Below are 144,179 nucleotides of genomic sequence, written 5' to 3'. Positions count from 1 at the left end.
ACCAGATGGCAGTTATCCCCCTTTGCATTGTCACTGATCTGCACTGCCCACTGGCTTTTCCTCCACTGATGCCTCATCTTATCAACAAGTCTTTGAAAGGGGAATGAAGGATGAGGCCACTGTGTAAAAGTGCAAGACAAGGATCTATAAGACTGCAGCAACAATCGATACCAAGAGCTGCATGAAAAGCTCTTCTTGATTCTTTTCTGGCTTCTGCAATTCATGTTAATTTCAATGAAAAGATGCATAACAAAATAAACTGACCCATGAAGTAGTTCATTGTTGACTTAGATGCTATGACATAAAGCCTCCAACTAAAGCTTGTAAAGAGAAAAAATGTGTGGGCATTAACCTGTGTATTACCTATAGCACAATGTCGTGTAATTAAGCGTTGTGGTATTTCACCCTGTTGTCATTCCTGTTCTCTGTCACTAAGCACTAAACTTGCAGTGTTTAATATGCGAATGAATATGTTACATTATGTGCCAACAGGGAATAAATTAGTCCAAGTGTTTCCACTGCATTTTGTTGGCTTGACTGATCATTCTGATGAGGGATCGTGATACCGTTTTGGGTTGCAGCCAGCTCGTTGCTTGAAATTATTCATGGCCACACTATCAGTGGGAATTCAAATTTGTAATTAGCCATAATAGTAGATTATATTTGCACACTTCGCACACTTGGTTTCTGATTCCATTCTGTTGATACTGGCTGAATAGTTAAATAGTATTTCATATTTTTCATATTTCAAATGCCTGATAAGATGAGTCTTTTTTTTCCTTTTATTCAGTGCTGATTGCACACGGAATGGAAATAGGAAGGTGCTTTAGTTGAGTGTGTCATCACTGATGACTGGCTGTTTCAAAAATTGTGATTTGGTGGCATCACTAGAATAGATGTGTTCAATATGCTAATGATAAATCCTCAAACTGGACTGTGTAATGAATCATCAGTGTCAGCCCAGTCATAATATACAGTAGCCTACGTTACTTTCTAGTTAAACACAGAAGCTCTAATCAGTTCACAATTAACATGCTTTAAAAGTGTTTAAGAATACAGTGGAATTCAATTGAGAGTGACAGCCTGCCTGGGGTTAAAAAAAGGAAAGCATGTATTGGATTTAATATCATTTAACCAACTTTCTTTAATATAATACCACTTGCTGACACAATGCTGAGCACACAGGACCTTTAGGTTAACACAGGGCCGAGGCATACAGTAGTAATGTCAAGGGTTCAAGTCTATGTCACACCCCCATCTCTCTCTGTCTCCCATTTCTTCTGTTACTGTATACCATCCATACCTCCTTCAAACACACTGCAGTTATTTTATTGTCACATTCCATGATCTCACCTTGAGCATGTTATTAGTGATTTGTTTGCCGTTGAATGAGGAACCAAGAAATCCACCAAATTTTTCTTTTCCAGTGGGAGTAATTGGATGGTGGTTGACCAAACTCAATACATTGCAGCATAATAATTACTTCATTAAGCTTAGCTACTCACAGGAAACCGGCAGAGCACATGTATATGACTCCATGCCTTTGACTACCAAAGGAGACTGTATTAATGTGCCAATTTCACACTTGCACTGCTTTTTCCACTGGGCACCAAAATATAGTTATAAATACTTATCCTCCCATCCTTTATTTATGTGGCTATGTAATCATGTTGAAAAAGACACTGGCATCTCACTTCTGAACCTGTGTAAAAAATGAAAGAGAAGCTAACTTTACGGACTGAGACCCATATGAGATGGTGATCATATTTCTAGTGGCTTTCCATGCAACAAGAGGACAAGTGTACTTCATTAGAACATCCCTCAGGAAAATATAGCACCTTTCTAAAATGTGGATACTGTATTCAAAAAAGGCTGATTTACCTGAGGTAGTGTGGCTAAATTAAGTCAGTGTGGAAACAGTAGCTGAAATAAGCAATTAAGTCAAATGTGAATAATGACATTAGCTACCGAAATGAGATGCCCTTGTTAAATCTTTTCCCTGAAGCTCACCTGTCCTTTTCTCTTTCTTTTTTCTTTTTTCTTTTTTTTGGCTGTATGATGAGCATTGCTGCTCTACATATTGAAGGGGCTTAGGAGCAGTTGATCCCTCCACTTCTGCTATATATTGAAATGTAGCAACCTTAAAAGAATACAAGAGAAGAGAAGAGTGCTGCAATTTCAGCAGGGTTAGGATTATAGGCTACTTTATAACAATTGCTTAACAGATAACTGAATCATAAAATTACATTTTTAGGACTCATCGTCAAATACAATCAAAATAGGCCAGCATAGGATCTACATTAGTTTCATCACCCCTTTCCGGATGGAAATGATTTGTTTTGTCTCTTGTGCTTCATACCAGACTGAGCCAGATTGGGAAGGTATTTATCTATTTTCTAATAAGCCGCCCTGTGCAAGTGCAAAACATTTTTTTTTTCATGTTACTTCAGTAATTAAGGCTCAGGACTTTGAATGCCGTGAGCTCAATTGCAGCATGATTTCGAAATTTATATAACAAAGCAACTAAAGATTAGAGTGAAGCAAGCACTCTTGTAGTTGATTTGCATAGCTATTTTCTGGGCAGGTCCATTGTGCAGCAGGCATCTCCTTGTTTAGGTTATGAATACAAAATCATGTTAATGTGGCAGAAGGGAACAATGGCAATGATTAAATGCGTGGCTGAGTGTGCATTCTTTTGCCATTGGCATGCTAAAGTAGCACTTACCTTATCAGCAGCAGATTGCATTCCACCACTGGTAATTACTTACTAACTTTGACATTTCCATGACAGTGACGAAGGGAAGTTAAATTGCTCCATTTTTTTGGTAGTTCATATTTTCATATACATAATGATATTTAAGCAGCCAGGGAGTCATTCATTCTGTCACACAGAGGTGACCCACCCTGAGAGAAAAATACACAAATGGAATAGAAAAAGAAAGAAATAAGTGTTGTGTTCTGCCCCTCTGCCTCACATTGATGCATTGGGAACTGATCACTCTAACAGTTAACAAACAAGGCCTCAGAATTTCTCATAACACACTCAGAGAGAGTAAATGATACACCTGCTTTTGAAAGTATCATGAGTGTGATTAAAAAAAATCTCTGATTGTATCCTCTTCAACAGACAATTTAATCAGCCTTTTCCATCAAAGTGACCATCTACACTACAATTTAACAACAAAACAGGAGTCTGTTTATATGTAGCCATTGTTTAAAAAAATGTAGTGGTGATGATGTTATTCCCCATCCATGTTGGTAGTAGTAGCTAAAAGAAACTGACATGATACTGCGATAGCCTTTACTGGCTTCAACTAGGGGTGTGCCCAAATACAAATACGTTTTTTGGCAAAAGCACAAATAGTGGGGGTTTTTTTACAAATATTTGTTTCATACTAATATTTTAAAAATTATTTGTTTTGGGTTGTAAATAATAGGCAATAAATGAAAAGTGCAAAGCAATAATCGCCTTTGAAGTTCTTCCCTACACGCAAACAGTATGCTGTCTCTGTGTTATGGGTGTATAAAAACGTAGATGTCCGCAATGAGGCGATGAGGAAAGTTTTAGCTCAGTAGTCAGCACAGTCGTCTATGATCTGGAAGACCTCCTTCGTAAGGTAGTTTATTCATGAACACTTATTGTAACACTTTAATTTTCTAAATTTAAAGTGTAATAAAAACAAAAACAGGATTTTAACTGACCCGCACACTGGTATTTAACATGTTTTTTTTTCTTCTCAAAAGCAAATAATTTTAAAAATATTTGTACGAAATAAATGTTTGTAAAAAACCCACTATTTGTGCTTTGCCAATAACATAATTGTGTTCGGGCCCACCCCTAGTGGACAGTTTACTCTTTTACTACTTGGAGTCTTGTAATAAAAATAAAAATGACCTCAATTTACTTGGTGATGTAGCAAGCTATTGAAAATTTTGGAGAGAAAAGCGAAACATGCTGTAGGATCTCCTTCAAGGAGTTTCAGCAAGAATCATCAAAGCCAGTCACCTGTCGTTTGAGCCTGATGTGAGAGTGCATGAGATTAAACACGGCCTAATGCTCCAATAATTTACATCATATATTCTTTGATGCCACTGCTCTACCTGCATGTTATCCTACAAACACCTGACCACACAGCAGTTTTATTGGCAGCAGGTTACTATGGTATCTCTCTCTATCATCAAGTCTAATGGCAGTGAATTTACCAGTAAGATCAAAGTTCCCTAGTGAAGTCACAGCAAAGCATGGAGGTTGACACTTTCTCTCTCTGCCGTCTGATGTTTCTGGGTGAAGCAGTAAGGCAGAGACCTTTCCTCTTACCACTGGGATCGCTGCAACCACACTATCATCATTTGTCACTTCAAAAGCTCTGTTTGACAGCGTCTATTTTACAGTGGCAGTGTGTCCATTGTGACAATGATTGGCAAGGGAGGTGCTGTGGGCTGAGGGAAATAACAGGACAACAGTTGAGGACAACTACTGTACCTCCTGGTGGGAAAAAGGGGGAAAAATACATGATGAGATGACAATGCCCTGGCTGGCTGAAGTTATCAATGAGGAAATTTTCAGGGAGGGGAGTAAAAGAATGGCTTCCTCTCTACAGAGCAATTTGGGTATCCACCATTCACCTGCGTCTCTCAGAGCTTAATACCAATAACTATAGCATCCGACTTTGTTTTAACACCATTTCATCAATTGTAATTGCAAATTGAGACAGCAACAGTGTCTCATCACATGTCCTCAAACAATATACATTTGCGATGTCAGGAATGGTCACTCACTGGCAAGAAATATTTTCTGTGCAGAAGAAATAAAAAGTCAATGCTTAACAGCAGAACACAAAACTGTCCAAAACAGCAGCAAGTGAACACTCCATCCAGATAAAACTAGACTCAAACAATGGCTGAGAATCTTCAGCACCTCCACAATTGCTGCACACACATGGACAGTAATGCAAAGAAAAAAGTCCAAAGAACCATACTGGAGGGATGGAACATCAGTCTTCCAAAAGATATTCCCTCATTTGGCGTTTTGATGATGGTGGAGGAGAGCGCTGACTAACAGGTCAGTCCAAAGAACCATACTGGAGGGATGGAACATCAGTCTTCCAAAAGATATTCCCTCATTTGGCGTTTTGATGATGGTGGTGGAGAGCGCTGACTAACAGGTCAGTCCTAAATCTCCCATAGGTGTTCAATTGATTTGAGATCTGGTGACTGTGAGGGCCATAGCATATGATTCACAATATTTCCATTCTCATCAAACCATTCAGTGACCCCTTGTGCCATAGGGATGGGGGCATTGTCATCCTGGAAGAGACCACTCCCATCAAGATATTCACTAGCAAGGACCACACTATCAACAAAACGTGTTTGGATGATTTATTAAGGAAAACAATAGATATGCATAGTTCTGGGGAATCTGCTGCAGCACCCGGGCAACAACGGACCCCCTCAGGACCCTACAAAGGAATGGAAGAATCAGGAAGAAACAGGGGGCGCAGAATACGGGAAAAAGAAGAGAGGGTTAGGTGGTATTTATAGGAATGCCGGAAGTGGTGTGGTTGAGGTGTGGTCCTGCTCCTGAAACTCTGCTCAATAGCCTCGAATCACTAGCAAGGACCACACCATCCACAAAATGCATTTGGATGATTTATTAAGGAAATCATCCTTAATGTCTGCAAACCGGTTGCAGACCCCCAAAAACCTCCAGTTACTTTAGATAAGATTGAGTGGATCTGAGATCTTTGAGATCTGAATGGGTGTAGCAATGATACGTTTGGGAGGAACGATGGCCCATGAATTGAATGAAGGCTGAAGTGGCACGTCAAGACCATACTCTGTATTTACAGAGACCCAACATTCCCCCATGAGCAAGCACTTAACGACAGCGGCAAGGAAGAACTCCCCTTTAACCAGAAGAAACCTTGAACAGAACCAGGCTCTAGGTGGGTGGCCATCTGCCTTGACTGGTTGGGTTGAGTGAGAGGGAGATGGTGTCATCTGAGAAATAGATAAGTCTGAAAAGCAGGCATGGCAGCTTGGGTCGGAGTGAAAAGTTGAGGCAGTGAATTTGAAGCATATGAGCAAGCCGAAGAATGCAAGTGAGAATGTGACTTCTAAGTTATGAGCAGCATGAGAAATGTAATATCAGGAGCAGATGTTGTGGATGCTGGCTGACAGCAAGTCAGCAGTAAGGGGTAGGTGGTGAGGATTTTTAGCTCATTCTTGGTGTAAAAGTCCTCTGAGGAGTGAAATTTAATGAGAATGGTTGGAGTTTTGAGAAGAAGTTGATGCCACTAAGGTAAACATGGATGGTATGTGTTTTGATGGCCGTCCCGGAAGGGGCGTACATAATGAAACTGACATGGTGACAAGATCGAACGATGGGTAGGTTACACTGTATTTGTCGTGAAGCAATGATGGCTGGGTAGATCTCATGAACAGCTGGAGATGTTTTGAAGAATTTTCTGCAACTGTGTGATTTCGGATGGCCGTTTGGAGGAGAACCACCATCTACTATGGGAATCCCCAAAAAACCGGCAGAAAGAACAGTGTCAATGTAGAGCTGATGTTGTCTGGGTCTATGTCTGCTTTGGTTGCAGGGAGTGGGCAGCAGTGGGCACTGGCATCCCGGTGCCAAATACCCCAACTAGGGCCGGCTGCTGCTGTTGCTGGAAGTGGGCAGCATGGGGTGCTGGCATCCCAGTGCCAGATGTCCCGACTAAGCTGGCTTCTTCGGTTGCTAGAGGTGGGTGGCAGGGGGCACTGGTATCCCAGTGCTGGATGCCCCAACTAGGGCTAGCAGCTGTGGTTGCTGAAAGTGGGCAGCGGGGGGCGTTGACATCCCGGTGCCATATACCCCGACTAAGCTGGCTGCTGCGATTGCTGGAAGTGGGCGGTAGGGGGTGCTGGTATCCTGGTGCCAGGTTACCTTGATAAGGCTGGCTGATGAGATGGCTGCAGCTGGATGGCGGGGGGTGCTGGCATCCCGGTGCCAGGTTCCCCTGATAAGGCTGGCTGTTGAGATTGCTGCAGCTGGATGACGGGGGGCACTGATATCCCAGTATCATTCACCCTGGATGATGTAAGCTGCTGAGGTTGATGTTGATAAACTTGGCAGCTTGGCAGACATTACTCAAGTGACTTTAGATGAGTTTTATTAGTAATTGGCAACCAGGTGCGCGTAACGATGGAAGTTTACGAAAGTGACGTTAGATTAGTTCTATTACTAACTTGCAATGTGGTACATGTAACCGCAGATGATACCAAAGTGACATTAGATTAGTTGCATTAGTAACTTGCAACCCAGTGCATTTAACAGCAGATGTTATTGAAGTGATGTTAGATTAGTTGTATTAGTAACTTGCAACCTGGTGCAACAGCAGACAATACTGAAGTAAAGTTAGATTAGTTGTATTAGCAACTTGCAACCCGGTGCGTGTAATGGCGGGCATTACTGAAGTGACTTTAAATTAATTGTGTAGTAACTACCAACCTGATGCACATAACAATGGACCTTATTGAGGTGACGTAAATAAGTAACTGGCTACCTGGTGCCAGTAATTATGATTGTTATTAAATTGATGTTATAGTTGGATTAGTAACTTACAACCCAACAATGGACATAGCTGAAGAGATGTTTGATTAGTTGCATTATTAACTTGCAATCCAGCACACATAATGATAGAATTTACTGAAATGACATTAGATTAGTTGTATTAGTAAAAGGCAAGACGGTGCCAGTAATCATAGATTTACTAAAGAGAACTGAAATTGATGGAGAATAGAACAGGAATTGGCATCCCGGTGCCAGTAATCATAGATTTACTAGAGAGGTGAAATGAAATTGATGGAGAGTAGAATAAGAAACTGGCATCCTGGTGCCAGTAAACATAGATTTACTAGAGAGGTCAAATTAAATTGATGGAGAATAGAATAAGAAATTGGCATCCTAGTGCCAGTAAGCATAGATTTACTAAAGAGGTGAAATGAAATCGATGAACAGGAATTCGGCATCCCAGTGCCAGTAATTGGAGATTTACTAAAAGAATAAGAGAATGATAAGAGCCTGGTATCCTGCTGCCAGTAATGACTTTAAATTGATTAGGCAAGAAAAGGGTTGTTGAGGTGAATGAGGGAAACTTGTGAACCTGGCATCCCGGTGCTGGTGGTTTGTTTACTGGGAAGTTTGTGTAGAGTGAGGAACTCATGGGCACTCGTGGGTTCACCATGATGGGTAATAATGCGGACTGTGGAGAGGCAGCTGATGAGGAGAAACTGAAGTTGCCTGCTCCCACGGCTATAACTGTCACGTCCATGGTTTTCGGCTCTTGCTGACAGAGGAAAGGAGGCCTGAGATCTGCCGGGAAGTGGAGAGTCACAGTAGGGGAGCATGATTGGAGGTGCCACAAGGCCGGTATGTGCACCGCTGAACGCAGCAGCACCGCTCGGCTTTGGTCTGACTGCTGTCGTGGCTGGAGGAGAGCCAGTTTCAAACGACTTTTCGTCCGAATCGGACGTGTTGATCTGTAGTTCGTGATCCATGATGAGTTGACTTTTTGAATAGAAATTCCAATGTTTGTCCAAGTTTTTCTGACGTTAGCGTGATCTTGTTTCTGGGAATTTAGACTGAGACTGCATGCATGTGAGGCGCAGAATACGAGAGCAGAAGAAGAGGAGAGAGTTTGATGGTATTTATGTATAAAGTGGCGTGGGTTGAGGTGTGGTCCTGCTCCTGAAACTCTGCTCAATAGCTTCGAGAAATGTTTCATCATAGAATAAAGGTGATGACTCAGTACAACTTTGTATTGATTTGCAGTGACCCTTCCCTCTAAGGGGACAAGTGGACCCAAACCATGCCAGCAAAATGCCACCAGATCCACTCACTGCAGGGGTCAAGCATTCAGACCTGTACCGGTTTTCCTTTAATTTGTCAGCCATCTGTACATATATATGTGTTTTTCAATTCATTTTATCACTTCTCTACATATACATATACTGCGGTTAAAAGGTTGTCTCTTAAATCTCAAGCTCTGATTTACTGTTGAATTCAGGGATTAACTGAAAAAAAGAAATAGAGGAAACAGTGAAAAGATGCATACTCAGCAAACATTCTCTAACAAATACATCTAAGGAAATACATGTTAAAATAAAACATGGCAAGCAGTTGTCTTTAGATGGCCCCTGAAATGAAAATGTGTCCAATATACCTAACCTACTAAGGATTTATGATAGATGATTTAGCATCACAAGGACAGAAGCACAGCCATTTAAATTCCTCTCAGTGGTGCAAACCTCCTGAATGTATAACTGATTACATTCTTTCATAGATATTACAGACCTTGCAATGATAGGGAATATAACATACAGGGCTGTAATGGGTTTTGATTCATTTTACTACCAAGTATGAACAATGCAGCCACTAAAATGCAATTGTGTGTGTAGAGAATAGTTTTAGAGAATCGGTGAACAGAAGCAGCATTTAAATTTCTGGTCTAGGCAACAATATGGATATTTTCCTGTTCTGATTTTTTATGCAAGAAGATGCTTTAGCTGCAGGCTACATTTCTGCACTTGCAAGTTCAATTCATTCAGCTAAATGACTTTTAATCCTAAGTGAGTTTTTTTCTGCTGTGGTGGCATTTAGCCCTAAGAGAGAATGAAAGAGAGTAAGAGGTTTGAGCCGTGTGAGACGGATCTCTAATGCATCTCTCAATCATCAGACATTTGTGGATTTGCACACACACATATGCACACTGATAGACTTATCCCTCTTATCCCACAGAGGGAAGAGAGTTAAGGCTGTGGTGGGAGGCAGAGTATGCTTGTACAGGCAGGGTAAAGTCAATAAAAGTCTTCACTCCACCCTAGCACATGCAATTATTGGGAAAACCACTTTGAAGTATTTACTGGGCCCAATAAATACACTCAGGTCATCCAGGGTGCTTACAAAGCAAGGCAAGATCACTAAAATCACTCAGTGCTACCAGTCTCTCTCAATACCTGCTAGTGTTACAAAGTTATGAGAGAAAGTTCAGTGTAAGCAAATATTAAAAAGTAAAAATACAATATTCTTGCCCCATGAATAAATTTAAAATGTGTTTGCTCCCGATTATAAAATTTGCTCTTATACATATAGTCTGAGGAATCATCACATTCTCCACTATGGTGAAGTATTTTTGCTTGATTTATCTACTTCCTCTCTATTTTTTCAATTAGAAGTCTTCCTGCTACAGAGATTTTCCCAACTGTGAATTGTATGGAGCACCGGGAGGTTTGAGTGCCATTATAATCTCCAAGCCATTGTCTGTTAATGATTTCAAAGACCCCATGAGTCGCAGCAGCTCTGTCATGTCAAGACTTTTGAGTTTTACATGGCTTGACAAGTGCCGTACTCCCACGGGGTGCAAGGGGGGAGATAAAGTGAGAGAGAGGGAAGGAAGAGGGAGAAAAAAGAAGGGAAGGAAAATAAAGGCAAAATGAGGTATTTAAATGTCTTGTTGGTCAAACAGTGTAAAATCAGAGGCAGATGTGCAGTTAGTTCACCTCTCAAAGTTTTGTTGTAACATGCCACTCTCTCCCAGTAAGAGTTATTTTCATAGACAGATAGATTCCTTGGTTCCATTTCCCAAGTTTAGCTGCCTTGCATGTGAGATGATCAGACTGACAGAGTTCCTGCGCCCCCAGAGATGCCAGGCATGCCAAAGCTCCCCTACCCCTCCCCTTCTATTCAGCATTCCACTTGATAAACTCAATGTGACACCTTCGCAGTGCAGCATTTTTATTGCTGCTTTCCCCCCAACGTAGCACTCCCACACTCATTTAACCTGAAAGCTTAGTAATAAATATGTGTGATGTTATTTTCAGGTTTGTTGTTTCCTTTTTTATTCAACATACAGTTTTTCAGATTGCCTGTCTGTCAGCTCAGAGTAGTGAAAGCAGCCATGGATCCACTCATCAACATGTTTTCAACTCTCTTCTCTGGCCTTTAGGAAGTAGCCTTAACTTTAGGTTGGCACTGACCTCAAATACAGCCCATGCCTTTAGACACTCTCAACATTAAGTGAAGAGTTCTTAGGCAATCCTTCAGAGCTTCATACAAAGGCAAACCACAGGAAACTTCAAGGAGCAATGTGCTACCTTGCCAAGAGTCATAAACAACCTCAATTGCCAAGACCTGCTACTCTTTGGCTTTGCACTCCAAAGAGAAACTGTAATTTCCTTTTGTTTCATGGAAAGGTATATGAGATATGTTAAAACAGAAGTTATGTATGTTAGTTATGTTTTGTTATTTCTTTCCCCAAAAATTGCTATAAGAAAAAAAGATGTGTGTTGGCGTTTTTGTTTTTCTTTTCTTTTGACTCCAACAACCTACATTCAATGCCAAAATCAAACGATATGATTCTAAGTGATGTTTTAATTTGTAGTTTTTCTTACATGTACATTTAGTTGCCAGTCTGTTAGGTCCCACCTTCACAAGCAATTCTACAAACAGGTTTTATGTCACACATCTGTGGTGTAACGATGCGTTACATTGGACACTTTTTTCATTTGAACATTGAACATTTGAAAATTATTTTATGTCTCAAAACACACCTATCATCTGACTTTGTCTTTAATGGACTATAACAACAATGAATAGGTCTGGGATGTTCATAACATGTGACTCACTTAATTTAAAAACTACTAAGATTTCTCCCAAACCTTTAATTAAGAGGTTTATGTTCCACATCATAACTAACAAGAACAACTATGTTTCCTTCAACAGATGAAAAGGACATGCCTTTTTCTGCTCCTGACACACAGCCCATCCACTCCTTGTGATTAACACAATGTTTACACTGATCATATACACAAAATGTTGCCTGTGTTTCATAGTTCAAACTCATTTGACAAAGTAGCATTAGTAGCCCCCACCAGCCCCTTCTTACCCTTCTTCCTGTTACTGTCTCTCTCTGATAATAACATTACTGCTGCTCCCTCCAGTCCCCTCGACATGATCATTTCTTCTTGATTTACATTAGGCCTTTTTTGTCAGCAGTGGACCTTTTTAATTTCCTTTGCACTGAGTCTAACAGCCAGCCAGGCCTTAATAAAGCCCTTCCTGATAAGCCTTTGCAGTCATGCTGGAGACCTTGAGAACTGTTACTATTACAGCTAAGCTGTGTCACATCATCAAAGCCAGGCGCAATCTGGGCTGGAGGGCAGCCCCAGGTTGCTGGTCCGTGACTTTTAAATGAATTTCAATGAGGCCTCAATGCAGGGGTTGCAGAACCCAGCCCCAACATAGATGGAGGCCAATACATATGAGGCAGAGAAATGTGGTATCTTAAAAAGGCCATCACAAAAGAAAGAGGGAGAAGGAAAAAATCTGGATCATCCACTTTAATGGAAAGAGGATGAAACAGTGGGAGACTAAAAGAACCAGTGCAGCATGGACTGGTCGACTGAGCCATATCTCAGTGTGTAGCCATACATATATAAGGACTGTTCTAAGAAATATTTGATTCTGACATAATGTTGCTGTCACAATGAAGAACCCACTTCCATACTGTATGTCAGATTTGGATGGATTATACTGTATATGAAATTGACAGCATATTGTGTGGATTATGATGATACCTAAAGCAATTATGGAATTCAAAATAATAAAAAGACATACCAAGTATTAGAGAAGGAAATATTGCATATATATATATTGGGAAAACCATCATAAAGTGAAGAATCTACAACCCACAAACAAAACTCAATCTGTAGCATCATGCTGTTAACTAATGCCACATGTTTTTTGTTTTTAATATGGGGTTGATGTGGATAATTAAAGAAAAGATGAATCCACACCTCAGTCAATACTTGACATTGAGGGTTTTGTTAAGTGTGGAAAAAGAGACTCCATGAAGCTTCACATCATAAATATAATAACAATAATGGAGCTGACTCTGCCTATGTACCTTTTGCCTACTAGGGGTGTGCCCGAATACAAATACGTTATTTGGCAAAGCACAAATAGTGGGGTTTTTTTTACAAATATTTGTTCATACAAATATTTTAAAAATTCTTTGTATTCAGGAAGAAAAAAAAATCTGTCAAGTACCAGTGCGCATGTTGATTACATCACTATCTCAGTCTTCTGTCCTCTGCTCCACTGTTATCAGCAAGTCTCAACGAGGGGAGTCACATCCACCTGCTGCATGATGCACATTTCTGAATATGGACATCACTCCTGGAGTTGGGGGTGTTCCCCTGAGATAAAGCTGAGCTACTGACACACGCAAAGTGCTCCCAAGGGACTCTCCATAACCTGTTTTTCCCCTTCTCCTTTCCATAAAGTGAGGTTGTAAAAAATAGGCAATAAATGAAAAGTGCAAAGCAATAATCGCCTTTGAAGTTCCACTCTACACGTTACATGGTGTGCTGTCTCTGTTATAGGTGTATAAATAGGTAGAGGTCTGTCTGCAAAGTTTTAGCTCAGTAGTCAGCGCAGTCATCTATGATCTGGGAGACTCCAGTTCGAGACTCGTTGTGGGGACCTCCTTCGTAAGGTAGTTTATTCATGAACACCTATTGTAACACTTTAATTTCCTAAAATTAAAAGTGTAATAAAAACAAAAACAGGATTTTTAAGTCACTTTCCACTTTTATTTGAATACAAATACAAATACAAATAATTTTGCTGCCTCAACAAATACAGATACAAATGCAAATACTGGGCCCTCTGCACATCCCTATTGCCTACATCATCAATCTTTCAAGCCCATGTGAGATGGAGTCAAGCCTTGGATCCTCAGGCAAAGTTTTCTTAGCCATTTGAAAGTCTTGGTTTGCAACTGGAGACTTAAGCTTATACAACAGCTTAGAAAACCTTTGCCTGAGGATCTCAGGCTGCCTTTCAGCTCACATGAGTTTAAAAGATCAATAATCTAGTCAGAAGGTAAACCCAGATGGGCCATAAAAGTCTTCAGCAAAATCATAAAATCTACAACTGACCAGCAACCACTGCAGAGAGGCTTAAACTGGGGCGATGTGATTGTGTTTTATTTGTTTGATGTTAAATGTGTCAGTCCTGTCTTTTGAACATGCTGGAATTGATCGATAGACTCCTGCTGTAGTAGTGTTTACAAGGATTTGAAATGATCAAGTGATAGAGAATAAAACTGTCTGACCAGGAAAAAGCAACATTTGCCAAGTCAAATAACATTGTATTTTGACTGTTTTTTACAGTGGATAAAATCATAGTGAAGCTATTAACCTTGCAGGGATTTCAATATTCTTTTACATGATCTATCTTTTACCAGTTTTGCCAAAAGCAGCAAATAAGACTTCTCAAACAGCTTGTGGAGCTTCTACACCCCAGAATATTGATGTGACGATGTTGGATATGTGTGTGGATGTGAAAAATGATTGGGGGCACGGTTTCACTACCTCTATAATGCACATGCAAACATATTTTACATACCAGCTCTTCCGCTCTCTAGACAGGCTTTTTGATGGCAACAGATGAATAATGTATTAATTCATTACATCTGGATTGTGGGATGTGTACTAATAACTGTGTTTTCACAAGAGTGTGATTTAATACGTACTACTATTTCAGAAGGGTGTCTTAATTTTCTTATGCTGTAAACAAATGTCTTTAGTACAGAGACCAGAAGCCATAAACATCCTGGGCTCCTGAGAGTCATGAAAACAATATTTATAGCAAAACTCTCATTAGCTGGAAGACAGAGGAAACCTGTTTCATAATAAACCTGTTTCCTTACAATATCTGACAAAGTTTGTAGTCACTTTATGCAGGTATTGCAGCATGTTACACCGTTTTTACAAAGAAACAGCAGAGGTTTGGAATATTCATTCATAGGATTAGGTTTAGACTTTTACAAAAAAATCAAAAGTGTTTTAGACAAAAAGATAAAACATTTTATAAGATTAGATAAGAATTTTTACTGCAGCTCTCATGATGGTGATTAGACCATTGCATGTAGTTCCTATGGGGGATTGGAGTGAACTCTGGAAATAAAGATAAAGAAATTCGGAGCTACAGGCTTCGCTGGAAGGCTTCAGTATCTGACCATCATCTGTGAGAAATGCATCCATCTGGTACCCACTCTCAGCCAGCCTCAACACTCCACTGCTTTCCAACCTCTTTACACTCTGCCAAAATGGTGCAAATCTGAAATGGGAAATAGGGGGGTGAAGAAAAAGAATTCTCCATCCCATCATTTGAACCAAGATACTCAGCTTATTTTCAGTGGAGTTGTCTCCCTTGCTCTTCCAATGCAACCCAACTTCTGTGTGGAGAAGGCATCGTTTCCACAAAGCAACCCCCATCTAAATCAAGTCTGTTGTTTTCTCCCCTTCTGCATTGCAGAGAGAAAAATATTGAGAGTATGCTCCTCCACCTTTTTCTAGGAGCTATCTGATCTGACATTAGGGCCTTTTATAAGGTTACCTCCCACTCATCCCTCATTACTAGACCCTCAGTGGTCCCATTATCACTTTAGATAAGGCTACAATAAACTACACTGTCAGTCCAAGGGCTTTGCTGTTTGTCAACTTCCACTCTCCCCCAGCATGCCCTGAGAGCCTGACTCACTTCTCATCCTCACTTTTCAACTCAGTTACTGTGACAAGGCTTGTGGACCTTGACCAAATCTTGGCTGGAGTCTTGTCTTCTCTGTGTAAGGCCATCATTTTTTGTCATTTTTGTTGTTGTTTTCATCCCCTAATGAAGAAGGAGGCATACAGTTATGCCCACTCTGTACCTGCTGGATAATGGATATGGGGGTGATGGGGCTCATGTTAGGCTGTTTAACACTTAGGCCTAAGCCAAGCAGCAGTGAGTGGCTAGCTGAATGAGCCTACTGAGTCAGACAGATTTGTGCAATATGTAGTTTGTCATTTTGTTTATTCAGAAGGCAGCCATGATTGATTTACAGTCAATCCCACTCAGGGTGGGAAACCCTGCCTTGATGACTGAAAAGCAGATGCTTAAATGAGAAAGTAATAAGCGACATCTAAAAAATTACATATATTTTCATCAGTGTTTGCTAGCAGACACAGCTGATGTTATCATGAGCAATAAAGGCTCTCTGTGTATAAGGAAGTACTACCAAGGAGATAAAAGTATAATGTTAGCATATTATTCATGGGCCTAATTGCTGACATTTTTTTCCAATGTATGAAATGGAGATAAATATAATATTTATAAGCAGGTGGCTGCTAGCATTACATTTTGGATCAGTGTCATGAATGTTAACTTCAGCACAACTACTAATTTGAATTTTTGTGGGCAATCTGCCCTCCAGCATCTGTTATTTTATTACAAACGTAATTTTAGTATACATGTTTAACTATTTTAAGTCTGATTTTTGCATTTATTTGCATCTGATTCAATCTCTGTAAAGGGTTTCCCATCCCAAGTATTAAATAGAACACATGTCTGCAACATGAATAAATAACAGCAATGATTGGCATTACAATAATGGCGCCTGCCACTGCTTTGTGATTATAATTCAACCTTAAATATCAAATCAAGGGAGACAATATTAACTTTTTGAAATTTGGATTAACTGATCACTTGATCTGCTAGAATTTGGTGTGTGTAGACATTTAATGAGTGGTTGTAAAACAGGAGTTGTAATTCTTCATAAACCTCCCAGAGACAGACAGGTGCTGAGTACCAATTTAAAAGGAACGATGAATGTCACTGCCATCGAACAATCTTATTTACCCAGCCAGGGAGGTATGACTTTGAAGAACCCAAGCATGCCTGAAACCATTCATGATATTGGACCAAAAACTTCAGAAGCAAACTTTATCAGGCCTTATCAGAAGGGACTTCATTAGAAAGGTCTTTGCTGAGCACAGCCTTCCAGATCTGCAGATGTTGAAGTTGATGGGTTCAAAGAAAGCATGCGGAGAACATTTATTATAAGCTCCCATGGTGATTGCTTCTGCTCCCCATTAAAAAGATGGCATCAAAACTCCCCTCCTACCCCCAGTTTACTGCGTGGAAAAATAATGAGGCAAGATTAAATGGAGCGTGTTCAGATGAGTTTGTGCCTCATGGGTGTCAGATCACAGACAAATGCCGAGCATTAATGACAAGAGCATCATGATGCCACTGAGGCACTCTAGGATGCAGACACTGGTCAGCAAACTGAGTGACTGAGCTACTTTACTGACTAGCTATCTCCTGGTCCACTCAGCCAACCAGGGAGAGAGCCTATTTTATGCAGCAACCAGACTGGAATAAACAACAAAATCCTTAAATAAGTGTCCACTGGGTGATGGGCTGCATGGTAATGGCAAGGAAACACATCATTATCTGGAGGTGAGGTACTTTGTTCCCGCTTTCCATGTCTCCCTCTCTCCCCCTCCAGGAGTTCTTGTGTATAAGTTAAAAGGGTGATTTACATTTATATTGCAAAAGTGAAGCATAGGGTTGTAATTGGTGTTGTGAGGACTGATCTACACCAAACACATGCTTCTTTGCACACAGCCATGCAGTGCGCATGCTTATGTTCACACATATACGCATGCAAACAAAAACCCATTTGCTCCATTGTTCATCTGAAGAAGCCCTTAACTATGAGTGCAGTGTGTACAGCTGTGTGTGCGAGTGTGTCTGTGTGATTGGTGTGAGAGTGAATGAGTCTAGCTATGAATAAAGTGATAAAAGAAAAAGACACAGATATCTACATCAACAATGTAGAGAGCAGGCTCTGTCCACGTAGATAGCACTGTGCTGAGAAAATGTGGGCGAACACTGACTCCCCATATCAGCAGCACCATATAAGCAGCAGTTCTTCAAAGTGCCTGCCATTCTGCAACACAAAATACGTTGGCCTGTGCACAACATTTCTGTCAATGGCTGCAGCTGTTTGTTTACTCCAGCCGCCTCCAAGCAGTGCCAGAAAACGCAAATGGAACCATAAAGTGCAACATGGCCATAGATCTCAGTGAGATGGTAAATGGACTCTACTTGTATAGCGCCTTTCTACTCTTCTGACCACTCAAAGCGCTTTATACACTACGAATCACATTCACTGATTCACACACATTCATACACTGAATGGGTACAGGGACTACCATACAAGGTCCCAACCTGCCCATCAGAGGAAATCTAATCATTCACACACATTCACACACTGATGGCACAGCCATCAGGAGCAATTTGGGGGTTAAGTATCTTGCCCAAGGACACATTGACATGCAGACTGGAGGAGCCCAGAATTGAACCGCAGATCTTCCGATTAGTGGACGACTCGCTCTACCTCCTAAGCCACAGCCGCCCCCAAAGAGAAAGAGAACAAGATTCATGTCTGCAATATTATAGGAAAAAATATGTTGATGTTTGTACTATTTATCCCCACACTGCTTTGGCTGGGCCACTGAATGATGAAATGATTGCCACAGACAATATCTTAAATCCAAGAAAATAAGAAATAGAAGATACAGCATGTTCTGCAATCACCCACAAGTTGATATGCACACACACACACATGCCCACACTTGGTAACGTTCTCTTATTCACACATTGTTGAAATGCCTAAATTACCCATAAGTGTGGAGGTTGTTTATTGTTATTATCATGGCTCGTTATTGTATATTGTGGGTATTTAGGTTATTTTGGTCATTTAAATAACATGGGTTATCTCATTATGTGATGAATGTTGTTTTATAATAATATCACACCACCTAAATATGCAAATCCTTCTAAAACCCATTTTCAGTGTCATTTTAGACTGATTTATTGTGACGGCCTTTGTGAAGACAATGCCTTAATACAATGACAGTGTACATTGCGCACGGGTAAATTTTACCCTTTGATGGATTTAGGTAAATAGCAAACCTTGGCAGTTGTAGTGGAAATGAATGGTTTAAGGCTGGAGTGGCTTTGAGGGTGAGAAACCCCTCATCAGTATGACATTTCTGCTATGGCTGAAGCGATTCATCAGCTCACTGATTCTGGATTTTTACTAAAAAACATATATCAGCCTGTCACAATGTTGACAGAACTCATGATATTTGTATCAGAAGGCTGTGGAGAAGTTTTACTTTGCAGCTTGAATGTCCGTGTGTAAAGCCTGAAATGACACCCGCCTAACTGTACCATGTAACCACTGTGGCAATTACATTATAATGCCACTTTGCTTTTTATCTTAATATCCCAAAGTTCTCTTGACTCAGCTGTTTTTAAGACATCAACATTTGTTAGCAATTGACATGGGACCACAAGGAGGACATAACAAACATGTCTGGTGAGATTCACTGTTTACTTCCTGTTTTACTTATATAGTAAACCCACTGAAATGTTTATCTGTGACATGCTAAAACATAGAGTAACAGCAGCATAAGAGTCATGGTCAGCAAACTGCAGTAATGTCAGTTACATTAATATCTGTCTAAGGATTACTAAAATCCCAAACTAGGCTGCTTAAAGAAGTCTTACCCTTAGTTAGCACTTCTTTACTAGATATGATCAATCTGTCTTTAGTAACAGGCTATGTACCACAGTCCTTTAAAGTAGCTGTAATTAAACCTCTTCTGAAGAAATCTACTCTTGATTCAGACATTTTGGCCAACTATAGACCTATATCTAACCTTCCATTTCTCTCTAAGATCCTTGAGAAAGCAGTTGCTAGTCAGTTATGTGACTTTCTACACAACAATAGTTTATTTGAGGATTTTCAGTCAGGATTTAGAGTGCATCATAGCACACTGGTGAAAGTAACAAATAACCTCCTAACTGCATTGGACAAAGGTTTTCTCTCTGTACTTGTCCTGTTAGATCTTAGTGCCGCTTTTGACACAAGTGATCATCACATCCTATTACAGAGATTGGAACATTAAAATGGCATTAGAGGAACAGCATTAAGCTTGTTTAAGTCCTATTTATCAGATCGATTTCAGTTTGTACATGTTAATGATGAATCTTACATGCACGCAAAAGTTAGACAGAGTTCCACAAGGTTCTGTGCTTGAACCAATACTATAAATCTTACATATGCTTCATTTAGGTAATATTATTAGCAAACACTCCATAAATTTTCATTGCTATGCAGATGATACGCAATTCAGTGAAGCCAGATGAAACCAATCAGTTAACTAAACTCCAAGCATTCCTTAAGGACATAAAGACCTGGATGACCTGCAATTTTCTGCTTCTAAACTCAGACAAAACTGAAGTTATTGTACTTGGCCCCAAATACCTTAGAAACACATTATCTAATGATATAGCTACTCTAGATGGCATTACCCTGGCCTCCAGCACCACTGTAAGGAATCTGGGAGTTATCTCTGATCAGGATATGTCCTTTAACTCCCACATAAAACAAATCTCAAGGACTGCCTTTTTTCACTTATGTAATATTGCAAAAAAATAGGCACATCCTTTCTCAAAAAGATGCAGAAAAAATAGTCCACGCATTTGTTATTTCTAGGCTGGATTATTGCAATTCCTTATTATCAGGCTGCCCCAACAAGTCTCTAAAGACTCTCCAGCTGGTCCAGAATGCAGCTGCTATACTGACTAAAACTAGAAAAAGAGATCACATTTTTCCTGTTTTAGCTTTGTTGCATTGGCTTCCTGTAAAATCCAGAATTGAATTTAAAATCCTTCTCCTCACCTACAAAGCCCTTAATGGTCTGGCATCATCATATCTTAAAGAGCTTATAATACCCTATTACCCCACTATAACACTGCACTCCCAGACTACAGGCTTACTGGTGGTTCCTACAGTCTCCAAAAATAGAAAGGGAGGCAGAGCCTTCAGCTATCAGGCTCCTCTCCTGTGGAACCATCTTCCAGATTCGGTCCAGGGGGCAGACACCCTCTCTACGTTTAAGAGTAGGCTTAAAACTTTCCTTTTTGATAAAGCTTATAGTTAGGGCGACCAGGCTCAGCCCCTAGTTATGCTGCTATAGGTCTAGACTGCTGGGGGACTTCCCATGATGCACTGAGTTCCTCTCTCCTCCTCCTCCTCTCCATCTGTATGCATTCATTTAACATTAATGCATGTTACTAACTCAGGTTCTTCCCTAGAGTTTTTTGTGCTTTCTCATCTCTCAGGAAACCTTGGGATCTGGCCCAAAACTTTGCAGTCCTGTTGGTGTCCCTCTCTGGCTATTGCTGCTGTTTGTTGTTGCTAGTCACATCTCTATTACTATTATTGTTATTGTTATTGTTATTGTTATTATTGTTGTTATTCTGCTTCTCTTTGTCTCCAAACCCAAGTAAAAATTCTATGGAAGGATTCTTAAACATTTTTAGACATTCAAAGATGCTCAATATTGGCTAACCCTAACCCTAACAGATCGTCTCCCTGCTGCTTTATTCTTTCATGTTTTGACATCATTGTCAGCAATCACAAACATCCATTGTATCGAACCATATGTTGTAGTGCCCCAAAATGTCTAACCATAAAAAGTCTAACCTTAAAAATCAAGCCATGATGAACAGTAAGTTATTTAAAGATGTGTGGCAAAATCATGCTGCACTGGGAAAGTCAATACATAGCTTTCCTGTGTTCTAAAGATGAGGTAACCAAACAGCCATGCCCCTAGAGGGAACCCCTATCTTCTTCAACAACGGGTGAGAGAGAGGGTTCAAGTGTTGTCTCATGGTGTGTTCACTTGACTGACAGCAGTGTTATCTGGAGGTGAAGTCCTGCAGATCCCTGAATGAATCTTGCCGTCGATTCACAACAACAACCACTAAAGATACATAAAGGAGGTACATGTTCTATTAAAGTTGCTCTGAGTTGAAGGGAAAGTTCACTCAGGTTGATGTCCTGATGGATGACAGCACTGATTGCTCATCATATAATCAACTGAGAAGGAGATGAGAATTAAATTGCTCATCAAACACTAAGCACTGGGAATAAAGAGTATTTACAATAATCTAATGCAAGACTGAAAGATGTTGATTTTTAATAAAGGATCAGGAACGAATTGTCAGAGCTTGGGGTCTCATTTTAATTATCTTATTTCCTCACTACTAATAAAAGACAGGGATGTACTCAACATGAACAACAAAATTAGATCAAATAGGTATGAACATTTTGCGCTATCATAAATAATATGCAAATTTCATATCCATGTCATTAATAATTAAAAGAGTTCAAAACCAAATTAAAAAATCTGCTAAAAACTTCTAAGCTCTGTAACCAGTGAATCTAAATTTCATTTCATAGTCTTCTCATGAACACAAATAATCTTAATTTCATTTTAATCTAATAATTTAATTTAATAATTTTTAATATTAATTTGACAAGTTTACAGTAGTCATTTCTAGTTGACATCGTGGGTGTATGTGATGTGCCATTGTGTGTAGCTTTGTATTTTGTATTATGTGTCCTGGGTGATTTTTGCTTTGTACTGTTTGTTATTGTGATATCTGTGATATGTTTTAATTGTAAGGGACTGCAGATGAAAATTAGCTTTAAGCTAACTCTGGTGCAGTACATCACATGTTAACATTTATGTTTAACACTGCACATAGTCCCAATAAATACAATAGAACAACACACTCATCCAATGACAAGCAGAGGCCAATAGGCAAGATCATTCATATTTAGTAGACTGAAGACAAGATTGAAAGGTTGAACTACCAAAAAGCAGCATTGCGGATGTTCAGGACAGCTACAAATACCTTGGGATCCCACAGGCAAATGGGAACCATGAGAAGGCCGCAAGGAAGTCAGCCACAGCCAAATACCTACACAGAGTAAGGCAGGTCCTCAAAAGTCGGCTGAATGGGAAGTAAAAGATACAAGCCATCAACACTTACACCCTGCTAGTCATCAGATATAATAAGCGGGCCAAAGGAAGAGATAGAGGCCACTGATATCAAGACAAGGAAGCTCCTCACAATGCATGGAGGGTTTCATTCCAAGTCCTGCACCCTGAGACTGTACACTAAACGGAACAAGGGAGGCCGAGGACTGGTGAGCATCAGAGCCACTGTCCAGGATGCAACAACCAAGACCAAGTAATACATCAGGAAGATGGCCCCCAAAGATGAGCTGCTAAGTGAATACCTCAGGCAGCAGAAACCCATTGATGCAGAGGAGGAAGAGGAACCATCAGGGACAAGCCTCTACACAGCATGTACCACCAAGTTGAGAGGGGGATTTTATATATATATACAGTAAAGTGTATAAAGTAAAGTGAGAATGCTTACAAAAATATTGCTATAAATTGTTTTAATTTATCAATTAACTTCTTACAAAGTTGAGTAAACATCAGAAACAAGAATGAAATCAATATTTGCTGTGAGCAGCTTTGCCTTTAAAACAGCAGCAGTTCTCCTCAGTTCACTTTAACAGTGTTTCATGGTAACTTGCAGGTAGGTTGTTGTAACCATCCTGGAGAAAGAATGTTCTTCTGTGGATTTATTATTTAGGCCATCTCAGGTGCCTCTTAATGTAATCCCAGATTGACTCCATGATGTTGAGAGAGCTGGGCCCCCCCAGAGCTCTGTGGGCGCCATAACATAACATCTGTTGCAGGACTCATCATTCTTCTTGTTGCTGAAAATATTTCTTTATGACTCTAGCTGTATGCTTGGGGTCATTGTCATGTCATGAATAAATTTGGGACCGATGAGACACCTCCCTGATGGTACTGCATAATGGATAAGAATCTAAACATCTAGGTTGCCTAAAATTTTTGCACAGTACTGTATATATATATATATATATATATAGAGAGAGAGAGAGAGAGAGAGAGAGAGAGACAGATAGATAGATAGAGAGAGAGAGAGAGAGAGAGAGAGAGAGAGAGAGAGAGAGAGAGAGAGAGAGAGAGAGAGAGATTGTGTAAGATAATGAAGAAAATGTTAAGATTTTGTATTTTAATATAATTATGTTTCTTGTCAGGTGGTTTGCTAATATCCCCAATCTTCAAAACTGTAAGAGGACTTTAAAATAATTCCTCCTCTTCACTGTCTCCAAACATTGAATCATAAGTGTTGACTTTACTTCACACACAATCCATACAGGTATAGATTCCTTTTACCACTCCTCCATTCAGCTAGATGAACCAACATTGTCCTTGACAATCACAAAGATAAAGACCTTCATAAATTCAGTACTGAGCTCAAGAACCAAATATGAAAATTCTCTAACTTTTTATTTTAAAGTCCAGCTGTCTCACAAGTCTAAATTAGAAACTGGGGCTGCAACAAAGAAAAATATTCCATTATCATTAAATGAGATGCCACAAATGCATCATTGCAATTATTTACAATCAATTCAACATGACTTGAATGTATTATTAGTGCAATTACACTGCATGAGTTATGGGTTATGAAGTCTTTACTACCATCAAAACAAGAAGGTACCTTTTGCACTTTTGAGAAACACAATCTGAATATTAACTAAACAGAGCTAAACTCTTTAAACCAAGGGCTGTGACTTTCATCCTTTAAACTTTATCAAAAGTCCTCACTGAGGCATCCATTTCCACATGTCAGTCAGTAGGCTTCTGTCTCTCCTACACTCATTCTCTGTCCCACTTTTTGTGCTGAATTGTTGGTGCCAAAGCCATCCTAGGACGGAAGAACACAGGAGGAAGGCTGCCATCTCCAGAAGGAGAGTCAGATGGCAGTGTCTCTTTGTCTCTTTCCTTTCTCTCCTCCCCTCCTCTTTTCATTCCGGCTGATGTCCTCGCACTGTGATTCCATACGCAAGAAATGGTAATGAGCACACTTTATTAATTTTGTCAAAAGGGGAAGTGACAGCAGTTTGTATGTGTGGGCATGCATGTGCTGCATGTGTTGGCCTGGGCTCATCTGCATGCATAAAGAGATTGATCACCTGCAATCTCCTTAAATGGCAAGATGACAAGTTTTGCTGAGCGTGGGGATCTGGCGTAGAGTGTATGGGTCATTAACAGGGCTCCAGGTTGTCCAAGTTCTGACAGTTGCAGCGCGAGGATGCTACAAAAATGTGCAGCCTCCCTAATTAGAGAATCCCACTAACTCTGCGGCTAGTTGATCTCACCTGTGTATTCCCAAACACTGCAGATTAGCTGAAGCAGTTGGGAACTTGCTCAATTTTTCAACACAAAAACCCTTTTGTGTTGTGAACTGGGGAGTGCAGTGCTATAAAGCATTGCACCTGGAAATGAAGCAGTCATTTAGAAACTGTGGCGAATGCCCCCTCTCAGGCTTACACTTTACAAAAGGGGGTGGGAGGGGGGTCAACTCAGTTTGCTCTGACACCAGCACACACTCATACGCTCATAAAACTAGGCAATAAAGCTGCTATCCTCTTGAGGGTTGATGTACAGTGCCTGAAAGAGAGCTACTGAGAGCTATATTAAAGGCTTTATTACCAGTGTCAGATCCAAATTAGTGGTGATGTGCCACAGCCTACTGTGTTTATATGTGTGTGTGTGAGAGTGTGTAGATTCAGCCTGACTAGGAAGGTTTTCTAGCACAAGTCACAAATGGCTGACTTCAAACACTCAACCTCAACATTAAGTTGAGCAATAACATTTTGAGGATATCCATTTAGAACTGGGACTCCAGATGAGGGAGCAAGTTAAAACAAAAAGTCATTGACACAACAGGTGAATTAGATTGAATCCCATGGCCAGACGGGAATGGGAAGAATAGCATGATGCTTTATTAAAGGATTAAAGGAGTATTAGAAAGTTTCTACCTCATCTCACAGTGTGTCTATACAGCTTTACTAGTGTTGCTGAGGAAGCTCCGGCTGTCAGTATTTGGCATCAGGTTCTGTGTGACTTGCAGCTTTCATTGACTCAAAAAGAACAAAAAAATCCCAAAAGGTTTTGTATACAGTTGTTCATGCAGTTACCTGGTGTTAAGTCCACTTTAGAGTCAGTCTTTGCTCATCTGCAGTACAGCAGACAAAAATAATGCAGATGAATTGGTGTTAAGGGATATTTTCACTCTTTTCTGATTCCAAAATGAGTACCTACAGCAACAATGATCTCAATTGTTACAAGATATTTAAGCCACATTTCTGGACTTTGCAAACTTGCATTGCAGCAATGTAGCCAGTCATTTCAGGTTCAGTGAATGGACTTCGCTGTGGCGAATGGGAAGTCATCACTAGCCACAGGATAGGGGCAACAAAAATCAATAACACCAGCTTCTCGAATCAGCACTTTTTAACTCTCACTTAACTTACTCCTTTTTTTCACAATTTATTGCACTGGCAGTGAGTGCTTAGATGAGATAAAAGAAAACTTTGGCTGGAACAAACATGCACATACAGTCTGTTCAACCACAGACTCTGACTGTATCATGGAAATTAATGCTGACTTGAATAACCAGAAACCAGACTGTCTTATATACATATACACTACAGCATGTGTTGTGTGTGATAATGTATATATAGCAATTAGACACAGAATCAAGGACTTTGGAATATATATTGGTTTTTAAATTCCCTTCTACCAGAATTGTATTCATGAGCCAAAATTTGCATAACATTTGGGGGTTATGAGAGAACTTCTCAGACTGCAATGAAGCAGATAATGCAGCTTCTCTTAATGCGCTTCTGTGCATTGTACTCTTTATATCTTCTTCAGGTTATTAGCTCCTGTAGTCATCATGTTAGCAAATTACCCAAATCTTTCTCCTAATCACCAGCATATATTCGACTCAATGAACATAAACTGAGACATCACTTTCAGAAAAGGAGATTCCAGGGAGACATTACAGCCTAGCGGGAGTTTCAGCAGGACATTGGATGGGGGGTTTCTACACTGATGTGAAAAAAACAAACAACCAATGACCAATTCACTAAAGCAACTTAAGCTGATATTACATCATGCCCCAAAGGAGAGGGGCTTGAAAAACGGCTTGCTGCTCAGAGCTCCACCAGCTGCACACAGAGTGAGGCTTCAAACGGCATCCAAACTTGCAGTCAGTGACAGGGGAAATTGAGAAAGAAAAAAGCCTTGCTCACTTACCGGTGCTGGCAAAACAGCAGAGAAGAAGAAGCAGCAGCCAGGAAATCATTGTTGCAGATAGAGTATACACACGTATTCTTGTGAGATGCTGATGATGAGCCAGAATTACCAGTGGGGATAGAAAGAGTGTGGTGAGTTGAGACACTGTAGCCTTCTCTCTCAGCACCTCTTCTTCCGAGTCTTCTTGTTTCTCTCTCCTTTCTTTCTATCTGTCTTAACTCTCAATTCATCTTCAGTCTTCACTGCTGAGTGTCTCTCTTTTTCTCTCTGCTCTCCTCCTTGCTGTACACTCTCCGTGCGTCAGGCTTGCTTTACTACTCTGGCTCTGCTCTCTTGTTCACCAGCTCCCTCTCTCCTCCCTGCATATCTCACTCTCTCTATGGTTCAGTCAGTGAGGAAAGTGCTTAAGAGGCTGGCTCCTCCCTCTCTCCGCCTGCTCATCTGCCTCTCTGCCATTTAGATGGTCTAGACTGAGGCAAAAAATCTCCTGGATGATCTGCCATGCATTATCATTTAATGGGACAGTAACATAATGTTTAGCACTTTGTACATATTGACAATAAAATATTTATTGTATTTGTTGACATTGAAATGGAAATTAAGTTAAAGCAAGGGGCAATATCAGCACATAGAGCTCTTAAAGCATCCAGCTTTGTAAGAGAATGAGAATTGTGTTTGTTTTTTGTGTGTTGCTTTTTTGTTAGACTATAGGCAGAAAAACAAATAGTCTCAAAAGGACATTAAAGATTTATTGTTTTCTACATGTTTTCATGTCAATTTAGGAGCAGCCAATATGAACCTGCCTAAGGTGCTTAAGACTACAGTCATTCAGTACATATGGGGTAAAAGCTCAAATAGCTTGATGTCAGATCTATCCATCCCTTGAAAGTAATCAGTAAAATCTTCAAATCAATTCTGACACATTCCTTCACATAGTGGTTTCATCTCCACTTACCTTCCAAGCTATCAAATGGACATATTGGGCACAGAGTCTGCCTACTATGTAGCATGGGACATTTTAGTGGAGGGGTATGGAAACTCATTTCTCATCACTAAATCCTTTAGAGACAAGCTTAACACATGGCCAAGGATAGGCTTCAAGGACAGTCTAGAAGTTAAGGATTTTTTGGTCTTCCTCCATAGTTGTGAAGCTGCTGTTCCTCAGATTAAAGGCCTTGAGGTACTCAATCTACTTTCAGCTTTCAACTTTATTTGTTCCTGGAAGGCAGTTGGTTTTGCAGCAAGACATAGATACAAGATGATAAACATAGATATACTGATTGCAATGAGAATCAAAGAATCTTTGTGAAGCTTCTTGATTGGCTGATTTCAAGATGGAACAGGAAAGTCATACAGGTTGAAGATGAAACAAGGAAATTTCCTAGCTTTAGTCAGTTTGTGAAGTTTCTAATGAGAGAAACCAAGATTGCTTGCAATCCTGTGACATCCCTTCTTGCCTTGAAACCAAGTGAAGCTGAAAGACCTAAGATATCAAGGCCTAAGTTTGTTCAAGTTAACAAGTTGTGCTTCAGCTGTTTGAAGCCTGATCATCACTCAAGTGACTGTGAGAACAGAAACACATGCAACAAATGTCAGAAAAGACACCCAACTTGCTTACATCAAGAACATACAAAGGAGGAAAGAAAGCCTAACCTAGAGAAGTCAAAGGAAAGGAAGATAGAGCCTTCATAATATAAGGGAACAGAGATTTCAAGTGAGGCAATATCTAACATATAATGTTATCTTCATACAAGACACCAACATCACTTGCACATCCACAATCATTCCACTGTGGGTATCAACCACAAGTGAGCCTGAAAGTGAAGTCCTTGTATATGCACTCCTTGACACCCAGAACAACACTATTTTCATCCTAGAAGAGACAGCAGAAACTCTCAATGGCTTCAAGACACCCAGTTGTACCATGTAGAAAACTCTCTGGTCTGCAAGTTAGAGGGTTCTACTCAAAGAAGAAATCATTCTTCCAGTGACCTACACACAAGAGTTCCATCCTGCTAACTGATCATATTCCCACACCAAAGACTGCAAAAACATGGCCTCATCTGAGGCACACTGCAGATAAGATTGCTCCTCAACGTTGTGACATTGAACTTCTGATTGGCTATAACTGTCCCTAAGCTCTCCTTCCATCTTCCATGAAAAGTTGTGTCTGGTAAGGATATTCGCACAGAAAACTGACTTAGGACGGAGTGTAGTTGACTATGGTTGCCCATGTATTGTCTATGATGATGCTATTGGAGTTAGTCACCAATTTATTATGAAGGAAGTGATGCCATGTCAGAGGTCTGCTCATGTTCATGACTCTCATGCAAAGGAAAAAAGATCATTGCTAGGTTGCCTCAACAAGTTTTCTGACTAGACAAGAGTAGTAAAAACCATTGCTAGACTTAGATGTGTTAAGGAGCCAAATATTCTCAAGCTGAGGTCCAGTGAAGCTACGACCTTGGAGATTTTTGATTAATTAAAGAGACAAGGCTTGCTGTTATCAGAATGGCTTGAAATGCATCTTTCTCCAAGGAAATACAGAGCCTCAAGCAGCAGAAATAGATAAAGACCACGGATAAGGCAAACAAGTTGCACCAGGTGAATCCATATCTTGATGAGTAATCCTCAGGGTGGGAGGTCACTTAACACGTTACTTTCCACACATGAAACATCCAGCAATCCTCCCAAGAGATAGCCACCTGTCAATGTCAAACACAACCATGAGTGAGTACTGCACCAAGGACAAGGAATGACTATGAATTCACAGCATCACAAATGTGCATTTTACAGTAAATCAAAAGAAAAAACAGCTTGAGCTTTCCTGCAGGATATACTGCTTTCATTTCAAACAGTGTCAAAATAAACTTCAGTGTGGAAATGTCTGGTAATCATTTACCTTCAACTTCAATACAAATGACAACATTATTTTTGAGTTGTACAAGTTTTCAGTTTAAGAGGTGCAACATACTTGTCTGGTTTCAGTCAGTCAGTGCACTATAAAAAAGTCCCAGCATCAGACAGGATTATGGACATGCAAAAGTGCTAAGTATGAAATGTAGGTATGAAATGGATTTATTTGAAGAGTGCATCTACATCGAAGTTGTTCATGTCATCCACGTCATTGTTGGCACAGCTGACAGTTTTTTGTTCAACTTGAGACACATCATCAACTTCTTTGGGTGTTGGAATGTGGTGGATGCTAGTCAGGATTTCTTCAGAATTGTACTGAACTTCAAACGTGTCAATCAAGAAAAATGCTCTTCAATGTCTTGTACATCTGATATCAGGTGCATCTGGAACGTTTTTTCCAGATATGTTTTTAGCACAGACATGGGCATGGTTAGTGTGAGTTGGGTGTTGTCTTGCATGTCAAGAATAATGGTTCCGCTGATGTTTGGGACATATTTAGAAGTATGCTGCAATAATTTGCATCCTTCATAGCGATGGTTTTTGCTTTAACAGTCAATTGTTGTCTGGTGGCCTTTACATTGTTTGCAGATTCTTTTATCCCTCAGATGGACTGCAGTAATGGTGCTGTTGGCAACATGAAGCTGTGGTTCATGGTCCTCTGTTTGTGCCATTTCTTCAGGAAGGGTGAGATTTGTATGATCAATGAAGACTGTGGTTCTTGTGCAGGTGAGGGTTATAGCAGTGTCTTTCATGCATATAGAGACATTTTAGATGTTGTAGCATTTGCCCACATGTAATTTGGTAATTTGTTCTTCCCATAAAGTCAGTTTGATTTTAGATGTGTGGTCTGCCACCAAGCATTCTTGCATCTCAGTCTCAGTTCCTCGGATGTTAAGCGTGGTGCTTGTAGAAGCTTTTGTTAAATGGTAAACATGTTTAGAAGAATAAAAAATTCAAATGTGTGTGTGTGTACATATATACACAGTATAGTGTATATCATATAATTACGTTAAATGTAAATGAGAGGCACACTTACATTCTGATGTGATGGTAGTTAGGAAACATCTATGATCGTTATTGTTCATTCTCCTGTTGGTGTTTTGGGTTGAAAGTCCACATCAACTGATTCCAGATTTGACCTTCTATTAACGACAACATCGTAGGAGTCAGCAGTCATAACTCCCCGAGAAAACAAGGAACAGGTCAATATAGATCATGAATGTAATATGTTAATTGTAATTATACAACACGTAGTTCTGACCAAGCAATCCAATTGGTCAACTAGACATTTAGAACATGCTCAAATCAGCATGACAGCACACCTGGCCTTGATCAAATGAAAAAAGCCTCATCACTAAAAATATTTCTTACCATTCATTAGAACTACAGACCGTGATGTTGTGCTGACAACAACAGTCATTTCTGGGTAGACGACTGGTGGTTGATTTGAGTTGCAGAGATATGTGAACTTGGCAAACTTATTTTTCTCTGTTGTCATTTTCAGCCTGTTGAAAGTTCCACTATATGTGGCCGAGACAAACTCTATTCAAGCCTACTTTTTTATTTACTATTTTATTTATTTAATTGGAGACAAATTAACATAACTGAATGTCTTGTACCATTTTTGAGGAATTTACACAATTTGTGCAACATGTGCTGAACTAGAATTGAACCTTCAAGGATGACTTTAGCAAACACAAATAAACATCAAAAACTTAGGTAACCACAAGATATTCTGAGGCAACAGAGGAGCTGTGTTTCTGCACCTTGCAGACATCACTTGATTACAGTCTAAAAAATGTGAATAAGAAGGTCAAAAGTTCCAATTTACTCTGATGCAAGTGACAGGTAAAGAAAAGTTCACTTTTTTGCAAAGTCATGTAACATCAGCAAGAAATTGTTAGATGTCCTGAAGATAGATGATATGTAGTAATACAAATAAGAGAAAGTTGTAGAGTTATAAAAAGTAAAGCCAAAAGAGGTTCGGGGGAGTCGGTTCCTTTTCCTTTGGCGAGATCACTTTTTCCTTAGGGCCTTTGGAGGCATCTCTTAGAGACTCTCTTTAATCTTTTAATTTTTGTTTTTAAGTTTTTGTATTTTACTTTTTTGTAGTCTTAGATTGCTTTGTAAAACCAAATAAAACTGGTTTGTATTATTATACACTCCAACCAAAGTTCCTCACTTGTGCTCATCTCTGAGGTCCTCTGGTGTTCCTTTGAGGTAAGAAATGACATCTCCTTGGGATAGGCTGACATTAGTTTTGAAATTGTTTAGATTATAAATTATTGATTTTTGTAAAGGTAAAAATTAGTGCTGTTGAATTGAATAATAGAGTAGTAATGGTTCAGGTTCAGTGACTGAGATTAATATACTGCTGTACATATGATAGAGGTATGATTTCACTACAGTATAAGGTTGAGTGTTTTATAATTAGTACTAGTACGAGTACTTTCAAACCTCCAACACCTATTTGCACCAACACACTTCGTTGTGACCCAGGCTGTCAGGACATACTTGACTATATAGGCCCATTGGTAGTGGTTCAATGACTGGTGATTATAGAAGCCAGGCTGAATTTGGTTCCCTAAGCAAGGCTAGGATGGTTGTGCGTCTGTAGATTTTGGGAACTACGTTCAATACCTAGGTCAGAGGTAGAGAATTGCCGTCTGTCGGTGCCTTATCCACACCGACAGGGGGTATTGGTTATCTGTAGGCAGAAACCATTTCAAGCCATAACGTTAACATTTGAAGATATGTAGTTAAACGCGGTGGTCCGACCTATCTGGCATTTCTGCTGGCTTTATTTTATGTACTGTGTTGCTTTGCTAGTGTCAAAGATGTCATTTTATTTGTAGTTTGTCAAGCTATGTTGTATTGGTGTGTGGTTAATGAGATAGGAGAATACTTGTATTATGCGTTTGATTGAGAACATGAGGCTTGCGTATTGAGCAATATGTGTAATGATGACAATTACTACATGATAAGCACTGCAAAAGGGGATTTGAAGTGTTTAATGTTGTTACAGTTTGAGCAAGAAAACGAATGCAACAGTGTTATTCATTATTTCTTTGACTCAATGTTTAGTTAAAAATTTCATCTTTTGAGCTCAAACTGTAAGTCATGTACAGTCATGTAATGTCATGGATTGGCATTATGAGGAATTAGGATTTACATGCGTGGGAAAAAAGTCGCTTGACTTTATCCCAAAAGAGACGTAAGTACAAGATTTTACGACAAAAACGTTTTTAAATAGCTTAGAAATAGCATGTTTGTGGTCAACAGTTGTAGATTGTTATTGTTAAAGGGAAACTTTGCTGATATTCAACCAGCTTTGTATCATTACAATGTAGGTAGTATATGCAAATGAACAATGTTGCAATGAACTTTCCTCCATGTTGCCTGTACCCGGAGCTCCCTGTTAATTTGCCGGCAAATGTCCGCCGGGTGACGCAAAACACATCATCTGGCGGACACTTGCCAGCTCAAAGGCTGTTGTTCAAACTACAGATTGTACTTCTGCATTTTTTGTATGCCCGTCTCCGAGGACATTCAGAGCTCACTGCAGTTCAGTAGGTGGTGGTAATTCACGTGTAAGCTGGATTGCCAACCGAAGAAGAAGAAGAAGAGGATTCCTCACCGCTCCAAATTCAAAACAACTTGTTCGCCATGTTGTCTACTCACTCTAAAACAACTACCATGGCAGAAGGCAATGTTCCTGTTCCTGATATGAAAGAAGATGATTTTAATAGCGTTATGCTGTAATCAGACATCTGGGGCTGCTTATATGAGCCAGAATCCAGTGCAGAGGAATTACGGCGTATGGAGGAGAAAGAGGCCGCTCACAATCAAGCACCAGCAGCCGGTGAGGATAGCGGCGCAGCAGAGCCAACCTGTGCCAGCTGAAACTGGTGGTGCCACTGCAGTAAATGTGCACCGATGGAAACTGAAGTGGAGTCACTGTGCTGCAGCGAATTTCACAGAGATCAGCCTCTTTTATCTGAAGTTGCCGAATCTACGGAGGAAGGGGAAGCATGTGCAACATGACATCAAAGCTTTGGGCCACATATGGACAGGGGAGTACTGGAAATTTACTTCAGGATCCCGAAAAGAAACTGGAAAAAACAGCCAAAGCCAGCAGGGAGAAATGGACGTCTTGGCATAGTGTAAGTGCAATAGCGACAGTGTTTTATTATTAACATGGCAACTACAACAAACTTTGTAACTTGCAAGTTGATGATAACGTAATATGATGCACTTACTGCCTGAGATGCGGCCATTCTAAGGCCCTGTTTACACCTGGTATTAACATGCGTCTCGGGTGATCCAATCACAAGTGGACAGCTTTATGTACGTCTGTTTACACCTAGTATTAACATGCGTCTCCACATGCGTCCTGAGTGACCACTTGTGATCGGATCTCACTTCCCTGCTCTATATGCAAATAAACACGGACATCATTTCTGTTTTCAAAGACCAAATTCGTTTATTATTAACCGGCGGGGACCAAAGCTCCGTCTAAAGCTGTGTTCAACTTGTTTGATAACAGGATAAACATGCAGGATGTTTATGAATATTCCACGTCGGAATAGATAGAGAGAGAGAGTTATGCAGTGATCTCCTTGCAGCTGCGTCTCTCCATTCAGAGACACTGTGCGCATTTACACACAAGACACAGCGGCATAACTTCATTGATTATTTAAATCTCTGACACGCCAACAGGATCGGTCAGGATTTAATGTTAATTAATGTTCCGTGTTCTTCTACACATCCAACAGATCAGCTGTTACACACATACAGTCCAGGTTCATACTGTTTGGAGTAAAGCAGCTGTCCTCCTGATAAATCCTGAGCTCATTATGTCGAGCAGCGCAGCAAAACTAAAAACTGTAGTTATCAACTTAACAGGACCAAGGAAGCTATCCAGCTACGTTTAGAAACAGACAAGCGAAAAGTTAATGGTTTATTTTCTATTCTAATTGTTGATTTGAAGAGGAAAACCAGTTAGGGGAACGGGAAAAACAGGAAAAAACGAGAGGTTGATTACATTTTTAATTTTCATGAAAAACAAAATAATTTGTTTGTTTGTTATCAAACAAGTTGAACAGCTTTGGACGGAGGGTTGTGTGCCTAGTCTGCCAGAAAATAGAGGACGTTGGTTGAGTAGGCGGTCCTTCAATGTGGCCCAGGACGCATTGTGTTTACACTACTAAAAGAACGTGGCCACATGCGGCCCAGACTGCTTCCGAATGTGGTCTGAGTGATCAGATCTCAGTCCGTCCTAAATGCGTCTTGGGTGCGTTTACACCTGTATTTACAGCTGTCCACTTGTGATCGGATCATACGACGGATGTTAATACCAGATGAAAATAGGGCCAAAAAATGGCCTTTTTTGTCCTTGGTTTGGCCCAAAACATTATGCTCATAGTCCTCTGATTTGAAATGAAGACTACAAACTCAGAGGTTTTGAAGACTGGTGGATGAATTACTGTTCTGGTAAATATTTTTAACATCCCACTAAAAAAAATCAAAGACTGAAACCTGCTATCAAATGACATTTCATTCAGGCTGAATGAAATGATTGGACAGGATTTAGTTCTAGTTCAGCACATGTTGGATTTTTATTCGATTTATTGATGGCTGTTGGGATGTACAGAGAATTTCAACAAATACAACAAAAATACCTCTAAAATACATTAGATACCCTAGCTTTAAGGTAAGCCTATTTTTAATTCAGATTGTATTGGCTGCATTACATATTGTATGTCGTGGGATGACAAATTAGAAGGCAGATGATTTACTTCATGGTTAGTGCAGCTGTCCGTCCTGCCAGCGTGGCACCCATGAAAACATAGTGAAGAGCACTGATATATATATTTGGCTGTGTGAGTGAGTGAGTGAGTGTGTGTGTGTGTGTGTGTGTGTGTGTGTGTGTGTGTGTGTGTGTGTGTGTGTAAACCCTTGTTATTGCCTTTTAACTTGTGATTCATTCATTCACATTCACATAAATGTTGTAGTTTTGATATCGGAAAAAACATCTTTGACTTTCATTGGTGAACGAGCCTGTGTGTCCTTTATTGGATTAGTGTTTGTCTACTATTGTGGTGTAGTCAGGCTATATCCTTAAATCTTAGACCCAAGCTCTCACTCGCAACCACATGTGTAAACTGCTTACTGTTTTAAACCCTGATGGTCAATTGAGTCCAAATATGTGCACGTGATTAAGTGTGCATGCGCATACACATGATTAAACCCATGGCATCAAAATCTCACTCCAGCCAGGGAGGACCCGGGGGGACAAAGATGTTATTAGGAGGAGGAGGAGACATTTCTCTTAGTGTGATAACGTAAGTCAGACTTTGCTGTCGGCTTCCTGACTCATTTGAAAAAAGATGAGAGAAAAAGATCAAGAGCAGCTGTGGTTGAGCAAGCTGGAGAATGAATGAAGAGACGGAACGCTGGTAGCAAGAAAGCTGGTGAATCAGATCAATAAAACATTATTTTCTGATTGTTCCACAGCAGTTAAGTTCTAGAGCACAAATAAAGACACCCACAGCCCCACACAACTCTGCTCAACCCTGCAGCGGTGGGCCGCACTGCCTGATTTGGTCTGAATACGGCCATTCACTCATCTGGCTGTCAGACCCGCTGCTTCTTCCCACTTTAACCTGAATAACAAGTTGGATCCACATGGAGAGCCAGGGCTACTGTTAGCTGAGAGGCTAACAGAGCGTTAGCTGCAGCATTGCCAGAGGGAAGCACAGCCAGCTAGCCTCCACTAGCCTCCCAGCTAACGTTAGCCCCAGCTCTCCGTGTGGATCCAACCAGAGCCCCAAGCCCCGGTTTGTTATTCAGGTTAAAGTGGGAAGAAGCTGCTGGTCTGACAGGCAGTTTGAGTGAAGTGGAGCCTGTGGAGGAAGCACCAGGACCATCGGGGTGAAACAGTCCGCGGAGGAGCTGCTATATTTGGCTGCACAGATAGGAAACACCTCGGCTGACAGGATGTACCACTCTGTTTGGGGAAAAAAATCTTCTTTTTGGTTTATAACGGCGGTTGGCAACTAGCGTATTAGGTGCATTACCGTCACCTTCTGCTCCAGAGTGTGGACCAGAGATGAAATCCTACACATTAATCCTGTCTGTCAAATAAACTCAAAGAAAACTCTAATGTTGGCAGGTTCATTTAAGTTTTGATGCTGAGCTCCTGAACTCCAGTCTTCCTAAATTCTTTCTTCATATATTGTCTTTCTTAATCATACTTAGTACAATCTATGCTTGCATGCATAATAGTCTCCTCAGCCAGCTGGAAAAAAAATATGTGCATATATCAGCAACAGCATCAACAATCAGCCACGAGTTGGAAAATATTGGAACATCAGATATCAGCAAAAAATCCAATATCGTGCATTCCCATCTGTTCTTTTGTAGTTGAAAATGAAAATTTGAGTTGAAAATTTGAAATCTCCTTTCCACAGGTTATAGCAAGAGAGATACTTCTTTGAAGATTTGTCTTCATGAAATCCCCTATCTCTCTTCACAGGGACCTTCGCACCTCATATTTAACGCAGGTACGCTAAGTTTCTTTCTGCCCATTTCTAGTGTGTCTGCAACCTGACACTAAAAGCATGAGCAATCTCACACCGACCCAGCCCTTACAACTACCCTGCTGGCTAAGTCCAGCTGGTCACAACTTCAGCTGGCATTACTTAACTGAGTCTGATAATGGTTGGCCTCGCGACTGATAGACCTAACGTTAGCCACATTTATGTTTTGTGCCACCCAACAATGTCTTCAACGTTCCACACCAGAAAAATAACGCGATAGCCTACCTTCAACGGCACAAACCAAATAAAGTTATCATCCAACTGTCAAATGCCAAAGCAAAGCACTCGTGACATTACTCTTCGCTGACCAACGTTAATCCTAATGTTCTGTTAATTATTTTCGCTAATAAATGCTAACTTAGCAGATAACATTACCAAGCTAATGTTACAAACCAACAGAAGTTGCCCCTAGGCCAGACACTAAACTGACTGATGCCAATTACTACACATTTGTGCTGTTTATAAAATAATTTAACACAAACTCATTCTATATTCTCTCAGTATTACGGTTGGCATACCAATTCAAAGAAATGAACAGCACTGTACTTGTACTTGTTAAGTAAGTTAGTAACTTTACAGTAATGGCATCCGCTTGGAAATAATCACAGAGGAAATGTACCAGACAGTGATTAAACAGCGCAAGAGCAAATAATCTCATGGCAGCTCATTAACTTATGTTGGCGACTCTCAAGACTTTATACTACATATGGTTACGCATTAGCCATCCATACTTACTGAGTTGAGCTGAGTAAACTGGTGTGATCATGGAAGTTAAAAAGCAGATCTGTCTTCTTCCACAAATACATTGCAAATGCGCGCGCAAATGCACAATTGCACAGGACACCTTGAGAAAAAATTAGTACTGATGCACTATTGACTCACTTTATCCCAATTTGAGCCAAATGAGTTCATGTACTCTCTCTGCAAACAATGTACATTCTATACAATATTACAACATTTTGCTTCAGAACATGAAACAACTGTAAAGACAGACAGACACACATTACAAACGGGCAGGACATTGGATTATAATTAGATTTTATTAAATCATTAGCTAAGAGTAATGAATAAACAGTTGCTCTAGGAACGTTCTTTAAAAGTTGCAAATTATATAACCTTCAGAGAACTTTTGGGGAATGTTGCCTAAAGGTTCTGTAAATGTTTTTTTTAATAAAAAATAAATAAATATCAAATTATATAACCTTTAGACCAGTGATTCTCAACTGGTGGGTCACGTCCCAAAAGTGGGTTGCAGACAGCTGGTCAAAAATAAATAAATATGATATGAATGATATGAATATAAGATGGCGAAGCACAAATATGACTCGGTGTATTTAAAATGTGGATTTTCATACATTGAGGATATAAAGGGACAGAAACCCCAGTGTGTAATATGTAGTGAAGTGCTTGCAACAGAGTATGAAATAGGGCTCTGCGATTAATCAAATTTTATTTTCGATTACGATTTTGGCTTCCAATCATTATGAAAACAAGATAAAATGATTATTGTTTATTATTGTCATTTTGTAATGATGTTCTCATTTTGTCTTGTGTTGCAAATCTAGCACATCCCTTTCCTTTACAGCGGTGCGCTTTCGCTCCTCCATAAAAGCCTCTGACAGGCGGCTGGCTAACCTGCCTTCACCAGGCTAACTGACAGCTGAAATTTACTGAAACAAAATAGTTTGCATGTTGGCTCCACGGGAAGAAATCAACCGTGTGTGTACTTATTGATTCATTGGTTTTATTTCCTCACCCAATATAGCGAGTGCATCTGCCTGTAGTGTAAAACCGGGGCTAACCGGTGCTTCCTCCGCAGGCTCCATTTCACTCAGCTGCCCAACAGACCTGCTGCTTCTTCCAACTTTAACCTGAATAACAAACCGGGGCTCGGTGCTCCAGTTGGATCCACGGATGCATCGAGAGACACACGGAAACTATGCAAGTAGAGAGGAAACAAGGAAATATGTTTTTAGAGATATGAGATGTCTTTTCTTCTGAAGCGTGAAGTAACGTTCATTTCTGATCATGGTGGCAGCTGATCACAGCTGGATCAGCTGTCAGTCAGCTTTAACAGCTGTGGTGACTTTTGATGGAGTGTGTGTCTGCACACATGTGCACTGTGCCGACCTGCATGTGAATAAAAACCTGCATTCTGTGTACTGTGTCAGAGGCAAAGGAACCATTTCTCCTGACAGAGTGCGTTCATACCATTTATTAATTATTTGAGTCTGAATTTATTGATATTCTGGTTGTGAATTCATTATTTAATTACCCTGAATATGATCAGGGTGTCTTTTGACCACTGTAAATTATTATATTTATTAGCCTAAATGTTTCAGGGATAATTTAAATTATGTAACTCATATCTAACCTGACGCTTAGGAATTTTCAGCTTCATGTGACTGAATGGATATGACAATAAATTATGTAAAATATAATGTGTTTACACTGTGTTTGTTGCTGACAGACAGACTCTCCCTGAGTTTAATTTTATCCATAATAAAAGTTAATAGCATAAATAACAGATCATGAAAAGAAAAACCTCTCTAATAATTAAACAAAATTGTTTATGGTTCTTTTGTTGATCAGACGGACAATTAACAATTGATTAATTTTTAACTTGATGGTGAATCAGAAAACAGATAAAATACTAGAAAATGCATTTCCTGTGGAAAATACATGTGAATGCTGACAGCTGAAATGAATCGAAAAGCTTTGATGAAAATGCAGAAATGTGAAATGAACTGTTAGAAATGAAGCTGAAGTGCATTTTCTAAGGAATATATGAGTTGAAATACATTGTTATTGTTATGCTATGCATTGCTAAATTGTTGAAAAAGCTTAATATAAAAGTTGAACGGACACATGAGTGTCCTCAAAGACCAAGTTTAACATTTAAATGGTTGCTGTAGCTTACAGTATGAAGAAATAGTAGTCAATCAAAAAACATACAGAAGACCAAATTGTAAAACGTTATGGAAAAGGCAAGAAAAGGCAGAAATCTGAAAATAATTACTCATTTGAAATTCCAGCCTTATCTGTGGCCCCCTGGTAAGCTCCTATTAACATCTACAGGCTTTAATTTTGAAATACAAGTCCCACCCTGATTTTCCTGTTAGATACAATTACTCTATGGGGCTTTGATTAAAAAAATAAATAAATAAACAACCTCCCCCTGAGTTCCCTGTTAACAATTACTGTCTGGGGCTTTTATTTTGCAAAACTACATCCAATTCTTGGTTTCCTCTTAAGATACAGTTACTGTCTGGGGGCTTTTATTTTGAAAAAACAGCCTCATTTGGACTTCCCTGTTAAGATACAGTTATTGTGTTGGGCTTTTATTTTTAAAAAAAAAAATAGGCCTATCCCTAGTTTCCTGTTAACATAAAATGACTGTTAGGGCCTTTTGTTTTGAAAAACAAGCCTTGTCCTGAGCTTCCTCTTAAGATACAGTCTACTCTATGGGGCTTTTATTTTGAAAGAGTGTGTGTGGCTGGGTGTGTTTATGTGTGTATGTGTGTGAGTGTGTGTGCGTGTGTGTCTGTCCTTAAAAAATATAAGAAGTTAGACAGAAAGAAGTATTTGGGTGGAATAAACCTTTAAACCTATAAAAAGTTAGAAAGCAGTAGTTGGGTGGAATGTACCTTTAAAATTATAAAAAGTAACAAAGAAAGCAGTATTTGGGTGGAGTAAACCTTTTACCCAATAACTACTTTGATAGAAAGTAATATTTGGGTGGAATAAAATTTTAAAATTAAAAAAAGTTAGACAGAGAGCAGTATTTGGGTGGAATAAACCTTTAAACCTGTGATTAGTTAGACAAAAAGTAATATTTGGGTGGAATAAACCTTTAAAGGCAGAAATTTCTTGGATAAAACTTAATATTTTAAAAAGTGTAAAAGGTAGAAAAGCTGAATACAAGCATAAATGTCCTTAAAGAGCTGAACATTTTGATAGTTGAATGGTTTAAATAGCTGAAGGTGTTGAGGAGTTGAAAGCTTGCAAAAAATTGGAAAGACAACACAATTGCAGAAATATCATGTTATAAAGTTACTTTAGCGCCCCTTTGGGTAGAATTAAATGAAACGTTACACATTTCCGTAATGTCACCTTATGTACAACATTCCCAAATTTGGTTGCAATCCAATTCAGTATTGAAGAGTTATTGCCTATTAAATGCATTAGGCCATGCTCTCAAAAGTTTGCTAACCAATTACAGACAAACTCTAAGTGATATCCAAAAACAAATGAATAGGTTTTGTTCAGGGTCCTCTAAATATGGTATGTACCAAGTTTGGTGAAGATTAGATGAAATATGTGCCAACAGAAGCAAAACATGTCTTTACCAAAAAATCCAAAATGGTGGGAAAAATGTTTAGGCGCAAATGGGCGTGGCCTATATCAGTCTGATCAGCATCATCCAAGGAACATCCTGACCAAATATTTTTTGATAGGACTTAACGTTCATGAGTTATTAGCTAAAACGTAAAACATGTAATAACTGACCACATGGTGGCGCTATTGGTACCATGTTTTAATATGTTAAGCATTTTCACATGGGACACCTATACGAAGCATAACAAAGGGGCTGGAGAACACAGGTGCTCCCTGTGGAGGTTGGCTGAAAGGGTTTGTGGCCATGTTAACCACCAGGCTGCTGAAAGTGATGTGAGTCCAAAGACTATCAAGTCACTGGCAGAGACTGCTGCATGAAGCAGCAACTGGCTCTGGCTGAAAAGAAACAAAAAGAACTGGGCGGCAAGATGAACATCAGCCAGCAAAAGTGGTGGGGGGTGCGCCTGGGACACCAGGTGTCAGCGTTGAGCCCTCTGGAGGTGTTGTGGGCCTATCTACAAAACACCAAGGCAGGAAGGTGCTTACCTGATGACCCCAGTAAAACTTCTACCCCTATCCTCACTGCTGGCTATGTTTTACAGTCTGCATAAACAGGACTGAGTAAATGACAGAAGAAACCTGGACTCTACTGATCTTCCTTAAGTTCTGTTGCTGATGGTTATGATTTACAGTCCACATAAACAGGACTTAATCATTGACAAAAGAAACCCAGACTTGACTAATCCTCTTGAAGTTCTGTTGCTGAGTGGGCCCATCAATGAAACACCAAGGAAGGAGGGTGCCCACCTGATGACACAAGTGAAGCATTTACCCCTACCCCCACTCAAGGAAGGATTGCCGATAACAATACGGGATTGTAAAACTAAGTCCTATGAGCTCAACCACCTCACAGTTGTCTTTCAGTCCCTTTTGTTTTCCCCTCTTTTTATTTTGTCCTCCTGCTTTTCTCATCTTTCTCTTTCATTTCCTCACTTCTTAATCTTTAATCTCACCCCCTTCGGAGATGGAGAGCAGATCTCCAATCAGAAGCAGTGGATAAACATCAAAAGGTTGCAAGGACTGATAGTGGAGGTGAAAACCTCCTTGCCACAACAAAAACACAGATAACTGGTAAAGGAAACATCATCAGTGTGTTTCGTGCTCCCATCCATTATGTCTTATCATCTTATCACAAAGAAGATGATAGATAAAACAGATGAGGATAAATATTTTTCTTCCCAAAATAGGCCATTTTATTTTTTATAAACAATGTCAGTTTGGACAGTGTTCAGACAGTACACAATGAGACTGGTGCACCAATGTATAAAAAATAAATCAACATAAATATGTGTTTATGTACAAGTTACATATACAATGTACATCTTAAGATAGAGATGTATAAAGATCATATTTTATAAACACTGGCAAGGATCCGACCCTGAGATTGACTGTAAACATAACAAGTATCCCAATATGGGAGAACATGAGTCTTGGCTTTCATCTCTCACCCCACACACTGAAAAAACAACATTGTGTAGCAGATACTGCATACCACTGCAAATTTGTGTGCAGAGTGTAAAATGGCGCAGTTACGCTCAGTACATACAACAGGAAATGTGAGACCACAGTACACTGGAAAGTATAAATCAGAGTAATTCCTTGACCGACATTCTACTCCTCGTAACATCTCAGTTTGCCCTCATGTTGATGAATGTTGTAAACCTCTAAGTGGGCGACATGATATGAGAGTCTTAGCTGAGGTATGAAGGCAGAGAAAGTCTTAAAACACAATGATTCTGATTTCTAACACAGAAAATGGATTAGTCTCGTCTTTGCTCTTCTAATGACTTCTGTTATTTATTCGCCTGTTTGCCACCCACCACGTTTATTCTAATCTGTAAAATGTCTTGCACACCCTCTGAAATGCAGTTTAAAATCAATGAAAATTTGTATAAATTACAAAGTCCAATAAATATTAAAGTCATCGTGGGTGAAAAGCAGAGGGCAGTTTCTACAGACATTTCATAGGAAGGCTTGCTGTCATTCAGTTGTAGGAGGTGAAATGAGACTTATGTTTGAGGCACTCCTCAGAGCTGCCATCCTCTTCCCAATCCTCCTCATCCTCATCCTCACTGTCAGACTCCTCATAAAAGCTGATGGTTGCCTGGATAGGGAAGTTCCTCAGTAAGGCCTCTCCATCGCTGTACAGATAGTCGAATGACTTAGATTTGGGCCAGAACAGCCTATTTGAAAGGAAAAGAATAAGCATCAAGCAACAATCATGTACTCATACCCACAGAAATGTACTGTAAGTATCAAACACATGGTCTCATGTGGTTCACAGCATTGATGGCAGTATAAGAGTTAAATAACAAGTAGATGCTGTTATTTAACCATGTAGCACTCTCAGGTGTGTTGATTCCAAGCAGGATGCTGACAAACTGGTTTTCCACAAGGCAGTGTCCATATGTAAGAAGAGAAATGTGTAGCAACTGAGTGTACACTGACCTGACAGGGTGCTGGAAGGCCTGAGGTTTCCCATCTGACGAGAAGCAGTCTGGCACTGTGGGTCTGGAGTAAGGCTGAGGAAACACAGACAAAAACAATGAGTGCATATAGTCACTATTGAGCATAAACATCAGTTTTGTATTCAAACAGTACTCAACAAGCAATTCTGAATCTCATGAATTCAGGAAAAAACATTTTGGACATCAATCATTGTGGGGATTTTGAGAGTAATTTGGAATTTTAAAAAGCAACAAAGAAAGGAAGAACGGTCACACCGGAGGCCTGTACTACAAAGCAAGTTCAACATGTCCAGGATATCTTTTCATTATCTGGCTTCACTGAACCTAACATTGGCCGTCCAGATAACTAGTACTACGAAGCTGGTTATCAGCTAGCTCAGTCAGCCCAGGGTTTTCCTATCCAGCTACGAGCATGTTCATGTGAAAGAGGTGGGGTTGTTAATTACAAGCGACATCGTCAGAACCATGAATGAAGTACTTCATGATATGAGATGAAACAATGATACCAAGTACCTGCGGAAAACTTCTGTTTAAGAGACAGCAAAAAGTCATATTCAACGAAGTGAAATGTAAATGACAGCCTGTAATCATACAATATGATTATATTATATATGATTGTATATGATGACTCAAGTACTGAGAGAATTTTTTGCTATTTAGTTGGATGATGAAAAAAACATTCTGAATATGTCACATAAAAAAAGAAACATAATGCCAGACTGTCTCTGCTACCGAAACAAAGAGTGGAAAAGTAGTTAATGACTGATGAGTCTATCTGACTGAAATGTTGCATTTATAATCATGGAAGCCAATTAACAGTGTGTGGACTGTTTTTCTGATAAGAGACAATATTTTGTTTTCATTTCCAGTTATCATCACATAGTCAGAGTGTAAAATCATCCACACTGTCAGCTGTCACTCCGGGGATAAATAAACTTTATACTATTAAAATGCAGCTAAAATCATTATTATGTGATTAGTGTCATAAACAATCTCTCCATTTGTTAGAAGCTCAGATTTAAAACCAGAGTGGAAACAGAAAGTCTGGAACAATAAAATGTTTCCACTGACCTATAAAAATATATATTGTTCTTTTTTACATGTCACTTCATTGTAAACTCGGGACTTTTGTCCATGTCAGGATCTTGTAGGAATGATGACGCTTTTTGATCTGATTAGCCAGTGATCTGATTAGTCAGCGGTCGGAGTGTCGACAGGTTGAAGTTAACCTGACACGTCACTTAGTGTGTGAAGGGAGCAGCTCAGTAACAAAGTGTGCCCACTCCAGAAGGACTGTGGGAATTTCCCCTGTGCCATTCTCTCCCCAGAGGTGTTCGCTTTGGCATTTTCCCCCTGACAAGCAGGAGTGGTGCCTTTTGTCTCATTACAACCCAGCCTTACTGATAAATACATTTTAATAAGAAGAAGAAGAAAAAGAAATTAATCAAGTTACCCTACTTTACCTGCCAAATGTCAGAAGAGGAAAAGCTATGGTCATGTGCTGATACGGCTGATGTTAAAAATGAACCATCATTTGGCTTCAGACTTGTGTTAATTTCCCACCTGGGTGTCATTCTGTGTGTGTTACCTTCCTGTCAGGGTTAACAGGCTTGGGTGGAGGATGACAGCCATATGGCTCTGTGTCACATTGCGTATTTCTTCCCTAAAATTGTCATCTACAAATCTTAAAACTAAATAAGCAGCTCCTCCAGTCACCCTGCAGTTTTACACATCCTTTGCAAATTAAATGTGGGATTATTGTAAATTGTCAGTTGGGGTCAAAGACAACTTTAAAAAGAGATGTTTGGATAGAACTCAACCACCTCCTTTTGGTCTCATTTATTCTTATTCTACATTTTTTAGCAGCTATTCGTACTTTAAAGTGCAGCCTTTACACTGCCCTTCATGGGATAAAAAGTGTTTCAGAGGGAGTGAAGAAATTGCTGACAGGCCAGTGTGAGAGGGGAAACTACTTGACACCTTCCTTGTTGCCCTGTGGCTACTAATGGTTTCCATATGACTGACTGGGGCAGCATAGGGTCTTAATGTGCACAGGAAAGCACTGACCAGAAATGCATCATGAGACTTTTTTTTTTTGTTTGTTTTGTAAGACATTTTGACTCTCAAAATAGCTCATGGTATTTTGAGGACCAAGATTATTTACAAAACACTCAGTGTAAATTAATCAGCTATCTTAGATGAATGGAGGTGTTGTAACTTACACATGACAGCTTGCTGTGTGGGCATCGTTCTGGTCTATCCCTGCTGCTGGATAACCACGGTCTCCACAGTGATGTCTGGCTGTAAGGAGGGGCAAACACAAGGGAGGACTGATTAGAGTGAAACAAATGTGCATTTATAGCCCACTTTTACATGGTTCATGGAATACACTGGAATAGATCCACTTGGAGACATAATACTTTAAAAACAGCTCAGTAAACACTGATGAGAGAAATTTCACTTTGGCATAATAAGTACTCCTCGATATGTAATACTACCTTTGCATCATTTTAATTAAAGATTTATTATATAGTTTAAATTTCAAGACTCCACCGGAGAGATCCATAAGAAAGCACAGAATTTTATTTGCGGACTAACTGCAGTATTATATATTATAGTGCTGTATTGCTCCATTACTCTATCTCTGACTAAACTAGAGATGGTAATAGTTTTGCTTAGGATCTCCCGCTAGAGATCTGCCTTGTACTCTGTAACGTTAGTTGGATGCTATGCAAAAAGCCTCGCTGGATAAACATTTTGTTACCAAAACTATTAAAATCAACACTTATTCTGTTTTGGGTAGCGTTAGCGTATCACATACAAACGAAAAACGGACTTTAAATCTAAATGGGGATGAAATTCCCTTGTTAAAATAATTAAGCCTGGTTTAGGAAAAGCATTCTCTCAATAACGTTGCTGTATTGTTACGATACTTTCAGTTCATTAAAGCTGATTGTCGAAAACCAACCACCGCTATATATACTGTCGCCTAGCAACCATTAGGACTTCACGCTAAACAAAATTTACTAATACTAATGATGTTACTAACCTAACGTTCCATGTGTTTTATGAAATCTGCTGTCGATTAAATGAAGGTGAGATAAAATTGATATCAATGAACACCGTCCCTCAAAGCAACTGTAGCCTAAAAGTGATTAAAACTACCATTAAACAATATTAGCTAAACGGGTTTTACTCATTTCATATTTCAGCCAGAATGTTACGTTTGCCATAGCTAACACTCGGATCCACGCTCTGACCGGTACCTACCTGCCGTTTGTGTCCGAGCTACTGCTCACAGTGAGCGGACGCGACCACGGTGCTGCGCCGAATGACGGTTGCTTGAGAACCAAGCATGCAGAACTCATCCTTCTTTCTTCTTCTCCTGGAGAAATTCTACCGAAATACTTATGTTGATATATTCGCTCGTCGGAGGACAGCAGTTCTGTGTCCCTCATGTGTAAGACTGCAATCGCTGGAACAAACGTTGTCTGTCGCCGAAAGGACTGTAGTCCGGGGCGATGTCAGGGGTTTATAAGCACCTCGGCTGGGGGGGGGTGAGGGTGGGGGGTGGGGGGGGGGGGGCACAATATGATGGAAGGACGACTTGGTTTTTATGCAAAGAAAATGTTTATGAGCCCAACAGAGATATTTCATTGATCCCAGAAACAAACTGCATTGTTCAAATCAAAAAAGTATTAAAGGGTACAAATGGCGGGGGGGGGGGGTACTAAAATACATAAGATTATATATAACTACAGAAAACATCAAACTTCATGGTGGCTTCCTCAACCTGCTGAAAATTCACTGAAATCCAAGTTTTTTTTTTATTTATGTGGTAGGATTTATCAAATCGGCCTACAGGTCAAATAATACTGCATTAATATATTTCTAATTCTACAATTCCTGTAATGTTCATGTAAAGACAGTAGCCTATAGTGATGTGTGGGCACTATATTGCTCCTCACTATATATCCTCACTAGTATATTTATATAGTATAGTGTATTTATGGAGGACTTGTGCTGCAGATCTTCATAAGGGATGGGTGGTTCTAATCTCAATCTAATTTTCTCGTGTTAATTAGTTTATTGTTGCTCCCTGCTGCTTTTCTCACAGATGGTGTCTAACTTTTCTCCTTGTTGTTTTTACAGACAGCCTGCTGGCTTGAAATTTCTCACTGCCCTGCAGAGCTGTGCTGTTTGGACAAGAGAGGAGGCTTCCCACCAAACTGCTCATTAACAGGCTTCAGGGGTGAGGGGCATTACTGGGCCAGCAAACACCAGAATACTTCCATTTCCATAAAAAAATAACATATTTATTCAGCTTCGTTTTCCCATGAAGAGGGTAGCTCCAGTCCAATGCAGGATGCACATTGATAAGTGTCACACGGACCCGTAGACTACTGATTTTATCTAGCCTAAAAACAAACATTCAGATTTCCAGTCTCTTATCTCAACTGATGAAACAAAAATAGGCTTTATGCTTAATGAAATTTCAATTTTCTTCCTTTGTTATTGCAATATTTTTTAGAGCATTGGTGTATTTAAAAAGACAGTCTTCAGTGAAGCCCTGATGGCATTTGCAGCCAGTTATAGGGGGTGTGAGGATGGTCACTGGCTGGCTGCTCTAATGGGCCGTAATGTTCCCTAATGGCCCTTTCATTTGGGTTGAACAAAGCTGTTAGTGGCCAGCAGGAGCCACATGAAGCCCCCGCTGAGAACAAGAGAAGCAAACTGGTGCAAAAAGCACAAATGGGCCTGATAATGGAGAGGTTATCTGCACTCTGTGTGGACACACAAGGATTTGTTTTTAAAACGTTCAGACACTGCACTAATGCCAGAATGAATTACATAGACTGTAATATACAGCGAATATTATAGAAAACATTGCAAAACATTAAAGGACGAGCTAAGATCACCAGAGATGAAATACGCAAATTAGATCATGCGAATCTCATGATTGATTACCAGCAGAAATTATGCTCAGACTGACACCAAGCCAATAGGCTTAGTGTTTTATTTAATTAAACAGTCAGTCAAATGGTTTTAGGCTTTCTTACTCAGGGCCAGAAAAGTGGTATAGTAGTCTCATCTCTGTCCGTGCAGAGAGATAGGTTCATGGGGTGTTTATCCTATCAGGATCTTATTTTAAAAATACTGGTAATATGAGTCAAAGTCAAAGATGCCTTTGGTATAGTTTATGGTGGTTAAGTTCAGGGTAGGTTAATAAGGCCAAGCTAAAAGCTTTGGTCACATTTTATCATGGTTTTGATGTGAAAAGATTGCCTGGATAAATCCACATTACTGAGTCATTCAAATTGTCCCAAGACAAGCATTACTTTTCATACCAATAAGGAGTTAGCTGTGGGGTCAAACTCTCGCACAATTAAGTGGATTAACTGGCTAAAATGAGCATAGAAATGACATGCATGTTAAGAATCAACTGTAAACAAAGCTGTGAACTGTAAAAAATCTTTACGTCTCAGAAAAAAACAGCAAGTTTAAAAAGGTTGGGATTTTAATCCACCATCTTGTTTATAGATAATATCTGATGAAAGCCTTTTATACATCCAGCAGATATAAACACGTCAAATGTAAACCGATTCAATCTGATTCAGTCTTCTTAACATGATACGGGGCAGAGATGTTCAGGGATTAAATAAATTACTGAGCAAAAAAAGTTTTCCAGGCAGCAAAGCTTCAGTCTTCAAGCAGCAACATCATAAATCTTAAATACTTCAGTTCAGTTTGTCTGTTAAGTCTTGCTGTACAGAGGTGAAAACTGATTAATGTTTCACTGCAACTGTTTAAAGACATATGTGGTACACATTTTTATTTTGTAACTTTATTTTGCACTAAAGCAGCTACATAAGTGTTTTTGTTGCATATTTTATCATGTCTACAAAATGACTGTAGCTGACTGTAATAATAAATAAACGAATAAATAAGACATATTTTTCATTCATCGCTGACAATATTTGGTGGGACCTCTATGGTGTTTGGATTTAATTTTCCTCAGATCTCAAGATATCACTCCACAAACCTGTCTGTGTCTCTGTTCTCCAATTTCTCCTTTGTCTCTCTCAGAGGTCGTGACCTAGAAAGAAGAAGAGTGACTCCACACAAATTTGGACACCAGCAGCAGCTCTTTGCACAAAAGTTTGTCTTCTCATCCAAATGCTCTGCTCTCGACAGCAGTGCCCTGGAAAAACAAGGAATGGCACACTTGTTTACTCCTCCTCATCTGTGTGTGTGTGTGTGTGTGTGTGTGTGTGTGTGTGTACTACCCCCCCCCCCTGTTTTCACATTTGCTGACAGCACAGGGGCATCCTCCCTCTGCTCTCCCCCAGAGTGAAGAATGCTGCTAATCGGAGACCAACTGCTCTCTTGTCTTGTGTACATATTTTCTTTAAGCCTAAGAAATACAAGCCCTTATCTTAGTTAATCCTCAGAGTCAAATGAATAGAAAACAATGGTATCATTAAGCATTTCATATGCAGTGCAAAGATTAATCCTCTTTGCTTGTCTTTAGGGACATTATTAGTGGCATTGCATGGTCTTAAAGAAACTGAGCAGCCATGTTTTCAAGGGGAATTATTTTGCAGAATTTTTGATAAATGTACACAATGGTTAACAATAAAGTTTTATTGTATTGGGTTTTTTTTTTTTGGGACTTTGACTCTGAAGCAAACAAAGCTCTATAAGGCTCTTCATATATGTCTAAACCAGAACCAAACCTAAACTAAAGCTGTAAGCAGCGATGAAAGGGCCCTTGCACCTCGCATGCATTGGAGGCAGTGGCAGCTGTGATATCAGTATTGGAGGTCTGTTGATATGACTCAGAATTTTCTGGATTATCAGGCACTGTGTGAATAGGTAAAATATTGCTTCCTGTGTCTAGTATCAATCAATCAATCAATTTTTATTTATATAGCGCCATATCACAACAGAAGTCATCTCAAGGCACTTTTCACATAGAGCAGGTCAAGACTGTACTCTTTAATTTACAGAGACCCAACAATTCCCCCATGAGCAAGCACTTGGCGACAGCGGTAAGGAAAAACTCCCCTTTAATGGGTAGAAACCTCAAGCAGACCCCGGCTCTTGGTGGGCGGCCATCTGCTTTGACCGGTTGGGTTGAGAGAGAGAAAGAGAGAGGGAAAGGGGGAGGGGGGACAGAAGAACAACAATCATAACAACAACAATAAGTATAAGTATCAATAGCCAGGGAAGGATGCCATCAGGACTGTGAAGGACCGCGAAGGCTCAGCCCAGAACCCGGGGTTCCTGTGAGATGAGAAAGCACAAAAAACTCTGGGGAAGAAGCAAAGTTATTGACATGCATTGATGTTACATGAATGCATACAGATGGAGAGGAGGAGGAGGAGAGAGGAGCTCAGTGCATCATGGGAAGTCCCCCAGCAGTCTAGGCCTATAGCAGCATAACTAAGGGCTTATCCAAGGCGAGCCTGGTCGGCCCTAACTATAAGCTTTATCAAAAAGGAAAGTTTTAAGCCTACTCTTAAACATAGAGAGGGTGTCTGCACCCCGGACCAAATCTGGTAGATGGTTCCATAGAAGACGAGCCTGATAGTATAGACATAGGTGCAAAGTCCATGAGTTTTCATGCATCCTAAAGGCTTCAAACGTGTTCCTAAAATGAAAATTGACACACAAAATCCACCTACCAACCCACCAAATTTCATGAACATCAAAGAAACTTTGTTCCAAAATGGTCCTGTGTTTGGGGGCTGCGATGGAGCCCGCTGGCCACGCCTGAGCCCAGTCACTGCAGAAATTTGCCAGTTCTGATGTGAGTTTATGAGTTTTGAGCATCCCAAGGCCCTCAAAAATGCAATAGCATGGGGGAACAATAATAATAATAATTAAAGCTGCAAGCAGTAATGAACAGGCCCTCACACCTTGCGCACATCGGAGGGAGTGGCAGCCATGATATCACCATTGGATGTCTGTTGACATGGCTCTGAATTGTCAGACACTGTGTGAATGACTCATTGGAAATTGTGTATATTATATTTGATGAACTATGTGTCATTTCATCCTCACTTCCTGTTGCACGTAGGGAATACTACATAAGTGAAATATTAATGCAGCAATACATTTACCCGAAGGCAAATGACAGGAATATACATTTTCATGAATATTGGACATTGCATGTAGGAAATAAGTATCACTTCCTGTGTCCACTATGGAGCTAGAGAACACCCACTAATCATACATCATGTTGCTGTATATCATATGTAGACCAAACAATGTAATTTTCATCTAAATCAGATGATGTTTGTCATGTAAGGCTGACTTCCTGTTGTCAGTAGGTGGCGCTATGACTATGACTCAATATTGACATGAAGACATATTCAGGCCTGAACTTTTATGAAGCATGAGAAATTTGGGGCAGGTTGGACCATATAAGGCCAAGGAGGAGGTCATTAAAATACAACACCTGTCAATGGCTTCACTTTGTGACAAAAATGTAAAGTATATTCAAAAATGGCTGACTTCCTGTTGGATTCAGGGTATGGCTCTAAGAAGCTTATTTTTAAGTCTGGAGATGGTACATCTGCCTACAAAATTTAATAAGTCTATGTCAAAATTAAAGGTGGGGGCTTTGACTTTGAAATTTTCTAGGGGACATCTTTGAGCCATTTTGCTGCACCCATGCCCAAGACCCATATCTGATATCAAGTTACACCACTTCTGATGCATGTACAAAGTTTTGTGAGTTTTTGAACACCCCTATTACCTCAAAAATGCTAAAAGTAATTAGGGGGTGCTCTTTAGCCGATGTGCCATGCCTAAGCCCAATTTTGATACTAATTGAAGTATTTATTAGTTCAAACATATATGCAAAGTTTCGTCAGTTTTCATACATCCTAAAGGCTTCAAACGTGTTCGTAAAATGGAAATTGACAAACAAAATCCAAAATGTCTGTCTTCCAATATGTTCCTCGCACTTTCATTGCCAGGGACCGTTGGGCCCCTGGTACTTTCATGTTCAGACCCTAATAATTCCCTCAAAAACAATAGGTTCCTGGCACTTTCGAGCTTGGGCCCTAATAATAATAATAATAATCCCTTCAAAAACAATAGGTTCCTTGAACTTTCACTGCCAGGGACCATTATTCACCTGGCACTTTTATGCTCGGGCCCTAATTAAAGCTGCAAGCAGCGATGAATGGGCCCTCGCACCTTGTGCATGTCGGAGGGAGTGGCAGTTGTGGTATTGCTACTGGAGGGCAGTTGAGCACTAAATTGTTAGGATTATCGGATTCTGAATGGCTTAAATAATTGCTTTTGTGTGCAGTAAATTGTCCTCGAGATTACCTTTTTGAAATTGTGTATACATCTGATGAACTATGTCTTATTTAAGCTTCACTTCCTGTTGCCTGAAGGTAACACATTACCAGAGGGCAACTGACATGGATATACATTTTCATGAATATTAAACTTTGCATGTAGGAGATAACTATCACTTCCTGTGTCCACTATATGGCGTTAGAGAACACCCAATAATTACACATCATGTTGCTGTATATCATCTATAGACCACATCATGTAAATTACATGTAAATTGGATGATGTTTGTCTCATAAGGCTGACTTCATTTTTGGTAGGTGGGGCTATGACTTAATATTGACTTGTAGATGTGTTCAGGCGTGGACTCCAATCATGCATGTGAAATTTTGGGCAGATTTGACAAAGTCCATTATTTAAAATGTATGTAGTAGTAAATATTTTTTTGGTTAAATGTAGATAAAGTCCCCCTACACATAAAAAAAGTGTTTTTCTTCTTGTTCCGACAGTTGAATGTGTGAGCTTCACTGTGCATAGTCATGTATGTGCAGAGTTTCACATTAGAAGGCGGTTTTCACATTCATTTGATGAAAGTGGAAAGTATTTCAGTGCTGATCAAAAATATGGTTTTACGGGTTGGCCCTACGAGTGTGATTTATGACATCACATCTAGATTGGAAGCCAATCCTGGTCCAGATGCAATTTACACAAGTGTGATGTGGAAATTTGAAGTTTCCAGTGCACATACACTGAATATTAACAGTAAAGCAGGAGATATCTTCTGTTAAGTAGTTAAACTTTCAAATGAAATATATTTGCATTTTCGTAGACTCTGGAGTTTTTAATGAGGGAGAAGGCGTAGATACCATTTTAAGGATTTTAACTTGGTAATTATACATTTTTTGCAGAAAAACCAAATTAGACGCACAATATTGTTCCATACAGAATTTTTTTTTATGTCTTAATAAATGTCCGGATGGGTTTTTTAACCATCATCAGATAAAGTCTTCAACTGTCTCCTACTGTTCGAGGAAAACATTTTGTCACTGAGACTTCTTGATTAGGATTCAGAAACCTACTGTTTATTTTAGTTTATATTTGTCTAGAAGAGATTTCATGGCTGCTGTGAACTTTCTATCCATTGCACAGCGTAGTGAAGACTTTTTTTAACTCTGAAACTTGACTTTTTTCCACAAGAGATTTCTTCCACAGTCAGAATTCTGAATTTTTTCTGAGGTTAAAGTCAGAATTCTGAGAATAAAGTCTAACTTCAAACTCAGCTCAACTTAAAGTCAGAACTCAGATTTTTCACATTTTCACTCAAAGAAAGAAAGATAGAGACTTTGCATGTGTGTGTGTGTGTGTGTGTGTGTGTGTGTGTGTGTGTGTGTGTGTGTGTGTGTGTGTGTGTGTGTGTGCAAGGAAAGAGAGCTATTACAGGGAAGGGATTAGCTAAATAGGCAGCAGTAACTGAATTTCATTGTTAATTTGCTTGTCTGGCAATTTCATGCTTTACAAAGAGTTCAATTCACCTTTTATTGTCACTGGGATATCTTGATTAGCATTCCAAAACCTACTGTTTGTTTTAGTTTACCTTTGAATAGAAGATATTTCATGACTGCTGTGAATTTTCTGTCCATTTTGCAGTGCTGCCAAAATAAAAAGTTATTTTCAATCTGTAACTTGACTTCACTTCCACAAGAGATTTGTTCTACAGCGTGCAGCTATTTTAATGACTAGGCCAAACGTTACAGAGATATGGTTGACATTTATGTAATTTTTCAGAGAAAAAACGGCAGTCAAATAAATATGGTGGTTGTAATTGTTGCAGTTTATATGCATTTTTTAAGGCTTAATATTTAGTACTGAGTAGTATAAATGATGGTACAGCATTTGCTGGGACAAACTGACACCACGTTTTTACCCAGAGAAAGAAAAACAGTGTTTGTGTGTGTGTGTGTGTGTGTGTGCATGCAGGACAAATAGGAAAAATAATGTAATTGTGGAGGTGGGCGTGGTCGGTGTTTAGCTGCAGGAGAGAGAGGTGTGGAGATGGCTCAGGAGAGCAGTGCCAGGTGAGTTGATTAGCACAGCGGATGCTGATTAACTAATTGTACTCTCCCTTTCAAATGCAGTAGCATGCTGAATGGCTGAGATGGCTGCACACACACAAGACAGACAGGCCAGCTGTCAGGATTTGGTTGGCGAAGGCCGGAACTATTATTTGGGGAGCCTGAGGGACTCCAGGGACCAAACCGCATGCGCCAGAAGAAGCCGGGCGACCACAGGTGCATGGTGGCTTTATGTTTATTGTTTATGTGGAAACGTGTGCAAGCAGCCGAAAATAAAAGGAGTTCTCTGTGACCCACCTGTCGTATTGGTGTTATATGCCGAGGGAACCCACGGTAGCAGCGAGACGTGTTACAATAAATTAATCAAGGTAGTGATAAGTTATGTTTGAAAGCACAGAGGAATGAAAAAGAAAGGAGTCACCGCCTACAATAACTTTTTATATATGTATGGTGGTGTATTTTTCGAAGGTTAGTTAGTGTCTGTGACTTGGTTTAGTAGTATATTTGCAGCAGCCTATTGCAAAGGACACTTTACGTGCATGGCCAATTGATTTGGTAGCGGTATCTTTTGTATTTTGGCCACACCGACTCCTGTTCCTTTAAGCTTCTGCATATGTAACGGGGGACTATATTAGCCTAACACTTTGTAATGCCCACGTTAAGTTTCCTTTATATCGCTGATAATAGTGACAGCCTGCAGTCTCTGCGTTGTGTTGTGATGATGATGATGGTGGACTAACGGCTGACAGTTAGTAACATCAGTTGACTCCAACGAAGACAGACCGATGTCGATTCGATGATGTCTGTTTATTGCTTACAAGCACTCCGGGATCTGGGGGATACAAGCCCGGTCTCAGTAAAACTATTTAACATAAATAAAATCATAATCAAAGGAAAATTACAATACTAATAAATTATTTCTGTGACGAAGCTTAATAACCATTAAATAACAAATTACAGGGCCGATGGTCTAACCTTGACCAGGATCAAAAACTCACTATATTATAGATTACACAAACACACTATTGATACAGATGAATCAATTCACATAGATAATCACTCTGAATGTCAATATAATTATAATTAGTAATAAAGTCTATCTCAGGTCAGCTATACATTATTATTTACAGGTTTCCATTTAATAGTCACATACTCACCTGGGGGATACAAGCCAGGTCTGACTTGTTCCCCCGGTGATGGGCTTTATAGCTGCATCGTTACCTTGGATACTATGTAGCCAAGTATTAAATATTAAATATAAGATAACAGCATAAAATAATGAAAATAACACAAATATGTACACCTTACAACTATTAAATAAAGGTAAAATTACTGACAAAATTATATTCTATATTAAAAGATTTTGCTGTTAGGCATAGTGACCATTTAAAGCACAACTAATGTATTTAATGTAACATGCAAGAGGCACATGTTACACATAACAGGAGAGAACAGATACTCTTGAAGGATTTTACTTTGAGAACAGACGACAACATTCCTGTTTCATAGGCTGAACTTTGCTGTTGAAAGATTTTTCGGTGTGAAACAAGGTTAGTTTTATTACTATTAATTATATTTTAAATTAACTGTGACATGCAGCACAGTGTTGCAAACCTAAATGATTTCTTGTGTGACATTCAACTCAACCGCAGTACACATGATTATAATGTTTTTTGTTACAATTACTTATAGAAAAAAAAATAGGCATACGTGTCTGTGCTGGTTATCCTCACTGTAATATATATTTAAAATAAAACAAAATACGATATAAAAGACAACCTGAAAATATGAATATGTATATATTTTGTGTTACAAGATCTGTAGCCCACATATAAAAAGCCAGTGGCGGGAAAAAGTTTGTGGGTTGTTGTTGGTGAATGAATGAATAGAGAGAATCAAAAGCAGACATCGGACAATGGAAAATTTGAAAGATCATATTGAAATGGCTCAGAAGCAGGTTGCTGTTCTCATCGGTATGCTTTACAAAGAAGCTGAAGAGGAGGCTGCCCAACTGAGGAGGTGAATCTGTCAGAGGAGAGCCAGGATGCGGCGGAAGATGGAGAGGAGACATGCCATTTTAGCATGTCTCTATAACTTTGTACATTTGTCTAATCATTATGCTTTATTGTTAACCAGCCTTTCCAGACTTGACAGTTCACTTGGTACACCTAGATAAAAACTAATGTAATTTAATATTGTCTCAAGTCTTCATTAGATAGGTGTTGGTTTATTTTTTGTCAGCTGTAGATTGTGGTGCTGTTGAACTGTACTGGGTTATACTGAGATGTTTTGTGAAATATTTAGTCTATCCTCATTCATATAAATGGGATGGACAAACATCTCTCAAAAACATTATAAAAAAAACTTATTAACCTTAGCCTTAGCCTAGCCGGCTTTGTTCGCTCTGCTGGCCATGAGGAATTCCACTATGCTGCTGGTGCCATCGATGGGTGCCACATTAGGATTCTTCCTCCTGCAGAGCCACAGAAGAAATGTTACTTATGTTGGCCTCAACCATGGGTTCACACAAAGAAAGGCCCACATGTAAACCCTGAGGCCTGACCACGAGGCACCTCTTCTCCTTTGTTCGCCCTGAGACAAAGGAATAGAGTCAAAATGCTGCTCACAGACAATGGGAGTCCATAGTGGACTCCATTTCCAGTGATGCTTTGCAAGTTCGCACCTAGGTGCTAAACAGGAAACAGTCTCAACAAACAGTCCTTCATTGGCAGAGACGCTCCTGCACAGAGGAGCCTCATGATGACACAGCCGTGACATCACCGCCCCTTTAAAAAATGAACGCACCCTGAAGAACACGCCTTTCCATGTCGACTGAGCTAGGGGGAACCTCGGTCCCTCTATGAGTCAGCTTGACTAAAGGGGGTACCCCACGCACGTGTTTTCCCCCACCTCCTGCAGAAGAAAGAAACAGATTTTCTTCAGGAAGATGCAGAACGTCTCTGCCCCGCTCTTCTTCAACTGAGTCAACTGCTGTTTTCTCCACCACGCCGCCGAGGACCAGCTTGCCATTAAGTCCGCCAACAGCAGCATGGCACCGTCAGCATCTGAGCCGAGAAACTGAGACGGAACTGAGATGTCCGAAAGACGGACTTAACACACACACCCTGCTCGCTTTCTGACAAAACCAAGTAAGAGGCATAAGTCTGGGCAGAGGCAGTGTTAGTTTGTGTGTTTACCTCCTCTTTCTTCCCTCTCTTGCAACTAACACGCGCACACTCTCGCATTCGCACACACACACACACACACATATATACATGCACCGACATCTTTTAGCACATCTGATGGTCAGATAACGTGGGATTCATCCCTCGCTATCCACCATCAGACCAAGTGTTTTACTCGGAACTGGATGACTGCAAGACATCAATCACCAGGCAAGCACCATCTTGCTATTGTCTAACCAAGACACCGCCCTACTTCCGCCATTTGGTTCTCACTTGACGTGACTTCATCCCATAGTCACGTCCGCGTCCCAAACCCTCGACGTGCCAGATCACGTCGCCATCTTGTCTCTCTCTCTCTCTCTCTCTCTCTCTCTCTATCTCTCTGTCTGTCTCTCTCTCTCTCTCACCAACAGGGGGCGCTACTGTAATATTATAACATGATATTTCTACAGTTCTGCTGTCTTCAGTGAAATGAAACTTGGTGCACAAGTTCTCCATGTCAATGTGCACGACATAGTGAAACATGGTGTCAATAGCTCCACCTTGTGGCCATTAGTGAAACACCGCCATACTACTTATTAAGTTAAATATCTCTTAAATTCAACATTCCATGGTGACCAAATTCAGCAAAATTATAGAGACGGGGATGTTGAACAAGTGTGTGGTATTTGATACAATTTCACCTGTAGGTCGTGCTAAAAAAATTTGAATAATAACTGCTGGAGCAGAAATTTTCAGCGACAGTAGCAATAACAGCAGTAGCAGCAGCTGGCAGTGGCAGCGGCTGGCAGTGGCAGCGGCTGTGTCTGGCGGTTTAGAAATTGCAGAATTTTCTAGTGAGACTACTTTGTTTGGTTATTGGTCCCAGTTTCCGGGTGGTGCCCCATATTTGTTAATTCATATTAATAATTCTGTTAAGTTTCATAATTAATTAATTATCACTGATAATTGTTAATTATTGCTAATAACCAACTGTGCTCCTCACAGATCCAACATATTGGTGCAACATATTGTGAGACTCCCCTGATATCAATGGTTGGTGCCCGAATTATTGATTGATATTAATAATCTCTTGATTTCATAATTCATAATTATGGTTCATAATTATCAATATCTAATAACCAAATGCACTCATACCAGTACCAACACTTAGACAGAAAACTTCTCCCCTCTGTGATACTGCAGGGCATCTGTGATGCCAAGGGCACATTTATGGATGTGTACATTGGGAATCCAGAATCGATGCATGATGCGCGTGTCCTACGCAGATCCCCCATGTACCAACAGGCCGTGTATCCACCAGCTGGGTACTTTCTGTTGGGAGATGGAGGATACCCATGCCTGCAGCGTCCTGTTGCTATTATGACACCATACCACCAGCCTGTAGCAAGTAAGAACACTCTCTCTAACACACACACACACACACACACACACACACACAGAAAATTGTTACTTCGGTCATTTTGAAATACACCATAAATGTTCTACATGAATTTTGATTAACAGGCCAAATTGAAGCCAGGTACAATAGGCACCACACAAGGGCAAGAAATATTATTGAACGCACCGCTGGGGATCTTGAAAACGCACTGGCGCTCCATCTTCTTGAGGACCCTGGAAATCCGGCCTCTGTTCGCCCCAAAGGTGATTGCTGCCTACTGCATCCTCCACAACATTTGTGTGGCAGCAGGCGATATCCTGGAGGAGGAGGAGGAGGAGGAAGGCCCAGGCCCAGGCAACCGCAATGATGATGCAGGCAACACAGAAGCCAATGAGAGGGAGCTGTTGGGCAATGGTGTCCGAGGAAGCTTGCTGCCCAGCTTTCTGCTCCTGCAGAACTGCCTGCATGTTTGAGTGAACATGACTACATCTAGACAGTAAACCTCTCCAGATGTAGTCATGTTCACTAAAAGTATAGATAGACAGAGAGACAGACAGATAGAGATAGACAGATAGAAATATATATGTTGTATATGTTTATTTGTTGCAATATTCTTTTTTTGTTCTGGCTAATTTAAATTTAACTGCATGACTGTAAATAACTGTATACAACTGTGAAATATAGGCCTTTGTAAATTATTTGTTTTGTTGTAACAACAATACACTGTTGCTTTCAAAAATGAGTTGCCTGGGTTGAATTTCATACAATATTTATTTAGAGTTTATTAACTAGTTTCTATATTATATTCTAGACAAATATCTTTCTGCTCTTTCTGTCGCTGCCCTTTTCCTCTCCTCTTCTCTCGCTATTGCCTCTCTCTCCCTCTCCTCTTCCCTCTCGGCCTGTTCTCTCATGAACTCCAGACGAGCCTGACTCTCCCTGGGCCTCTTCCTGCATGGCTGGCTGACCCTGGCTTCTTCTGCAGAAGGGGCAGAGGCCAGTGTGCTGACTGTGCCACCTGTAGTGGCAGTCAGGTTTGCTGCAACAACCAGGGGCAAACAAATTGGAGTGCAACATCCATGAGACTGTACCACTGCCAGGTGGCAGCAGTCGCACTACCAGCCTCTACCCCTTTGCCAGTGGGTGGGTCCCTAAGCTCCTGAAAATGAATTAGTACACTGTGAACCTGAATGTTTGAATGTATTCACAATCCCAAAGTACACTTTATTTCAAGGGCCACGGCATGTTTGTTGTTACCTTGTATATGTCTTTTAAGTTGTTCTACTTCTTTTTGGCCTGTTTGGCAGTTATTGCTAGGCCAGAAATGGTAACAAAGTCCCTAGGAAAAACAAAAACAACAAACAGTGACACACTGCTACTTCAATAAGATATTAATCATTATGGATGGACACTGGACATACAGGAAATGATACAAGCACTCAAAATCAATACTCACTCCCATCCAGATTTTGATGAATTTCACTGGCCAGTGAAAAGCCTCTCATTGGCTGCCCTCCACACAATGGATTTCCTCAATTGCCCCTTGATTAAAATATTGTTTAGTTAGTTTTTATGCACAATAATAACCATTATAACAAGTATAACACGTTTGTACAATATGGACTGACACAAACAATTTGGTCAAAAGTATAAAGGCAGCACTCAACTATAGTAAAGTAGAATAGAGTAGAGTAAACTTCTATAGTCCATTGCTTCACATAAAAACATCACAAAAACATGAGACATTTGACTGTACATTTGACATTTAGAACAAGACGGCTTAAAAAGAAACTTTAATTGCAAAAGTGCAGAGGTGCTTGTGTATAGTACAATGTTAAAGTTAAATAAAAATATATGTTAAAGTTATAAACCTTAACTTTGCCCTCAGCCAAACCGATTTGCCATGGAAAAAATAAACAGATTAAGACTTGGAGATCAAAGATTCCCCATTAGATGTACCCAAAACAAGTTATATATCATATTTAACCACTACATGAACATCAGAGCCAGCGGCAAATTTCAAAATGACTTGCCGAGATATGGCTGTTTTCGGCAGGGTACCATGAGCTCTGTCTGCCCAGTCATCTTGATAGCTGATGAGGCATGCTACAACTAGCTCACATCCCTCACATATCTGAAAACATCAGAGCTCATTTTCAACTACATTCCAGGACACAACATTAGTATTTCAAAAATTATAACCTACAGTTGTGTGTTTTAGTCTCCTCCACCATTGCTGCCATTGCCGCTGTCTGTGAGAAATGCATTCTGGGAGACCTGGCTGTCAAAAGTCCACACAAGTCACCTCCCGATGTATTCTCGATGGAGCAGGCAGAGCAAGTTCAAATCCGGGCATTTGGACTGTACTTGGCTGGATGTGGACTTTGAATTGGAATAGCACTTGGGCTGCAACTGATGACGTTTCACAAGTTTGCAAGAACACAAGTACAGGCAAGAACGCCTTAAGGATTCTGTTTAAAATGTGCATCTTGTTTTTAAAATGTTTTTTTAAGATGCCAAGGAAGAAGGGATTCAAAATGATGCAGCTCCCTTGCAAGGTGGTTCCCTCAGACAGCAAAGGTACTGTGCATGATTTGGTACACTGCATGTGTGCTGATAATGTGGTGAGACCAATAACAGTTGGTAGCAAGCATTTGAGATTGGTTGGAAAGGGAGATAATATAACTAAATTGTGTACTATTGCAGCTCTGCTGAGGCATGAGCTTGCCAGTTTTTGTACCTGGAATTCATCTGTGTTGGATTCAATTGGTGAGCAAGGAAAGAAGATGTTTGAGAGACTGGAGAAAGGTGATGAGGGACAGTATGATGTCTTTAACACAATGTGTAGCTTGTCTGTGGGGATAGATATAACGATTAAAGATTGAAGTTGATGGCGGAAAAGTTAAGTCAATACATAGTAATGTAGTACCACAGGTTACAGGTGTTAAAAGGACAAGAACAGATAATGTTTGTTGTGTTCAAGGGTCCTTTTTGTTTTGGTGACAATAGAGGAAGGCAATGTGTTCCAATTTCCTTGGCAGCTATGGTCATGCATGAACAAAAAAGTGTTATGACATGGAGTTCTCAACAACTTGACAATGTCGTTGTTTCAGAGGACAACTTTCACACTTTTTTGAACACACAAAATATGATTTCTGATTAATCAAATGATAGATATCTCTTAATAGATGATTTGCCACAAGAAGGCACTTTCAGAGAATGTCAATAGACTGAAGGACTTGCTTATAAATTAAGTGATGGTCTGGAGTGTTTCTTTACATTGATGGAAAGACGTGCTATATTTTGTCAAGATGGATAGTATGTTGTGTTTGACTCACATGCACGCAACACAGATGGCATGATCAGTGATTCAGGAAAAAGCATGGTTTTGTACTATCCAACACTCACTGATGTATGTGAGCTTATCCACAGATGGAATCACTGCAAAGACGTAGGAGTTGTTGTGTATCCTATAATAGATAGTTCTGAGAGCCGTGTAGTTTGTGATGGCTTATTAATGAGCAAATGCAGGCAGCAATATACCTCACTGGAGGACAAACCTGTATGCATGATTTCTCCTGATGTTAATGTTTATGTCTGGGACAATGACTGTCCAGACAATAGGGAAGAACTGTCTAAAGATTCATTTGAAGTGGTAGTGAAGTTCAGTTGAAGTATTGTCACTTAACATAACCAGCAGTTATGTTGACAGTTCAGATGTTGGATCACCATGTAAGGGGTACAATTTCAGGGTGTTATCCAAAGAAATTGCCCAGAATTTGTGCAGTCGGTTAAATGTGGAGTTTGAGAAACAAGATGATATTTTCTCTGGGACATTTGGTGCTTTGGGTGACCCGTGTACAACACACAATATCGTTGGTGATGGAAACTGCTTTTTTAGGTCTCTATCACAAGTGGCGTGTGGCAGCCAGCATTCCCATCATAAGTTTAGGCTTGCTATAGTGAAACACATGGAGTGCAATGAATTGTTGTTTGGTAGTTTGATAAGGAGGGAGTACACCTATTTGACTGATTATTTGGTCAAGTCCAGAATGAAATACATTGGTAGCTGGGAAACAGAGGTGGAAATCCAAGCCGCAGTGAACCTTCTTGGCCTAGATATCTACATACACAGCGGTGGCAAGTGATTGAAGTATAGATGTATGGGCTAAAGAGTTTCAGAGCAGAGAATTTACTTGCTGCATCATAATGAGAATCATTATGAAGCAATTGTTTGTGTGAGGTATGTAAATTTATTGGGCTGCTATAACTTGTGTAAGATTCAGAAATTGCTCAGTAAGGAGCAAATTCAAACCAGAGGTGTTGGAAGCAATTGGATTGATATGTTTGATTTGTGCGAAATTGAAAATCCAGTTGTTCCTCGAGACAATTTTATCTAAACGGAAGCATGTTGATGAAGACTGTACATTTAATGTTACAGAAGTGAAGAAAAGGTGGCTTTTGAATGATTCTGTCATAACACGTGATATGTGTGTAGAAGAGACCACAAAAGTTAAGAGCACAAAAAGAAGAATGGATTCGACTTATTTTGTCGAAATTGATTTTGCAATATAAACAAGATGTGTCATATAAGGAAAAGAGGAAAAGGGCAGTGGTTGAAAAATATAGTAATGATGAACAACATTTGAAGTGAAGGAGAGCCAGTAAGCGAAAATATGCTGAAAACAAGGGTCATAAATTGGCAGTGCAAAAAGCAAGCGAAAAGAAATATTCTGTGGATGAGCGGCACAGATTGGCCATTCGTAAAGCCAACATCCAGAAATATGCTGTAGGTGATCAGCACAGATTGGCTGTTCGTAAAGCCAGCATACAAAATATGCTGTAGATGAGAAGCACAGATTGGCTGTTCGTAAAGCCAGCATCCAGAAATATGCTCACTCACACACACACACACACACACACACACACACAGAGAGAGAGAGAGAGAGAGATAGATAAGATAATAGTTCATGTTTGGATTTATTTAGATGACATCAGTACACAGAGGGATGATGATGATAAGCTGACAAAACATCACAAAATCCAGTTCCCTGATGATGTCTCATTATAGGATTGAACTAAAAGTTCAGGGGCTTTTTATTTTGAAGTTTTAATTATGTGTTATCTCTGCATTATAGTAGTGTCAGTGCAAAAGGGGGATGAACTAAATATGATCTCCTGGGATTCATTGATCCATACGATCACACCCTGCTAAATTATCGAAGACTAAACCACATGAGAATTACCCAGATACTCAAAACTTTTTAGACCTAAAACATTTTGAGGAAATTTGATCCCTTCAGGTAGGACATAACATTACCACAACAAATCCTGTGAATGAAATGACAAAATCATTTCAGTTACTGACAGGGTTACATAATTTGCCTGTGCCTTCCAAAACAGTTACAAACGACAACTGGAAAAATAAGTATGTTTTATGATGTGACCACACTATAGCTGCTACTCCACGACAAGAACTTAAAGACTGGTAACCTGGACCTTCCCATATCCTAAACCTATTGGAAGAATCAGATGACAAAGTTAAATATTTTTTGTTTTTGTTGTTTTTTTTACTTTGTTTATTGGGTTTTCAGAGTATAAAATTCACAAGGGTTACAATGGACACTGTTTTATACAAAAAGTAGAAAATTATAAAATATCATGTACAAAACCTGAAAAACTTTTTCTCCATTTTCATTTCTCTGACATGTTGCAAAAAAGGGCCCCGAATCTTTATCACCAAATATTTTTGAAAGTCGCGCTTCTGATCCTGTCTGGTCTGTGGAAATGATGGATGGAAGAATACGTTCCAGGCGTCAAGCAAGCAGCTTTGATAGTAATTTGAGTTTGACATTTAACAAACTGAGTGGCTGATCGGAGGTGCATGCTAAGGGGTCTTTTCCCTTATTCAAAAGGAGAAAAGTAGAAGCCTGATTCAGAGTTTGAGCCAGGGAGCCGGATTTGGATGATTCAGTAAATATATCTATAATTTATGGAGCCAATTCATGTAAGAACTTTTTATAAAATTCAGATGGAAAGCCATCTGGCCTGGGGCACTTGCCACTCTTTAAGGATTGTACTGCTAATTTGAGCTCTGCCAATGTGATTGGCTCCTCCATTTCCTCTGCAGCCATTTGTCCAATGGTGGAATATTTTTTATCAAAATATTTATCGAAATCAGAGGGGGTGGACTGCTTGTTGGATGAATATAATGAGACATAGGACCCAAGCTCATCGAAATTGAGAGAGCACATCACATAGGAAATTAGGGACACACTGGTCATCCGAGATCTATTGTACTGAAACTACTCCAGTTTAAGGATAAGGACGAAATCCTGAAACGTGCAAGGAACCTCCAGGGTCCTAACTTTTTTATTAATGAAGACTTTTCAGAAAGTGTCCATTTGAAGAGGAAAGATCTGCACCCCAACTCAGAGCTGAGAGACTGAAAGGCAACATTGCCTACTTGAAGTAATTAGTTGTTCACCCTCCTCGACCAAACTAGAGATGTTTTGCTGTGCTGTTTTTAGAGTCACCAGCACTAATATCAATATAATTGACAACTCTGAGTCCTGTGTAAGCGATGTTTTAGTTTTCAACCCTTTTGACCAAATAATGATAATATTGCCATTTACAGTGAATACTTTGATGCTGACAACAATCTTGATAATTTTAAAAATGCTAAATTATTATGCCAATACTATAGTGAGGATCAGTTTAATCATTTAACACAAAGCCAATCTGAAGATAATCAAGTATGTGCTGTTTTGACTTTTCACTTGAATATCCACAGTCTTCCTAAAAACTATGATCTCCTAACCCAATATTTATCCACCGTAACGCATAACTTTTCAGTGATTGCTTTATCAGAAACTTGGCTTAATAAGGATATAGCATGTCTTTATCTAATGTCACAATTCAATGCTGTTCATTCCTGCAGAAAGAACAGAGTAGGAGGTGGAGTCTCGATTTATTTACGAAACAATTTTAACTTAATTGAAAGGAAAGAGCTTAGCCTTAATTTAGATAAGACAGATGTAGAGTCATTGTTCATCAAAATTCCCGTTGTTCACTGTTTGATGGCAAAAGTATTATAATTGCATGTATTTATAGACCACCTGTTTCTGACATTAGCACATTCATGGATGCCCTCTACTGTACCCTGGAAATTATATGTAAGGAATGAAAAATGTGTATGTTACTTGCTGATTTCAATATTAATCTCCTCAAAGATGAATTGTCATCTACTGTTGATTTTCTCAATGTACTTTCTTCAACTTATTTTTATCCCTTGATTCATACACCTACTAGAATAACAAGTTCATCTGCTACACTTATTGACAACATAATTAAATACTTAGATTCCAATATTAGTGCAGGATTGCTGACTGATATTTCTGATCATCCCCCGGTATTTCAGTTGATTCAAACCACGGTTAATAAGCACATCAAATCTAAAAATACTCATGACGTTTAATGGGAAGAGGTTTACCATCAACAAGATGTTGAAAGAGCTTATCACACATTTTCAGCTGTTTTCAATTCTGTTTTTAACAAATGTTTTCCATTGATTGATAGGACAAAAACAAATTACTCCACAAATGGGAAACCTTGGGTGACTGAAGAATTAAAAATATTCTTTATTATAAAGAACAAATTATATATGAAATTTGTTATGAGTCCCACCCCTCTAAATCTGGAAATTTATAAGTACAATAATTTTACCCAATTATTTAGAAAAGCCAAAAATAAATATTTTTCAGAAAAAGTCACCCAAGCATCTAATGATATCAAGTCATCATGGAAACTTATCAATCAATTACTAAATAGAAAAAAAACTCCTGTTGTTGGGCCATCTGAAATGTTGGGGAGTGATGGAATTCCTCTTAACTGCAGGGAGACAGCTGAGGGTTTCAGTAAATTTTTTATAAATGTAGGATTTTCCTTAGCAATGAATTTTAATGATTCTGGTGAGACTCCAACTGATTTAATTACAGGTAAATTTTCCTCACTTTACAATTTTGAGGCACCCACTGCTAAAGAAATACATAGTATTATTATGAAGTTAAAGGGTTCTGCTGAGGGACATGATGGAATCAGAAGTAACTTGATAAAAGAAATTGTTAATTCAGTCATTGATCCTCTTACCCATATTTTCTCCTTATCCTTATGAACAGGTGTTGTGCCACATAATCTCAAAGTTGCTAAAGTAATACCCTTTTACAAATCAGGTGACCATGATACTTTTACAAATTATAGTCCAATCTCTATATTAAGTGAGAAAGTAGAATTTATTTATATAACGCTTTTCACAGACATCAGTCACAAAGTGCTTTACATGAGCATGATGCCACAAAGAAATACAGAGAAAAACACAATCTGTAATAAAAGTACACAGTAAAAAATATAGAAAAAGTGAACATAAGAATACACAAAAAAAACATGGAAACATAAAATGTCGACTCCTTAAAGGATTACTCAAACACCTGTCTAAAAGGGTGTGTTTTCAGCTGCTTTTTAAATGAATTAGCAGAATTAGCAGATCTTAAGGTTGCAGGCACAGCATTCCAAAGCTTAAGTGCCATGGCCTCAAAAGCTCAATCACCACAGGTTTTCAGGTGAGTGCGTGGAACAGAGAGAAAAGAGAGGTAAAAAGTGTGTTGCAGTACTCAATGTGAGAAGAAATAAAGGTACCTTGTTTTTCAAAAATTCTGGATATTCTCACTTATGTAAGACTCTCAAAGTGCTTAGTTGAGAACAACATCCTGTACAAACATCAATATGGTTTTCAAAAAAAAAAAAAATACTCAACAGAATTGACACTGTTACAGCTTGGGTCAGTATGCTGCTGTTGTCCTCTGGCCTCTGGTGCGACAGGTTGTGGCTGTTAAGCAAGATAACACTCTGGTAGGTAGTAGTTTCAGTTTGTGAGTCGAGGCAGCAATGCTGTGTGTTTTACACTGTTTTATTCACCTTAAGTCCTGTTCCCTAGCAACCCCCTGCTCCCACATGTTGAGTCTTCTGCCTGATTATTGCGCAAAATACGCACAGGAGAGGTAAATGTTGATATGTTTGCTTATATTATGCATTTGTTTGGCAGTGTGTTAATTAACCCTTTCATGCATGACTTATTAAATCATGGAATAATATTTTTTTATTGTTTGTTTTTACTCTTAAACAAGTGAAAAATCATGTCAATAAGTTTTTTGGGTTTTTTTTATATACTGTATTTTGAAGGAGTGTAGTGGACACCATGCATTAATGGTATAAGAAGTGATTCAATGGAAATCAATATAGGTCCAAAAAAACATATGTTCTATTAAGATATTAACATTTAGTAATAGCAAATGGTATGAATACACATAAGAACATTAAATAACAACAATAGAGAGGAAATTTGAAAAACATGTCATTCTATGTCTCGAAACTCATTTTATTCATTTAACAATGGCATGGCCACAAAAGTGGATAACTTTTAAAAAAACAAACAGTGAAAACCAGGATCATACCTTCTTCCACCAACACTGACAGCCTACTAACATACTGTATTTCAAACATATTCTATGTCTTGAAACTTATTACCATCATTTAAAAATGGCAAGACCATAAAAGTGGACAACTTTTTAAAAAAAAACAATAAAAATAAGGATCATAGTATCATTTGATTCACCTTCTTCCACCAACACCGACAGCTAACTAACATACTGTATTTCATCTTTTTCAAAAACTGTTAATGATTTTCCAACAGGAACAGAGAGAAGACATTTAAAAAACATATTCTATGTCTCGAAACTCATTTCTATCATTTACAAATGACAGCTATAAAAGTGGACAACTTTAAAAAACAAACAAACAATTAAAACAAGGATCATTGTATTATTTGATTCGCCTTCTTCCACCAACACTGACAGCCTACATACTGTATTTCATCAATTTTCAGATGCTATTAATGGCTATCCAATGGGTTGTCAATGAAGTGGACGTACCTCATGATGTCCTTGAATCTGTTTACAGTCATTGCCTCTGCTATAGCATTTTGGTGAAGCCCTGGATTGGATGACATGCGGTACATGCGGTTTCTAGGATATTTTATGTAAGACATCATGAGGTTTATTCCTAGAAAGACCTTTAACTCCGATGTCGTAAGGCCAAGGTTCTCTTTCCCTTTCTGAAATGCATACATATTGGTCTGAAAGACAATTTCAAGTTTTTCAGGAAACTCTCCTCTTCCCTCTGTCTGATAGTCCTCATCACTGACACTATCACTGTCACTGCCTCTCCCTTCTGGAATTTCCTCGATCACCCTGTAGCTCTGCCTGACTGGCCTAACATCTCTCCATTCATACACAAGTGAGCACAAATACACACACACAAACACAGAGATATATCATAATTCTAAATAAAACATACAAAATTAGGCAGAATCTAAATATAGGTCCAATAGGCAGAATATACCCTTTGGTGCATAATGTCCACTGGAGTGGACAGATGTATTTTCAGTCACAGAAAAAAACATATGAGAAAAATATTATTAAAAACTCCATAAAAGTATTTCTACCATCATATTTAGTTGAAAAATATTTTTTTACCTGTTTTTTTCTCTGAGAGTAAAAGGATTTAACAGATATTCCTGAGCTACTCAGTGCATCTCCTCCACCTTCCACCATTTTGAATTTATGATGTAATATCTCAAAATGACAGAGAGAGCCAAAAATTATATTGTAGACAACGCTTTGGGGTTTCGCCACCTGGTGGTTGGGACATGGTACTACAACTTAAATGTTTAAAAATGGCTTCCAAATATCTGTCCACTGAAGTGGACACCATGCATAAAAGGGTTAATTTAACCCGTTTTGTAGATACTGACTGCCACTGCTGTTTTGTTTTGTTTTGTTTAGATTTGATTAGTTTTGCATAATTCTGTTTTGTTTGGTTTAGTGTGTTATTCTCATCTGACTTCTGATTGGCAGAGAGATCAATCAAGTGACTGCCATATTGGAGATGTTGCCTCCAAAAATTTTATTTCAGACTCTGTTGCCGCCCAGTAAAAAGCTGGTATTGCAACAGATTTACCAATTTTTACCAATTTTGCAAAAACCATAAAAGATTTTAACATCACGCCTATAGATTCTTAAAATATACTCTCAGAGCTGTCCACACCAATTTCTGTTTTTTTGATTTTTGAAAATGATATTGCTTGGATAATTATTGTGGAAAAATGGGACTTTTTTTATTTGGGCCAAGTTACAAATTCAGAATATTTTTCTCCTAAAAATCCCTAATTAGGGCTGATGAAAAGAATGCCCTAACTAGCCATCAAGCATGTTAGCAAGCACTAACAGCCAGCCTATCCCGAATATCAAACCTGGGTTTGCAGTTAGTGCTACCACTATGCTAAATTGATATTAGCATTGCAATTACAGTAAAGCGACTCTACAAACAAACAACTAAATGTTGTCAATTTAGATGTCGAATTTTATCTGACTATTCAAATCCATACATGTTGACACTGTAGGCCTCCACCAATCCCACATAGTTGCATGGTTACAACAATCTATAATGATGTGTCACAAGGTATTACTGGCAACAAGTAGTTGAAGGTTGAGTATATTTACTTGTTAATCCATATGCTATTGCTACAACTGCTTCATGCAACAACAAGGTTTTCTTTTCTGTTCTTTTTTTAATCTCAGCAATACATCTTTGTCGATCATACTTTGCTTCTGTATATCTTTGTAGTGCTCACACAAATGTGCACCAACATTTGTTAGCAGATTTATCAGAATTCTCTATTCTCAATTTAAAAGAATATATTGAAAATTTAAAAATCTTATACCTTGCTTGTCTCTTTGGTCAGCCTTCAGTGTTTTAAGATCAACTGGCAGGTACATTGTAATTTTGTAAATTAAGAGAGTCCAAAGATAATAATTGCAAAGTAAATCATTTGTACTCCGTTGTCTATACTATTTTTACTTTTGCATGAATGTTTATAGTGTAGTGTTACCAATTCTTAACATATATAGCTAAGGATTGAAGCCATGACCATGACCGGAAATACATAATGGATGGAGTCTGACAACAAAATGCAAAATGATTTTCATGGCAACCGATTTGCAGCCAATCAGAGATGCTCCTGTTGAATGCGTGCAGGTAACGTTACCATGCAGGAAGCATGCCACAAGAAGGTGAAGCAGAGCATGCCTGGACTCCTCAGCATTCCTGCTCTATTCAGCCACATTTCCAGAAAAGAGGAAGCAACGTGTTTGCTTTGTTTTGATGACCAAAACAAAGCAAGTAATGTTAACATCACGTTAGCTAGATATCAGCTAAGCTTTAGCTAAACTTTGATGCAAGCAGCAGTTGGGCATTTTTGTGCTGTTAAAAGGATATTTTGACTGTCGTGTCGGGCATTTTTGTCCCGTTAAGTGGGACATTTTTACCACATTTTTCTGTTTTTGCGCCTAAACCTAACCAACGGTGTTAAATGACAAGCTAAAAGGTTAAAAATGCAACATTAAATGACACACAAAAAGCTTAAAATGTGTAGACATGACACATGAGCGTCCTTAAAAGTGACGTGCTATTTATACACCATCCCTTGAGATCATGTTGTGAAGAGTGCTGCTAAAGCTCTTTCTGTGTCTGAGAGAGAGTGAGCACGCCATTTCTTTATTCTCAGTCTAAAACAGCATGTTATAATCCAAAATTAGTTTTTTCTTCAAAAATTACATTATTTAAATATGTTATTTTGTTGTTTGTTTGTTTAAGCCTACAGTTTATTGATGAATTTTAAAATGTATTGGACCTTTCCGATCTGTAATGAAATAAACTGCAAAATTAATAAACCCCATAAACTGAATTATGAATAATTATTTTATTTATTTTATTTATGGCTCAACTTTCCATCCACAGTCCGGTGCGGCGCCACAGCAGCCGAAACGACCACAGCCAAAATGCACCACCCCCATTAAATTTAATGGGAGGACTGACGTTTTCACCACACCGCCTGATTCGGTCTGAATATGGTCTTAATGGGAAGAAACCTTTAGCAGAACCTGGCTCTAGGTGGGCAGCCATCTAGTTGAAAGAGAAAGAAAGAGAAGGGGGATGGGGGGACAGAGAAGTAGAACAACAACAGGAACAGAAACAACAACAACAACAGATACATGACTAGTTGATAACTTCAACCTCTTCTGGGGCCGGGGACATCTTTTCAGTGCAGATGGTCTCCATTTGAACAGAGCTTGCGCCAGGGTGCTCTCTGCCATCCTGGCATACAGCATTTGCCATCCATGTGCACCCATGTCCACCTGCACATCAGGTCACCACAATGTGACCATTCATCAGTCCAATGCTGACTGGTGCATCAGTGATTGATGTTCCCCCGGTCCTAGTCCCTACCACAATGGGTCCACCTCTTACACCGACACAAGTAAACAAAATCATCAGCTCCTGCTCCTGATGCTTTCTAATTTGATACCATGTTTGTTAAATCACACAAAGATATTTTAACTCCACCCATTGCTCATTTAATTAACAGCTCCTTTCCCGATGACTGGAAATGTGCCATTGTCACACCTATTTTTAAATCTGGAGACCACCTTGAAGCCAGTAACTACAGACCAATAAGTATACTGCCAGTAGTCTCAAAGGTTGCTGAGAAAGTTGTCATTGAACTGACAACATTTCTTAATACAAGCAATTTTGGTCTACATTGTATGCGATTTGGCTTCAGAGTAAATCAGTCCAACAAATCCGCTACCTTGAACTTAATAGAGCAAATTAAATCAAGACTTGATAAAGGAGGAGTAGTTGGTGCTATATTTTTAGATCTGTGGAAAGCATTCGACACAGACAAGTATTGAAACTCTCTAAATTTAACTTCTCATCTAGAGCACTAGCATGGATGTCTTCATATTTATCTAATAGGATACAATGTGTTAAAGTTTGTGATGCACTGTCCAGTAACATGAAGTACACAATGGGTGTTCCGCAAGGGTCAGTGTTGGTCCCCTATTATTTAGCATATTGATTAATGATCTCCCTCAACAGTGTCATGATGTAGAATTGCCAATGTATGCAGATGACACTGTTGTGTACATACATGCAAAAACAGCTATGTTAGCTGCTGCTAAGCTAACAATTGCATTGGAAAGGATCACACATTGGCTTGATCAATCATGTCTGAGTCTAAATGTAAACAAGACAAAGGGTATGTTTTTCTCTAAAACCATAGTGCAACCTCCTAATGCTGATATTCTCATCAAAGGTGAAAGGATTAACATAGTCACTGATTTTAAATATCTTGGTGTGACACTGGATCCAAATCTGAACTTTAAGAAACATGTTAAAAAACAGTTAAAATCATAAAGTACAATTTAGCAAATTTTAGACATATTAGAAACTGTCCCTCTTTGGATGCAGGCAAGATATTTATGCATGCTATGATTCTTTCCCATATGTCTTATTGCATCACATGTTAGGGGCAGGCTGGAGAAACAGCCATAAAACCTCTTGAGTTCTTATACAAACAAACTCTAAAAACTCCGGACAAAAAGCCAATGCATTTCCATCAGTTGGGTACTGGAGAAATACAATTCACTGAGCTTTGAGAATTTTAGATTATTCTCAAATTTGTGCGTAGTTTATAAAATTTTAAATGGTTTGGCCCCTCCTCCACTATGTGACTTTGTGTATACTCGCTCAGTAAGTTCTATTAGATTCTCTAGAATATCCTCTATACAAGTATATACCATTTCATCGCACTGCATTTGGGCAATCAGTTCTCTCCATGAAAGCCACAACTCAGTGTAATTCCCTACCTGACGATATGAAGAGCTGCAGTTCCATCAGTATGTTCAAAACCAAATTTAAAAAACTGCTAAAAACTACTTAGCTTTGTAACCATTGACTCTAAATTTCATCTCATGGTCTTCTCATGAACACAAATAATCTTGCTTTTAATTTGACAAGCTTACATTAGTCATTTCTAGTTGACATTGTGAGTGTATGTGATGTGCTATTGTGTGTAGCTTTGTATTTTGTATTATATGTCCTGTGTGTTTTTTGCTTTGTACTGTTATTGTGCTGTTATATGTTTTAATTGTAACCTGCCTAAGGCACTGCCGATGAAAATTAGCTATAAGTTAACTCTGGTACAGCACATCAAATGGTAACATTTAAGTTTAACACTGTTCTTGGTCCCAATAAATACATAAATAAATAAATATTATCTACCAGGCTCAGACCATCTAGCTCCAACACCACTGTCAGGATTAACTCTGATATAGTCACCTCCTCTCTGCCAAGAGCCACCCTGTTCTCTGACATTCCCTATAGGTAGGGTTTGTGCTGGAACCCCAAAGCAAGGAAGCAAAGGACATCCAAAACATTTCAAATGGTCAATCATGTGAGAGCACTATGGGATCTGAAGTTGAAACTGAGGGAACTATTTGGTGGACACTTAAACATCAGAAGTATTGTTTCAAAGAGCAATCAGATAATTCATTTATTGTCTAACTCAAATCTGTACTTCCTGTGTATTTCTGAGACATGGCTGAAAGAATAGACTCCTGCTAGTGTATTTATGGTACCAGGATATGAATGCTTCAGACGGGACAGAACTAAAGGAAGTGGGGGTTGCTTATGTAAAAAATGGCATAAAATGTGAATGTGTTCTGTTTAAAGTGGCTGACACTCTAGAATATGTCGGGTTGAAAATACTCTTGTCTAAACAAAGAGAAAAAAAGCTAAAATGGTTACAGAGAAATTCCACCTAGAACAATTAGTCAAAAGCTCAACAAGGATTGCAATATATAATATATCTGATTACTGGCTTATCTGATCACAATCGAACTCTGTGAGAAAACTGACAAAAAATAGATTTAAGAATACTGCAACCACTAAGACAAGCATTCCTAAAACTAAGCAAGATGAATTTGACAATGAAACTGCTAGTTTGAAATGGGATGATGTACTATTTTCTGATGATCTGGATTGTGGCTGTAACACATTTACTCATAGAATTATTTCTGTTAGGGAAAGATTTACTGTAAGGGTCCAGAAAAAATCTAAAAATAAAAATAACCTACCCTGGTTTAATAAAAACCTGTGGTAACTCTAAACTCTTTGATGAATTAGGGACAGTAAGCTCTGTCACAGATTTATATTATAACTGGCTTAAAGCAGTGACATAAAATAAAGAAATAAAACTGATTGTGCTACAGTGATAATATAGTGCTTAAGGATATGCTTGTGCAACTAGGAAAGTGATTGTGCTAATGAAAAATAAAAAAATATGTGTGGGGGATATTGATGTGTATATGCAGGGGGTTCAAAGATTTTCATTAAAAAACAGAATCATTTTCACAGAATTAGGCATCAGTCTGCTCCTCTTCTTGCTCACTACCTCTCCAGCTTTGGAGAAGATCTGTTCACATGACACCAATGATGCTGGCATGTAAAGGTACCTTTTAGTCTGTTTAAAAAGGTTTGGGTACATTGCCAGCTCTTGAGCACAGATCAAACACTTGACCTTTTTTTTTAGGACTAATCGAGTCAAAGTATCCCCACACATATGATCTGGCTCTTTTTGCTGGTGCTGCCTCCATTCTCCCTTTTTCTCCCTCTCTCACCCTATCAAACACTCACACACACAACCTTTCAGTCATACACTCTCACTTTCAACAAGTCACTCAAACACTTTCTAGTTCTCTCTCACTCACACTAAATTTTTATCAGTCAACTTAATCTATTTGCTGATCTGAGTATGCTTTTGTGTGTGTGTTGGTTGGTGTGTCTATCTACAGTACAGGTAGCCTATGTGTGTGTATTTATGTCTGTCTATTCTATACTATATCTAACTATACTATACTATACTATAACTATACTTCATATCTAATCTAATACTACTCTTACTTCAATTAAACTGTCCCTGGTTGTCTCTCAATGAAAATTTGGCGTATACAAAAATCTCCTCCACTCAAAAAAACCCTCAAATTTTGAGGGGATTCTGCCCACCTTTTAACATTGTGGGAGATTGACAAGCGCCCGCTCCGGGTTCCCATATGACTCAACCAACCCAGTTCAGAGTTTAACCAACACCGTCACAGTCTCGCGCATGCGCACAACACGCTCCCGATACGTGTGTGTGTGTGTGTGTGTGTGTGTGTGTGTGTGTGTGTGTGTGTCGTAGCGAAGCTTCGTTTGGGATGGTCACGTGATTTTTGCCGTGGTCAAGCGATACTTTTGCTTTGAAAGGTCCATACAGTACTGTGCTTCCAGTGTGACATCACTGGTCAAACATAGTGGCTGTGTTACTTGTAGCTTGGAAAATACCGATATGAGGCATTGAAATTTTCTGTCTTTCTTGTCAGATCTTTTGCACCTTCCAAAAATAGTGAGAATCACAGGGCTGCCTAGTACGGTGTCGGTACTGAGAGCTGAGGCGAGAGCGGACGGTGCTGGTGGACGGTGCAAACCTCCAAACGTCCCGGAACTGCATTTCAAACGGCGGCCCTCGGCAACATGTCTATCCGTCCTGCGGTGCGCTGTGGCCGGCGGCGCGGCTCCCCGGCACAGCAGCAGTCCCGGGAAAAGAGTTCTAACAAGAAGAAAGAAAAGGGCAAAACGGGATCCCTGAGCTGCCAGACAGCCGCCTCGCCTCTAGAGCAAGCAGGAGGAGACGGTAAAGAGGAGATCGAGTAAGAGAGTCGGTGTGTTGTGCTTATTCGTCTCTTGTCTCATAATCAGTAAATTCATCAAATTCAGTGCCCCATATCGCTATTTTCCAAACTACACATAATACAGCCTCCATGCTTGAGTCAAACTGTTAACTCATAGTCCTTCATAATTAACGTTCCCCATCGCTTCACACCAGACACCCACTCAACATACAGTTGGGAAAAAGCAGGTTAGCGGCGCGAGCAAGGACCCCTGGCCAATCATAGCGCTTGAATGCTACGCAGGGCGTGTCTTGCCAAGAAAAGCAGTGGGATCCAACGCGGGAGTTCCCTTCGGTGGAGTCGGACATAGAAGGGAAAGGCTTTTACAGGCGGAATGAAGGTAAGGGAGATTTTATACGCCCTACTCCTAAACAAGCTAGAGACGGTCCTGAATTCATTCATTATGCTAAAGCCTTTGGGTTGTTTTTATATGTGACGTACAGGTAGGCTAGCAATGTGTCGTTGGAAAAAAAATACTTAAAGTCACGAGTCTTAAGAATTGATTTTTCATATGCTGTTATAGAAACACGGGAAGGCGCTGAGATCTTTACAACTTCAGAAGCCTGTTTTTATCCATCAATTCAAAAACTACCAGTTTGTGTTGTGGTTTCAAGATGAGGGTTTATTGGTTCATTTTAGTTAGAGTTTTAGGGCCCAGTTGTAGGCTATTCTACAGGATGCTACGTGATGAATAGTAGACTGTGTGTATGCGCGCGCGCGTGTTAGTGCACGCCATACCTGTGTGTTTGTGTCTCATGTCAGTCCTTAGGAAGCCCACATGTTTTAGGTAATATTCTATATCCAGTCTAAAACGATCTTTTCCCTGTATCCTAATTATTCAAGTTGGTTGGATTCAGAACCTCTTCTATCTCTGTCTCTGTTGCTATGGAAACCCCCACCCCATCTCTCTCCATTCCTCTCCATCTATATTTATAGTAGCCTATATTTGCCAGAGGTAGGGCTAAATGGGGGCTGTCTGCATGTAAAACTAAGTGTCATATTTCAGAGAGAGCAGTGTCATGCATTGGCTAAATAAAACTTGGGATCGGTTAGTTAGCCTAACAATGATGATAAAGAACAAGAGAAGAATGAGGCAGATGCATTATGTATCTAATAGAAGAAGATCACAAAACCTGACAAGTGACTTACAGGAAAATTTGTAAGTAAAAGCCACCTATAATCTGTTTGAAGTATATTTCAGTCAGATACACGTATATCAGGGAATTGGCCATATGGCAAATTGTTATACAATTAGATTTGGCAGAAAAGGCTCTGCTGTGGAGAGAGAGAGAGCTAATCCCCCTAATAAACATACATGAACATTAAGTCTCAGTTAAAATCAACAATATGAAATACTACATAAAGAGGAGGTTGGGGTTGTGGAGGGAGCTGCAGCAGCAAACTGCATGGGCTAGAGTGTAATCGCCAAAGTGAACTGTGATAGTGTCGGTTTAAAAAGCCTACTGTGTACACCTGCACGAATGTGATTGGATGTTACCAGCCACACACCGGTTACCACATTACCGCAGCAATGCAAACACGACACGCCCACTACAGAGTCAAGCTGATCACCACTTCACCTGAGTGAGCAGCTCAAGTGATGGGACAATAGTTATTCTCTCAGGCTTGACATAAAGAATGACATGCTTGCCGAACAACTTCATTTCCATAGCACATTTCATATAAGAAATGCAGCTCAAAGTGCTTTACAACAAAATAAATTACATGCACCAAGTGCTCCACATGAAAAAGATGTAAAAAGAACATAAAAGTGTGTAAAAAAAACAACAACAACAAAAAAAACCCAACAACAACAAAAAACAGAAAGCAATAATGTGACATAAAATGGAAAATAAATCCCACTTGATAGCATCAATAACAATAAGATAAAATACAGTGAAAATACAATACATAGAATGCGTACTTTAGTGGTGGTAATTTGAGACTTCATAAGCGAAAACTCAAAGTATTTCGCCATATGTACACAATCTGTAAATTGGCGCCTAAGTCTCTGAAGCCATAAGCAAACAGGACCTCCCTTTTCCCAACAGACACAGACTCACCACTGGTCTTGATTAACTGAAATAAGCCTCTTCCAGCTTACCCCAGAACACCCTCCCATGGGTTTAACCTTACTGTGTGTCTTATCTGTGTTGGGTGCCACCTGAAGATGCCCTGGAAAAAACACCCTTAGTGGTGCTGCAGAGGTTAAAAAATACACACGTCAGTCTTTTTGCTCAAACCTACCAACCAATGACCTCAGCACCTATGTAACATAAGATGGAAAATGAAATCCACTGAAATAAAATTTAATAAAAAGAAAATATGTAATATTTTAAAAGAAGTGCAGTAGTGCATAAATGCAAAGCAGACTGAGCCAAAAGCTAGTTAAAGGCTAAAGTGAAGAGATAAGTTTATAGCTTTCTTTTAAAAATATTTAGCGAGCTGGCTTCCCTGATATCTATCAGTAGCGTGTTCCATAGCTTTGGGGCATAACTGACAAAGGCTGCATCCCCAATTTTCTTTCGACTGTTGCTAGGAACCTCCAATGAACCAGCATCAGATGATCACAGTGTTCTTGAAGGCAAATAGTTAACAAGGGAGCTTGGTCCTAGCCCATTAAGGGCTTTGTGTGTAAGGAGGAGGACCATAAAGTCAAGTCTAAATGTTACAGGAAGCCAGTGCAGAGAAGCTGAAACTGGACAAAGGCGCTCTCTCATTTTGGTTCTAGTTAATAGCTGAGCTGCAGAGTTTTGAATGAGCTGACGTGTCTCAGTGTTTTTTTTTTTGTTTGTTTTTTTTTTTGGAGGTCAGTAAAATGTGCACTACAGTAATAAAGCCAGTTTGAAATGAAGGCATGAATCAGTTTTTCTGCATCTTTTTTATTTATAAATGGTCATACTTCAAAAAGACAGGAGGTAGTGGAGTTTATAGCTGCAGCTTATTTTGGTTCAGTGGATGATGTCACCAAGTGACAGCATGTTCAGTTAGAATAATAGTGGACCAAGGGAACTCCCTGGTGGAACCCCAAAGCAGCTGTCATGTTCTTCAGATACATGATCGCCTAGACTGACTTAAAACTTTCTCCCTTTTGATGTTTTTTTTTTTTTTTTTTTTTTACCAGTTTAACACACAGTTAGAAAGACCAACCCACATTTCCAGACGATTGATGAGGATATCATGGTCAATCATGTCAAACATTGCGCTTAGGTCTATCTTATTTTCATCAGTTTAGTCTGAGGTCGCTGATTATTTTAGTAAGAGCAGTTTCAGTGCTGTGGTATGTTCTAGAGCCTGACTGAAATTCCTCCAGGATATTGTTTTCTTTAAAAATATTTTGAGCTATTTGTTCAGCGGATGAGTTAGAAATAATGCAGGGAGGAATTGTACAAGCAGAAACAGCCACAGTGATGATGATGTTTGATGAAGAGCTGCAGACAATCAGCACACCTCCAACATGGCTTGACTACACCCAAAACAAATGGAAAAACACCATAATGTTAGCAGAGTAGAGCAGTGAACTCACGTGCTGTGCATGGAGCAGATGACCATACAACGAAATCCATCACAAGCTGATGTTGGCTTGAAATTTAGCATTCAGAGCAGTCTGAAGTTGGTGTTTTTTGCTCATAGGGATTACTTCTACATATGTTTACCTTGTTATTTGACACGTCGGCCACTTTTAACATCAACATCAGACACTGTGACATCATATGTATGTCTGAAAATAAGGAAAAGTGTAATAGGTCAATATTGGTGTGCAACAGTATTCTATTTGGATAAACAACACACAAAAAGATGATCACCAAAAGTACAGCTTCTTGTAGATAATCTAACAGTATGAACTCTTAACTTTTGTTTCCATCTGATGCACTTTTTTCTAGTTTCCTCTGAGGCTGCAGCAGGCTAATGCTAATGCTAACTCCAGGATGTAAACAGCCCCTGACAGACCTTATCAGAACTGAACCTGTGAGGAAAACAGAGACTCTAAATAAATCACTGAACTCTTTATCAACATGAGCATTATAGAACATACATGCCAACATAAACACAAACCCAATACCATTATTTCTGCCCTGTTTCTGTTCTCTTGTTTCTGTTGCTTTTCAAACTACTCAGTGAGCAGGCACAGTACATCCTCAGTTGCACATATTTTTTTCCAGCTGGCTGAGGAGACTATTATGCATGCAAGCATAGATTGTATAAAGTATCATCAAGAAAGACAATATAGGACGGAAGAACTTAGGAAGACTGGAGTTCAGGAGCTCAGCATTAAAACTTTAATGAACCTGCCAAGTGGGTGCAGCAGTAGTTTTCTTTGAGTTTATTAGACAGACAAGATTAATGTGTAGGATTTAATCTCTGGTCCACACTCTGGAGCAGAAGGTGGCGGTAATGCACCTAATATGCTGGTTGCCAACCGTCATTATAAACCAAAAAGAAGTTGTTTTTTTCCAAACAGGGTGGTACATCCTGTCAGCCGAAGTGTTTCCTATCTGTGCAGCCGAACATGGCAGCTCCTCGATGGACTGTGTCACCCTGACGGTCCCGGTGCTTCCTCCACAGACCCCACTTCACTCAGCTGCCCGTCAGACCCGCTGTTTCTTCCCACTTTAACCTGAATAACAAACTGGGGCTCAGGGCTGCGGTAGGATCCACACGGAGAGCTGAGGCTAACGTTAGCTGAGAGGCTAGCGGAGTGTTAGCCGCAGCATGGCCGGAAGGAAGCACAGCCAGCTAGCCTCTGCTAGCCTCCCAGCTAATGTTAGCTCCAGCTCTCTGTTTGGATCTAACTGGATCGAAGCTGGTCTGACGGGCAGCGGAGTGAAGTGGAGCCTGTGGAGGAAGCACTGGGACTGTCAGGGTGACACAGTCAGGCGGCGGAGGAGAAGGCAACATATTGGCCTCTCATAATCGGCAGAATTCGCTGATGCTGATATTTCATTTTAGAGCTTTTATCGGCTGATACCGATGACGTGCCGATAATATTGTGCATCTCTAGTTTGAATGGCTTGGCTAATTTGTGTGGTAAGGAAAAAATCATTACCAATGAGTCAGTGATTGTGAAGCATATTGAAAACAGCTGAGTCCAATAAGCTGAAACAAGCATGACTTCAGTGCTCTGCCTGAACTAACACTATTCTCCATTTGTGCAACACAGAACATGTTACATCTCCAAAATCTTATTCACCCCATCTACACGAAGGGTAAATCCTAAGTAAGTCCCAAGGGTATGAAAAGAATTCTGTGCACAAGAAGTGGTGAATCACAATTTAAAGGACTATGCTGGTGGTTTTACTTGTTATAATCAATCTACTACCATTCACGCACAGTACCAGTAAGGATTACTACAAACCATTTCCAAAGCACACCATAGGTTTTTAGATTGTTTTCCTACCTTCCCACAGGCATTGGTTATAGTTTATGTCTGTATGCTATGAAAATCCACTTAAAGAGACTTGAAACTTGCTTTAAGTATTGTATTTATTGGGACAGTGTACAGTTTTTCACATAAATGATGCATTGTACCAGATTTAGCCGCACAATAACAAACAGTACAAAGCAAAAAACAGGTGTGCCAGGTGTAAGATAGGGCCCTTAAAATTTTATAAACTAGGCACAAATTTGAGAATTATCTAAAACTCTCAAAGCTCAGTAAATTGTATTTCTCCAGTACCCTACAGCGATGGAAATGCATTGGCTTTTTGTCCAGAGTTTTTAGTTTTTGTATAAGGACTCAAGGTTTTATGGCTGTTTCTCCAGCCTGCCCCTAACAGGCAGTTTCTAATATGTCTAAAATTTGCTAAGTTGTACTTTATGGTTTTAACTGTTTTTATAACATGTTTCTTAAAGTTCAAATTTGGATCCAGTGTCACACCAAGATATTTAAAAGTGACTATGTCAATCTTTTCACCTTTGATGAGAATATCAATGCTAGCAGGTTGCACTATGGTTTTAGAGACAAACATACCTTTTGTCTTGTTTACATTTAGACACAGACATGATTGATCAAGCCAATGTGATCCTTTCCAATGCAAATGTTAGCTTTGCAGCAGGAAACTCAGCTGTTTTTGCATGTGTGGACACAACGGTGTCATCTGGATACATTTGTAGTACTACATCATGATACTGTTGAGAGAGATCATTAATATATATGTTAAATAATAGGGGACCTAACACTGACCCTTGTGGAACACCCATTGTGCACTTCATGTTACTGGACAGTGTGTCACAAACTTTAACACATTGTATCCTTTTAGATAAATATGAAGACATCCATGCCAGTGCTCTAGATGAGAAGTTAAAACATCATGATTGACTGTGTCGAACGCTTTACACAGATCAAAAAATACAGCACCAACTACTCCTCCTTTATCAAGTCTTGATTTAATTTGCTCTATTAAGTTCAAGATAGCAGATTCAGTGGAATGATTTGCTCTGAAGCCAAATTGCATACAATGTAGACCAAAATTGCTTGTATTAAGAAATGTTGTCGTTTGTTTAATGACAACTTTCTCAGCAACCTTTGAGAGTACTGGCAGTATACTTATTGGTCTGTAGTTACTGGCTTCAAGGCAGTCTCCAGATTTAAAAATAGGCGTGACAATGGCACATTTCTAGTCATCAGGAAAGGAGCTGTGTTTAAAAGACAAGTTAATTAAATGAGCAATGGGGGGAGTTAAAATATCTGTGTGATTTGACAAACATGGTGTCAAATTGGAAAGCATATCAGCAAAAAAAAAAAGGGGGAGGAGACAAATAAAACTTTGATCCTCCCAGTTCACATTAAAATCACCCATACGTAATAATTCCCAGAAGTCCCAGACATACTTAGGCACAAATCAGCATTGAAGTTCTGCAGTGCTCCAGGGGTCACTGGACCAGGATTTAGCTGAACATCTCTGGAGAGCAGAATCAGCATGAAGAGGAGACCTGCTATTCTCTGACACAGGGTGGCAGATGACCGGTCCACTGGATCAGTGATTCGCTCTGGTACCTGGGCTCGTCAGTGCTGCAGGACAGTACAGTACAGCCACTCCTCCCAAGAAGTGATGAAACAACTCACTTATTCTCATGTTCAGTCTTCATGCCCACTGCTCAAGCAGAGTGGGTGTGAGGACTGGCGGTTTAGAAACCAAATAGCGCATGAATAACATGCCAATTTCATGTCATTTTGGGTGTTATCGCTATGCATTTTAGGCTTTTTGCGTGTCATTTCATGCCGTTAAGTATCAGTGACCGGGGAAGTGATGCATTTCAGATGACATCGATATAATATGATTTAGTTTTATTTTATAAGGTGTTTTTGGCTTATTAGGAGGAGGCAGGTTGTGTTGATGGCTTGATAGTGGCAAAAAGTTGCACAAGCAGCAGGAAAGCATTGTTCGCGACCACCAACCGGACATTTTTTACCGTCACATTGGGCAATTTACTGGACATTTTGACCGTCGTGTTGGGCATTTTAGTGCTGTTAAATGGGACATTTTTACTGTGATGTTTGGACATTTTTACTGCATTTTACTGTTTTAACCCAAACCATGATCTTTCCCTAACCCTGACCAAGTGGGGTTTTTTGCCTAACCCAAACCATGATCTTTGAGATCACGTTGTCAAGTAGGTTAATGGGAAGGATTGGCGTATCACCTGCACGCAAAATTGGACTTTAGTGTATGCACTGCATGCAATTTGTAAGTGTAAAGTTGTGTTATTTGTATGCAGATTGAAGAGACTAGGTTGGCAATGGACAGATGCTCTGAGCAGGGTGATAAACTTGTGTTGAATTTTCTTTTAAGAGAATTGTGACATATACAGTAGCTAGGGCGAAAATGTAATCTCTACAAAGAAGTGATGATCTAAGTCTGTGGGTAAATTCTGAAACTGGGAAGTCAGAGTGCATTCTTTGATGAGCATATGAGCTTTTTAGCCAGCATATAATCACAGAAACACTGAAACACACTCAAAGTACTCTGTGTATTAATACTGTGTGAATCGACACTTGTTTTAGCTTGGCCCTGTAGCCTACTGGTTAAGAGGCATTCCATATGGCTGGCAACATTCGTGGTTTGAATCTGTCCCCCCCATCACTCTCTCCTGTCGATTCCTGTCATCTCTCCACTGTCCCTATAGTAAAGCATTAGTAGCGTTGCTCCGTCAAGGAGTATGGAGTAAGGAGCGGGAAAGAGCGAGGGACAGAGAAGTGACGGTGGATGCGAGCGGCGCAGAGGAAAAGGTCAATAGTAAGTTGTCAGTCTGGCAGTAAATGTACAGCACAGACTACAGTGTGTCAGTTAATAAATGCTTAATGCTAGATTGTTAAACGTGACTTTTCATAATACTGTATTCATAATTATTATTGGAGCCAAACCATTTACCATAATGAGAGGAGCAGTCATGACATGATGAAAAAAAGGGAGTGCATGTGCCACAGAAATAACATCACCTAGAAAGTTACTGGGAGGTGTGTGTGTGTGTGTGTGTGTTTGTGTGTGTGTTTGTGTGTGTGTGTGTGTGTGTGTGTGTGTTTGTGTGTGTGTGTGTGTGTGTGTGTGTGTGTGTGTGTGTGTGTGTGTGTGTGTGTGTGTGTGTGCAAACTGCAAATTAAGTACAAATCTGGCAATGTGGCACCTTCCCGCAGGGTTGTGCGGAGGTGTGGGCATATTTATTTGTGCTTTAGAATGTAACCGCTATAATACAATCAGGAAATAATGTTTTATTTCTCTGATTCACTGCTTTGTTTTTTTTCCCTGCAGGTGTGCAGTCTGTCAGAGTGTGAGTAGGAGGGCAGCAGCATGGCTGCAGGTGAGCACAAAACGCACACATCCACTGGCTCAGATAAATAATGGTTGGTTACTTGGTTTGCTATTTCAAACAGAAGTTAACCTTTCGTCAAACACACATACATGCACGCACGCATACACAGATGTGTTACAACTATTCTCAGTTTAATGATACTGGATTTAGACAATTTAATTAATGGAAATCTGGATGTGAGTGAATTCACAATCATAATTTTAACGCTTCAATATGTTCACTTTATTTTTAAGATCAAGTGCATTTATTCATCATAAACCAGTTTCTTGTCATCGGAATTGATATGTGTGTGAAATTGCTTATCTGTGTCTTTAGTTATGTATCTTTCTTACAATAACTGATTAATTTGGGCCACTTGGGGGCAGTGGACACAAGATGACATATTATCAATTTTTACGTTGATATGGTGAACTTGTTAGTAAAACGCTATTTACACATTTAGCAGGCACATTAGCGTTCATGTTCTGGCCAAAATACCAAAACAAATAGGTGAAAGATGTAAAAAGTTGCTATATTGCTGTGGGGAACTGCAGAGTTGGTGATAATCCTCTATGGGTTATCACTCAAAGCAACACATTTCTCATCCAAGAAGTGGAGTGTTGTGTTGTTGTGTTGTATACAAGTGTGGAAGAAGAGTGCATTCAGCTGGATTTTCTTCACACAATCTATGATGGACAGAATTGTATGGAATATGCTCAGCTTCTAAGGAATGGGTGTAAATTAAAGCTTGAAACTGTTATGTTTAAACTCACATATACTGTATAAAGCAAAGTTCAAATATATAGATTTGTGGGCTGAATGATAATATGGATTGATGGAGAGAAGTACATTGACAATATCACAACTCTGTCAAAAAGTTAAAAAAAAAAAAAATTCTATGTAAATAACTCATGGATATTAAATAAACTTTGTCGGCTGACAATTTCTGCAAAATCTTTCCAATCTTTATCTGTCAGGGTTTCTGTAAAAATAAAAAAATAAAAGAAAAAAGATAATCTGGACTTCATTAGCCAATGGAATTTTTACGCATTTTCACATATTTGGAGACACACCCACAACAATGCAGACCTTTCTGTGAATGTGTTGAAGGCCAAATGTCCCATGTGACCGTTGAGTAACCCTTGAATGGATGGCGGAAGTTTGGATTTTATTTCACCTCTGTTTTGCAGCATTCCTTGATGGTAAAGGTGCGCACTCTGTCCTGAAGCGTTTCCCTCGAGCCAATGGCTTCCTGGAGGAGTTAAAACAAGGGAACATTGAGAGGGAGTGTGGTGAGGAGAGCTGCAGCTTCGAAGAAGCCAATGAAGTGTTTGAGAACAAAGAGAGAACGGTGAGCTGGTGTTTTACAATCACAGTACACAGGCTGGTGACACCACAGTAAGAGAATTTCTTCAACGATTATTGTGGTAGCACGATATTAGTGTAGTCATTGTGGGAGTTGAGTTTGTATCTATGTGAGAGCATTATTACTTTATTGTCATATATAGTCAGATAACTGGTAATAAAACCGCCAGTACGTTTACATGCAGTGTGGCAACCTGGTTACTGTAAAATCCATGAATAAAAGGAGCAGATCAGTAATCACATTTCTCTCCTACCCTGAGCATAGTGTCAGTTTCAGTTTTAGTCTTTCTAATTATGATAATAATTATATATTTATAATTGAATGAAGCAAAATGTAAAATATCTTTTTTGTCACTCCCAGATGGAGTTTTGGAAAACTCGCAGTGTCTACACAGTGAGCAGCAACAACGAGGGGCACTCTGAGCGTGCCGACACCGTCTACATGATGGTTCCCCTGCTGGGGGTGGCCCTGCTCATTATCATTGGCCTCTTTCTCCTTTGGAGGTGTCAGCTTCAGAAGGCCACACGTCGACGGCCAGCCTACACCCAGAACCGCTACTTGGCCAACAACCGCAGCACCCGGAGCCTACCACGCATTCTGGTTCACCGGGAAATGGCTGCACACACCGAGAGCTTGCACCAGGAGTCTAGCTCACATCCCACTGTGGTAGTGAGTGGTGCTGAAAGAGGGGGAGGTTCCCAGTTAGACTCCCATGGCCTTCACCAGCAGAACACTCGTGCTCTCTATGTTCAGGATTCATCCCTGTCAGTGGCTTCACGGCTGTCCGGTGCCACGCCGCCTCCATCATATGAAGAGGTGACAGGACACCTGGAAAGCAGTGGTGATGAGACCTCAGCTCCTACATACAGTGACCCTCCACCCAAATATGAGGAGATCATAACGGAGAAATGAAACAAATATCATGCTGCCATGGCAGTTGTTCCCCCACTGTGTCTGAAGGAGCTGGCAGTTTCTGCCTGACTTGGTGCTGCTGGGTGCTAGCTGCTTAAACCCACATTGTTTCTCCACCCCTTTTTCTGCACTGTATAATACCTTTGTTTCACTCATAGCTGCAACCTAAAGCCAGGTGCCAGGAGTATTGTTCATACATAGTTTACCCTAAACACCTTTTTCGATACTTCATTTCTTTGGTTTTTATTTTGTTTTGGTCAGCTCTGGATGGCAGACATTGTCCCTAGTGCAGCCACAGTGGGGGGACAAAATGTACATCAAAGTACATGGAGAGGACTGGGCAAGCAGGACACCTACTAATCTGTCTCTGGCCCTTGTAGCAGCTAGAAAAGCAGCCAGCATGGCACTGTGAGTTTGGAGCGCCATGCTGCAGCTGGGCTGGACAGTCAGTGTGACTGGCTGGCACTTTATTATTTTTTATCCATCAGTTTATTCACTGCTCTCTGAATGTGGTGCTTATACTGTGATTATAGTGCTGTGCATATAGTATGACTCTTTAAACTGTACATACATCGTTGATAGTGGATGTATTGGGACTCTAAGCCAAAGTTGTCATTTACGTGGATGTTCTCTTGGTTTTATCGGTGTTTATAAGTTTGGTTTTCACAGATCAATGTTTAAGTGAGATAAAAAAAAGAGCATCTCTAAAGGAAAGACCAGTCCAATCAATAGCCAGTAAGGCTCAAACTCATCTTCTAATACTAAATCTGTATTCCACTTTACATTTTCAACTGCAAACAAGGCTAAGCTCACTTCACTTTTGTAATACTTGTGCTATTGACTGTATCTCAATTGTTGTGAGGTTTTGACCTCTGTACACCAGCTGTTGTTCACTTGCTGTGTGAGCAAATCCCTGAATTTGTCCTTCTTTTTCACATGCTCACTGTTTAGTGTTTGCAAGCTCCTCCAGCCAGACAGATTCCTCTCTTGTGCTGTGTGGATGGTTTCGTTCTCATGAGCCTCAGACAGGACAGCCTGAAACTATATTTTATCATTGAAAAAAATCTTTGGGAAAAAAGGGATGTCTGCCATGGTCATCGCCATGGTGATGACAGAGAGGAAAGAAAAACAATGTGGAGCCAAGTACTGCACTCTGTTTAGTGCTTCGGGTACAAACGTGTATAGACTGTTTCTCATGAGGTCACCATGTTCTTAATAATAATTACCTCTGTGCTATGCCATACAGAGGCATGTTTACTTGTTGCCAAATGTCTGCTACCTTACTATGATCACCAGTCTTGCCATCAACCTGTGGACCAAACTTATATCTACTCTGTACAGGCCTTTTTCCTGCTGTGGTTTATGGCTGTAGCTTAGTATTAATAAGTTACAACCAGGGATATTTTTCTAGCCAAACTTCCCAATTCCTGTGCATTTGTGAGTCTGGGTATATACATCTAATTCTTAAATTATTAGTCAATAGATAGAACATTATTCAACAGCAGTTTTGGTAATCAGTTTATCATTTAGATCATTTATTAAGCAAAAATTTCAAAGGCTTTCTGGTTCCAGCTTGATTTGATGCTTAACTCTGTTTTATATAATTGGAAATGGAATATTTTTGTTTTGTTGGTACATAGAAAAATTAATTAAAAATAATCAGTAATTGCAATGCAAGTGTAAATACATAATTCTGCCCCCCCCCCCAAAGCTGAACAGCAGTATTAAACTCCTGCTCAACATGAAAACATGAGTGCATTTAGGAAGCAGTCTGACACAATGAGAAGAATCAATCTATTTTTATTACATTCACAAATCCTTCATCTCCTAAAATCCCAGCCTTCTCTTTAAGTGACTTTCCTGGCAGTGTCATAAAATATGGAACAATTAGTACTGCTGCAAAATGTAGGACAAGTGTAACTAGAAAATATATTTACACGGAAAATGCTGTGAATGCCGGCAGCTGAAATAAATCACAAAACATTGCTGAAAAGGCAGAACTCTGCAGTAATATTTTTTTAAAAATCTTGTAGCGCCACCTACAGCTTAAATTGTATCAAATGCTACAGATGTGTTCAGTATCCCCATTCAGCTTTGCTGAATTTGGTTACCATAGAATATTACATTTAAGAGATACTAGTGCAGTGCCCATTCAAAACATGCCTGTTCGGAATGGGCCGATTGCTTATTAGTTAGTATTAGTTCTTGAGAACTGCATACATATGCGTGTCAGAGCCCAGAAGCCCCACCCCACTGTGATGATGAAACAGTCCCTGCTGCACCCAGACACAGAGCTGAGCTGCTCGCTGTTGGCTTGTTTATTCAAACTTTATTAAACGTGTCACGTGTCCCAAACAATTTCAGACTCAACACTGCACTTCCTTGGGTTCTCAGCAGTACACCCGCCAAGTGTGAAGTTGAGTCAGAGCCCAGAAGCCATGCCCCGCTGTGATGTGACAGTGTTTATATCAAACAGCCCCCACTGCACTCAGACATGGAGCTGAGCAGTTGCTGTTTGCTTGTTTATTCCAAGTTTAATATTAAACTTGTTGCATGTCCAAATTGCACCTAATTCGACACTGCACATCCTTGAGTCTCCAGCAGTACAGTCAAGTGTGAAGTGTGAAGTCGATTGGATGAATAGTTCTCAAGATATGCAAAGGACACACAGACAGACAGAGATTCCTTGCTTTTTAGTTAGATGAGCTGCAGTGCCCCTTCAAAATGTGTCTGAGACATCCTGAGGATGAGGATATTCTGGAGGATCTAATAGAACTTACTGAGTGAGTATACACAAAGTCACATAGTGGAGGAGGGGCCAAACCATTTAAAATTTTATAAACTACGCACAAATTTGAGAGTAATCTAAAATTCTCAAAGCTCGGTGAATTGTATTTCTCCAGTACCCTACAGTGATGGAAATGCATTGGCTTTTTGTTCAGAGTTTTTAGAGTTTGTTTGTATAAGAACTCAAGAGGTTTTATGGCTGTTTCTTTAGCCTGCCCCCAACATGTGATGCAATAAGACATATGGGAAAGAATCATAGCATGTATAAATATCTTGGCTGCATCCAAAGAGAGAGAGTTTCTAATGTCTAAAATTCACTAAATTGCACTTTATGGTTTTAACTGTTTTTTTTAACATGTTTTTTAAAGTTCAAATTTAGATCCAGTGTCACACCAAGATATTTAAAATCAGTGACTATATCAGTCCTTTCACCTCTGACGAGAATATCAGCATTAGGAGGTTGTGCCATGGTTTTAGAGAAAAACATAACCTTTGTCTTGTTTACATTTAGACTCAGACATGATTGATCAAGCCAATGTGTGATCTTTTCCAATGCAATTGTTAGCTTAGCAGCAGCTAACTCAGCTGTTTTTGCATGTGTGTACACAACAGTGTCATCTGCATACACTTGCAGTTCTACATCAGGACACTGTTGAGAGAGATCATTAATATATATGCTAAATAATAGGGGACCAAACATTGAGCCCTGTGGAATACTTATTTTGCACTTCTTGTTACTGGACAGTGTGTCACAAACTTTAACACATTGTATCCTATTAGATAAGGATGAGGACATCCATGCCAGCGCTCTAGATGAGAAGTTAAATTTAGAAAGTTTCGATATTAAACATCATCATTGACTGTGTTGAATGATTTATGCAGATCTAAAAATATAGCACCAACTACTCCTCCGTTATCAAGTCTTGATTTAATTTGCTCTATTAAGTGCAAGGTGGAATGATTTGCTCTAAAGCCAAATTGCATACAATGTAGACCAAAATTGCTTGTATTAAGAAATGTTGTCAGTTGTTTAATGACAACTTTCTCAGCAACCTTTGAGAGTACTGGCAGTATACTTATTAGTCTGCAGTTACTGGCTTCAAGGCGGTCTCCAGATTTAAAAATAGGTATGACAATGGCACATTTCCAGTCATCAGGAAAGGAGCTGTGTTTAAAAGACAAGTTAATTAAATGAGCAATAGGGGGAGTTACAATATCTTTGTGTGATTTAACAAACGGTGTCAAATTGGAAAGCACCTCTACTTTTGGAGCTTTTTAAGGAGCTGGTGATTTTGTTTACTTGTAACTCAGTTTCCTATTCATAATTGTTTTCCTAACTCATATACAGACTCAAGAAAAAAATATTACAGACAGAAGCAACAGAAAGAGATTTTGGGTCCCTCCTTATGAGATAATCAATGTTTTTCCAGATCAATTTACTGTTGCCTTTTGCCTCATTCAATATATTGAGGTAAAAACTAGATTTAGCTTCTCTTAGCTCTTGGATTACTTTATTCCTTAAACCTTTATAAATCAGCAAGTCAGTTTAGATTCTAGTTTAAATTGCCTTCCTTAGTGCAGCATCTCTAGATTTCATTGGTTTCCACAAGTTTTCATTAAACCATTGTAAATTTTTATTTTAGATTTTATCTGTATCCTCACATTAAATTTCTCCCTCACAGAGTTGATTCTGTGAGTAAAAGTATCACAGCCATAGTCCAGGTCATCAGAGGACAGTTCATCATCCCAATTCAAGCTGTTAATTTCAATGACAAATTCTTCTTGCTTAGCTCTGGATATGCACTGAAGGATCATTGTCTTAGTTGCCATGGTCCTAAATCTATTTTTAGTCAGTTTTCTCACACATAGGGTCAGGCTATGATCTGATAAACCAGTGATTAAATTATAACTTTTAGTTATTCTTTCTGGTTTGTTAGTAAATATCAGATCAATTTGTGTACTGGAGCATTTTGCAATCCTAGTTGAGCCTTTTACTAGTTGTTCTAGTCGGAATTTCTCTGTGATCATTTTTAGTTTTTTCCTCTTAGTTTTATCCTCCCAGTTCACCTTAAAATCAGCCATAAGTAATAATTCTTTTTTACTTGCACTCTTTCAAGACTTCTGTGAGTTGATCATAGAAAGTGCCATCTGCAGAAGGGGGCTTATAGAGACCTATGATGTTAAGACATTTGTTGGGATAACATTATTTTTATCCCAACATATTCTAACATGTTATCCGCATTGTAAACCACATGTTCACATTTGATGTTGTCTCTCACATAAAAAAGCACACCTCCTCCTCTTCCATCAGGTCTGTATCTTCTGAAACATCCGGGCAATGTGAACACATTCACAGGAGTTGTTTGTTTCAACCATGTTTCAGTCAGACAGAGACAGTCCAGATTTGAGTCAGACACAAGATGAGTTAGCTGATTGCTCTTTATCAGTAATGCTTCTGATATTAAAATGTCCACCAAAGAGCCCCCTCAGTTTCAGCTTCGGGTCCCATAAGACTTTTGCATGATTGACAGTTTGGAAGGTTTTGAATAACCTCTACCTCCTCACTGCAGGGTTCCAACACACAGTGGTGTCAGCAGCAGGTTTTGTGAGAGAGACACTGGACCTATCAAGGTTTCCACAGTCCAGTAGCGGAAAGTTATTCATCGAGCCATCATGCCTGGTGTTAACAAAGTTTAGTCTGTTAAGGGAGAAGCCTGGCTCAGAAAGTTGCTGCTCATTCAACACTGGCACTGGAGAAGTCCCAGATACACTTGGGCACAAATCAGCATCAAAGTTCTGCAGCACTCCAGGGGTCACTGGTCCAGGATTTAGGGAGAAGCCTGGCTCTGAAAGATGATGATGATGTAGACATACACATTCATGCATGCCTCAAAAAACTTCAAAATAAGTTGGCTCTGACTGGTGAAAAGACACAAATGTATACAAAGTTTTAAAAGTTTGAAGGACTCAGTCATACTTATAACATGAGGCCAACTGTAAGGAAGAGGTTCGGCAGGATTCTCTTGATGTAGTGTTTGGTTTCTTCAGTTTAGGAGAAAGTGGGATATTTTTCACTCTCATGTTTTGATGAATCACTTCTTGTGGATGGAGGAGAAGAGAACGTGCATTATACCATTAATTAGGTTGGGTAAATACTTATGGAGTGTCATTCAGAGGGGAGGTGTTGTCTTGTGTTATTAAGGACCATACGTTTTTTTTTTGTTTGTTTTAGAATCATTGTGTACTTTACATTTTTGCTGGTCATTTTGATATGCAAACTGTACAGGTTTAAATTTGTTGCATTACCATACAATGATAATGTAACTTAATTTTATGCAGACCTGACAAGTTTCAAGACTTTGCTGATAGATTTTCATATCATACAGAAATGCATGGGATGGCAAGGAAATACATCCAAAACTGTAAAACAGTAGCATGGTTTGCAGAATGGTTAGCCATGATATAAGGTATACACGACACATTATTTATTACAATAATGCAAAGCAGTGTGGTTTGGCTGTATTTCACTATTGGTGCAACTTTACAGTGATATTCTTATTTATGTGTAATGGTTGTGTGTGACTGAAGAGCAAATACTATTCTACAGTGACACAAATTGTGTCTGTGCTCTTACTGTATGTAGTTGAGATCAAGGCACCAACACTGCCATGGTTGCTAGTTCCATTCCCGTTAGACTATTCCTCACATCCCTCAAAAGTCACATTTTCAGTATATTCTTCAGAAATGATGAGTGTCTCCAACTTTTGTTTATATCTTTCAGAGGGTTACATCTTTGTTGCTTATTAGTGGAGTTTTATCTCACCATATCTGATGAGATGCATTTACAGCTTTCCGCCCGTGGCTTATATTTGTATTCTATTCTATTGAATTCTAAGTTATTGACTGCCTTTTCTACAGCCTGCAACTATTTCACATGGGCCTTTGTTCCATCATATTGCAAAAAGAAATGTATTTTCTTTTTAAATATTAAGTGATTGATTTAAATCTGTATGTTCACAAAAAACACTGATTTAGATCTTCCACCAAAATTGATGTATTGTATATTTAAATATAAATGTTCTACGCTCTTGTAGTACTTTCACCTTGGCCTTTTTAAAAACTTCAATTAATATCAAACTTGAATATTTATACACATTTTTCAGACAAAGCTGTGTTGGTGAAATTTTGTACTTCATCCTTCTTTACAAATAGCAGACTTGTGCAGGTCTAGCCAGACCACTGCCATACCAGCTCCAGAATAGATTCCAGAGTGACCACTGAGGATGTCCAGCTTTTTATATCCTCCCCTGCGCTGCCGCTTTACTGCCGCTCTAAGGCAAACTTTTTAAAAAAAAATCTTGCAGTGATAATATAGCATATTTATATTATGGAGTTTCTGCAGTGTCTACCACTGTATAGTTTACTACACTGCAAGCTACGATGTAACCTCAGAAATAGAGCACAGAGTTGTCTTCTTTATTGAGATCAAACCTGTGACTTCCTGTCAATCAAACCACTATGACACCTCTGTTATGTCAAAGTAACCAGCCTGTAGCCTTGTCATAAAACACTGTGTCCCATGCACAGGGGATGGCCAAGATAACAGGAACACCATTGAGTAAAATACTATCCAAGTCCTGTAGTTAATACTAACATAATGAGGCTTTTAACATTACAATTTTCGATAACTAATTAGTTTAGTCATTTATCAAGTAAAAAACATTTACTTGTTCCAAAACCTTAAATTTGAAAATCAACCAATATTCTCAAGTTTTTTTATTATTATAAACTGAATACCTTTGGGTTTGGGTTTTGGCTCTCAGAAACTCATTTCTGACATTTATAGACTAAACAATAAATCAGAAACAATCAACAGTTTTTCTTGTTGTTACAGTGCATAATAACCTAAGGTGTTTCTTTAATTTAATCCACCCTACAGTTAACATCAAAGCTTTAAACACTGAAGAAAAACAATTGTGCTCTTAAAGTGAAAAATGTTAAATGGACAGATTTTGGGTGGAAGAATACTTTAAGGTATTGTTTTGGTTCAAAAGGTCTAAATAATATTAATGTTCCCTATAAGATATATTTTGTCAGTGTATTATGTACAGGGAATTTATGTAATTACTGGTTAATTTTGTGTGTTTGTTAGAGAAAAAGGAAAATAGACTGTTGGGTTCATTTCAGCACCTATTTAAAGTATTGTTTTTATTTTATATTGTACTCTCTCTCTCTCTCTCTCTCTCTCTCTCTCTCTCTCTCTCTCTCTCTGTCTCTCTGTCTCTCTCTCTCTCTCTCTCGCCGTGTGCGCGCGCATGCGCGTGTGTGCAGCTAACGTGCAGTTTTTTTAATTGTTTCCGTGCTTAAAACGTCCACCTCCACATGAAAATCACTTTCATCCAATGATCTCTATACTACACCTATACTGTCCATATACTCTGTATCCATACTGTATTAATACATAACAATAAAGGGGACCATCCATTTGATATTAACATTCAGTGTGCGAATGTTTTTGTTCTACATTGTTAAAAAAAATATAATAATACGTTTTATGGAGATGATGCCTTTTTTATTCTGAAGGATTGGGACCGGAAGTACTGACCTTGTTAGCAAGCTTAGTTGCACGAAGCATGTTAGCAAAACAACAAATTCTTTCAGTTAGTTTGACACTGTGACAAACTCACTTTGTGCTCCTTAATTAAGGTTTGTCATACAGAGATACTTTACCTCCTACTTTGCTTTTAAACGTAATATACTTGCTGTTACTTGCCATAGTATTGTGTCCTGTCGTGAGTTATGAAATTTGACCTCTTGTTCGCTACTGTCAGCAACCTGTTGCTAGCAACTAGTTAGCTTCTTGGCTAGATGGGGTTACACTAAGTGCTTTCTTTGCATGTAAACAATGCTGTGTACATTTTGAAATTGAATGGGATGGTACATTCTCAAGGATACAAACACATTCTTTCGTGCTAGCCAGGATGTGTAAAGTAATCATCAGCTCAGTAAAGGAGCAGTGAAACCAAGTCCAATTGTCATGTTAAACTGTGAATGATGAGTGACATTTTACTGCATTGTAGCTTCCAAAACTCTCACTAAATGTTTCTGTCGTCAGTCAGGGTATTTTCGAACTAGGGGAAAGAAAATGATCGATTGTGAAAACTCGAACATAGTGTTTTTTAAAACTAATGTATGAAATTAATATCAATACCATAGTCTTAAACATCAAGCAAGCATATGTATCCATCTGACCTCAATATACAACGGTGGAACGTTTTCCCCAGCAACCTTCCTGCAACCTTACTGTAACAACAATCACAGTATATGAGAATGCTGCAAACTGCACTTTTCTGGACTGCATGGAATCTATACAACCCTTATATTTTTAAAAGTCAAGGAGAAATGAACCCTCTCTATGCAAATTGGTACTAAGTCTCTTGTAATGAATGTACAACAGAAGATACTTCTATACTTTCGCAGTAACTTGTGTATGTACATTTGAAATCTTTTTGCATCACAATGTTCCTTAGCCGTTAAAAGCATGTAAAACCAAGATGAAAACACAAATAAGAAGGATGCTTTATAATTTAAGTAAAATATACACAAGACTTCTCACCAAGATGCTTAAACTAGAAATATAACTTTGTACAGGTGTGTTCACATGATGACGGTATTCACTCTGTACCCAAGGGAGATGTCCCAGGTCCCTGTCCGTGATCCGGCCTTCATGGAGGCCATCAACAAAAACATGCGTGTCCCTGAGCGTCTGAGTGTCGGCACTGGACGGCAGTGGCTGGAGGAGGAGGGAGAGCAGCCCATGGATCCCCCACCTGCTTACACCATGCAGGTTCCTGATAGGCTGACATACACAGGTAGGTTCCCAAATGCTCAGTGTTTCTCAACCAGTGTGCAAAGTCTGAACAATGTATGGAGAGTTCTGAAGATACTGGCCAGGGAGAAATGTTTTAGACATACACACTCAACACTGTGACACCAAATGGACTTAATATGACTTCAGCTTAAAATGCCTTTTAAGTTAAGACTGTTTGTAATCAATAATGTCTCCTTATTGCCACCTAGTGTATGTTCTTAATAGTGAATCAATGATTGCCAGAAAAAGTGTTTTGTGAAGTTTCATATTGTATGTAATGTGGTTTAAATCAGTTTTAACTATATACTTGTAATTGGTCCATGTATCTAGAACCATGGGATAAGAACAGTGATAGGTTCCTAAGTAATTGGGTCCAAATCCCAGCTGTATATTAACTCTGCCCTTGTAAATATGACCAAATTGAACCTGTATACTTCAAACGCTCTGAAATGGGGTCTGTGCCAAAATGCACAAGTGTTTTTTCTATTGTGATGTGAACCAAATAAACAAGTGAAAAGTAATTTGTCCTCGACTAGGAAATTTTAGATGTGCCAGTTTTTCATATTTTTGGAAAATGAATGGAGTGTCAGAGCTTCCGAGGTTCAATAAATTCCTCATTTAAGTTTGGAAATGTTCAGAATATGTTGTTGAACAGATGGCAACAGATTTCAGTGACTGACACTCCCATCGTACATATTCTCATATTGTTTTCTGAAGAATATGACAGTAATTTTGAGATACCGTGGGATGGTTTGTCCAACTTACATGCACTCTGTGCAACCAAGGTTTATTTATAAAGAGACTTGTTAAACTCTGTGCTGTCATATGATTCAGTAAACGGTGAATAACTGCTGCTGATGATCCAGATTTTTACAACTGAACTTAAAGAAATTAAAGGCCTACAAAAATTATTAAAAGGTCTTAAATAGAGTTATTCAGGTTCCACCATGAAAAGGTAGGTTTCTGGTAAAGGTTTCAGGTTTTTGGTAAATATATAGAGCATGTTTATTCATTTTCTCTGCTTTACAAAACAAAATTGGACTTGATTTGAAATTCTCATTCTGTCTTCTTTCTTAAACTTTTGTTTTAATATTTCATCCACAGAAGCCCCTGATATGAGCCCCAGACCTCTTTTCACCCCATCCAAGCCAACTATCTGCGGCCCTCTGGGTCTGGAACCGTGCTGGGAATGTCTGTCTGGAGAAGTCTTCTATAGAGAAGCACTACAGGTAGGGCTGCCTCGGTTTTGATTTTTTCCTTATTGCATAAATTAGCGAAGCCATTTAAACTGTCGCGGTAACCACCACAAAAAATAATTTAAACCTCAGATTTTATAAAATAATTGGTTCCTAAATACCATATTGGCTCGAATGTAAGGCGATCTTGATTATAATACGACCCCCGCTTTTACAATACCTGTTAATGGGAAAATACTTTTTTAATAAAACTTACATCATATCACAGTTATATACTCACACTCTCTCCTACCAGGTTCTTGGAAGCAGTCAAAAATTATTTATTTTGCAGTTAGTTGTCTATGGAGCTCCTTACCATCTGTGACAGTGGTATTTGGCAACTTTACATTCTGTTTCTGCAGTAGAGATGTTGGAAGATGCTTTGAACTTGTTTTAACTCATCATGAATTCGTTTCCTCTGTGGCAGAAAAACATGTTACACAAGCTTTCAGAAACTCCTGCATATTAAACTGGACTAACGAAACACTTTTTGGGCTGACTGACTCTAACACACTTACTGTGAACAGACTTTAAGACACTTGCTAGCCTAGTAACATTAAGGCTACAAACAAAGCATAATGCAACACTCCATGTTTTACACCGGTACATTATCCATTCAAAAAGAGTAGCTGATGTTGTGAACACGAAATTGTCTAGACCCCAAATGTAAGACGACCCCACTTTTTCAGACATATTTCCAGGAAAGAAAACCATCTTATATTCGGACCAGTACAGTAAACTTTTCAAATGCATTTATTCCTGTAGAAGTCTATTCTTTATTGCCTCTATTGTCTAAATGTCTTTATTCCAGTGTTGTCATTAAGAGGCCAACTTTGCAGCAGGAATATTGGTCGGCATTTAGCAGGCAAGTCATTTTTTATGTCAAGTCTGAGAGAATAACTATTGTCCCATCACTTGAGCTGTTCACTCAGCAGTGATCAGCTTGACTCTGTGGTGGGTGTTACGTGATTGTGTTACCGTGGTAACCGTAGCTGCAGCAGGTCTAGCTGCAGGTAGCTAGGCATGGGGGTCAACAAGCACAGTGAAAACCACCTATAGTGATCACGGTTACAGTGATCAACTGCTTATATGGATCAAAGAGTCCGGGACAGAATCATTCCCAGTGTTTCCCCTATAATAGTACAGGCTTGGCAGGCCGCCAGGCCAACGAGAACCCCTGCCAGGCCAATAAATAATTTTTTAAATGTCACAAATAAGGCCAAATATCCATTCATTGGCAAATCAAGAGCATTTGGGAGCTGCTGAGCAGCGCTGTCTCAAAACGTGAGTTAAAAAAATGATTTTTTATCTTATCTGTGTCGTTGTCTGGGAAACCGAAGGTAGCGTAACTCCTTTTAAGGGATAGGGAAGAGCGTAAGCGAGTGAGTGGTTAAGCGAGAGAGTGAGCGGCAGGAAAATAACGGTGAATGCGAGCGGAGCAGAGGAAAAGGTTAGCAGTAATTTGTCTGGCGTTAAATGTACAGTACAGACTACAGTGTGTCAGTTAATAAATGCTTCAGCTTGTCAAGACCATGAAAAGTAACATCTGTTGTTTCCCCAACTGCTAGAAAAGTGAAGGGGTTAGCTCCAAAGTTAGCAACAATGGGTTTGCCTAACCTGATGACGTTGTGAATGGGTGAATGTGATTTGTAGTGTAAAAGTGCTTTGAGTGGTTGGAAGACTATACGAGTACAGTCCATTTACCATTTACCATTTAAACCATGGAGCGCTAAACAGGTAAATAGAAAACAGAAAAATGTGTAGCTGCCTGCTAACCCCCCCCAAACTGATTGACAACACAACACAAACTTAGTCAGCATGAGAGCTTGGCTCTCATGGCAGAGAGCAGAGGCGCTGACAGCTCTCCTCTGCTATGTCACATCTCACAATGTTGTGACAGCTCTCTCTGTCATGCAGCTGCTGGGCATGATGTCAGTGGGTCATGTGGTCGTCCCGATCTGGCCCACTGGAAAAATCCCTATATCCTGTCAACAGGGGTTCCTCTGGGCAGGGGTGCATCACACATCTCGGTGTTCACAGATGCATCTTTCTCAGGGTGGGAAGGAACGCATCTGTCATAGGTGGTGGGAGGACAGTGGCCAGCTCACATGTCTCTCCACATAAACGCGCTAGAACTTCTCACTGTGTAGAGAGTGATACAGCATTTCGCCCTGCTGCTGCAGAATCAACATGTGCTGATTTGCACAGACAACAAAGCGACAGCAGCCTACATAAATCGTCAGGGAGGAGTGTACTCAGCGCAGCTTTTGAACATAGCCAGACGGCTGCTGTACTGGGCGCACACACACTTACTTTCCATCAGAGCAGTGTATATTCCCAGTGAGCTGAACAGAGGGGCAGACATTATGTCAAGGGGGGGCTCTCATCAGGGGGACTGGAGTCTCCATCCTGAACTGGTCTCCCAGATTTGGACCAAATTAGGCAATCCTCTGCTGGGAGTGGATGCATTTGCGCATCACCTGTGGCCCAAAATGCTCCTATACACCTTCCCACCAGTCCTGCTCATCCCTTGGTTCCTGGACCGAGTGCAGGGAGAGTCACTGTCAGTGATCCTGATAGCTGCGGAATGCACGGGCGCATCATGGTTTCCATGCCTGCAGTGGCTGATCAGGCCAGCCGTGGGAACTCCCGTGGCGCGAGGACGCTCTCTTCCAGGCAAAGGGAGTGATCACGAATTACCCGGTAATAGACCAGTGTCTGTGGGTCTGGCCGCTGATCCTGGATCCCACTGTGTGTTCCCTGTCTCACGTGCTTTCATACTTGCAACTACTAGTGAACAGGAACTTGGCTTTCAGCACAGTGAAAACTTATGCTGCTGCTATTTCATCTTGTCACAAGGGTTTCGGTGACAGTTGGTGTTTAGCCATCCCCAAAACCCTTCCTGAGAGGTGTGAGGAGACACCAGCCTACGGCTGCTCAATTATGGCAAAAATCATAATCATGATTATTTTGGTCAATATCGAGATCACAATTATTTAACATAATTACTCTTTGACTCTCATTTTTGCCGATTGCCAATGCAGATATATGCACATATTTTTTTCCACCTGGCTGAGGAGACTATTACACATGCAATCATAGATTGTACTACTGATCAAGAAAGACTATATATGGAGTTCAGGAGCCCGGCATTAAAACTTGAATGAACCTGTCAGGTGGGTGGAGCAGTTGTTTTCTTTGAGTGTGTGTGTTGGATTTAATCTTTGGTCCATCGTCCGAAGCAGAGGAAGGCGGTAATGCACCTAATACGCTTGTTGCCAACCACCGTTATAAACCAAAAAGTAGAAGAGGAAAAAGTTTTTTCAAACAGAGTGGTACATCCTGTCAACCGAGGGGTTTCCTATCTGTGCAGCCGAACACTGTGGCACCTCCACGAACTACTACATCCTGACAGTCCCGGTGTGCTTCCTCCGCAGGTCCCACAGTGAAGTGGAGCCTGCGGAGGAAGCACCAGTTATCTGGTTTCACTACAGGCAGATTCACTTGCTACAGTGAGCAAGGAAATAAATGAATGAATCAATAAGTACAAACACCGTTGATTTCTTCCGGTGGAGCCAACATTCAAACTATTTTGGTACAGTAAATTTCAGTCAGCCCGGTGAAGGCAGGTTAGCCGGCCACTGGTCAGCAGCTGCTGCTGACAGATGGCCAGTTCTGTGGACAGAGACACTCAACGCCTGTCGGTGGCGTTTAGGGAGGAGCGAAAGCGCATCGCTGTAAAGGAAAGAGTGCTGGATTTGCAACACAAGACAAAACGAGAGCATCATTATGAAATGACAATAATGAACAATAAACGTTTTATCTCGATTATCTTGTTTTCATAATCATTGGAAGCCAAAATCGTAATCAAAAATAAAATTTGATTAATCGCACAGCTCTACACCAGCTGATGTCACGCTCTCTGGCTCCTCAGTGGGATTTAGTGCTGCTTTTACGCATGCTGGTTACGCTTGCCATGGTGGTCAGTGTTACCGGTGTTACATGATGTTGCACAGTTTACGTAACTTGCCCACTGCCCATACCATAGTTTGGCTTTTTTCTGTAGAAACAAACCCATTTATTTCATTTTCGCTTATCAGCACCCACGTTCATCAAATGAAAAAAAGTATCAAGTGTGTTATCAATACTTAGTCGGATGATGTATGCTACTATTATAAACTGACAGGGTCTGCTCCGGGAGCAGCAGAGTTACAGCAAAAAGTAGCAGAGTTGAAAACGTCTGTTTTCAATCTTGCTGCTGTAAACAAATGTAACGCTAGCTGTTAGCGAGCAGCTGCTCTTATGTCTCCCCTGGTCTCGGCCCCTTTTTTTGGCAGCAACTCTCCCATTCTCTGCCTGCTCAGCCTGCTCTTGGTGTGTCTCTGTCTGGCAGGCGAGTTGCTCTGGTTCTGGTTCTAAGTGGCTCGTCCCCGTTTGTGTGCACCACAGCCCGGCTGTACACAGAGGACGACCCACTGGTAGAAGCCTGAGGCCTGCCATCACTAAATCTCAAATAAGGGGAAGATCTAAACTAAAAATCTAATGTTAAAGATCAAAGTAAGTGCTCTACGGATGAGCGTCATTGACGAATATCTTTTGTAAAATGTCCGGCATAACCGGTAATAACTGTCATAAGTTTATTAGTTGGTGGGAAATTTTCCTCACCATGGCATCCCTTGCGCTGGTTAAAGCCCCTTCGAACCTTTAGATCGAGTTCCGCTTAGGTTTCACTCAGCCAAGACAGCTCTGCTTTTAGCTCTAACGTTAGTGAAAAGAGGCAGTGATTTATCTGCTCTTTCTGTGGCTCTATCATGTCTCAGGATCCAGGGAGATGGCAGCTCAGCTATCCTGTGTCCAAACCCAGCTTTCATGCCTAAAAGTATCACTAGCTCGTTCAGATTGAGAGTGATAACTCCGGAGGGGTGTTTTTCCCCTCTCACAAGTTTGAGGAGGAGGCCATGTCTCATCTCTGCCTGTTATGTCCGCTGGCCTGATTCATTGAGTGACGGCTAACTTGCGCCGCTCCTAGCGTCTGTTCATGCATCTCAGGGGCTTCCACTGTTTGCACAGCGTCTGTCACACTAGCTGTGTGAGGCTGTTTCAAAGGCGTATCTCTCTTCTGGGGTGAAGCCTCTAGAGAGCATTAGAGTGCACTCATCAGAGGAATTTCATCCTTCACGGTGTTGCATGGAGGAGTGACAGTGGAGGACATTTGCACTGTAGCTTCTTGGTCCTCCCCCTGCTCTTTCATTCGCATTTATCTGTGGGACGTCTCCCGTTTTTCTGTCACTCACTCTGTTCTGAGCGTTCTGTCAGAGTGATGGATATCAGGGGATTTGGCTGTGCGCTTTCTCTCCTGCTTGTTGGCGCATGGACAGTTATTTCCCTATTCTGCGCCTCACTGGACTGTTACAATGCATAACCTTCGTCTTTGCTTCCTCAAAGCAAAAGGGTTATTGTCCTGCCCTCATTCCCCCATACTGTGCCCATTCTGTTCCTCGCTGGACTTTTATAGTGCATAACTTTCATCTCAGCTTCCTCACAGCAATAGGCTTATTGTCCTGACCTCATCCCACATACTGTGCCTACTCTGTTCCTCGCTGGTCTGTTACAGTGCGTAACCTTCGTCTTAGCTTTCTCTCAGCAGTAGGCTTATTTATTCCCAGCTGTCATTTCTTCCAAACTGTACCTCTTGGGGCTCTTTGGGATTCTGTGACGCACTTTTACGCATGACGCAGTGGCGGGGCATGGAGCGTTTTTGCTCGTTTTCTTGAAGTAGATGTGTGTTTATGCTTGTGGTACCAGACAGATACAGTATGGCATTGACTATATCCTGCTTCACCCTTAACTCACTAGCGACAGCCTCAGAGGGCGAAGCCTATATGAAATAGAATGATTGTTACGTACCGTAACTCCAGATTCTATGAGTAAAGGCACAGCCCTCTAAGTTCTTGGCCCCACTGGCTGTGAATAGCTGAAGAAAAAGCCGTTCTGGGACCTGACTGTACGGTTTCGATGCAATTTATACTCAAGTTTAGACCGTGACTGGAGCTGGACTAAATTTTCTCAATGCTCCACAGGCGCATGAGGGATAAACCCACAAGTGAAAGTCTTAGAGGGCTGCGCGTATACTCATAGAATATGGAGTTATGGTACGTAACTGTCATTTCAGTAATCAGGGTAGGGGATTAGAGAAACATGGTTTCCTCAGCTCGATTTCTCCTGGAGAGTGGCAATTTCTTGACCATGTATACGGGTAACTGGGTCTGTAATTGGCTTTCTACAAGTATGTAGGTGCAGGACAAAAGATCTCAGACAGGAAAAGTAATAGTCTGCTTCCACCACTTTGTTATTCAGACACTCTCTGTTAGTCTGCTTCGACACACTACACCCCACAGTACATGTGAAGGCAGCATTCCGTTACCTGCCTTTTTTTCTGTCTGGAATTTTTGGACTGTTGCCTATAGTTGATAGTTTTCCACATGCATACTTCTTTCCCTTTTCATCTAATTTCTTACTGAATAATATAACACATCCCCTGCTACCTTCATGAAATATATCAGGAATAATCAATAGGAACGCACTATATTGGATTTTTTGCCGATATCCGATATGCCAATATTTCCAACACACTGTGGCCGATTGCTGATGCCCATACTGATATATGTACATATTTTTTTCCAGATGGCTGAGGAGACTATTATGCATGCAAGCATAGATTGTACTGAGTATGATCAAGAAAGACAATATATGAAGGAAGAACTTAGGGAGGCTGGAGTTCAGGAGCTCAGCATTAAAACTTTAATGAACCTGCCAAGTTGGTGGAGCAGTAGAGTTTTCTTTGAGTTTATTAGACAGACAGGATTAATGTGTAGGATTTAACCTCTGGTCCACACTCCAGAGCAGAAGGTGGCAGTATTGCACCTAATACGCTGGTTGCCAACCGCCATTACTAACCAAAAGGATTTTTTTGCCCCCCCCAAACAGAGTGGTATATCCTGTCAGCCGAGGTGTTTCCTGTCTGTGCAGTCGAACTTAGCAGCTCCTCCATGGACTGTTTCTCTCTGATGGTCCAGGTGTTTCCTCATCAGGCTCCACTTCACTCAAGCTGCCCGTCAGACCTGCTGCGTCTTCCCACTTTAACTTGAATAACAAACCGGGGCTCGATGCTCCCGGTGCTCCCGGTGCTGCGGAGGAAGCACCGGGACCATCAGGGTGAAACAGTCCGTGGGGGGAAGCACAGTCAGACAGCGCAGGGAAAGGCGACAAATCGGCCTCTCATAATCGGCAGAAATGGCCAACGCTGATATTTCATTTTAGAGCTTTTATCGGCCGATACCGATGACGTGCCGATAATATCGTGCATCCCTAATAATCAATAACCTTTTCAGTCTTATTACCACCTGCTCTGCACATAATGCCACTGCTCTTTCTGCTAGCCCATACTGCTGTCCCACACTGTTGTCAAACTAGATGCTGTAACCTTATTTTCTATTGCTATTATCAGTTACAAAGAGCAGGTGTCACTTCTTTCAAAACCCTACACAGCTTTGTCACAGCTGTAAAAAATAACCCTGCCTGATATTTCTTCCTGTATGACAGAGTCCCATAAGAAGATCTTACAGTGACCAAAGCTTTGGCAGAACACCACCTGGCACACCGACCCAGCTAAAACAGGCGCTGGCACTGCCCAGACACCCATCCAACTCGTAAGTAATGTAAAAATTTTACTTACTATATTCATCACTATTTCTACAGGAATTCTCAGAATTGATCTCACTTGGTATCACTACACATGATAGGTTAATCCTGAATGGAGATCTGAACAACTATATTAATAAAAGATTAACTCCAAATGACTCCAAAGATGTGGAGCTTATGAATGTACTGGACAGTTTTGAACTCACCCAACATGTAAATGATGCCACTCATCAGCAGGTAATACTCTAGACTTTGTAATAACAGCAGGATTAAAAATTGATAATGTTTCAGTATTTGAATTAACAATCAATTAACACTATTAAGTACACAATTATGCTATGTACACAACTCCTCTTTAAGTAGGTACCCATGCAGTACATCTTTGGAAAGCTAAGATTCTTGTGATTCGGTTGATGCCAACCATCCCAACATATTCTCCATCATAACTCGCCTTTGCATGTAAACATCAGCATGGTAACACTCTAGACTTTTTAATAACAGGAGGGTTAAACATTGATAATGTTTCAGTATTTGAATTAACCATTTCTGATCATCATTGTGTGTTTTTTGATGCCAACCTAACCTTAACAAAGACTGAAAGGGAATTTTTGGTTCCTAGATGGCGAGGCTGAAGCAAAGTTCTCTAATATTATGAGATCATTTGATATAGTTATGACTGTTCTTTAAATGACATGGTTGAAAATTTCAACAGTGTACTGTCTGCTTTAAATACTGTTGCTCCACTAAAAGTTTTAACTTTTAGTCAGAGGTCGACTGAAAGAATCTCCCCATGGTTAAACAATAACAGTGTTAATGAGATCAAGAGAATCTGTCAAACAGCTGACAGAAAATGAAGGAAAACTAAGCTCACAGTTCACTTTAATATATACAAAGAAGCCATTACTTTCTTTAACAAAGTAATACGTCTGGCAAGAAAGGATTACTTTTCCAAGATTATTACTACATCAAAGGAAGAACGTTTTATGGCAGTCTTGGAGATCTTGTGTCTGAGGAACATGACAACTGCTTTGGGGTTCCACAAGGAAGCTGCCTTGGTCCATTATTATTCTCACTGTACATGCTGCCACTTGGTGACATCATCAGAGAGCACAATGTATGTTTCCATAGTTATGTGGATGACACAGAACTGTACATCTCCATTGAACCAAAAGATGATGCAGCTATAAACTTCATTACTACCTGTCTTTTGGCAATAAATACATGGATAAGCAATAATTTCTTAAAGTTAAATGAGGAAAAAACTGAAATCCTATTTGTCAGCCCCAAAACAAAAAGAGAAATGCTGTTTGATAATCTGGGGAATTTAACTCCCTGGATTAAATCTGAGGTTACAAATCTTGGTATTATCTTAGATTCAGATCTAGGCTTCAAGTTCAACATTAACAAGGTGACAAAAACATATTTTTTCCACCTTAGAAACATAGTTGAAGCACTGTTTCCACTGGGTTGACTGCTTTGGCCTGGGTGATTAGCAGCCACACATTTCTCCATTTTGTATTTCTCTTTTCAGTGTGTTCAGGTTAGGCTAAACCATTGTTGCTAACTTCGGAACTAACCCCCTTCCTCCCCCTTGGTCTTGGGAAGCTGCAGCGTTTGTTACCTGACACACTGTAGCCTGTACTGTACATTTACTGCCAGACTGACAATTTACTGCTAACCTTTTCCTCTGCTGCGCTCGCATTCACTGTCAGTTTTCTGCCACTTGCTCTCTTGCTTAACCACTCACTCGCTTACGCACTGCCCTATTCCTTAAAAGGAGTTACACTACCTGCAGTTTCACAGGCAACAACATAGACTATTATTTACTCGCAATTGATTTCTGAATGAATGGGTATTTGGCATTATTTTTGGCAATAAAAAAATATTTTTGGCCTGGCGGGGGTTCTCATTGGTCTGGCGGCAGCCAGGCCTGTTCTATTATAGGGGAAACACTGTTAAGTGCAACCATTTATAAATCAAAAAGATGCAGAAAAACTGATTCATGCCTTAATTTCAAGCCAACTTGATTCTATAATGCACTTTTTATTGGCCTCCCAAAACTTCAAGAACAAGACTTCAGCTCATTCAAAACTCTGCAGCTCAGATATTAACCAGAACCAAGAGGAGAGAACACCTCAGTCCAGTTTTAACTGCTCTGCACTGACTTCCTGTAACATTTAGAATTGACTTTAAGGTCCTCCTCCTTAAATACAAAGCCCTTAAGCTGCATTGCTAACTCCCTTGTTAACTATTTGCCTTCAAGAACACTGCGATCATCTGCTGGTGGTTTATTGGAGATTCCCAGCAACAGCTGAAAGAAAATCGGGGATGCAGCCCAAAGCTATGGAACACACTACCAATAGATATCAGCCAGCTTGCTTAATATTTTAAAAAGAAAACTTATCTCTTCACCTTAGCCTTTAACGAGCTTTTTGCTCAGTGTGCTTCGCATATATGCACTACTGTTCCTCTTTTAAAATGTTGTATTTTAATTGATTTTATACATTCTATTTATTAGGGGTGTTGCAATATACCGGTATTGATGATAACTGTGATATTTAAAAAATGAAATATTGATATTATGTTAATAATGCACATATGATAATATCATGTAAATAATCCAGCACCTCTTAAAACCCGTAATGTTCCAATGGCCCATCCACGGCCTGTCACACTGTTAAGTACACAATTATGCTATGTACACAACTCCTGTCTTTAAGTAGGTACTCATGCGGCACATCTTTGGAAAGCTAAGATTCTTGTGATTCGGTTGATGCAAACCATTTCAAGATACAATCACAACAACAGGTACAATCAACACCTCTGTCAGACAACCAGCAAACAAACAAACCTTTGTCTTTGCCTCTACCCATCATGAGATGGTGCTTGCATGACAGCTTGGTAACATATGATGCACAGATGTCCCAGATAACCCTTTTTAAAAGAGTGGAAGTGCTAATAGCCACATGCACTAAACAAGCTGATTCTAATTAGCACAGGTAAGAAGACTTATTAGTGGAATCACCTGGTTCAGTGCTTTTTCTTGCTGCGTGTTGAATTCTTTTTTCCTTTGTCATTCCAATTTAATGCTTACGTATTGAATACTTATTTTCCCATCTGTAAGTCAAAGCTATAGGTCATCTGCAATATCCAGGTGGAAATAAAAACCTTATACTTCAGTGTGTTCAAACTTCTTTCAGACTATGTACAGTTATTGTTACCGACTCTTTCTCCACCCCCCTACACTCATATTTTGAGTGTAATTCATTTGCCAGAAAACAGGCAAAACACACAATAAACAAAGTTAAAGATGATTTGATTGATTGCATTTTTTTTCAAATTTTCATTCGATATTACGATAATATTGTTATTGTGAATTCTTTTGGCCATGATAAACGTGTTGTGAAAATCTGATATCATGACAGCCCTACTATGTATTCCATGTTTTAACTTTGTTTTTATTATATTTTATTCTTATTACTATTCAGTATGTATTCCATTTTATGTGGGTTTTATCTTCCACCTTATGTGACGCATTCTATGTATTTTTAGTTTCACTTTATTTATCTTATCTTATATCTGTATCTTTTATTATCAAGTGGGTTTTGTTTTCCATCTTATGTTACATAGGTGCTGACGTCAGTGGTAGGTTTGCGTGATTTTTTTCTGGGGCAGCTCTGGGTTGCGCCAGACGCACAGTGAGGTTAAACCCGTGGGAAGACATTCTTGGGTAAGCTGAAAGAGGCTTATTTTGGTTAATCAAGACTAGTGGTGAGTCTGTGTCCGTTGGGAAAAGGGAGGTTCTGTTGTGCTCATGGCTTCAGTGACCTAGGCACCAATTTACAGATTGTGTACACATGGCGAAATACTTTCTGAGTTTTCGCTTATGAAGTCTCAAATTACCACCACTGAGGTACGCACTCTATGTATTCTATATTTACTTTATTTTGTCCTGTTTTTTATAAATGTTAACAAGTGGGTTTTATTTTCCGTCTTGTGTTACATTAATGTTTACATGCTTTTATTAGGGCCCGAGCACCTAGCAGTGTCAAGGACCTCTTGTAACTGAAGGAATTCTTCTTCTTCTCCTACTTCTTCTTCCAAAAGAAATGCACTTTTGAGTGGCTAAACATGATCGAAAACTTATGAAACTTTGCACATTCTCAGAAGTGGTGAAAAAATGTAATATTTTATGTGTCTTTGGCATGGGCATGGCAAAATGGCTCAAGGGCGCCCCCTACAAAATTTCAAATTAAAAGAACCAACCCTTAAATTTGACATAGATTAACTAAATTTGGTAGGCACATGTATCTTGTCCAGACACACAAAAAAGCCTCCTGGAACCATACCCTAACTCCTACAGGAAGTTGGCCATTTTGAATTTTGTGTGCAATTTTCACACAGTTTCCAGGCATTACTCATGGCATTGAGCAACTTCAAATTCGGTCAGTGTCATCTACCTTTCCATCAGACCTTTGTGATGAAAAGTTATCAAATCTTGAGTTTTCATTGAACGCCCTTGAAGTGGCGATGAAACAGGAAGTTGTTGTAACTTGAATGTACATCGTCCAATCGGCCCCAAATTTCTCATTCTTCATAAGGATTTACATAAGGCTTCACAATTACGTGTAAATATTGACTCATAGTAATAGCGCTGCCCATGCTATTACAGGTGCTGTACTTTTATGACTTCTGCCTAACAGGTTGAATACATCCACTTCAAATTTGGTCAGAAAAGCCTAAAGACCTATATGGTGCTATATTGTGAAACTTGTAGCTTTTCATTTAAGGCAGTTGTCACGACGACGCAGCAAATTTTGACGTTTCACCATTGCAAAACAAACTGTAACTCGACTATATGTGGTCAGATCTTTCCTAAACACGTTGGATAAGAGTCCTGGTCTGAAGACATGTACAGGCCAATGTTTAATCATAGTAATAGCACCACCTACTGGCAGGAGGAAGTTACAGGCCCCATACTTTCACTAACTACTCTTAGCAGGTTAACCAGACCCACCCAAAATTTGGTCAGCTAAATTTTAAGACGTTGATGATGCTAAATGGTGAAGCTTTTGAGGTTTCATCAAAAGTTGTTACCATGGCGATGCATTATTCGCCATGAAACAGGAAGCTGTTCTTGAGGGTCTAGGGATGCTTGAAAACTCACGAAACTTGGCACACCTATCAGAAGGGCAGTATTTAGTTGTCTTATATGGGTCTTGGGCTTGGGTGTGGCAAAATGACTTGAGGGCGCCCCCTAAAATATTTCAAAGGCTACTTTATTTATAGTACATGCTGTATAGTAGGTGTTTATGTACAGTATATAACTTACAGCCTGCTCAGACATACAGTAGTGAGTGAAATATTACACAATTTGTATTTTAGACTAAAATAAATAAGGTATATAATTTGTTGGTACAGTGAGTATTATAGTATAATAGGGGTGCAATGGATCACAAAACTCACAGTTCAGATTGTATCACGGATTTGAGTCACAGATTGGATCATTTTTCCGATCAGCCCAAAAAAAAGGGGGGGGGGGGGGGGGCAAATAAAACTTAGCTTTCCATATATTCTGTAAAACACTTACAGCTACAGAAAGGAACATGGCCCATAGTCTTAAATGAAAACAACACTCAAGATGTCTTAAAATATATAAAATATTCAACATTAATCGGAGAAAAGTGCCCTGCTAACGTCAGTTAGCAGCTAGATGGCTAATTAGCTGCTCAGCTGCAGCACATTAAATAGCATGTTAAAATATCTGCAGATGTCACTTCAGACCTGTTTGATACTAGTTTGGTCATTGGACTTCAAAATCCCTGTTAGTGACACGTTGTCTGTCCATGACTTGTACTTACAGCAGTTTGTTTACTTTGTCTTAAATGATACATTAAATTTTGCAATTAATCTGCGGTTCACATGCGTGCCGAACCGTGGGGGGTGATCCGTACAGATCACGGATCAACTACTACTATCACTATAGTATAACAATGTAAATGTAAAACAGGTTACCTCAGTCTCCCCACAACAGACATCATCTGACTGGTTATATATAAAATAATTTGCAGACTTGATCTACATGATGGAGAGATGTGTGTTTACTGTAGCTAACATTAGTCTTGCTGCGGAAAACAGCTACTCAGCTGGACGGATGTCCCGAGCACGAACCATACTGTCGTTCTGACTTTATCTGTCTATTTACTGCCACCGCCAAAATGCATTTATACTGAGATCAGGGGAGTGTTGCTTATATAGTTCATCCCTTTTGTGTTGATGTTGTTGGAAATGTGTAATGTAATTAGAGTCCTGCTGTCTGACAGTCAGCACAGCCTGCGTTAACCAAGTTGTTGCTTCTGTTCAATATGCTAGTTTAGCGTTAGCATGAGCCTCAGATAGGTAAACCACATAGCCGCCAGACAACAACTCTGGAGTTTCACAGCTTTATGCTTCAGAGTTCAACCAGACGGCACAGTGAGCAGATCGAGGCATGCTGCGAGTCTGCAACTTTTTTTCTTCATTGGAAGGTTGTGCGGCCCTTACAGGCGATCACCAAAAACACCTTTAACTCAATCTCATTAAAAGAGTAGGAGGCTCCACCTAGTGGCACAACTGCATACTGCAGCAAATCTGGAGAACATTTTCTGATAGTCACACTGCACGTCCTTCATCTTCTACATTATCAGTTAACATATTTTCAATCGGTTGAATTACTAATGACAATTAACCCATAATCAATGAATCATTGACATCCCTAATTTATATAATCTATTTTTTCTGTACCAGTAGGCCCAATTTGCAACATAGCCAAGCCTATGTGAAATTTCTTAATAACCTACACGTGGGTGAGGGTGGATGTGTTTTAAGGCCAGGCACCACAGTTGAATGGAGACAAAATAAATCTTGTTCTTCTATCAGAATGAAACTTATTATTATAGACCCACGTACAATATATTTCTGTATTATAACCTTTGTTTTTTATCATGAAATTATGCAAGTTAGGCAAACTCATGTAATAAGTCAGAACAAATATAACCATTTCAGAGTGTTGTCTTCCCTTAATCTTATGTGTATAATAATAATTAATAAGAAAAATAGAAATGTACAGTGGGGGAAATGAGTATTCAACATGTGAACATTTCTTTCAGGAAACATATTTCCAGTGCAGCTATTCATATGAAATTAAGACCAGACATTGGTATCAACTCAATAAGGCAACACAGCTAAAGAACTCATAACATCCCAATCCATAAAAAAAGTTATATACATTAAATTGGAATGACACAGGACAAAAGTATTGAACATGCAGTATGAAAAAGCACTGAACAAAGTGATTTTGCTAATGAGTCCTCTTACCTGTGCTGTTTAGAATCAGCTTGTTAGTGCATGTGGCTGTTACTACTTCCACTTTTTTAATAATGGTTAGACATCTGTGAATACATTATTTGTTACCAAACTGTCATGCAAGAACCATCTGATGATGATAAGAGGCGAAGAGCTCTCCTGAAACCTTCGCAACAAGACTGTTGAGCAACATAGGAATGGTACAGGTTACTGAATGATTTCTCAACTCCTAAATGTTCCTATAAGCACCGTTGGGGCCATTATCTGCAAGTGGAAGCAACATCACTCCACCATCAACCAGCTAAGCACAGGAGGTCCTTGCAAGATTGCTGACCAAGCAGTAAGAAAATTAGTCAGAAGAGTAGCCCAAGATCCAAGGACCACTCGAAAAGAGCCCCATGGTTATGTGTGGAGTGGTGCTGAAATCTCAGAATTTTTACATATTGTGTTATTTGTTTAGCAGGCATCAAGTAATGTAACTTGTAATGTTTTACAAATTGCAGATGGGGAATATGACCTGGCTGCAGCTTGAAAAAACTTTTTTTTTGCTTTAATCCATGAGTCCAAAGAGAGACAGTCTCTAATGTCTAAAATTTGCTAAAAGTTGTACTTTATTTTTAACATATTTCTTAAAATTCTAATTTGGATCCAGTGTCACACCAAGATATTTAAAATCAGTGACTATGTCAATGAGAATATGAGAATATCAGCGTTAGGAGGTTATACCATGGTTTTACAGAAAAACATAACCTTTGTCTTGTTTACATTTAGACTCAGGCATGATGGATCAAGCCAATGTGTGATCCTTTCCAACGCAGTTATTAGTAAAGCAGCTGCTAACTCAGCTATTTTTGCATGTGTGTACACAACGGTGTCATCTGCATACATTTGCAATTCTACATCATGATACTGTTGAGAGAGATCATTAATATATAGGCTAAATAATAGGGGACCTAACACTGACCCTTGTGGAACACCCATTGTGCATTTCATGTTACTGGACAGTGCATCACAAACTTTAACACATTGTGTCCTATTAGATAAAGATGAGGACATCCATGCCAGTGCTCTAGATGAGAAGTTAAATTTAAATGGTAAATGGACTGTACTTGTATAGTGCCTTTCTAGTCGTCCGACCACTCAAAGCGCTTTTACATTACAAATCACATTCACCCATTCACACACATTCATACGCTGAATGGGTGCAGGGGTTACCATGCAAGGTCCCAACCTGCCCATCAGAGGAATCTTACCATTCACACACATTCATACACTGATGGCACAGCCATCAGGAGCAATTTGGGGTTAAGTATCTTGCCCAAGGACACATCGGCATGTGGACTGGAAGAGCCAGGAATCGAACTGCCCATCTTCCGATTAGTGGATGACCCGCTCTACCTCCTGAGCCACAGCCGCCCCATTTAGAGAGTTTCGATATTAAAACAGACAGACTATGTCGAATGCTTTACGCATATCTAAACATACAGCACCAACTACTACTCCTTTATCAAGCCTTGATTTAATTTGCGCTATTAAGTGAAAGGTAGCAGTTTTGCTGGAATGTTTTGCTCTAAAGCCAAACTGAATACGATGCCAAAATTGCTTGCACTAAGTGATGTTGTCAGTTGATCAATGTACAACTTTCTCAGCAACTTTTGAGGGTACTGGCAGTATACTTACTGGTCTGTAGTTACTGGCTTCAAGGCAGTCTCCAGATTTAAAAAATGGTGTGACAATAGCACATTTCCAGTCATCATGGTCATCATTTGTCAGCAGACTGACAAACATCGACCACTAATAACAAGTGTTTCTTTTAGATCAGTTTCCCCACACAGCACAGGGATTAGCTGCTCATGTCAATGTTAGAATAGACATAGTGACTGCTCACAATGTGTTGGTATTTGTGTTTGATTGTATAACAATATGATATGATAGATCTGAGTGACAGAATGTGGCCGTTCAAAACATGTTAATACATTCAGGGCTGTCGCGGTCAATGAATATCTCCTGTGGGGATTCAGGGTGGCTCAGTAGCGTGGTATGCTGTATTTTTTTTCTTTTGTGGTGAACATAAAGGTATGTTAGCCTGATTATATGTCGGCTGAATGGAGCAGCAGTACCTGACGAACACAGAAAAAACATTTTAAATCATGTTGGGGCAGGAAACAACGTTGACATACAGCCAAGTCGCCTTAAACCTGGGATTTATGAATGGAGTCTGGCTGGGTGCGCCTTTAGATTGTATGATTGGTGGAAAACTACTTAAATGACAGCCTGCTCAGCCACGTGGTGGCCCAGGAGAGTTTAAACATATAACCGAAACGAAATACAGCACTGACCCGTGGTCAGTTCACCCCAAGCCCGGCTCTGTTATGAGGGTTTTGCACCAGGTTAGCTGGCACTGAGCGCACAATGCACATGGCAGGAGGGATCCTGAAGAGCCGTCGGACCAGGCTGTGGGAGCTGCTGAACATTCAATACACATACATTGAAGTGTGAAGGGGCCTAGCCTCATGAAAAAAATGTGGGTAGTTACACTATTATACTGCACAGTCCAGTTTTTGTATCAATCAAGATAAGTGGAACTCAAATCCCACCCATATCAGAGAATGCACAAACGTCAGTATTTTTAAAACAACACTTAAAACATGGCTCAAGATGAACCAATCATGTGATCACTGATGTAAACCTTTGTATGTAACCAACTGTTTTCCAGCATGGAGAGTACGCAATATATTTTTTGTATGATGTTGTTTTATATGTGATGTACTGTTTGTAAATGTGGTAATTGTATTGTTTTTAATTGTTTGTATTGTACTGTATTGTTTTTTATATTTTCCTGCCCAGGGACCACAGATGTAACTTAGCTATATAGCTAACTCTGGCCCAACGGTTGTGTTGTGCATGGCCCCTGTTAAATAAACTAATAAACTAAACCCAACTAAACTAAATCTTTTGTAATCATTTTTGCAAATAATGTCAATAACTTAATCAAATACCTAATGGTACTGATAAGTCAAACATCATAGTTCTTGCAATATTTCACCATAGAAACATGGAGCTGGCTACAACATAAAGTAAGCTACTTGAGCAAGTTGTAAGCTAGTTTGCGCCAAAGATGGTGGTGTCAGGTCACATGACCTCCTAAAAAATGTGTATGTGTGTTCACAACTTTGAGAAATGTATAGTAGGCTGTGTGTGTCAGGACCAAGACACTTTACCAAGACTTCTACTTACTACTTACTACAGTCATCAATAGAAACCGCTAGTTAAGAGACAAAACTGGAAATGTTACAAACGACGTAATGGGCTATATAAGGTCAATAGACCCTCTCTGCCTAGTAAATTCCTACGTTTTTCAAACACCATGTCCTCAGTGCTGGCGCTTTGTTAAAAATTTGAACTGTCAAGCTGGGTTGGGGATAAAGTTGATGACATTCAGGGATTATCCAAACAGACAAACCCCTTACCAGAGCCACGAAACTGTTGTCACTGGTTGGATAGTACTTCTCATAACAAGTAAACTGATATACACGTGAAAAATCAGTGAAGTACTCATTTAACACTTAAACACTGTAAAATTCATTATAGCGATTTGGGGAATGACTAACCAGTCAGTCTAAAAAGAACAGAGGGATCTAGATGGAACAAGAAAGTCTTACATTCAGTCGCTAGTCTGTAAAGTGATGTGAAAACTAAGAGGGCTGGGTATCAGCTTCAGTGTACAGACCAAAATGTGTCCATTGAGTATGAAGAACTGTCAAGTCTTGAAATTTGGCAGTGAATGCTTGGTCGGATTCTTTTGCTTGTTTTAGGGCTGCAACTAATAACGTTTTCATTATTGATTAATGTATCAATTACTTTTAACAATAGTGAAAATTTCTCATTACCGTTTCCCAGAGCCCAATATAATTTCTTCCAATGTCTTGTTAAGTCTGACCAACAATCTAGAACTCAAAGATATTCAGTTTACTATTATTATAAAACAGACAAAAGTAGTAAATCTTCATGTTGGATCAACTGTAACCAGAGAATGGTTGACATTTTTGTTGATAAATGACCTCAATAATTTATTGATTATCAGATGTGTTGGTTATTAAAAAAACAGGTTTATGGCATCCAGGACAACAGTCCTGTATACCATTAGCTCATATTATACCCCCCAAATAGTAACGTTTGCCGTTTTTCTCTCACCTCTCTTGTCCACCCTTCTTCTGTTCCTTACTGCCTCTTTACCCCTCTGATCCTGGTTATCCTTTTCCTACATTGCTCATTTATTCTTTCTCTTGTCTTTAATGTCATCCTCCCTTCCCCTCCTCTCCTGGCTGTAGTCGAGGTTCAGACCGTCCTCTCCACCAGTACTCCGCTGCTTCTCTTTCTGCCCAGACCACCAGCCCTCAGGCCCAGGCTCAGCCCTTCCCTGCTACCCCCGTCAGCCTCCTGTCTCCACAGTCCATGCTGCAGACAGCCAAGCAGCTGGGCCTGCAGGCCTTTCAGCACCTCCTGCAGACAGTCAGCCATAAATACAGGTCATACCTCTAAATGAGAAACCCTTGAAAAGGACAATCCAAGTGTTTTGATGCCAAATTATTACGTCAAAAAGACCAAACTTTTCATCATATGGCATTGCTACATGTACAGTAACTACATCTTGGGTAGCATCAAAAAAATCTTTAGCATGTCCTACTTTAACTTTACCATTTACCACTTTACTGCTATTTGGACTAATTTCCCCATTGCTTGGCTAAAAAACAATGGTATTATGCTGTTTTGTCACTGTTGAGAGAAATGGTAAGGTTGTTTTGCCATTATAGAGTCCACTCAGCCATTATTCATTTTCAAACCTGAGCCGTCTCTGGCTGACGTGCTGCTGATGTGCTGTGGTCAGTGTATTGTCTCATTTCAAGTTAAGGGCTGTGTTATTGATAGCGCTTTTGCTGCTCTCAACTCAGTTAATTTTGTTATATTCTTGCCTAGCTGCTAGCAAGGGCTTCTGTCTCTCCCTCTCACCATCCTGTTCTCTCTTGCTTGTTGTGTCATATGTGTAACTATTTCATTGCCTCCTTTAGTGGTAATGGTACATGTAATAAATATAATTTATTTGCAGTACTGGAGCGAGGCTCTGTGAATTGGAAGCGCGGCTCTGCACCATGGAAAACCAATTGTTAACTACTGTAGTTAGTACCCAGTTGCCGGTGCAGGCCGACCCAGAGTAAGTCCTACTCTCCTGGTCGTTCCCGAGCAGCTGAGCAGCTGAGTGACTGTCCGAAGGGAACATAACCCTGAGCAGCAGCCCACGATTCATCACCAGCCAGTTCATGTTTCTAACAGGTTCTCCCTGCTCAGTGACACACCTGCTGAAAAACCAACTCTGATTATTGACAGCTCCATAGTAAGAAGTGTGAAGTTAGTAACAACAGCGGCCATTGTCAAATGTATTCCTGGGGCCAGAGCAGGCGACATAGAATCAAATTTAAAACTCCTGGCTAAGGATAGGAGTAAATATGGTAAAATTATTATTCACGTCGGTGGTAATGACTCCCGATTATGTTAATCGGAGGTTACTGGGCCCCTGCCAGATCTGACCAGTGATGTTGAGGTGGTGTCCAGCAAATGATGTGGGCTTTATAGATAATTGGCAGACTCTTTGGAGATTAGGAGAGACGGCATACATCCACTTTGGATGGAGTTGCTCTCATATCTAGAAATATAGCTGAGTTTATTGGTAGACTAAAAGCATGACAACCCAGAGTTGAGACCAAGAGGCAGAGCTGCAGTCCTACATGCTTCTCTGCGCTTCCATTAGAACAGCTACCCACCCAAAACCCCTTAGAGACTGTGTCTGTCCCCCGACCACTTAAATCAATTATGTCTAAAGTAAGCAGAAGAGGAGTTATGTGTAAAAAATCCAATAAAAATTAACACAACTGCAATAGAGAATTAAACGTGGATTCTTAAACATCAGATCTAATGCTGTGTTAGTAAATAATCTAATCTCAGATTATCATATTGATTTATTTTGTCTTACTGAAACCTGGCTGTGTCATGAAGAATGTGTCAGCCTAAATGAATCCACTCCCCCCACTCATATTAATACTCACATTCCTCAAAACACTGGCCGAAGAGGTGGAGCCATTTTCGACTCAAGCCTAATAATCAACCCTAAACCTGATCTCAATTGTAACTCATTTGAAAGCTTTGTTGTTAGTCTTTCACACCCAACCTGGAAAACTTTACAGCCAATTCTATTTTTTAATTTTTATCAAACTTAGTACAGATAAAGTAATTATATTTGGTGAGTTTTAATATTCATGTGGAGGTCGATAATTATGGTCTTAGCACTGTGTTTATCTCATTATTAGACTCAATTGGCTTCTCTCAGTGTAAATAATCCCACTCACTGTTTTAACCACACCCTCGACCTTGTTCTGACATATTGCATCGAAATTGAACATTTAATAGTCTTTCCACAAAATCCTACTTTATCAGACCATTACTTAATAACTTTTGAATACCTATTATTGGACTACACGCCATTAGACAAAAATGTCAAAAATGACAAAGGAAGCGATTCCATTAGCATTGTATTCAATGTCATGTCTCAAAATACAACAGAGGACTCTCATGCTAACTTTAGTCCCTCCCAAAGTGATCATCTTGTTGATAGGGCTGCAAGGCTCACTGCGAATAACACTTGACTCCATCACCCCTTTAAAAAAGAAGATTAAAAAAAAGAGATTTGCTCCATGGTATAACTCTCAAACCAGCAAATTAAAGCAAACATCATGAAAATTTGAAAGGATATGGCATTCCACCAAACTGGAAGAATCTTGCTTAGTCTGGCAAGATAGTCTTAAAACATATAGGAAAGCCCTCTGTAATGCCACAGCTGCCTATTACTCATCATTAATTGAGGAGAATAAAAACAGTCGTAGGTTCCTTTTCAGCACTTTGGCCAGGCTGACAAAGAGTCATAACTCTATTGATCCATGTATTCCTATAGCTCTCAGTAGTAACAACTTCATGAGCTTCTTGAATGATAAAATTCTAACTATTAGAGACAAAATTCATTACCTCATGCCCTCAACAGGCACCAATTTATCCCCAAACACAGGAACCTTAGAAACAGCTGTAAAACCTGATATATATTCATACTGTTTTTCTCCAATTGACCTCCCTGAACTAACTTAAACGATTTCTTCATCAATCTGTGTCTCAGACACCATCCCAACTTGGCTGTTTAAGGAAGTTTTTACCCTTAGTTAGCACTTCTTCACTAGATATGATAAATTTGTCACCACAGTCCTTTAAAGTAGCTGTAATTAAACCTCTTCTTGAAAAGCCTACTCTTGATTCAGGCTTTTTAGCCAACTATAGACCTCAGTGTTTCCTGTGGAACAAGAGATTTGCTGTGGGGGCTATGTAAACAGAAGGGAGTGGGGATGGGGGTAGGGGTAGGGGTTATAATCCTGGGTATCGGGCTTCCTGGGCAAGTCACCAAGGCGTTGGATTATGCCTACCAAACACTTGAAGACTTTGAAAAGTCTTAAGTCTGACAACCTCTCACATCTTAAGACAATGTGTCATAAGTCACTGAGTTTAGTCACAGACTATAAGATTTTGCAAAGACTGGGCATCTTGCAGGGTCATTATTTGCTAGAGACTACAACTAGATTCCTTTTGAGATTATTTCCCATCCAGCCTCTGGTGGAAATTTACAAAAAGAAAAACTGTTGAACCATGGAGCAGAAAGAGAAGCTACTTTTGGCCACAGGTACCCTTGTGTGTGCAGTGATTTGTTCTGAAAAACCAGCCAAAAGAAAAAGGAAAATTAATTAATTAATTCAGTTATAACTGAACAACAACTGTGAAGAGAAACAACAGACACTATATGCTGATTGTTCTGTTATTAACTCATTTTCATTTTCAACAACTTTTTTTTTTTCCACATTCAATTTTTTTTTGGGTTAACATTTCTTATATCAGCTAAGACAATCACATTTCAAAAAGTGTCGTCCTGTACTTGGAAAAAAGCCTTAAATCATGGGAAAATTACACAGTTACAGTACTCCAGCTGCCCACAGAAACCACCTTCAACCATCCAACTATCTGGACACAGCACTTTCAGCTGCTGGATGTCGGAGTATTTCTGTTCTCAAACCCCACAAACTGCATGAAACAGCAGCAGTCTGGATAATTATACAAAGGCAGAAAGTCACAGGTTTAAAACCTCCAATTGGCCTGAAATCGTGTGTGAAAAAGCAGTAAATACACTGCAGACACACAGCAGCTGACAGAAAGAGGAGGTCATATCATACAGTGAAATATTAGCTTTTGAGCTGTTGCTATTGTTATTAGTGATTTTTGCCTGCTGCTAGCACTATTGGTCACATTTCTATTATTATTAGGGACCGAGTACGAAAGTGACAAGGGCCTAAGGGTTCCTGGCACTGTAAATGTGTGAAGGTGTGAAGGCCCTTTTGTATCTGAAGGAATTATCAGGGCCCGAGCACTGAATGGTGTGAAGCCTATAGTTTTTGAAGGGATTATTATTAGGGCCCGAGGCACTTAAAAGCCCTTCAAAAATGCAATGGCGTGGAGGAGTAACAATAATAATGACAAAAAATAATAGTTAAAGCTGAAAGCAGCAATGAATGGGCCCTCGCACCTCACATGCGTCGCACAAAGTGGCAGCCGTGATATTGCTGCGCTTGGTTGATTGACACGGCTCTGAACTTTTAGGATTATCGGACACTGTGTGAATGGGTAAAATATTATTTCCTGTGTGCAGTATGTGTCGCTGGAGATGACTTATTAGAAATTGTGTATACATCTGATAAACTGTCATTTATGCCTGCCCTCCTTGTTGCAGGTAGATAATACTACATGGGTGAAGTATTAACATGGATATACATTTTCATGAAGATTAGATATTGCATGTAGGAGATAACTATCACTTCTTCTGTCCACTATGTGATGCTAGAGAACACCAATAATTATATGTCATGTTGCTTTATATCACTTCTAGATCACATCATGTAAATTTAATGTAAATAGGGTGATGATTAACATATGGCTGACTTCCTGTTTTCAATATGTGGTGCTATGACTTTGACTCAATATTGACATGCAGATGGGTTCAGGTCTGGACTCTTGGACAATACAAAGTGGAGTTACAACAACTTCCTCTTTAATGCCAAAACATATTTTGGGCAAAATTCATCAACACACCATGCCAAAGGTGTTCCATGAAAACTAAAATGCTTTGCAATTTAGCATTGCAGGTGGTCTTTAGATTTCACCTACCAAGTTTGAAGTTGCTTGGGTGAAATCTCTAGGAGGAGTTTGTTGAAGTACAGTGCCTGTCAATGGCTTCACTTTGTGAAAAAAATGCACAATATATTCAAAATGGCTGACTTCTTGTTGGACTTCAAGAGGCTTTTTTTGTAAGTCTGGAGATGGTACATCTGCCTACCAAATTTCATAAATCTACATCAAAATTGAAGGTGGGGGCTTTGACTTCAAATTTTCTAGGGGGTACCCTTGAGCCAGTTTGCCACACTCATCCCCAGGACCCATATCAGAGATCAAGTTACACCACTTCTGATGCATGTGCAAAGTTTCGAGAGTTTTTGAGCACCCTTAGCACCTCAAAAATGCTAAAAGTAATTAGGGGGCGCTATCGAGCAATGAACCCACCGAATTTCATGAACATCAAAGAAATTTTGTTCCAAAATGTCCCTGCCTTCGGGGGTGCTATGGAGCCTGCTGGCCACGCCTATGCCAAATCACTACAGAACTTTGCGATTTTCACCAGTTCTGATGTGTGTGCCAATTTTCGTAAGTTTTCAAGTATCCTAAGCCCCTCACAAATGCAATGGTGTACTATAATAATAATAATGATAATGAAAGCTGCAAGCAGTGATGATCGGGGCCTCGCACCTTCGCACACGTCAGGGCACGCTGCAGTCCACAAGCTTTTATTACAGACATGCAGATGTGTTCAGGACTAGGTTTTTATCGGACATTGCAGTAACGAGTTTAAATATCACTTTCTGTGTCCAGTATGTGGCAGTAGAGAACACCCACTAATTATACATAATGTTGCTGTATATCAAACGTAGACGATACCTTGTAAATGGCAAGTGAATCGAACAACGTTTGACATATAAGGCTGACTTCCTGTTGTCAGTTGGTGGCATTATGAGTATGACTTTATATTGACATGTAGATGTCTTCATGCTGAGACTCTTATCAAGCATGAGAAATGTGGTGCAGGTTGGACAATGTACATTCAAGTTACAACAACTTCCTGTTTCATGGCGAAACATCAAAGTTTGCTGCATCGCCACGGCAAGGGCGTTCAATGAAAATTTAAGATTTTGATAACTTCATCACAAAGCTCTTTAGATGACACTGACCAAATTTGAAGTCAGTTGGGTTAAAGCTCTAGGAGGAGTTCATTAAAATACAACACCTGGAAATGGCAAATACTGTGCCAAAATTGCACAGTGACTTCAAAATGGCCAACTTCCTGTTGGATTTAGGGCATCACTCCAAGAGGCTTTTTTGTGCGTCTGAACATGATACATCTGCCTACCAAATTTCAGTCATCTATGTCAACTTTAAAGGTGGAGGCTTTTAATTTGAAATTTTATAGGGGCCGCTATCAATCCATTTTGCCACGCCCATTCTCATGACCCATAAAATATTAAATCTTTCACCACTTGTGACGAATGTGCAAAGTTTTCGAGCACCTGTAGCCCCTCAAAAATGTGTTTCTTTTGGAAGAAGAAGAAGAATTCCTTGATTCACAATTTGGCTTTCTCAGTGTCGGTGCTCAGGCCCTAATTAAAGCTGCAAGCAGCGATGATCGGGCCCTCACACCTCTGCACGTGTTGGAGCAGGCAGCACTTAAAGGGCTCTTATTGCAGGATGCAGATGTGTTCAGGACCAATCTCCTATTGGACAATGTATGAACAAGTTAAATATCACTTCCTGTGTGCAGTATGTGGTGCTAGACAACAGCCACTAATTATCATCTTTCTGTATATCAACTTTAGACCTCACCTTGTAAATTTCATGTGAATCGGATGTTTGCTACATAAAGCTTAGTCTCCTGTTGCCAGTAAGCGGTGCTACACAAAAGAGTCATTAATTCAGCAACATATTTAGTGGAGGTTGACTGACACGCATATGCATTTTTATGAATATCGGACTTTCATGAAGGAGTTAAATATATCTTCCTGTGTCCACTATGTGGTGCTAGAGAACACCAACTATTTATATGTCATGTTGCTGTATATCATGTGTAGACCACACTATGTAAATTCCATGTAAATGGGATGTCTGTCATATAAGGCTGACTTCCTGTTGTCAGTAGGTGGTGCCATGACTATCAGTCAATATTGACTGTCAATATATATGTAAATGTGAAACATTGAAGTTTGCTGGCAACGACCTTCAGTGAAAACTCAGGATTTTAATAACTTTTCATTGTAAGGGTCTTCTGATTACACTAACCAAATTTGATGTCACTCGACTTAAACCTCTAGAAGGAGTTTGTTAAAATACAACACTTGTACATTGCAAAAAGAGTGCTAAAATTGCAATGTAAATTTAAAATGGCTGACTTCCTGTTTGAGTTAGGGTATGGCTCCAAGAGGCTTTTTTGTGCATCTGGACACGATACATATACCTACCAAATTTTGTCCTTCTACGTCAAATTTAAAGGTGAGGGCTTTTACTTAATACAAATTGTGTAATATTTCACTCACTACTGTATATCTGAGCAGGCTGTAAGTTATATACTGTACATAAACACCTACTATACAGCATGTACTATACATAAAGTAGCCTTTGACATTTTCTAGGGGGCACCCTCGAGTCATTTTGCCACACCCAAGCCCAAGAGTCATATCAGACAGCTAAATACAAACAGCTTCCTGTTTCATGGATGCTACAGCTTTTGATGAAAACTCAAAAGCTTCTACATTTAGTATCATCAATGTCTTATAACTTAGCTGACCAAATTTTAGGCAAATCTGGTTAACCTGCTAGGAGTAGTTAGTAAAAGTATGTGGCCTAAAACTTCCTGTTGCTAGTAGCTGGTGCTATCATTATGATTCAAAATTGGCCTGTATATGTGTTCCAGACCGAGACTGTTGTCAAACATGAAATTTGGGAAAGGTCCATGTGGAGTCCAGTTACAACAGTTTGTTTTGCAATGAAAACATCGAAATTCGCCGCATCATCACGGTTATTGCGTTCAATGAAAACCCATAATATACACTATATATAATCATCAAGGTCTTAAGGCTTTTCTGACCAAAATTGAAGTGGATCTGTTCAACCTGCGAGGCACAGGTCATAAAAGTATAGCACCTGTAACTTCCTGTTCCCAGTAGGTGGCATTATGACAATGAGTCAGTATTGACACATGGATGCATTCAGGACGGGACCTTTATCAAGCATGAGAAATTTGGGGCAGATCGGGTGATTTATGTTAAAGTTACTGTTTCATGGCGAAACGTCAAAGTTTGCCACGTTGCCTCGGCAAAGGCGTTCAGTGAAAACTAAAGATTTTGATAACTTTTCACCACAGGTTTTTAGATGACACTGACCAAATTTGAAGTTGGTTGGGTCAAAGCTCTAGGAGGAGTTTGTTAAAATATAACGTCTGGAAATGGCAAAAACTGCGCCAAAATTACACAGTAAATTCAAAATGGCCGACTTGCTTCCAAGCAAACCCCCAGGAACAGCACTGGGCTGTGAAGCCAATTTGACATAGCAGCTGAACCATGTAATTACAACGTCACGTGACACTATTGGGCCCAAAAAGACTTTTTCCCATAGACTTACATTGTGAAAGAGATGTCCGTAAATCAGCGGACACATTTTTTTGAGTATCACAACCCCCGTGAAATGACTCGTCTCACCATCAGAATTTGATCCTTTTGGTCCAATCACATTTTGAAAGCCTAAAAGAGCTGCACAATTTAATTTTTTTTCCCCATTCAAGTTAGCTGGAGGGCTAAACCAGAAGTGGCCGGCGAAAGTCACTAGTGCGCTTGCTCTATGGGCCCACTGATCCCCGAAGATCCGAGTAATTTTATATAGGGAAGTCAAACCTTTTTGGCTTCATGCGCCACTGAGCAACTTTCATTGGAATGAACGGGGCCCTGCCTCCGATGCTGTATCCAATTCTCTTTATACATCCATGGTTTCAAGAGGCTTTTTGAAAAAAAAAAAAAAAAAAAAAGGCCTAGAGATTTGATCCTACTGACTTCAAATTTGGTCATCTAAAGACCTTTGTGATGAAAAGTTACCAAAATCTTGAGTTTTCACTGAATGCCATTGCTGTGGCGATGTGGCAAATTTTGATGTTACACCATGAAACAGGAAGTTGTTGTAACTCGAAAGTACATCATTCAATCTGCCCCAAATTTCTCATGCTTGATGAGGGTTCTGACCTTAACACATCCTTGTGTCAATATTGAGTCATAGTCATAGCACCACCTACTGGCAACAGAAGTTACAGGTGCTGTACTTTTATGACCTGTGCCTAGCAGGATGAACAGATCTACCTCAAATTTGGTCAGAAAAGCCTTAAGACCTTGATGATGCTATATTGTGAAGACTGTGAGTTTTCATTGAAAACTGTTGCCGTAGCGACACGGCGAATATCAATGTTTCGCCATTGCAAAACAAACTGTTGTAACCCAACTCCACATGCTCCCAAATTTCATGTTTGATAAGAGTCCTGGTCCGAAGACATGTAGAGGCCCTTATTGAAACATAGTAATAGCGCCACCTACTGGCAACAGGAGGTTATAGGCCCCATAGTTTTACTAATTACTCATAGCAGATTAAACAGATCCAACAAAAATTTGGTCAGCTAAGTTGTAAGACATTGATGATACTAAATGGTGGAGCTTTTGAGTTGTCATTGAAATCTGTTGCCATGGCAATGCATTATTCTCCATAAAACAGGAAGCTGTGTTTTAGGGGCTAGGGGTGCTCGAAAACTCACGAGACTTGGCACACGCGTCAGAAGGGGTATATTTAGTTGTCTGATATGGTTTTGGACTTGAGTGTGGCGAAATGACTCGAGGGCACCTCCTAGAATATTTCAAAGTCAAAGCCCCCACCTTTAAATTTGACATAGATGGACAAAATTTGGTAAGTATATGTATCGTGTCCAGATGCACAAAAAAGCATCTTGGAGCTATACCCTAAGTCCAACAAGAAGTCAGCCATTTTAAGTTTACATTGCAATTTTAGCACTGTTTTTGCAATTTACAGGGGTTGTTAACAAACTCCTCCTAGAGATTTAACTCGACCGATTTCCAAATTTGGTCAGTGTCATTGAAAGACCTTTATGATGAAAAGTTATCAAAATCTTGAGGTTTCATCGAACGTTGTTGCTGTGGTGACGTGGCCAACTTCGATGTTTCACCATGAAGCAGGAAGTTGTAACTGGAATGTACATCGGCCAACCTGAGTCCCAGCCTGAACACATTTAATTGTCAATATTGAGTCATAGTCATAACGCCACCTACTGACAACAGGAAGTCAGTCTTATATGACAAATGTCATCTGATTTACATGAAATTATATGATGTGGTCTACATATGATATACAGCAACATGTTGTATAATTAGTGGGTGTTCTCTAGTGCCACATAGTGGATACATGAAGTGATATTTATCTCCTTTGTGCAACGTCCGATTAGAGTCCAGGCCTGAAACCATTTACATACCCGCAATAAAACCCTAGGGCACCCCGACATGCATGAAGGTGTGAGGGCCCAATCATCACTACTTGCAGCTTTATCATTATTATTATTATTATTATTATTATTATTATTATTATTATTATTATTATTATTATTATTATTGTATGGCATAGCATGTTTGAGGGGCCCAGGATGCTCAAAAACTCACGAAAATCAGAACACACATCAGAAATGGTGAAAATTGCAAAGTTCTGTAGTGATTGGGCTTGGGTGTGGCCAGTGGACTCTATAGTGCCCCCAAACACAAGGCCATGTTGGTATAAAGTTGCTTGAATGTTCATAAAATTCGGTAGGTTCAATGTTTTCATCATTCTAGTCATAAAACACATTTTATGAATTTTTCTTCGCCTAACAGGAAGTCAGCTATTTTGAATTTCGTCCATCAATTTTCATTTTACAAACATGTTTCAGGCCTTTAGGATGCATGAAAACTCATGAAACTTTGCACGTATGTTTGAACTAGTCAGTATTTCACTTACCATCACTACTGGGTTTGGGCGTGGCTTGTTGGCTCTATAGCGCCTCCTAATTGCTTTTAGCATTTTTGAGATGCTAGCGGTGCTCGAAAACTCACAAAACTTTGCACATGCATCAGAAGTAGCGTAACTTGATGTTGGATATGGGTCTTGGGCATGAGTGTGGCAAAATGGCTCAAGGGCACCCTCTAGAAAATTTCAAAGTCAAATCCCCCACCTTTAATTTTGATGTAGATTAATGAAATTTGGTATGCTGATGTACCATCTCCTCTTAGAGCCATACCCTAAGTCCAACAGGAAGTCAGCCATTTTGCATTAATTGTGCATTTTTTTGCAAAGTGAAGCCATTGATAGGCGTTGCATTTTAACAAACTCCTCTTAGAGCTTTAACCCAAGCGACTTCAAATTTGGTAGGTGACATCTAAAGACCTTTGTGATGCTAAATTGCGAAGCTTTTAATATTTCATGGAACGCCCTTGGCATGCCATGTGGGTGAATTTTTCCCCAAAACATGTTTGGGTCATTAAACAGGAAGTTGTTGTTACTCCACTTTACATTGTCCAACCTGCCCAAAATTTCTCATGTTCGATAAGAGTCCAGGCCTGAACACATCTATATGTCAATATTTAGTCATAGTTTAGTCATAGCGCCACCTCCTGACAAGAGGAAATCAGCCTTATGTGACAAACAATGTACATGAAATTTACATGGTGCGGTCGACACATGATATACAGCAAAATTATGCCAAATTAATGGGTGTTCTCTTGCGCTGCATAGTGGACACAGGAAGTGATAGTTATCTCCTACATGCAATGTCCAATATTCATGAAAATGTATATCCATGTCAGTTGGAGTGGAAATGAGGCTCGTGCACATGCGCCCATTTCCCCAATGACTGAGATTTATAAAACAGAACCATGTGTGCACATGGCTTTATAAATCTGACGAAAAGAATGCGTATGCATATTTCTGGATTTGTGCGTACACACAGTATTAGTCATGAATCTACAGAGTTCTGTGCGTCTGGCCCCAGATACCTGCATTACCCACAATGCAACTCAATTTGATTAACTCACCTGTACCAATTCAGCTGTGTTATGCTTGTAACTGCTAGCCTCCAGCAGAGATGAGGATGGTAACCTCACTTCTTTCTAACTCCACACCCCCAGATTTGATTAAATTTTCAAACTTGTAGTCTTCAGCCTCAATGGACATGGACTCAAGTGGCATCACTTGAGACAATTTATCAGATCTCACACAGCTCCCTCTGGAGATACAAAGGGCAGCTTTTATCACTTGTGCAGTAGTACTCCCCAACACCTGGAATCACACTTTGAAATGTAAAATCGGTTCCCCTTTAACTTCTAATAAGTTACATGTAGCTCAGTGGTGTCACCAGATGTGTGTAAGGCATGAATTCTGTGACCCTGTTTCCTATTTTACCAAATATCAGCTTCTAGGACTGATGCTTCTTTAGCTGCCCGTCTTTAATTGCTCTAATTTCTGCCTTTGCCTAGCTGGTTACCTGTCATGTTGTTGGAGGCCTATGAGCAGACTGTAGTTTGTCTTTCTGTCTTATTGGCACAAAGATTTAGCAACCAAGAGAAGCATCCACCAGCAAGCATTATGACTGAGGTCCCTGCTTCAGCACCCATGGAGCACAGCAGGAAAATGTGACTGAAAGAAAAACTGTGGGTATGCGTTAGTCTTCAAAACTACCCCCATGTTTGTGCTGTAATGTACTCGGTCCCTTACTGTTGTCTCAATGCCAAACTGTTGAGCAAAATTTTGGAGTAACTTCTGCACTGCAGCTTTATTGTTTACCAGATGTTGGTTATTTTTGGAACAATGAATGGAATTGTTATCTCTTGTTGCCACACATTGTGATGAGAGCTCCTTTCTTGAGACAACTAAACTTAGCACAAAAAGTAAGGAAATTTGTGTTTGGTAGATTATTTCTTTGTTGTAACAATGCTTCTTGGCAATAAATCTTATACCGGTGGAAAGCCTGTTTATTTCCCTTTTAAAATGTGCCACATTTGAAAGGAACATGCATTTGTGAGATGAGCAGCAGAGCTGAGTTTATGGGTTGCGCCCATGAAAAATTTGCCAAATCTTCTCTGCCAATGCCAAACAGCTTATTCTGCCATTGACTCTTGTTTGGTGTTTGGTGGATTGGATGATTGAAGTTTGAAAAAACAAGACATAACAATTTATTAATTTAACAAACAGGAACCTCAGTAGCATGTGAAAGAACCATACACAGCCACAACAGCCTGGCACCTCGTCCTCATGCTAGTTACCAGCCTGGTCACACACTGCTGTGGGATGGCATCCCATTCTTCAACCAGCATTTGTTGCAAGTTAGCAAACGTGGTTGTGTTGGTCACTCTGGCATAAACAGCACACACAAGCTGATCCCACAAGTGATCAATGGAGTTGAGGCCAGGACTGCTGGCAGGTTATTCCATCCTCTCCACTCTCATTTCTTGAGGCAGTTTCTGATAAATCCCGCTCTGTGGGGGCGAGCGTTGTCATCTTGGAGGATAGAGTTCTGTGCCGGACTGTGGAGATATGGGATTGCCACTGGTTGCAGAATCTCATCTCGATATCTCTACATTGAGATTGCCTCCAATGATGACAAGCCTTGTTTTTCCAGTGAGGGAGATGCCACCCCACACCATCACACACACCAAAAGATGTTACTCTATCGGTGCAGCAATCAGCATAGTGTTCTCCGCATCTTCTCCACACTTTGACCCTATGATCCAACTGCCATAGGCAGAATCTGGATTCATCACTGAACATAACGTTCCTCCACATGTTCAGGTTCCAGTGTGCGTGTTGCCGACACCAGCGCAAACGGGCCTGACGGTGAAGGGCAGTCATGGCAGGCCTCCTGGCAGCCCTATGAGACTGGAGATTGGCTGCGTATAGCCTGTTCCGGATTGTCTGGGCAGAGAGCCGTCAGCCATATCGTCCTGCAAACCTTGACTGTAAATCTGTAGAAGACAGCCCACGGTACCTAAGTGCTGACAGGGTGAGGAAACGGTCTTCTTGGGGTGTCGTCTTCTTGGGACGCCCACTCTGCGGCCTGTTTGGAGATGGTACAAGGGCTCACTCCAAATAATGCCACAACTTGGTTTTGCGCAACACCAGCTTGAAGTTGCCCTATCGCATGGGCCCTATCCAGATCAGTCAAACGTGGCATATTCTTGGAGCAGACACCTACCGACTACTGTAGCAGGGCCCATGCTCACGCCAATCAGGTGCCTGATTGGCGCCTGATTGGCGCCTGATTGGCAGAACCAGGGGGTACCAGAAGCTCAAAACAAGAGTCAATAGCAACAGCAAAATAAGCTGTTTGGCATTGGCAGAGAGGATTTGGCAAATTTTTCATGGGCGCAACTCAGCTCTGCTGCTCATCCCACAAATGCATGTTCCTTACAAAACATTTAAAAGGGAAATAAACAGGCTTTCCAACATTATAAGATATATTGCCAAGAAGCATTGTTACAACAGAGAAATAATCTACAAAACACAAATTTCCTTACTTTTTGTGCTAAGTTAAGTTGAAACTTTGACCACTGTGTCCACTTGCAACATCTGGGACCAGATGTATAAACGATATATATGCACAAAAACCATACATACGCCATTCTCCACACATGAACTGGTACTTATAAAGCTGAATGTGCGCACCTCACCCAGACTTCAGACCAGGCATACACATTTTTTCCAGAGGCAGCTGCGGGTTATATGATGAGGTGGAGATGGAAACACAAGGTGAGAGATGGAATCTAGGTCTATCTGATAACCAACTGAACTGATTGTGTGATTTTTATGCAGTCTACACTGCGATCTGTAAAATGTCAATCAAAGGTGCCTATGTAAACTTAATATTTTGAATTATTTAATTATTCATTACTTTTTTTTTGGTCTCTTTCTTCTAATTTATGTAGGAAGCATCATTTCACTGTTAATATTCTTTTTAATATTCTCTTTATAAAAAAAATAATAATTTTTTTTAAAAAAAAGAACACACCCTGCATGTCTAATGGTCACATGTAATGACAGCTGTTCTGGAGAACATTGCTGGTGCGACACAATCCTTGAAGCTGCACTTCTTTTGTGTTTGTTTCATTGACAGGTGTAAAGACTGGACGAGCAGGAAGTATATTGATATGAAAACAGCTGGGTAAGGGTGTGTCTTCATCCATTTATGGCTAATTGTGGGAGTGGAAATGAAGTTCCACAATGACTGAAATTTATAAAACAGAACCATGTGTATGCACAGCTTTATAAATCTGACAAAAAGAATGCATCTGCATATTTCTGCTTTGTGTGTACAGTTTTAGTCATGAATCTACTGAGTTTTATGCATCAGGCCCCTGGACTTAAATAAAATTAAAGTAAAGCAACACCCTGGTAGCCAGCAAAGATTTCACCTTTTCATTACATGTAGTATCAGTGTGACTGCAAGCATTTATTAGGGACCGAGCCCAAAAGGCGGAGGACTACTGTAAAACAGTAAAAAAAAAAAAAAAGATTATTAATGTAAGATTTGGCCAAAGTAATGGGATTTATGAGGAGAGTTCACTAAAAGCGTACTCTAAAATACTCCTCTCCAACTGCTGATGATGATGTCACTCCCTCATTGCTGTGAAACATTCCGCAATACACACAATATCTCAAAAACAATAAAAGATAGAAAAAGCATGTAAATTCAAGATTTCTAGGTCAAAGTCTTGTGACTCATTTAAAGTTCAAATGAAGTTTGTATCTAAAACTATGTGGAAGCAGTAAATGTTCAAAAAGGTGTGGGTTCACTCACGCTCTCCATTCGAATATGTGTGTTATGTGTGTCCAGCTGCAGTTACTTATTGTCTCTACACACGTCAGTCAAACTTTGACCAGGTCATATGGGTTGAAAGTCTTTCCTTTTCTAAAAAGAGGCTTGATGAAAATTAGGAAAATAATTTGTTTTACACACAAATTCATCAAGAGTTTTCAATTTACTAATTGAAATTCAAGTGAATGGGCCCAAAACTTGCATAATTTTGATGACACAGGTGTGACCAAGACAGACATATCTCACCCTGCAGAAAATTCTCATCCTGTCAGTCACACTTTCAAAATAAAAGCACACCACACCTGCACAAAATATCCCTCATTTTTAAAAGCAAAATTTTCTGATCCCGACGGGCCAAGGTGCGAGGTCCCGACCAACGCTGCTGCAGCTTTAATTTTAAGTTTGGTTTCTATACTTGCAATGGTATTGAAGTAATGTCAAAACTTTGCTTATTATGGAGGGGCATGTATGGCGCTAAGATTCTCTGTTGGTTTGTTTTTTCCTCTTACTCTGTCTTTTTCTTTCTGTCTGCTATTCTTCCTGTCTTTGTTCAGGGCCATGGAGAACTGGAGTCTAGAAGAAGAGGGAGGAGCTGCTGTGGAGTTCATTGTCCTCAGGAGACAGGTAGGCAGTGAAAAAGGCTCAACGCGACTGAGATGAGCCTGTGTATCTCTCTTTTGTTCACTGTCTGTTTCTCCCTGTTCATCTGTCCTCTCCATCTTCTATCTGTTTCTGTTTAACTGTATAGGTGATGAAGATGAGTCGCCGGCTGGCGGCACTTGAGAGGCACAACACTGAACGGAGGAATACAGAAGTTGTCCTATTCTCACTGCTGTTCTCCGCCTGCCTACTCAACATGTGGCTGTGGATCCGCAGATAACACACACACTCTGACATACACATTTATTTTGACTAAACTTGTGAGGACCCACTTTCACTCCATCCCCCTTCCTTCAAGTAAATATCGAAATATTGAAATTGACATCTGTTTTTATGTAGGGGTGTTTTCTTTTCCTCATTTGCATATCTGTTCGTCTTTTCAATGTTCAGAAAAGGTTTTAACAATCTCAGATCAACCTTCAACATCAGATTTTTGTGTTTGTCACTCAGAATCCAAGAGCAATGGCTACAGCCAATGGTCAGTAATCATGCAGGGAGAAAGTAGCACATAAACCAGTTTATACACCCACTCTCACTACAGCTGTCCTCATGTCTCATGTCTCTTTCCACCTACAGATGAATATTTCTGGGAAATGTAGGAATTGCTGATTGCTGATGAATATGTGTTCAACACATATAAATAAATGACAACACTCAATAAAATCTGTGGGAATTCTCAGACATCACACACATTTTTTTAAATTCAATTGACTTCTTCAATTCATGCCAGATGTAAAACTCTCAATGTAAGATCAGCCGTAAAACCTAGTCTGTAACCTGAAACTGACCTAAGTTACCTCACTTCAGATGTCAAAAAATGGGTTCTCACAAGAACAGCCAAACAAGTGTACAAACACACATAATGTGGGATTGTACTTTGACAAAATATGCTGAACAACCAAGGTGTACCTTACCAAAGGAAGCTGGTAATTCTTGGTAAATACTGAGGGGGGTTAGGAGCTGTGAAAAGGGAAAAATGCTAAATACAGAGATCTTTCAGTAGAATTACAGTGTTGTGTGGAGGTTATACTCCCATAACAGACTGATACTAATTTCATAGGTATCATACTGTTAACATATCAGTAATGTATTTAGAGACAATGTCTGCTGTCAGAGCTTGTAGGTGTGAGAACACTGCATGTCTGTGTGGTCAGTTCAGATTGGTGGAAAATGTTTAGTGTTTGATTGTCACTGCCAGTCACGGCTTGAAAATATAAACAAAAAGGTAAAACAACTCCAGTTTGCAGTGTGTCTCTACATGGATTCAAAGGTAGAATGTGATCTAGAGCATAGTTTTTGTTGATTTATTTATGCTGTGTAAAGGAATGATAACAGTTTTTAATAGTCCAAATTTAAAAATGGATGCTGATGTATAATACAGTATCTAGAGATAACATTTGTAGTTGTGTGTTTTTCTGTCTGCAGTGCACAGTTAATTAGTTGAGATGAAGCTCCTGTTTTCAAGTCACAGTCAAGATACTGTTTGACTTGTCAGTGTAAATATTACACATCGTATCTGTCCCTGGCTTGGTTTGACTATTTATCTTTCTCAAAGCTGTGCCATTATTGCTGTATGCCTATTTAATAAAAGTAGATTTTATGTTTCAATTCACTGCTTTGTGGGGGGATTTTTGATGGTAACATGAGTCTTGATGCAAAAACAAAATCTGATTTTAGAGAGGTAGGAGACAGGAGAGATAGGACCTAATATTGAAAGGGATTCTTCTGTATAGTATGATTGTCACACTAGAAGCACGCTAGTTGACATTGTATCAACCTTTCAAAGCAAAAGTATCACGGCAAGATGTATCAACTCCTCACTTCACCACGGCAAAATTAACATTACCATCCCAAATGAAGCTTTGTTACATCACACACATATCGGGAGCATGTTGTGTGCATGCGTGACACTGCGAGTGTGTTGGTTAAACTCTGAACTGGAATGCTTGAATCATATGGATTGAATGCAGGCAGACGCTTCTCAATCTCCCATAATGTTTAAAAGTGGGCAGAATCCCTCCAAAATTTGTGGGTTTTTTGAGATTATTGCATATGTCAAATTTTCATTGAGAGACGTCCAGGAACAGTTTATATTGTAGTATTAGATATGTAGATATGTATTCTATGTATAGAATAGACAGACATAAATACACACTGTACCTGTACTACCTGTACTGTAGATAGACACACCAACCAACATGCACACACACACACACAAGCATACTCAGATAAGCAAATAGATTTAGTTGACTGATAAAAATTTAGTGTGAGTGAGAGAGAACTAGAAAGTGTTTGAGTGACTTGTTGAAAGTGAGAGTGTATGACTGAAAGGTTGTGTGTGTGAGTGTTTGATAGGGTGAGAGAGGGAGAAAAAGGGAGAATGGAGGCAGCACCAGCAAAAAGAGCCAGATCGTATGTGTGGGGATACTTTGACTTGATCAGTCCTAAAAAAAGGTCGAGTGTTTGATCTGTGCTCAAGAGCTGGCAATGTACCCAAACCTTTTTAAACAGGCTAAAAGGTACCTTTACATGCCAGCATCATTGGTGTCACGTGAACAGGTCTTCTCCAAAACTGGAGAGGTAGTGAGCAAGAAGAGGAGCAGACTGATGCCTAATTCTGTGGAAATTGTTGTGTAGAAATTCTGAGCATTGGTCAAAACCTCAGGTAGAAGAAAATGTCACGGAGCCTTGATGTCTTATGCTGAGAAGATTTATAGAAACACTTGGCCAAGCAGAGAGCAGAAACAGTAAACATCAAAGTGTTCTGCACTTATATGCTGTCTCTTCCTGTTCTGCCTTCTGAAGGTCTGAGTTTTAGTCTTTAATACCAACAGATCAGCCTACAATATGAAAAATTTGTCTAATTGGTTCACTAGTTTCTAAACAAGGAACTGCACTTTACCCATGTTAGTTCAGGTCACATTGCATGGTACTTTCAGGTCTGGTTATGCCAATGTAAACCTGCACAATCACCTATCTGTGGTGTCTCGGGAGTCTCGGGCCATCTTCCTGATCTTGGTTACCAGGACAACGCCGGTTCACTCTTTATCAGGGTGGCTCCAGTTTTCACACACACCCAGATAGCTGCATATCCAAGGAGAGGCAGTGTGTCTCTCTCTGTAATACTTGATGTTGCTCTCTGACCTCAAGGCCCATGCTTGACCCAGTATAACCCCATTTGTAACCCCTTAAGATGAAAAATTCCATAACAGAAATGATTGTTTTTTAATGAAAACACCCTGCACATACACATCAATATCCCCCACGTTTTCTTTTTTCATTAGCACAATCACTTTCCTAGTTGCACAAGCATATCCTTAAACACTATATTATCACTGTAGCACAATCACTTTTATTCCTTTATTTCATGTCATTACTTAAACACACTTATAATATAAATTTGTCACAGAGCTTACTGTCCCTAATTCATCAAAGAGTTTTTAAAAGTAGTAAGGGGTAACTATAAACCTTATTAAAAAATGACTAATTACCTCCATATATATCTGTACATCCATGCACTGAGACAGTTTTTGGTAAATAACCTTTGTTAAATTAAATATGACAAAACAAACAGATGACAGCAGTGAGTTTACTTATATGTTGCCTGTTTCATGACGTCTTGTCCTGAATCCTTACATATAAAAGCAATGTCAAAGTTGCCCAGCAGATGTTACCATTTTCACTGTATCAAATGCTTTGAAAGAGTAAACCATTTTCAACACAATTGCTTCCTATGATTCACTGCTTCAGAAAGCTTTGTTTCTCCCCTCACTACTGTACAGAACGTTGTGTTCTCACTTGATAAAGAGAGTAAAATTTATTAAACATAAGCTGTGTAGGTTGGCAGGACAACCTTGGAAGTGTGACCCACTTTGACCATGACTTTACACATTTTCTTCTGCAGCCCTTTATTGCTCCAGTTGCCTGAAGCACTGTCATAGAGGTACATATTGTTTTTCTTGACATAGATTTCTACTGTTTTACAAATAGCTTATTCCAGTGTGTAATATGATGACTTGTGTGCACTGAGCAGTGGGTCCATGTAGACATAACAAAACACCAGCAACAACCATAAAGTCTCAGAATTCATTTATTTAACAAAAGAATTAAATTATTCTAACTTAACTCATTTATGAAACAAACATTTGGTTATTGGGTTACTGGTTATTTGGGAGTTTGTCAGAAAAAGTATACAGAAAGAAAACTAAATGACTGCATACCATAGTACAAGAAACTGCATGAGATGAATGTTGTAAAAAAGCAGATGATTAATCAGAAAATACCTTTAACTTGAATTGTGATTGTACAGCAATAGCAAAATGAAGCGGCATGTACAGTATGTGAACAGACTGGACTGCCTCACTACAATACAGACATTGACATTCTTACTATTGTTTACAGCTGGTATACATTGCAAACTGCTTCAATTTTATATTTTCAGCAGGAGTTCAAGTTGGAGCAATCAGTCCTCACAAAGAAACTTCAGAACAGTTTGAATTGAGCCTTTCTTTGCCAGGCATTTGTCACATTAAGGGAAAACTGATTGTACATTCAGGAAGTGCAATGGATTACAGCTGATGATTAGCTCTACATGCCTACAGACAACAATGATTTTAATGACTGAAGTGCCAGTGCAAAACATTTTATGACAAGTGCCTGGTAAAGACATATGATACTCAACTTCAGATTTCCTACATGTCCACAAAAACACTAGTCATCTGTATCGTGGCAGGTGTAGAGGCACTTGTAACATTATTTCAGTAATAACTGCATAGGTTGTAAGGAGTGATGAAAATGGCTTCTATGTTACAGGTAGACAGAGAGTATGATATCATTTTTAATAAATCTAAATCTTTGATGTGGCCTTTGAGTTTTTAACCACACAAAAAGCAGTTACTCAGTTTGTGCATAGTGGACTGTAAGCTGTCGGATGCTTTGGTAAAGGCTGGAGGCAGGACCGAGGACTGTGATGAGCTCTCAGGTGGGATTGTGAAGGCGTATGTCTGTCAGTTACAAAATATTTCTGTCCAAAATTTTCAGATGGTTGAAAAAACAAATCTGGCAGAGTCAGAAACATCATCAGCACTGTACATGGACGCTCTTGATTCAAAAACATTTTAAGACAGACAGTGTGGCGGTGTGTCATAAAGCAGTTCATTTAAGTGCTCATATGATCTCTTTCCTAACATTTCTTTACCTACAAGAATTTTCAAGTGTCTTCTGTTTTCCACACTGTAGTAGAGCTGAAATTATTCATTGATAGACAGGTAACCATTATGATAATTGATCAGGTGCTCCATTCATATTTATAAGCATAAATGCCACATATCCACTGGTTTCAACTTCTCTAATGTGACTATATGCCAGTTTTCTAAGTCCTCTCTCAAACCAGAGATTTAAGACCAAGATATTTCCAAGCTCATTCTGCGATGTTTCTTAGAGTGTGAGTCGTTATTTGCAGCCATACACTGTCACGAATAAGACTACAGTATCAGTCAAAAGTTAAGACACACCTTCCCATTCACCCGAATGAGAAAGTGTGTCCAAACTATATTTTAAATTCCCAGCGTTAGACAACATTGCATTTCAATAAAATGTCACAGAACTCAATTAATCCTAACTGAGCACCCTTTCAGCATTTGGCATTTCATCCTCTGAAACCAAAAGAAGAAGAAAAGAAGATCTTTTTTATTTTGAAATGTTCTGGTCTTCTGATTAACAAATGCTCCTACTCAAAATATCAGTCACATGAAAACTCTCTGTTTGTTTCATGGCTGGATGGGAATGCTGCCAACATAGATAAAATATAAATCACTTTTTGCTAAATATCTGCATTTATTTTTATGTGAAGGGAATGGCTCATATGGTCTAATCCAAAATTGACTGCAGTCAATCTGAAAATAAAGCAGTGAATGACTTTGTGAAGGTTGCAGTTTACCATCAGAGACCTGCAGTGATCCCACCTGACAGCCTTACACTTCCCACAGGGTCCATTGTCTTCAAGATTTCATCTGAGTCGATTGAGACACATGACAATGCTCACAGATATTTTACAATACCAGCAGAAAGGACACTTAATAATGTGCTGGTGATGGCAAAAAAACAGTGGACATATTAACACTGGCAGTGTGCTTTTTGCATTCAGTTACATGACACTTTCACATAGCCATGAAGAACTCATCAGAACCAGTGACAGATATTTACATCGACCAGGATGTATTTCTGTTTAGGGATCCACCAATACTAACATGGTACTGGACACCAGCACAACAGTGGACTAAAATGTGTTGGCAGCTATAAACAGAGTTCTGCGTGTTCTATGCCAGAAAGGAAGGTGACTTAATTTTCAAAAGATTTCACACAAGGATTATAGATTTCTGAAGTACAGATGACACCATTCATTTTGGCTAACAAGGTTAAGTAGTGGTCTAAGTCCTTATCCCCACTAAAACGTCAGGTATGTACAGTTACAACATATCAGTGCATTCCTGATGAAGTTCTGTGAAATGATCATACTGACCCTCTGCAATATCAACATCAGTTAGCCTCAGTGAGCTTCTTTGGTCCCACATTTTTGGTTTTCAGTGGATGTCTTTCATTTAACTACATTAACCTCACTGGAAATGTAATATTTAACTAAAGGCTGAGCTATTCATGTGGCTTGATTTAAAAGTTGAGGTTTTTTGTATTGCTGCTACAGCTTGAATCAGCATCACCCAATTAAACTATACAGTTAGTTTTACTGAGGTGTGACGAGCCAATAACGAAATGATTGCTGAAAGTGGAGGAATGACCTCAGCCCATATAAAAATGATTTCACCTGAATTTAGACTGAACATGTGATACTTGTTGAGCTTTTGTTGAGTTTACACAAGGATTTTGTCAACAATGAATACCAATCTGTTTTGTTTCCTTTTAGGAAAGATGGAGAAAGGAGGATTAGAGGTTACTTCTAATCCAATGGAAGACATTAACAGTCAATACCAAACACTCTGCTACACATAGTGTGAAGTAATGCAACATCATCCTTACCTGATAACTTACCAAAATGATCATTAATAAGATGATGGAAAAACAAATTTAGTTGATTGATGCATTTGCCATTTACTGATCACTTACTGGAACTCTTGATCAACATTTGCCAGTGACTGTTGAGCAGTGCCCTTTTTGCTGTATCAGCACTCAACCATGAATCTAAGTGGATCAAACTCATGACAATTTGAGGCCCAGATCAGTCAAATGGTGCCTGCCAATACTTTTCCAAGGGTTTTTTATGTTTGTATCCATCCATGTCAGATAGATGGTAGATATGGCAATATAAGTGCCTGAAAATGTATATCTTCACAATATGCCAATATGTCAATTTTGTGACATGATCTGCATCATACTAAAAGATGAATCCCATCCACTTTGTTCTTCAAGCATTGGAAGTGAAATGCTCAATGATGAGGAAATAAACAAGAAAACAGTCAGTCACGCCTGGACTAGAAATAAATAAAGTTAAACAAGAGGAGAAAAGCCCTGGCTGCATTGAAGGCACATCAGTGCACATCAACTCCCCAAGCTACTTTATTAGTTTTTCCTGCAAAACTAACATGTGCTTAACTTGCAAATCTTGAATCATAATGGGCTCTTTAGGAAACACACCCTGACTGAACAGAATTAGGCCACTAACCATCATTTAGCCAAAGAACATGCAAGCAACTTCACTGTCACTAACTCCCCCTACAAATCCCAAGAGCTCCACACCCCCTCCTTAAGAGACTCTGCTATCTGAGAGTAACCCCAACCAGTGGGGTCATGCAGGGAGCAGACAGAACTGTCTGACTTTCACTCCCCTCTTGTTACCGAGGTCCATACAGGGCTATTGAGATGCTGGTTATTTTTCACCAACCATGGAGCAAAGCAAGTCTGCTATCAAAAAGGCAACTCGCTAATTCAATGGCTCTGGGAATGTAACACAACTGAAAGGCTCAGCTCTCAGATCCTTCCACAGTACAAAGTACAGGCGGTTACAGAACAAACACAATGTAGATACCCTATTTACATGATTAAGAATGTTTTATAGTTTATACCACTTTTGATTATCCAAGTGCCATGTCTATGGTAAAAACAATACTTATTACATATAAATACAATACCTAATGTCAGATGTGTTAAAATAATATAGCAAAAAAGAAACATAAAATATAAGTAGTGCAATAAATGCAACAAAAAGGTAGCCAATACATTTGGTCCAACGGAGCTAACCAGCCTCCAGCAACACTGTACAGGAGAGTTTACAGATCCTCATCTCGTGTCCAAGTAACAAGCTGCTTTCTCTTACAATGAAATCCTTGTAAAAGGCCAGTTTTTCACCATTAATCATTTGTTTGCA

The 144,179-nt window shown here is 39.6% G+C and overlaps 3 protein-coding genes and 2 long non-coding RNA genes across 12 annotated transcripts; 4 read left to right on the top strand and 1 right to left on the bottom strand.

The window, feature by feature from the left end:
• Positions 1–29,386: 29,386 nt before the first annotated feature.
• On the top strand, positions 29,387–31,397 carry LOC122996053. The gene is made up of 3 exons (XR_006406924.1): positions 29,387–29,397; positions 30,548–30,552; positions 31,285–31,397. It is a non-coding gene; the product is annotated as an uncharacterized LOC122996053 (long non-coding RNA).
• Positions 31,398–43,645: 12,248 nt separating this feature from the next.
• ripply1 (ripply transcriptional repressor 1) lies at positions 43,646–47,869 on the bottom strand. The gene is made up of 4 exons (XM_044370752.1): positions 47,606–47,869; positions 46,558–46,636; positions 44,316–44,389; positions 43,646–44,050 (listed from the first exon to the last, which is right to left on the bottom strand). The coding sequence occupies exons 1-4, from the start codon at positions 47,791–47,793 to the stop codon at positions 43,852–43,854; spliced, it is 540 nt and encodes a 179-aa protein (XP_044226687.1). The 5' UTR covers positions 47,794–47,869; the 3' UTR covers positions 43,646–43,851.
• Positions 46,646–50,621, top strand: LOC122995478. The gene is made up of 3 exons (XR_006406796.1): positions 46,646–47,430; positions 48,488–48,587; positions 50,423–50,621. It is a non-coding gene; the product is annotated as an uncharacterized LOC122995478 (long non-coding RNA).
• A 26,835-nt stretch (positions 50,622–77,456) lies between these two features.
• Positions 77,457–90,336, top strand: LOC122996163 (transmembrane gamma-carboxyglutamic acid protein 3). 2 transcript variants are annotated; one of them, XM_044371749.1, is made up of 5 exons: positions 77,457–77,547; positions 77,664–78,351; positions 86,762–86,810; positions 87,992–88,152; positions 88,528–90,336. In XM_044371749.1, exons 3-5 carry the CDS (start codon positions 86,801–86,803, stop codon positions 89,077–89,079), a joined length of 723 nt encoding a protein of 240 aa, XP_044227684.1. In that variant the 5' UTR covers positions 77,457–77,547; positions 77,664–78,351; positions 86,762–86,800; the 3' UTR covers positions 89,080–90,336. The 2 variants fall into 2 exon arrangements, with proteins under 2 accessions (XP_044227684.1, XP_044227685.1); XM_044371750.1 differs by lacking the exons at positions 77,457–77,547; positions 77,664–78,351 and adding an exon at positions 85,526–86,248.
• An 838-nt stretch (positions 90,337–91,174) lies between these two features.
• Positions 91,175–137,410, top strand: LOC122996161 (mitochondrial fission factor homolog A). 7 transcript variants are annotated; one of them, XR_006406946.1, is made up of 9 exons: positions 91,175–91,862; positions 98,557–98,738; positions 99,842–99,966; positions 107,575–107,681; positions 119,349–119,546; positions 131,880–131,985; positions 134,033–134,076; positions 134,441–134,488; positions 135,697–135,740. XR_006406946.1 is itself a non-coding variant. In XM_044371743.1 (8 exons), exons 1-8 carry the CDS (start codon positions 91,804–91,806, stop codon positions 136,020–136,022), a joined length of 921 nt encoding a protein of 306 aa, XP_044227678.1. In that variant the 5' UTR covers positions 91,175–91,803; the 3' UTR covers positions 136,023–137,410. The 7 variants fall into 7 exon arrangements, 5 of the variants coding, with proteins under 5 accessions (XP_044227678.1, XP_044227683.1, XP_044227680.1 ...); XR_006406947.1 differs by lacking the exon at positions 134,033–134,076 and having other exon boundaries at positions 135,697–135,711; XM_044371743.1 differs by lacking the exons at positions 131,880–131,985; positions 134,033–134,076 and adding an exon at positions 135,891–137,410 and having other exon boundaries at positions 135,697–135,766.
• The last annotated feature ends 6,769 nt before the right edge of the window (positions 137,411–144,179 follow it).

The sequence above is a fragment of the Thunnus albacares genome, chromosome 13, assembly GCF_914725855.1.
Source record: "Thunnus albacares chromosome 13, fThuAlb1.1, whole genome shotgun sequence".
NCBI lineage: Eukaryota > Metazoa > Chordata > Actinopteri > Scombriformes > Scombridae > Thunnus > Thunnus albacares.
The sequence above is the reverse complement of the archived record's forward strand: the minus strand, read 5'-3'. Positions and strand labels throughout refer to the sequence as shown.

What these genes read in the sequence shown, in the direction of transcription:
- ripply1 (XM_044370752.1), bottom strand. Translation starts at nt 47,793, where the DNA reads ATGAGGGACACAGAACTGCTGTCCTCCGACGAGCGAATATATCAACAT. An exon ending in CACACAGCAAGCTGTCATGT is followed by an intron (nt 44,390 to 46,557) that starts GTAAGTTACAAC and finishes GTGTTTCCTCAG; the next exon opens with CCTTACTCCAGACCCACAGT. An exon ending in GCCTTCCAGCACCCTGTCAG is followed by an intron (nt 44,051 to 44,315) that starts GTCAGTGTACAC and finishes CCTTTCAAATAG; the next exon opens with GCTGTTCTGGCCCAAATCTA.
- LOC122996163 (XM_044371749.1), top strand. An exon ending in TTGAGAACAAAGAGAGAACG is followed by an intron (nt 88,153 to 88,527) that starts GTGAGCTGGTGT and finishes TGTCACTCCCAG; the next exon opens with ATGGAGTTTTGGAAAACTCG.
- LOC122996161 (XM_044371743.1), top strand. Translation starts at nt 91,804, where the DNA reads ATGTGTCTGAGACATCCTGAGGATGAGGATATTCTGGAGGATCTAATA. An exon ending in TGATAGGCTGACATACACAG is followed by an intron (nt 98,739 to 99,841) that starts GTAGGTTCCCAA and finishes TTTCATCCACAG; the next exon opens with AAGCCCCTGATATGAGCCCC. An exon ending in CCCAGACACCCATCCAACTC is followed by an intron (nt 107,682 to 119,348) that starts GTAAGTAATGTA and finishes TCCTGGCTGTAG; the next exon opens with TCGAGGTTCAGACCGTCCTC.